We start from the raw sequence: 144,179 nt of genomic DNA on the forward strand, positions 1-144,179 counted from the left end.
ATGTTGCCATGATTCCTGTGTATGGTTATTCCAGCTTGGTTTGGTGTTGAATTGGTCATATTACTCTGCCTAAGGCTACATCCAAACTTTTGCATTTTATTTATGGGGTACTTATAAGACCCCTTTTCACACTGAGGAGTTTTTCAGGCGGTACAGCGCTGCTATACCACCTGAAAAACTCCTGCCCAGCAACCTCTATGTGAAAGCCAGAGGGCTTTCACACTGAGGCGATGCGCTGGCAGGAGAGAAAAAAAAATCTGTCAGCAGTAGGGGTGCAACGGATCGTGCCTGATACGCGATCCGAACGGGTCGACCTGTTCGGATCAGCACAGTATGCGATCCGCACTGCGGCCTTAGGAAAGGCCGTGGCTTCTGCCTAGCTCCGGAGCGGTCGGCCATCTTGGTACACTCGGCGGTGGTGCGCGCTGACGTCATCACCCCTCCCTCTGCTCGTGGATTTTTTCTATTTTGCAAGAGCGCGCTGCGCCGCTGACTCTGCATGCAACCTGAGTACAATGAGACGGACCGAGTACATCAGTACAGCGAGTTGGCTAATGGCTTAATAGCCATTAGCCAACTCACTGTACTGATGTACTCGGTCTAGTAAAACAATAACACTGTAAATACCATTTTTGCCACTGTAATAATAGTCATAGCCAACATTGCCCCCACACTAGTAAACAGTAACACTGTGTGTGTATAGCCATTTTTCCCACTAATCAGTGGGAAAAATGGCTATACACACAGTGTTACCGTTTACTAGTGTGGGGGCAATGTTGACTATGACTATTATTACAGTGGCAAAAATGGCAATTACAGTGTTACTGTTTTACTAGTGTGGGGGCAATGTTGGCTATGGCTATTAATAATAGCCAACATTGCCCCCACACTAGTAAAACAGTAACACTGTAATTGCCATTTTTGCCACTGTAATGGTCCCAAAATTGTCCGATGTGTCCGCCATAATGTCGCGGTGCTGATCGCCACCATTAGTAGTAAAAAAAATAAAATAATAAAAATGTAAAAAGACAAAACTTTTGTTTGTCTTGTGTTTTTTTTTTTTTACTGATCCGAAAATGATCCGATCCGTGAGTTTTTTGATCCGTTGCACCCCTAGTCAGCAGCATCTTTGGAGCGGTATGTATACCGCGGCAATATCGCCCGCAATGCGCCTCTGCAGAGGCGCATTGCGGGCGGTATTAACCCTTTATCGGGCGCTAACAGGGGGGTTAATACCGCACCGCTAGCGGCCGAATCCGACGGTGTGAAAGGGGCCTTACTGTTCTTCCCCATGGAAAGTGCAGTTGCTGGAAACTGCATCAAATGTTTTTATTTTTCAAGCACCACACCAAAAAGTAGAGATATGATTTGCAGCACAAATAGACACTATCTCAAAGATTTCAGGACCATATTTACATTACCTCTGCTGTGCAATATTTTCTACAATAACCTGAGTTGTGGTCACTGGTTCTATTCTTTATTTAATTTGAGATGTAAATTATTAGCAACAGTATGACCTATATTTAAATTAAAAAAAAAAAGTAAAGGTTTACTTTTCACAAATTACAAAACATCTTGGCTACAGTTTCTAAAGTAATTGTCATGAACCAGTAGTTGACATTTAGTAAACTATTGTAAAATGTTTAGCAATGCTTCTGGTTATTTGAAAAGTTATTAAAATAACTAGTTTGGTTTTTCAAGGGCCTAGTGAAGGTTATTTTTTGGAGCTCAGACTTTTTACTATTCACCCAACTCTTACATTTCTCCTATTGTCGATATTAAGTAAGAAAAAGCCATGAGACATTGGCACTGTAGATTCTCAGGAGTTGAAGGGGGATAGGAGCCTGTTTTCATAGGTATGGAGACCACATAGGCTCCCGCTGAGGTGCATGATCTTCTGCTGACCATCCAGGGGTATTTAATACCCTCCTGGGCAAGCTGGTGATCAACTAAGTCTACCGCACGTCAAGCTACCAAAACCTTAATCTTTCCCAAGAGATGTCTTTTGGAGAGGGAATTTTTACAAACAGGAGGATGTGATCCTACGCAAGGCAAGAGAGAAAGTGTTCTCAAATTTGAGAGGGTTCATCTCACCTCTGACCAAATGGCTATGCATTAAACCTTCTCGCACAAGCCCTAACTAAAGCAAACATACTCTACCAAGGGTCGCCATCAGGGGGAACAGCCCATACATTTGTAGGGGGCCCAGGGCCAGTAGCTGTTAGGATACCAGGATGGGCCAGCCACCCAAAAAGAACAGACCGTGGCCACAGTCAGAGAAGAACAGAAGCTGGGGACAGATTCCTTCCCTACCCTTTCCGAGGACACAGATTCCTTCCCTACCTTCTCCCCCTGCACCTGATCGCGCACTACTCCTCAGAACATCTGAGGCTAGACTAATTTTGATTGGATGGGACTTGGAGTGGTGTGGCCAGCCACAGTAGTGATCACACCCAGCCAGCCTTCTCTGGTGCACAACGCAAGAGAGCAACAAGGAGGGAGGCAAGTGTGCGGTGGACTGTAATAATCTCCCAGCCATAATAAACATTACATTGTACTACAGGCATACACCCCCGACATCAAGAGAGTCTCCTCTGTGATAAGGAATGAGGGGAGGTACAGGGATGATGATGGGTGATTATGGAAAGAAGGATGTTGGTTTCTGGAGAGATGGATTATGTAGTGATAATAGAGGGATGAGGAAAGAGCACATAGAGAATACAAGTAGGAGGATGATGGAGAGGAACGTTGGGGATGAGAATAGATGTGTAATAAGAATCCAAAGATGAGGATTATATAAAAAGTGAAGATGATTATGGAGAATAAGGATGATGGAATTACATTGTGGAGAGAGAAGATTGAAAGTAGGGTTGTCCCGATACCACTTTTTTAGGACCGAGTACAAGTACCGATACTTTTTTTCAAGTAGTCGCCGATACCGAATACCGATACTTTTTTTAAATGTCATGTGACCGTTTTCAAACCACAATACAGACCAAGCATATTTTCTTTAGAATTATGAAGAACTGGTACATCATGGTGTGGGGCTGTTTTTTAGCATACGGTACTGGAAAACTACATATCATTGAAGGAGTGATCACTGCCAGTGCCACCTATCAGTGCAGCTCATCGGTGCCAGTGCCCAAAAGTGCAGCTAGCCAGTGCCACCTATCAGTGCAGATCAGTGCCCATTCGTGCATCAGTGCAGGGAGGCAGCTTATTAGTGCATCTCATCAGTGCCACCCAATCAATGCCAGTGCCACCTATCAGTGCCATCCATTTGAGTGCCATCCAATCAATGCCAGTGCCACCTATCAGTGCCATCCAATGGCACTGATAGGTGGCACTGGCATTGATTGGATGGCACTCATAAATGGATGGCACTGATAGGTGGCACTGGCATTGATTGGATGGCACTCATAAATGTGGCACTGATGAGATGCACTAATAAGCTGCCTCCCTGCACTGATATAGCACCCCCCCCCCAAAAAAAAAAGTTAACCACTTCAGGTTTGTTGCAGCCAGTACTGTACCCACACTTCTTCTGCACAATTAAACATTATCTCATCTGTATGACAGTGACTTCCCCAGCGCTCATGGCTTACTTGCTTTTTACTGTACTTTTCCTGTCGATCGTGCGGTGCGGTCCTTTCGCAAGGCAATGGAGACTCCTAGGACGCCGGGGACGGCCTCTGGATGACGTCACGCACACCGCCGGGGGACGTCAAGCTCCGCCTACAGTCAGTGTCTGTGTTCAGTACAGTACTGAAGGGGAGGAGCACGCTCAGCCTCGGCGCACTGGCACCGCCCGTGCTACAAGAGGCTGTGTTGTTGTGGATAGCCGCGGCTCTGCTGTGAATCATAGCAGCGGCTCGCGGCCGCTACTCGCGGCCCACGGCCCGTGATTAAATGTTGTTCACTGCGTCAATTGGGCCTATATCATAATGCAGGCTGCAGCTGCCTGGACGTGTGGATTTATTATATAGCGGTCGTCGGCCGGCCGCCGGGCCCTGGTGAGAGAATTAGGTTTGGGCCTATATTATGATGGGGGCCTGGAGCTGCAGCTCCATCAGCCCCACGGTTAATCCGGCCCTGCCTCTATGCACAGCTCGATGTCACAAAAAAAAAAAGTATTCTATTTTGGTATCGGGAGTATTTGCGCGAGTACGAGTACTAGCGCAAATACTCGGTATCGGTCCCGATACCAATACTGGTATCGGTATCGGGACAACCCTAATTGAAAGTAATGAGGACTATGGAGATTGAGTGGATAATGAGGTTACAATCTCATATCCATGTTTTACTTGTATTTTTCATCCCAATGTGCAGACAGCGTCAGCCTTCTTAATCTCTGGGCCGCTTGGGGGATGAGAGCTCTCCTGACAGGTAATCTAGGTGTGGGTCTTGCAGATCCCTTCTGGAGTCAAGCCTATGGTATGACTCCTCTTCCAATTGTGCCACAGAGTGTGCTGACCACGTTTTACTGTGTTTATGTGCCCCTGTTGCTTATTGCTGCCCTTATACCTAGCTTGCATGAGTCTGGACCCAGTTGAGGCCCACCTGCTTGGAGTTGACCTCTACCCTCATGAAGTGCCTTGGACCTACGTGGATGGCTCTCTGCTGGGTGAGCCTTTTGTCTAGACACGCAGCACTTTGTATGTGCAGTTGTCCCAGAACATGCAGACACCCTTGACTAGTTGTAGGAAGGCAGAAAGGACCCAGTTTTCCCAGCATTACCTATTGCTTACAAGCCTTTGTACCCACTCATTGACCTCTCCAGATGTTTTCCAGATCTTTTGTGAGTTATCACTAGCCTCTGTCAAACATTGATCATAGATGGGCTGGTGCCGGGCCCTGCTTTTAAAAAAAAGGTCACTTTCTTAAGAGTTTCTCCTCTAACTTAAAGCGGAGTTCCACCCAAAAATGGAACTTCCGCTTTTCAGAACCCTCCCCCCCTCCAATGTCACATTTGACACCTTTCAGGGGGGGGGGGGGGGGGTGGACCTCCGCTTTAATCAAACATATTTTTTTTTTGTACTCTCATTCTCTTCCCCCATCTCCTATTCTGCAGGTACATGTATGGAATGGATCCAACATGTGCCAATGACAAGTGTTACATTTGGATCCCTTAATAGGAGGGGGGATTGAACATTCCACATAAAGGATCCAAGATGCTATGTGAGTGAGTACGGGTCTTGTTTCTTCCAGGGGCTCATTTAAATCCCACTGAATAACCCCAGCAGGCAGACTAATAATATCCCACCCACCTACAAATGAAAATGATCTAATAAACAGTTAACTGTGGCTCTTTATTTGCCCAGTTATGGGCAAGCAAGGGTACTTACTGCCTTTCTGCATAGGGTGGTTATCCAGCCTGGGGAGCAGATTTCAATCTGGCACTAGATCTTTCTCTCTTGCTACCTGGACTGGCACTAACCCTCCTATCCTTTTAAACCAAAAAAGTGGTCTTCTGAGCCTGCACTTGTCTGAAGATTCTTCTTTGTCTCTTCACAGGTATGTTTGCAGCTGAATCCGCCCAGAATTGAATATTGAACGTGTTTAATTCCCCATAGTCTAAATTGCTGGTATGTTTGCAGCTGAATCCGCCCAGAATTGAATATTGAACGTGTTTAATTCCCCATAGTCTAAATTGCTGGTATGTTTGCAGCTGAATCCGCCCAGAATTGAATATTGAACGTGTTTAATTCCCCATAGTCTAAATTGCTGGTATGTTTGCAGCTGAATCCGCCCAGAATTGAATATTGAACGTGTTTAATTCCCCATAGTCTAAATTGCTGGTATGTTTGCAGCTGAATCCGCCCAGAATTGAATATTGAACGTGTTTAATTCCCCATAGTCTAAATTGCTGGTATGTTTGCACTGATGAAACGCCATCTTTAATTGAAATAATGGGAACTTTTTTGCTTATGCCTTTTGCTTAACAATCTGTAGACTATCCACATACCTTGATTTTGTTTTCCTTTCCTCCCTTTGCTTTACCCCTAAATTATAGCCTTTCCTTATCTCTATTAGCTGTCCACTTGTAAATCTGTTTAAGTGAGAATTCTGCTCTGCATAGCCAGCCATTTTATTACCTTCCTAATTAGTAATTGGAAGAACACCCCCCCCATTCCTAACAGTATATATCTAACCATCTCTTGGGAAAGGCACGTTTGCCTAGGGGTGGCACGTTTGCAAATGGGGTTCTTTCTTAAAGTGGGGGGATTTATCCAAGTGGGAGCACTTCTGAGCCTGCACTTCAGCGAATGCACAAAGCGTAGGAAAAGAAAAATAGAGATTTGTTAGACAGGTAACCTTGTTCACACTCTCTGCTCTTCCTCCCCCTTCTAAAATGCTCTGTCTACCACTCCTTCTTACTGCTGCATCTTCAATCCTTAAACTGGCTTTCATTCATCCCTCTTCTCCACCCCACATCTTGTATACATCACCCTCACTTCTGTCCTCCCCTTATTACTGCGCTCACTAACTCTAAATTTACACGCCCAATACTCCAAACCACTGGGGAATGTCCCCTCATATAAATCACATTCACACATTACCTCCCTCACCCTTCTGCTTCTCCTATCCTCTGGTGATGTATCACCAAACCCTGGGCCTCCTAACTGTGCTCAACACACCCATTACCCTACACCCTCTGGCTGCAATGCACACAATCTAGTTCCCATTACTCTTCTTCCCAAGACCAGACTCCCTTTCTCTTGCGCCCTATGGAATGCTCGCTCCGTCTGTAACAAACTGACCTCCCTCCATGATCTCTTTATCGCTAAATCATTTAATCTTCTCGCCGTTACCGAAACCTGGCTTCACGAATCCGACACTGCGTCTTCTGCTGCTCTATCCCACGGTGGTCTTCTTTGGACTCACTCCCCCAGAGCCAGTGGACGCAAAGGAGGGGGTGTTGGAATCCTTTTAGCCCCACATAGCACCTTTCAGGTACTTCACCCACCTCCCTCTCTGTCACTCTCCTCATATGAGGCGCATTGTGTTCGTCTCTTCTCCCCAGTTTCTCTAAGGATAGCTGTGATCTACCGGCCCCCTGGCCCAGTATCTTCCTTTCTGGATGACTTCTCTGCCTGGCTACCCTACTTTCTCTCTTCTGAAATCCCCACAATCATTTTTGGCGACTTCAACATCACTACTAATGCTAGCACTCCTGCAACTTCAAAACTTCTCAGTCTAACCTCCTCCTTTGACCTGAAGCAATGGATACAGGCTCCTACTCACTCCGAAGGCAATACCCTTGACCTTGTCTTTTCCCACCTATGCATTCCACGTAACCTCTCCAACTATCCTTACCCCCTATCTGATCACTACCTTATTAACTTCACTCTCTCCTTCTCCACCACCTCCTCTCCACCCAAACGCCTAACGGTTTCTTGTAGAAACCTTGACCATATCAACCCTTCTCTTCTATACTCTGCGACTGACCACCTCTACGACAAAATCGCACCCCTGTCCTGCACTGACCTAGCCACTTCTGTCTACAACACTTCACTTCTAGCATCACTGGACAGAGTGGCCCCCCTCACTACACGCAGAATAAGGCCCCGCCCCCTTCAACCCTGGCAAACAGATGATACCAGAAGTCTGAAAAAACACAGCTGTGCTCTTGAGCGCCAGTGGCGCAAGAGCAAGTCCAAGGAAGACTTCGTCCAGTATAAATCTGCCCTCCAAAAATACAATTCCAGCCTCCTCACTGCCAAGCAGACCTATTTCATCACCCTCATTAAAAACTTATCATCCCGTCCCCGTCAACTCTTCTCTACCTTCAACTCTCTACTTCGTCCCCCACTGCCTCGACCCACCAACTCACTCACTGCCCAGGAGATCGCCAATCACTTCAAACAGAAGATTGATACAATTCGCAAGGAGATCTCTACTGTTCAGATACCCTCCACACTTCCCACCTCATGCCCACAGGTACAATCTTTACTTCCCTCTTTCAACCCCACCACTATAGACGAGGTCGCTAAATTACTTGCCAACGTCCATCTTACCACCTGCGCTCTGGACCCTGTTCCCTCGCAAATGCTACGTTCACCCTCTGACTATTCTACATTCTCTAACCCACATCTTCAATCTCTCCCTCTATTCTGGCATCTTCCCCAACTCTTTGAAACATGCACTAGTCAGCCCCATACTTAAAAAGCCCTCACTGGACCCGTCCAATCTTGACAACCTACGCCCCATCTCCTTGCTCCCCTTTTTATCCAAACTCCTTGAACGTCTAGTCTACAACCGACTGAGCGTACACCTTGCTGATAATAACCTTCTTGATCCCTTTCAGTCTGGATTTCGTCCTCAACATTCCACAGAAACTGCTCTCCTAAAACTTACAAACGATATACTAACGGCCAAAACTAAGGGACACTATTCTGTGCTCCTACTCCTGGACCTCTCTGCCGCCTTCGATACGGTTGACCACCCACTCCTCCTCAAAAAACTTCACACCTTTGGTCTCCGTGACTGTACTCTTCGCTGGTTCTCTACTTACTTATCCAACCGCACCTTTAGCGTTACTTACAATTCTACTTCCTCCTCTCCTCTTCCATTCTCAGTTGGGGTCCCCCAAGGTTCTGTTCTTGGACCTCTCCTATTCTCAATCTACACCTCCTCCCTGGGTCAGCTGATAGCCTCCCACGGCTTCCAATACCATCTCTACGCTGACGACACTCAAATTTATTTCTCTACCCCTCAACTCACTAGCTCATTTTCCTCACGTATCCCTAATTTACTATCAGATATTTCACTTTGGATGTCGCACCACTTCCTCAAACTCAATCTATCTAAAACGGAACTTATCATTTTCCCTCCCCCACGTGCCTCTTCACCTGATCTCTCCGTCAAAATTAATGGCACAACTATCAGCCCATCCCCACATGTCAAGGTCCTAGGTGTAGTCCTGGACTCTGAACTGTCCTTTAAGCCCCATGTTCAATCACTGTCCAAATCTTGCCGCCTCAACCTCCGCAACATCTCCAAAATACGCCCCTTTCTAACCAATGACACCACAAAGCTCTTAATTCACTCCCTGGTCATCTCTCGCCTCGATTACTGCAACTCCCTTCTCATTGGCTTACCTCTGCATACTCTAACCCCCCTTCAGTCCATCATGAATGCTGCTGCCAGACTCATCCACCTTACCAAACGCTCTGTCTCTGCTTCCCCTCTCTGTCAATCCCTCCATTGGCTTCCACTCACCCAAAGAATTAAATTCAAACTACTAACTACTACCTACAAAGCCATCCACAACTCTGCCCCCAGCTACATCACTGACCTAGTCTCTAAATACCAACCTAATCGTTCTCTTCGCTCTTCTCAAGACCTCCTACTCTCTAGCTCTCTCATCACCTGCTCCCATGCTCGTCTCCAGGACTTCTCCAGAGCCTCTCCAAGCCTATGGAACTCCTTACCCCAATCTATCCGCCTATCTCCTTCTCTACTAGCTTTTAGAGGATCCCTGAAAACCCTCCTTTTCAGAGAAGCCTATCCTACCCACACCTAACAACTGTATTTGCATTTGAGTCCATCTGATCATCCCCCACAGCTACTACCCTTTGTTCCACTTGACCCTCCCTTCTAGATTGTTAGCTCTAACGAGCAGGGCCCTCTGATCCCTCCTGTATTGAATTGTATTGTGACTGTACTGTCTTCCCTGATGTAAAGCGCTGCGCAAACTGTTGGCGCTATATAAATCCTGTATAATAATAATAATAATCTTAGCCCCAATTTGATCTGCAACTGCCATGGTGCTGCTGGTGTGATCACTTATGACGCCAGACATTTCATGGTTTGTCAGCATTCCCAGCATGCTTGAAATGTAAAGTTTTTTTTAAAACCGTTAAATCAAGGTTCTGCTTTAACAATATGAAATAATACCAGTTGGTCGATTCATGGGTTACATTGCAGCTAATAGCAGAATTGGTTACGGTTTAATCCCACCAAGCTGCCCCAAAGCGGTTGGTGGCATGGTATGTTTTTTTAAAAATAACAAACATGTTCTACTTACCACCACTGTGCAGCTCGTTTTGCACAGAGTGGCCCTGATCCACGCAATGGATGCATTAAGGTGAAAAAATATGACATTTTACAACCCCTTTAAGTGGAAAGGTCGTAGGATCGCTTCCCTTGCACTTATTATCTGCCATACAGGCAGTGGTTCACCTCATGCTGACCAGAACACAAGCCAATATGGAGTAGAAACTGCAGGGCAGGAGCCTAAAAAGGTGTTGTGGCCCACAGTCTCTGGGACTTTAGTTATTTAAAACGTGCCTTTAAATGCAGCATGTTCCATTTTTCCCCAGCAGATACACAGCATGTTGGAGTGAACTTACTTCCTACTGGACTTCAGCTTGTCATTGTGTTAAGCAACACAGCATGTACTGTGAATGGGCCCTAAACAAAATGAAAACATTAACATGCAAAACAAAAAAATAACAAGTTTGTGATTTGCCAATTATGAGATAAAATATTTTATTTTACATGAGAATCTTCAAAAATATAGTAATATTCTGATATTACAACATGAGTGTAAGACAATGATTACCTCTAGGATGTTGTAGATGGTTTAAATAAAAGCTGGTCTAAAAATTAAAAATCATAATCTGAGTAATTCTGGAAAGAAATGCATATAGTTATTGACCAGTTTTACCTACATTGGATACATCTTCTTTAGCTTCAAGAATGATCTGTACCTGCATTAAGTAGTATTTTGCAATGATGTACGAGAACAGCAAGGAAGCAAATCAGAAGCCTGCTTCGCAGTGTTAAGCCGGCCGAAGATGGATCAAAATTCATCAGGTTTAGCAGGGACCGGACAAATTTCAATCCAACTATGGGCAAGCTGGTTGTTCAGAAGTTGATCTCTCGATGACTTCTGTAAAACCAGCCTTTTTTTTCCCCACTTGATCAGTGCCGCCCTCAACACTGAACAATGTATTCTGATGGTGGGGAACTCTCCAAAATACAATAGTTCCAGGGAGGGGTTCTGTCACCAATACCGAGCGCGTTGATGGGGGAAACAAATCTTTTTTTCCCCATTTAACCCGCTGCATCGTCTATGGCAGGGATATGCAATTAGCGGACCTCCAGCTGTTGCAAAACTACAAGTCCCATCATGCACAGCAAGACTGACAGCCACAAGCATGACACCCAGAGGCGTGATGGGACTTGTAGTTTTGCAACAGCTGGAGGTCCGCTAATTGCATATCCCTGGTCTATGGCATATGTCAAATTAGAACAATGAAAGGCGACTGCTGCAGGCTAGTGAATATTGCTCTTTGTGCTAGCAAATAAGTAACCTTGGCAATGTGCAAAGGGCAATAAATCATCTGTTTGTTTTCATTATACTTTATGTTCTGATCAGAGGTGACCTAATAGATTCCTATGGCTTAATCTATTTTACATATTTAGGCATCAGGTACACAAGACATTTTTACAACCTTCCCTGATCGATTTAACTTGACACATAGTAACCCATGTTTAAAACATCAGTTTTGCCGAGTTTACAGGCTTGGTTTGCGTTTAGAAGCTTTTTTTCAAAATAGGGAAAAACGCCTGTAAACGAAACGCAGCTAAACGCGTGTTACCGCGTTTAGAATTGTTTGTCATTTGAAATGCCTCTAAACTCAGCTTTTGAACCCTTTTTTTGCGTTCCAAAAAAAAGCCTATAAATTCAACTGCCTAGAAACGACTGTAAACAACCCTGTGTACATGTACTGATAAGATAACAGAGGAGAGTTCAGGGGCAGTTGAAAAAAATGCCCAACTGCTCCTAAACGTCCGTTTACCAGCAGCAGTGTACATGAGGTCCTAAGTTATTGATGCCTCGGGTAAAGCAAACCTGTGCTTTGCCTGAGTGACGATGGGATTGATTTACACAAAACTGGAGAGCGCCAAATCTGGTGCAGCTCTGCTTGGTAGCAAATAAGCTTCTAACTTCAGCTTGTTAAATTAAGCTTTGACAAAAACACGGAAGCCGATTGGTTTTTATGCAGAACTGCACCATATTTTGAACTCTCCAGTTTTAGTAAATCAACCCCACAGTTATTTTAATCCTCCCTTAATAGCAGCACATGCGTACCCCCCCCCCATTCTTTTGTTGCAGTACGGGGAGATGAAGGAAATACTGGATATGGAGGATGTGACTCACTTCATATAATGGTGCTTGGCTAATGGACACTGTCAAATAGAGAATCAATATTTGACCTTTGACTCCTCTCCTTCATATGGATTTCCTTCGCTCTCCAGCTGAACAGAGAGGTCTAGGAGAGAAAGAAAGGCAAGTATATGTGCGTGTGGGGGAAGGGGGTGGCTATATTATTGTGAACCTATTGCTTTGTCCTTAATGGGCAAAATCGCAAATTCAATTCAAGCCTCCATTTCTTTTTCACAACTTAGTAATATGTCCTCAAGGAAAGCAACCTCAGCAAACACCTTTCTACCCAATGGGTCCTCTTGTATACTGCGTATATGATCTGTTGCTCTCTGAAATACATTTTCCCTGTCAGTGTTTGTTGCGTTCTCAGCTACTCCTAATTTTACATACTGTAATAGGTAATGCCTGATCACACTCCCTTTCTGCTGTACAGTCTTTCTAATGCATGGCAGATCTCCTAAGCTTGCCATGCACAGCATGTGTATCAAAGCGTGGCATATTTGTGCACGAAGGCTAGCACAGTATTTGAATTCCAGAAAATCTTCTGTCTCTTCACTTTTCTCCAGGGCTGTCACTAAAGAGTTCCAAATTTCACTATATTGTTCAATAGTTCCATATTGTTCTCTTCTGGAAGGTGTTGAGAGAGCTGTTGCAGATTTAATCCGCACTTTAAAATTCTTGCACGATTTCACAGCAGTAGTGAGTGCATGATAGGCATCTGCAGTCCACACAGCTTTACCTACAACAGAAATGAATGTCAATTTTCTTTAGGTCATTTACAGAACCTCATGATACATTACTACTTTGGTACAAAAATGAAACAGCTTAAAAAGGAAAACCTTGATTGATTACTCCTTTTAAGTTATTATTTACTTATTTAAGGTACTTATTTTAGGTACTTATCAATATATATATATATATATATATATATATATATATATATATATATATATATATATATATATATATATATATATATATATATATATATATATATATATATATATATATATATATATATATATATATATATATATATAAAATTGTACATTCACATCAGTCCCTACCCTCAAGGAGCTTACAATCTAAGGTCCTAACTCACATTCACACTAAGGTTAATTAGATCCTGTCTAAATTGGCCCAACAACATGTCTTTGGAGTGTGGGAGGTAACCCACGCAGGCACAGGGAGAACATGCAAACTCCAGGCAGGTAGTGACGTGGTTGGGATTCGAACCAGCGCCCATTATGAAGCTAAAGTTATAGCGCCTACAAAATATGGCATAGATTTAGGATTTATTTTTTTACTACTAGTGGCGGCGATCTGCGTTTTTTTTTGTCAGGCCTGCGATATTGCTGCAGACATATCGGACACTTTTGACACAATTTTGGGAACATTCACATTTATACAGCGATCAGTGCTATAAAAATGCACTAACTACTGTATAAATGTGACTGGCAGGGAAGGGGTTAACACTAGGGGGTGAGGAAGGGGTTAAATGTATTCCTTGGGTGTGTTTTAACTGTGTGTGGAGGGGGGACTGACTGGGGGAGGTGACCGATGCTGTGTCCCTATGTACAAGGGACACAGATCGGTCATCTCTCTCCCTGACAGGATGTGGAGCTCTGTGTTTACACACAGAGCTCCACGTCCCTGCTGTCACTGCCGATCTTGGGTACCTGGCGGACATCGCGGCCGCCAGGCACGTGCATCGGCATCTCAGCAATGCGCCGGGCACAGTGTTTCCCCGCTGCGCGCCCCCCAGCGGTGCGTGCGGGGAATGCACATAAAAGGACGTCCACCCGGCAGTTGAGTCTTTCATTCACTTCACACTGGAGTTGAATACAGTGTGCATCGGTACTGGTAAGATTATACTATTTATACTGGGCAGGCCAACAGTTTGTTTGCTAGTGTCCAACCCTACTGTAGGCAGCAGTATAACCTGAAGGCTTAAGATTTCAGGTGTCCCTCAAAGGATACCAAGAAAAGGATTTTATGGTGAGTAAATGAAATCATAGCGGTGCTGAATGCATGAAAACATATTTTTATGTCATGCTTTTTTTCATTCTTTCTTTGCAGCATGGAGGAAGAAAAGAAAAGCAGATCCTAGATATGGACAAAAATAAATGCGCTCTCCTGACACTTTATGCATTAAGCCTACGGTTGCTAATCACTTTTGTTCCTACATAAGAATATGTCCAATATGGGCCAGAGACATTTTTACAATTAGGATTTGAGCCTATTGATTTGGTAGTGACTTTGCCATTACTCAAGGAATTAATATATAAACAAGGCCTTCTATTAACAGTACTGGCTGCGAAAAATGTTGCATTTTCTATATATTCTAAAGAAAAAGCTTAAGGAAAACACTTTTCTGCACACGGTGGGCACAGAGCAATAGGGGTGAGCTGTGTTTCTAGGTCCAGACAGGATACAGGGCCATATACATTTAACAGTTCAGTGCCAGAAAACTTTACTGGTAGTAGGACCTGTAAAGCTGGCCAAAGCTGGCAGGAAACATAATTGCTCGATTCCGCCCCCCCCCCCCATCTCTTCCCTACCAGAAGAACGCAGCGATTACTAATAGCAATAACCGCATTAAAAATCCTACAGGCTTGTTGTACCCAAGTTGATTGATCTTGATCAATCCACCTGTCCATACATGGTTCGAATCTCAGCCAGTCCCTGCTGAACTGGCCACGATTCAAACTATCTATGGCCGGCTTTAATGTCATGGCTTGGTTCTGGGAGGAGTGGGGCCTAAAACAAAAAAATGCGCTAGTATTTCAAGTTACTCGTGTTGTAGAATTTCACAGGTTCACTTTAAGCTGACATTTGTATGCTACAAGTACAGTGCAGTAATTACACCCTTACCAAGTGGAAGAGCTGTGTTTTTGAAGACATTTCCCAAGGCATAGCAAGCATTCCACTTCACTTTCATTGTGCTCTCCCCAAGAACTGTAGAGATAAGGGCTCGGATTGCACTCTCAATACTTTCAGCAAACCTGGGCTTCAGAATGTGATATGGCTGCAAAAAATGCAGCAGATTTCCTAAAGCACGTACGGCATTACTTTTAACCTGGAAGAAAATGGTCAAATGTTGTTAAGTAACAATTTCTGTAAGAACACCAAACATACTAGTAAATTTTAATGGCAGTTCCTTTTTTCCATATATTTTGTTTACCATTCTGTTCAGTGAAATCAGAAAGTAATTGGATGGCGCTGTTCAGTTCCATGAAAACATATTGTTTTCTATCATGACCAAACCATAAGCTTTTTTTTCCTGACACCACAAGGCCAGCTAATGCTTGCAAAATGTCAGCTAGCTTAAGGTAGTAAAAGTCTTATTTAATAAAAAGGATGTGGTAGTGATTGCCAATTGGTTGCCATCACATTGGAGGGGAAAAGTCAGTCCTGTGTACACTACAACTAGGGTTAAAAATTGGAGCTTATACAGGTCACTCCTGGCAGTAAATGGAGGGGGTGAAGGAAGAAAGTATAAGCTCCTGTAGGAACTTCCTTTATAGTAAACCTATTTCTTTGCCATGCATAGCAAAGGCACGGGATCACTGAAGGAAAGAATGCTGAAGCCAGACAGCATCTATATATTTATGAGATCATATAAAGCCAAGAGAAGGAACTTGGCCCAATTTAATCCCCCAGCTATTCTACAACACATTAACTTTATATTTCTTTATAGGTTTATTCAATTCTATTCTCTTCATAGATGACATAATTATATTATATTTCTTCAAATCAACTTAATTTCTCAATTACTTTACTGTCATCAAATCGCTGCCATGAAGCTATGATTATGACACTTCATGTTACATAATCTTATCCTACAATCCGATAGGTTATCTATTTTCATTAAGAGTTACTGTCCTGAATGATTACGCCTTTTTCTACTATACTATTGTACATGTTTTGTTAATGGAATATCTATTTCTATTATATTATTGTATATGCTCTTTTAATGGAATGTTGTTGATAATTATACAATTCAATAGAATATTTGAAACCGAGGTCATACAAATATTATAAATAGTAACCCAATATATTAACCTGCAGATATAAAAATCTAAATGTTTAGTTAAAGCGGGGGTTCACCCTAAAAAAAAATTCTAACATTACATTGAGCCGAGTTGTGAGAATGACATTATGCTGACCTTTTTTATTTTCTTGCCGTACATACCGTTTTATCTATATTTTCACCGCGGCTTCCGGGTATGTAATCCTGCGGGACTGGGCGTTCCTATTCACATGCTAATTGATTGACATGCTTCTCACCGGCGCATACAGCGCGTCACGAGTTGCCGAAAGAAGCCAAACGTCGGTGCGCAGGCGCCGTATAGAGCCGACTCGCAGTCCGTCTTCTTTCGGCAACTCGTGACACGCTGTATGCGCCGGTGGGAAGCATGTCAATCAATTAGCATGTGAATAGGAACGCCCAGTCTCGCAGGATTACATACCCGGAAGCCGCGGTGAAAATATAGACAAAACGGTATGTACGGCAAGAAGATAAAAAAGGTCAGCATAATGTCATTCTCACAACTCGGCTCAATGTAATGTTAGAATTTTTTTTTATAGGGTGAACCCCCGCTTTAAGCACTGGGCATAATTTTTTATATATACTTGTCTGTTATTTGTTTTTGTTTTAATATAGTAATTATTATTATTATTATTAAACATGCCTGCCAGCATGCCAGAAGAAAGAAAGAGGTTTGTGACTACCTGCTAGCAAATTATTGCAATCTAATTTGTATGGATAACACATTATTTTTAGATCGTTCAGATGTAATAACCTTATCTTTGTCTTTTGAAGCTTCGGTTGCTGACTTCAACATTTCAAGAAGCAGCATATCAGAAAATTCTTCTTGAAAACTTTGTCCAATCATTTCCCTAAAATAGAGGAAAAAAATTAAGAACAAAATGTCATTATGGAGGATGACTTAATTTACATTCTAGCATGCCTTAAGATAAGAATACTTACATGTTAACAATTAATGTGTCTGTAAGGTTACCCAAAGACCAGGCTGCCTTTGCCCGAACATTTGGAGACTTGTCATTAAGGGACATCAGAATAGCATTGGCGGAGTCAGCTACAAACATAACATCCTAAAAGAGGTAAGCAGCCAAAAATCAAAATAATGGCAAAAAAGTCACACATACACATGTACATATATAGAGATTATATATAGGATTTGTCACCCTAAATAGTAGGGGTGCAACAGATCAAAAAACTCACGGTTCGGATCGTTCCTCAGATTAGAGTCACGGATCGGATCATTTTTCGGATCAGCAAAAAAAAAAAATTGCAGCCTCACTGTGCCCCCAATTGCAGACTCACTGTGCCCCCAATTGCAGACTCTTGTTTTTTTTTTTTTTTTTAATTATTACTTTCTTTATCACTTTTTTTTTGTAGCTTGTCGTTTTACTTTTTTTATTTTTGTATAATTTTCCTATTTTTAATATTATTTCTTATTCTTTACTTTTTAATTAATTAAAATTATTATTTCTTTTTTTTTTTTTACACTTAACTTTATTGCTATCACTCAGGAGAAAACCATTCCCTGTGTGATAGCAATTGGAGGTGACAGGTTTTCTTTATTGACCCCGTCACCTCCAAAAACAGGTGTGCATTGGCAGGGACAGGAGCCAGACTCGGCAGCCGGGGGGGGGGACAGAGTCCCAAAGATAGAGCCAGCCGAGGGAGGTAAGTGTGAGGGGGAGGGTGGGACGGATGGCTGCACAGTGCAAACATGTTCTGCTAGAAAGGAAAGCAACTCACCGCCCATATGCTATAACTGTCTCCACGCTGCTCGCACACAGCCCTGCCGCCTCCTAACCCCACGCTGTGATAGACAGAACACATCTCAGCATTAGACCCGCATTCTGTCTATCACAGCATGGTTAGGAGCAGGCGGGGCTGTGTGCGAGCAGAACAGAGAAAATTTCAGTGTGTGTTACCGCTCTGCAATCCCATGGCACGCCGCGGATCACATGTGTGCCGATCCGACGTCATTGATCCGTGCCGATCACGGATCAATGACGATCCGTTGCACCACTACTAAATAGTGTATGTCACTGTAGATGGATTGAATGGGGGACCAGAAGACAAGGGCCTTGCGGGAGCCTCAGGCAAGCAGGTTTCCTCAATGGACATTACATTACTGTTACACAGGGGTGCCCTGCATAGCCATATGTCAAGTCACACCATTTACGCAGGGGCCTCTGCTTAACAGTAATGTGCATGTATGTACAGAACCCACTGCAAAGTGTCACAGAACCAAAAGAAAGCTTTCCCAGGCATTTCCTTGACTACGATATGTCACGTGATGCAAAGCTGAAATAAAAGAAAAAAATAGTAGGACTTCCTCAGGAACTGCACTAGGCACTGCTTTTAAAGGGGTTGTAAAGGTGTAAAAACAACATTTTCCTAAATAACTCCCTTAACCTTAGTGCAGTCCTCCTTCACTTACCTCATCCTTTGATTTTGCTTTTAAATGTCCTTATTTCTTCTGAGAAATCCTCACTTCCTGTTCTTCTGTCTAACTCCACACTGTAATGTGAGGCTTTCTCCCTGGTGTGGAGTGTCGTGCTCGCCCCCTCCCTTGGACTACAGGAGAGTCAGAACGCTCTCTACATTGCAGATAGAGAAAGGAGCTGTGTGTTAGTGGGCGTCCTGACTCTCCTGTAGTACAAGGGAGGGGGTGAGCACGACACTTCACACCAGGGAGAAAGCCTCGCATTACTGTGTGGAGTTACAGACAGAAGAACAGGAAGTGAGGATTTCTCAGAAGAAATAAGGACATTTAAAACCAAAATCGAAGGATGAGGTAAGTGAAGAAGGACTGCACTAAGGTAAAGGAAGCTATTTAGGATTTTTTTTTTCTTAGTGGTTCTCCCTCACATGCCTGCTGTGGTGTGCAGATAGGCAGGTAAGAAGATGGGGGGCAGAGGGGTATAGGGAAATTTTCGCTTGGGGATAAAGTTCACTCTTAAATGTTACATTATGAACACTTTACAAATACATATGTGTTGAGGCTAAATTCTCCTAACAACTACACACCTTAAATGTGCAGCGGTCAGGAGCATGTAAATAACTGTATATCCAACATATGCCTGACCCCCTAACACTCTACAGGTTACTAAACCCTGCAGTCCGTACATGACATACTCCTGGCCTAACGCAGTCCTATTTACTCACTCCTGACCTCTGCACTTTGTACCTTACATACTCCTGACCCCTGCACTCGGTACATTGCATACTCCTGACCCCTGCACTCGGTACATTGCATACTCCTGACCCCACAAAATGCTGCTCACTCGTCTCACAGAAGTAGCCAGGGTCGCCGACTCGGATCTACCCTGGTTCGCATCCTTTCTAGAGAATCAATCCCAGACAGTGAAGCTAGGAGCCTTCATTTCAGAAGCACGTACAATTACCCCTGTTGCCCGTTCTCTTCAACATCCATCTCCGCCCACTCCTCAATATTATCAGCAAACAGGACCTACTCTATCACTCCTATGCTGATGGACACTCAACTCTACTTTCATATCACCGGGAAAAAAGACCAATACCATGCACTAGGAAATTGCCTCTTACTGATCGACAATTGGATGACAGAGAGTTCCCTCAAACTTAATGGATCAAAAACAGAACTTCTTTCTCCACGCAAATCTAAAGAAAAACTCCAGGACAACAGGCACACCACCCACCATCCTTGGACAAACCATCACCCCAAGCACCAAAGTCAAAACCCTCAGAGTCATCTTTGATTTAGACATGACCATGGACGCACAAATAGGATCAGTAGTCAGCCTACGCCTACTACGTAGACTCATCCCCTTCATCCTGGATAAGGACAAAGCAGTAGTAGTCGGAACAATCATCAATGCTCGACTGGATTACGCCAACCCCCTCTACCTAGGACTACCCAAATACCAGATCTCGCGTCTACAAGTTGTCCAGAACACAGCCGCCAGACTGATAATGGGAAAAAAGCCTTGGGATTCCATCATCCCGTCCAAAAAGTCCCTCCATTGGCTAACCGTAAAGGATCGGGTGACATTCAAGACACTCTGCCTCACTCACAAATGCACACAAGGTAAAGCCCCACAATACCTATGCAAGAAAATACGACACTACAACCCTGGGCGGGCCCCACGGTCGACGAATCAAAACCTGCTCTGCATCCCCAAGACCCGCTACAAATCAAAAGGAGAACGAAGATTTGCAGTCTAGGGGTCACGGCTGTGGAACGCGCTACCATACCATCATCCGCATGGAAGACAACCATTGTGCCTTCAGGAAAAAACCCACCTCTTCTGAAGGATAAGGACGACTCCGCATACAAGCGCCTTGAGGCCATTTAGTTTGCATTTGTTAGCGCTATATAAGTTACTCACTCTGCACTCGGTACATTGCATAATCCTGACCCTGTACTTTTATACACTATCTTGTACAGTGCATTTTCCCAACCCCTGCATTCTAGTCACAGGACTAAAAAAAAAATTGCATTTTTTTTAAAATCAAGTAAATATAAAAACATTGCATGTGACCAATATATAGACTTTTTTTCTAACCAGAAAACCAAAAAACTTGCGTCTGGTTAGAAAAAAAGTCTATATATTGGTCACAAGCATTGTTTTTATATTTACTGTATTTGATTAAAAAAATGCCTATTTTTTAGTCCTGTTTCACAGCACTTTTCAGCTACTACATACTGTATTGTAAAAAGCCTAAAATTTTTGCCAAGGTTTATACTGCAAACTAAAATGTACAGGCAGAACTTGATGAGTCAGAGCAAAGAGCTGTCTCCCTCAAATAGCTCAGTACAAAGTTTTAATAGGAGACAGCTGTTTGAAACGGATATTCTTCTGCTAAAAAAAAAAAAATTTCTTCAACAAACCCAAGAACTTTGCTATGTACAAATATAAAAAAAAAGGCAGTACTGACTGAAATGTATGATCATGCAACACAAAAACATCATAAGCAAAGTTACAAAATCTACAAACTTCATAAACAAAAGTGAACCAATTTCATCCATTACTGAATGCAGCCTCTGTATACGCGTGCCTTGTCAAAGTACAGTGTAGGTGTGCTATATGGCGCTTTGGCAATGTATTCAATTTAAAAAGTGAGCACTATTTTTTCTGTGGTTTTAGGCTTTTAGTTAGGTCTGACCTGTGCTGTGTTGTGACAAGTAGGGATGCAAGTACATCATCTCTAAAAGTCATTGTGGAAGACTAACGCTTGCTATTCATCAAGCGTTGTTAGACCTCCTATAAGGAGGTCAAGTTTTGTTGTTACAAGGTGGCGAAGAGAGCACTATTGCTAGCACTGGGAAAGTTTGTGTTAAGACCACTTGTGGACTTGTCACTTTATTTTATTCAGGACACTTTACACTTTTTAATTGCCATTAACAACTCTAAAAGAATACTGTTTTCTTTTGCACATAAGAGCCCATTCACACAGGTCCATCTTTGGATCAGACTTCAAGTCGCCCCAAGTCGCCTCAAGTCGCGCTGCATGAAGAAATCAATGCAAGGGAATGGAGCCGACTGCACACTACTTCAAAAAAGGTTCCTGTACTACTTCAATCCGACTTCTAGGCAACTTGTACCCATAGATTTCAATAGAAGTCACCTCCAAGTCGGATCCCTGTTCATAGTGAGGCAACTTTACAGGAAGTCGCCCAAGTGTGAAAACCGGCTCTAAGGCAAACCCCTCCCTCCCACAGAGCTGGTATTTGGTATGAATCATGAGGGGGAACACCACGCCAAATTTTAAATAAAAAACCGGCATGGGCTCCCCCTCCAAGAGAATACCAGGCCCTTTGGTCTGGTATGGATTTCAAGGGGAACCCCCTACGCCAAAAACAAAAAACAAAATCCATACCAGACCCTTATCCGAGCACGCAGCTCGGCTGGTCAGGAAAGGGGGTTTGGACGAGCGAGTGGATCAGTCGGGTCGGAAGAAGACCCCCGAAGTCGGAAAAAGGGAGAAGACCGGGCCACCACTAGTAAAAGAGCTGGAAGAAGATAGCGGAGGAGCCCGGCAGAAAAAAAAAAAACAGAGCAGAGAAGTCGGAAGAAGACCCCCAAAGTCGGAAGAAGACCCCTAAAGTCGGAAGACCCCTGGAGCTGACTAATAAATTTGTTTAAAAACATGTCTAGTGTGTTTTTTTTCCCTTGACACTTCCCCAACCCCCCCCCCCCAGGTGAATGGGTACGATGTAGGGTGGGGGGCTGGGATCTGGGTCCCCCTTATTAAAGGGGGCTCCCGGATTCCGATAAGCCCCCCGCTCGCACACCCCGACATCCAACGGCCAGGGTTGTCGGGAAGAGGCCCTTGTCCCCTTTAACATGGAGACAAGGTGCTTTGGGGTGGGGAGGCCGCAGGGCGTCCCCCTGCCCCAAAGCACCTACCCCTCCATGTTGAGGGCATGCGACCTGGTATGGTTCAGGAGGGGGGGGGCGTTCGCTCATCCCCACGGATTTTGGGGGACCCCCATGCCGTTTTTTGGCATAGGGGTTCCCCTTGAAATCCATACCAGACCTAAGGGCCTGGTATGCTCTTGGAGGGGGAACCCATGCCGTTTTTTTTATTAAAATTTGGGGTGGAGTTCCCCCTCCTGGAGGTGACTTCAAGTCATGTTGTAAGTCGCCCCAAGTCACGCTGAGATTCATGCTCAAGTCGTGTCTAAGTCGCCTCGCAAAGTCGTGCTAAAAGTTGTGTTGCCCCGGTCTGAACCGGCTCCAAGTGTATATGAGAGACTGGTTGATACATATTTATTTGGTTCACTTTTGTTTATGAAGTTTGTAGATACACATTTTGTGTTACATGTTATACATTTTGGTTATTGCTGTACTTTTTTGATTTGTTTATAAGCTAAAAGGGTGTGAAATGCTTATAAAAGTGCTCACTGTTTGTCCACACAGAAGTGTTTTGGTAGTGTGGTTGCGCAGACAGTTTTTGTGTTATTACTCCTTTTGTCATGTATACATTTTTTGTTTGGAATACAAAAGACAAGCTTACTAAAAAAATATTAAAGCATCAGCTTAAACAATGTATAAACTTACAAAAAATCAATAACTTTTCCCCCAAACCTCTACAGTCATCACATAAATGTTTGGTTTTGGGTTTAATACTACTTATTTTTATTGTGCCATTTTATCACCGCCTTGAACAGTGTCCTTTACTGCTCTTCTCAATAGGCACCTCGCTGTTATCACAAACCTAGCTAAATGGTATTTCTAGGGAGCGATAACCTGCTCAATATTTTAGTGAATGAACTTTTACAGTCTAAACACCTAAAATCTATTTTAAATAATAAAAAAGCAAACTCTCAGTAATGACCAAATAATTAGCATAATACCTTTACATTTACCCCCCCCCCCCCCCCAAAACCCTTAAAGTGATTGTAAAGTCATTTTTTTCCCCCCTATAAAAATAACATGTTATACTTTCCTGCTCTGTTGAAGTGGATTTGCACTGATCCTCCTATTCTATGCCCCTGGCCCCTCCCTCCTGCAGAGTGACACCACAGCAAGTAACTTGCTATGGGGGCAGCCGAGTCAAGTCACAGGTCTCTGTGTCCATTCAGACACGGAGCCCAAACTCCTCTCTCCCCTGATTGGCTAGCTGACTGATTGACAGCAGCAGGCGCCAATGACGCCGCTGCTGTGTCTCAGCCAATCAGGAAGAATATCGGACGGCTGAAACACTCATGGACATCCCTGGACAGAGAGGGACCTCAGGTAAGTATTAGGGGGGCTGATGCACACAGGGGGCTTTTTATCTTAATGCAAAGAATGCATTAAGATAAAAAACCTTCTGCCTTTACAACCCCTTTAACTTCTAATCACCTTTGTAATTGTTCTCCAAAGCCAGCCTGCCATTCTTCCACAAGTAATAATATTGCAAAACAACATGGTCCCTTTTATATCCAATAACCGTGCAAAACAGGTATTATGCAGAACACAGATGTTTAACATTTCTGGTCAGTTTGATTATGCAAGATGCTAAAAGAGATAATATAGTAAGTAATGCTTTAAAGAATATTAAAAAAGTTGTCCTACCTGCCGGAGAGAAGGGAACAGGATATACACACCGAGAGCTCGTGCAGCTGCTGCCTTCACTAGTGGATTCTCACTATGGTTCAGGCCAAGCAACAGTGTTATACAAAGTATCTGACAGTCATCCTGAAATTGGAAGATTGCAACATTTCAACCATTTCTCCCAAACAGACGTTTTCCTTGAAAAACTAAAACCTACTTTAAACTGGGACACTTATTTTTTTTATTTTTTTTAATATAGCTACATAGCTTGTTCTACTTAGTTTAATAAAAAAAGATCCAACCAGGTATCTTCAACTATCTTTTTGTATAGTACCATGCAAGTTATCATCACCTTATAATAACAATCAAAAGTCCATATTTTAATACATGTCATCTATGGTCACAGGCAGCATACTCTTTCATTTTAGATCAGCAGCATTGTAAGGCTACATTCATACCAGCGGTTTAAGCCTGTGCAAAATGCAGTGTCAGGAATGTTCTGATTCCTGCTGCGGTCGCTGGCTTCATTCACTATAATGACAGGTTGCAGGATGCTACAGCTATTCACGGCTCTCAGCACACTTAGCGATTATCTGCACTGATCGCTGTTGGACGCACTTTGTGCAGATAACCACTGGCTGTGTGGACAGCAGCGATCGCTGCAGGTAATCGCTGGCTGTGCGGACAGCCGCAAATAGCTGCGCCCACTGCCAACCTGTCATTAAAGTGAACAGGCCTGGCAGCAGGAATCAGAGTACCAGTCAACATTGCTTCTGTTCTACTATTCCTCGCTCATTAGATCGCTGAGCCATGGGGGGACCGTCTCAGCGGCTTGCCGAGACTGCCATCAATCAGGGCAGCTGGCGGATCCAGATTCGGAAGTCGGGATGACGCACTGCCTAGAATGATGGCAGTGTCGTCAGCGGAGATCGGACTTCAGACCGCTCTCCGCTGAAAACGGGTCACAGGAGTGCAAAATGAATTGCACTCTTGTGACCCAGAGGAGAAGCGCAGCCTAAAAAGCTCAGGCTGGCCTTCTCCTTTAAGCTTGCTGGTAGTAGAAGGCTGAGCTGCCCTGCAGTTGTTTGTTAGTCTTGAAACCTCCTGTAGGTGGCAGTGTAACCCAAAAATGAAAGACTTGCTTTTTTCCCCTCATTGAATGAGAATGAAAGATTTAGTTCTTGTTGGCTTTTACTCCTAGTGGAAATCTTCAATACCCCTTATTCATTTAATTGCCCTTCTTGGTGCACTCCCCATCTCCGCAACATACTTTTTTGATGCCCAAAACTGAACTGCACATTCAAGATGTGCCTTACTAAAGTTTTATACAGGGGCAAGATAATAGTTCTCTTGAGCCTATATAACTTTAGATTACTAGATGCAGATTGGCATCAAATGCGGGTAATAATTTTGTAAAAAAACAGTGCACCTGGATACTTAAAAAAAAATAAATAAAAAAACAAAAGAAAAAAAAATAAACAGTACACCCGAGGTTATATGATTTGTTTTTAACCCCCCCCCCCCCCACCCAGAGTAATTTTGTCATTACCAACGATGCATAAATAATATTTGTGAGGGATGGAACAGACCATCTTTTCTTTGGCAATATTATCTTCAAAAAGTTTGTTTTCTATGCAATGAAGAGACAAAACCAAGGAACAAAATGGCAAAAAAACATGCTTGACCAGTTATAGTGCACATTTTACTCTGTGCTTTGTCTTGTTAAAATTACACTAAAACTTAATCACGTGCCCTTATTCTTTTTGCTCCTATGCCCTGACCAAAACGTTCCCACCTTCCGCCCTCCCACACACCTGTACTTACGGAGATCCATCACTCGCATCATTGGGGGATTGTGTACCTTCTGAATTTGTTTCCCTCGCCTGGCAGCACCGGTCCAAGTCTATATCCCAACAAGGTTAACAGCCCACATAGGGGTCTTAATGGGTGTAATGCACAGGTGCAGCCAGCTGAGGGAGTCTTACAGCATGGGAATTTAACTAGTGTGGCTCTTTGAATTCATTTGGATAAGGCCATCGAGTGGACTGGTAAAAACAAGCTCACGCAGTAGCAGCCGTGAGCTCATTTCAGTTTTACCTGCGGGCTTAACTGTAAAAGTAATCCAGGTGGCTCTATAGCTGCCTGGATCACTTGTACATAACTAGAGGGTACTGCCCCCTACCAGCGCTCCGTTGTTACCCGACTCTCCTGTTCCTCCTGGGAGGTCAGGAGCACAGCAACCAATGTCAGGATGGCGAGCATTGGGAGATCAGGGAACGTCCATTTCCTGATCTCTTCAGGAGTGTAAACCAACAGTGCTCAGCACTGGGATTCTTCAAAGCTGCAAAAATTCCAGCTAGAAAGCTGGGTACAAAGCGGACTGAGCACATTCTGATGCTTGACCAGCTGCAGTGGAAGGCAGGGAAAACATTAGGGGGGTCTAATAGACCCCCAATTTCCATAAACAGAAAATGTCACTTGTCAGTGTGATCACGCTTTTAAATGTATTGCCATGACATAGGGGTCAAGCAAACATAATAAAAAAATAAATAAAAAAAATTAAAATCGAGTACATAATTTTTTTTTTTTAAATGCATCTCCATTGACCTCACCCACATGAACACAAATAATGTTGAGTGTGTATGTAAACTGCAAATGCGCTACACATCAGACATTATCACTAATGGTGGAGTGAGGGCAAGAATTGTAGGTCCCTCATTTACAGTTAACTATAAAACTCATGTGCTGTAAAGGCATTTAAATCATTACCTATTAATAAAGTTTGGGTAATAAGTTTGCTTGATTTTATCCGGCCCTTGGGGTGCTTTTTTTATTCATTGGCAACAATGATGGGGAAGAATTCCTCCCAATGACACCAGTGATGGGGAAGAATTCCTCCCAATGACACCAGTGATGGGGAAGAATTCCTCCCAGTGACGGGGCAGAATTCCTCCCAATGACACCAATGATGGGGGATTAAGTACTCATGATGGCCACAGTCCGGCCCCCTTAATGTCTGGAGGACAGTAATCCGGCCCTTTGTTTAGAAAGTTTGGAGACCCCTGCTCTAGAAGTAGTTATTAATCCTTGAACGCTGCAGATCTAGACAAGTATGGATCTGTGGCGAAATGCATGAGACTGTTTAGGTCAGGGCATGGGGACCAAAAGAATAAGTGCACTTTGTCTTAATCAATAAATCAGAATCTTTTGTGGATTGACCGATTGTTTAAACCAGTATCAAAGGTTGCACTGACCCTTCTTATGCTAGAAAATTATTTTATTTTACCTTTCACATTGACAAATAAATACTTACTGGTAACCTGGTAAATGCCTCTGGTAAGACAGATGACAAGGCATCACAAGCAGTTGTTTGAAGGGTAGGATGTAGCTCATTCTGCAAGGCTGCTGGTAAAGGACCATTCAGAATCATGTTCCAAAATGCTACAGCCTGAAGCATAAGAAAAAAAAAGGTATACTGTGAGTTGGCTGAGAGTTAAGAATTTATTTTTATTGTTTACACTTTGTTAGCAAATGTTTAACCTCTTTCCAACCAGCCTTGGAATCCCTTTGACTGGGCTAGTGTGCCCTGGGTGGGTTGTTTGCCTGATCACATGACCACTGTGATTGGCTGTTGCAGTGGTCACATGATTGGGAGCTAATCCTGCCTATCTGACAGCTCGGTCACTGTGCTGGGAGTTCATAGTGAGTGCGCTCTTAACACAGAAACCTGTCCTGCCTATGGACGCATATGTATATCTTTGTCACCGAACATATGTGTTATGTAGGTGGAAAGAGGTTAAAGTATATATCCACTTTTGCAGCCAAAATGGACCACCACCTAACTTCGTTAAAATTGAATTGTTTAACCACTTCAGCCCTGGAAGATTTTACCCCCTTCCTGACCAGAACCCCTTTTTCAATTTGGCACTGTGCCCCTTTAACTGAAAATTGCGCGGTCATGCAATGCTGTACCTAAAACGAGGAGAGATGACAGATCGTTGTTTCTTTGTAGAAACACAAAATCTGTCTCCTCTCCTCTGACAGCACAGGGATTTGTGTGTTTACACACACACACAAATCCCCATTCTGGCGATGTACATCGGACCACCAAAAGGCATGCGTGCTTTCTGGTGACTCTTCTGGGCAAAGCTGTATATGTATGGGATTTCGCCCAGGAGAGCCATCCTGTCGCAGTATATCTGTGTGAGCCAGTTAAAAGAAAAACAAACACTTTTCCATAGGGAAACATGTCAATCTCCTAAAAACACTAGCAAAAAATTGGAGCCTTACTGAGTAGGGTTATTGGTATGCTCTGTGGTGGTTCTAGCAAGTTTTTTGCCAGTATCAAATCTCCTGAAGGCAGCCAGCATATTTTCCATGGTCTAAGGAAGCCAAATCAGTGACTGTTCTGTTCTGTACAAATCAAGATAAGTATTTAAAGTAAAGCTACTTACGCATTTTGGATGTTCTTTTCTGACAACTCCAGCACTGAAAAATCCTACTTCGTTCTCTGTTTATGAGGGGAGGGAGCTGTGCTTGCCATAATTATCCCTGTCTATACTGTGCGAGCAGATCTTACCATCAGTTCTAAACTAGATCCAATCAGTGAAATCCAGGCGGATGGCGACCCTATTTTCCATCCGTCCGGGGGATTGGATGAAAACGGACAGGCGGTCCGTTTTCATCCAACCTTCCCATAGAGGAGAGCGGGGCTCTGACAGGTCTGTCTCAGCACAGTGAGCGGAGATGGACCTGTCATACGCCTGCTCAGCGGGGATCAGTGGCTCGGCTCGGCTGCGCGAGATCACCTAGCTATACGTCATCTCGCGTTTCAGCTAATAGGGCCCCCCCCACTCGCCCCTGGCACCCGCGATCGCTCATTACAGAGCGAGAACCGGGAGCTGTGTGTGTAAACACACAGCTCCCGGTCCTGTCAGGGGGAGAAATGATGGATCGTCTGTTCATACAATGTATGAACAGCGATCTGCCATTTCCTCTAGTCCGTCACACCCCCCTTTCAGTTAGAACACACCCAGGGAACATACTTAACCCCTTGCTCGCCCCCTAGTGTTAACCCCTTCCCCGCCAGTGGCATTTTTATAGTAAATCGATGCATTTTTATAGCACTGATCCCAAAAATGTGTCAAAAGTGTCTGAAGTGGCCGCCATAAGGTCACAGTACCGATAAAACTCGCTGATCGCCGCCATTACTAGTAAAAAAAAAAAAAATATTAATAAAAATGCCATAAAACTATCCCCTATTTTGTAAGCACTTTTGTGCAAACCAATCAATTATTGCGATTATTTTTTACGAAGAATACGTATCGGCCTAAACTGAGGATTTTTTTTTTTTTTTTGTATATTTTTGGGGATATTTATTACAGCAAATTTTTTCAAAATTGTCGCTCTATTGTTGTTTATATCGCAAAAAATAAAAACCACAGAGGTGATCAAATACCACCAAAAGAAAGCTCCATTTGTGGGAAAAAAAGGACGCCAATTTTCTTTGGGAGCCATGTTGCACGACTGCGCAATTGTCAGTTGAAGCAAAAAGTGGCCCGGTCATTGACCAGCAATATGGTCCGGGGCTGAAGTGGTTAAACTGCATGTAAACCCGATTCATGAAATTTGACCCAAGCACATATCTGTAGTGTTTTCTTATCTCTCTCCAAGTCTCGTGTCCTGCTGTTTTGCATGATAACTTTCCTCCAATCAGCTGTCTTGCCTGTATGCCAATAATCCACACCCAGTTCTGAACAGGAAGAGAAAAATGTCTAACACGATGCTGAAGACAGCAGATATACACGTACAACTTATGTAGGGAGATTTGTTTGATCCCTGTGTATCATCTGAGGCTGTTCACTTCACTGGGTATATGTGAGGGTTTACATCCACTGTAACTTTTAAACTGATTACATTGTAATTTATGAAATTACATTAATTGCAATGCCTCCTGCACATATACGTCGGCAGAATGGCACGGCTGGGCACATGCACGTACAGGTACAGGTACGTGCTGTGCTATTGTCCAGCCGTCGGTTACGGGCGCGTGCCCGCGACCCAGTCTGAAGCTCCGGGACTGCGGGACCCGAACGCCGCTGGAGTCCCGCGATCGGTCCCCGGAGCTGAAGAACGGGGAGAGCTGTATGTAAACACAGCTTCCCCGTTCTTCACTGTGGCGGCAGCATCGATCGTGTCATCCCTTTTATAGGGATTCACAATCAATGACGTCACACCTACAGCCACACCCCCCTACAGTTGTAAACACACGAGGTCACACATGACCCCTTCAGCGCCCCCTTGTGGTTAACTCCCAAACTGCAACTGTCATTTTCACAGTAAACAATGCTTTTTAAATGCATTATTTGCTGTGAAAATGACAATGGTCCAAAAAATGTGTCAAAATTTTCCCGAAGTGTCCGCCATAATGTCGCAGTCATGAAAACAAAAAGCTGATCGCCGCCATTAGTAGTACATTTTTTTTTTATAAAAATGCAATTTTGTAAACGCTATAAATTTTGCGCAAACCAACCGATAAACGCTTATTGCGTTTTTTATTTACCAAAAATAGGTAGAAGAATACGTATCGGCCTAAACTGAGGAAAAAAAATGTTTTTCTTTATATATTTTTGGGGGATATTTATTACAGCAAAAAGTAAAAAATATTGCATTTTTTTTTCAAAATTGTCGCTCTATTTTTGTTTATAGCGCAAATAATAAAAACCGCAGAGGTGATCAAATACCACCAAAAGAAAGCTCTATTTGTGGGAAAAAAAGGACGCCAATTTTGTTTGGGAGCCACGTCGCACGACCGCGCAATTGTCTGTTAAAGCGACGCAATGCCGAATCGCAAAACCTGGCCGGGGCCTTTAGCTTCATTTTGGTCCGGGTCTTAAGTGGTTAAAGCATTGGTTACCCCAACACTCCATATTTCTGATATGTGCCATGTACTTGTAAAGTAATCTGTCCTCTTTGTATGAAATCCCTGGTGTTTCTGCTAGTCCCCTTGCTTTCCTATTATAACCCGACCACATTAAGCAGGATAGCACACTGTGGTCAGTCCTCTAGCTATGTTGAGAACCCACTCTCCTCCAATTAACAATTAGTTATTCTGACATGCACCCACTGAAAAAACATTCACTGGGAAGCTTAGTGTGCTGCTGCTTCTCCTCCCCCCAGCTCTTATGCAGCCGAGAACAAAGTGAATGTGACCGCTTATAAAAAAAAAAAAAAAAAAAAAAAAAACATTATCAATACCTTTTTTTGAAAAAAAGCAATATTTTTTACTTTTTGCTATAATAAATATCCCCCAAAAACATATATAATTTTTTTTTTCCCCTAGTTTAGGCCGATACGTATTCTACCGATTTTTGGCAAAAAAAAAAAAAAAATCGCAATAAGCGTTTATCGATTGGTTTGCGCAAACTTTTTAGTGTTTACAAAATAGGGGATAGTTTTATTATTATTTATTTATTTTTTTACTACTAATGGCGGCGATCAGTGATTTTTTTCGTGACTGCGACATTATGGCGGACACTTCGGACAATTTTGACACATTTTTGGGACCATTGTCATTTTCACAGCAAAAAATGCATTTAAATTGCATTGTTTATTGTGAAAATGACAGTTGCAGTTTGGGAGTTAACCACAGGGGGCGCTGTAGGAGTTAGGGTTCACCTAGTGTGTGTTTACAACTGTAGGGGGGTGTGGCTGTAGGACTGACGTCATCGATCGAGTCTCCCTATAAAAAGGGATCACTCGATCGATGCGCCGCCACAGTGAAGCACGGGGAAGCCGTGTTTACACACGGTTCTCCCCGTTCTTCAGCTCCGGGGAGCGATCGCGACGGATAGCCGCGCCGTCGTCCCGGATCGCTCCCCGCGGGAATCCGACCGCCGCATGTAGCGGGGGGGGGGGGGGGGTGTCCCGATCGGACCCCCGACCCACGTCTAGGCAGGGACGTACAGGTACGCCAATGTGCCTGTACGTGCCATTCTGCCGACAAATATCTACATGCGGCGGTCGGGAAGTGGTTAATACAGGTATGTATGCATAAAAAATAAGTACCTATATTTTGGCTTCCATAAACTTCCTCCACAGAACTCGAAGCCTAGTACCACATCAGTATGGCGATCTTCCTTTTTTTTTTTTACGGGTAAATTAGGAGTGGATCAGTGACCAAGCTTTTATCACTTTAGAGAAAAAGCAAAGTAACCAACTGGCTTGCTGTCTGGTTGTTTGGGTCACTAGACTAGCTGAACATAAGTTTCAATCTTTCAGCAGATAAAACAGTCCATATGTAAGTAGTGGTTTGTCGAATGGTAGCCCAAATTATTATTATTTTTTTTATAAAAAAAATCCCCTGTTTTGACGCACTAGGAGCAGAAACCATACCAACCCCAGGACGGCCACACAAGGGACACCCAGAGGACAACCAGACATAGGTTTGCAAAAAGGGAAGAGGGTAAAAACAAATATGAGGTGCAAAAAAACAAGACAGCTCACATAAGTTTGGAAGCCTGTTGGGGGTGGCTACAGCCTCCCAAGCAGGAGAGAAACCTCTGGGCACCAAAAATGCACACAAGAAGAAGAAGTCAGCCAGCAGAGAGAAAACCTCCATAATTCTCCACTACTCTTCCTGGCCAACACAGACCCTGGGTCCACTGTCCCGGAGATGAGGGTAGCTGACTGAGGAGGCCTCTGCAACCAGCACGATGGAAAGCATCAAATAATGAACTAGTGATGCTCCTGTTAGGCTGGAGGAAACACATAACTGGGGTGCAAATGTAGTCTGTTAGGTTTTATAATGGTAGATGAGTTTCCTGTTTGTAGGTGGGCGGAGTCATTGCTCTCAATGATTTCCCGGAAGATGTGTTGAGAAAAAGAAAAAAGGAGAAAGAAAGATATTATTGCTGAAAACCAACACTATGATGGAGCACTTACCTGATTAACAGTCACTTTCTTTTCAGCAGGGATTAACAAATCCGTTTTCTGCTGCTGGACTATCCCAGTTCCCAGCTCCTCTAAAAGCTTAAATATACAAAATGTATTATAAAATTAACTATTTAAAAATGTTGCCATCAATAAATAGGTTTGTAAAGACACAAATATACAGAATATGTACTTTCTCATACAACGAAACATGTAAAAAAAAAAAAAAAATTAGAACCCACTTTACCTTTGAGCCATGCAGCTGAATTGATGTATCCATCTCCTGCATACATTTGCAAGCAACCTCTCCCAACTCCATGAGATAGCTATGTGCCATATTGAAATATCCTTTCACCAGACGAGCCAACACCTGAACAAATGTAATGTTTCAAAATGTTGATATGCTTCTGAATATTAACCCAAAATAAAATTCCAAAATAATCTTGAAAAGAAACCAGTAACATTAAATGAAATGATCTGTGCAGGGAAGCTGTAGCATGTAGTATAGCACTAGGTTATGTTTGGCTTGGTGTCCAAAGGTATTGCAAACCCTGCCGACCGTGGACAGTCTACTACAGTAGGGCAGGCTGGGCAGCCTACCAACACATGTAAAAGATGGGGGTGTATCGGCGCTTGCTAATAATTACTAATTCCTGCAAATCGAGTAATGCGCTCCTTTCCAAAGTGTAAAAGAGAGGGTGAAAGTGCTATATTCAACCGACAGTGCAAAAAGTAATAATTCGACAATCCCAATATGTCAAAGAAAAATAAAATGTTTCACTCCTGATAAATATTGATAAATCATTAACCAATGATGTGGGGGATAATAGCAGTGAATTTAGTGATGGACAAGGTGTGACTAAATACCATTAAAATAAAATGCGTGATTAATAAAATAAAAAAAAGTGTCTGTGTGGCACAATCGTGCAAATATAAGAACAAATAGGTAGATTCAGAAAGAGTTAGGCCGGCTTATCCGAATCTACGCCACCGTATGTTTAAGCGTATGCTCAAACAGAGATACGCTTAAACATATCTAAGATAGGCCGGCTTGCGCCGTCCCATCTTAGATTGCAATTTTTCAGATGGCCGCTAGGTGGCGCTTCCATTGCGGCCGGCGTAGATTATGTAAATGAGCTTGTACGCCGATTCACGAACGTACGCCCAGCCATCGCAGTCGAATTACGTTGTTTCCGTAAGGCCTTAGGCAGGCTAAAGTTATTCTACCTATGAGGTGGAATAACAATGTTAAAGTATGGCCGCCGTTCCCGCCGCGAGGTTCGAATTTTTTACGTCGTTCGCGAATCGGGAGTTACGTCGTTTACGTCCATGTTGAAATCAATAGGCCCGTACGGCGTACTTAGCCGCAATGCGCACTGGGAAATGTAGTCGCCCGGCGCATGCGCAGTTTTAAAAAAACGGCAAAAACGTGAGGTCAAGTATCATTACCATTAAACACGCCCCCCTCCAACCCATTTGAATTAGGCGCCCTTACGCCCGCCCGCTTTAGGCTACGCCGCCGTATATTAGCAGGTAAGTAGATTGAGAATCACTACTAGCCTAGCTAATTTACGGCGGCGTAGCCTAAACACACTAAGCTACGCCGCCGTAACTTTTTTCCACTGTACGTGAATCTACCTATGTGTGTTCAAAAACCAAGCGATGAAAAACAGTTTCAATTTTTTTTTTTATTAATCACGCATGACTTATTTACATATATTGTGATTTCACCTTACACAATTTTAAATTATTCTTTTTGGTTCGCATTTTAGTTTTTACATATTTTTATGTATCACAATTGTTTTGCTATGGTTAGTGTGATATTATTTTAATGGTATTTAGTCACACCTTTATTGTCCATCACTAAATTCACTGCTATTATCCCCCGCATCATTGGTTGATGATTGGTGGGTCAATATTTATAAGGAGTGAAACATTTATTTTTCTTTGACATATTGGGATTGTCGAATTATTACTTTTTGCGCTGTGTGTTGAATATAGCACTTTCACCCTCTCTTTTACACTTTGGAAAGGAACGCATTACTCGATTTGCAGGAATTGTCAGGAATTAGTAATTATTAGCAAGCGCCGATACACCCCCATCTTTTAAATTGTTATCAGTGTGTGAGCACTATCCAGTTTTGGCTGCTGCTTTAGATTTTAGATTAGGTTATTTATTTTAATACTTTTTAGCTATCTTTGCCCTGGTTAGTGTGGTTTTGCGCATTAGTTCCCCCTGTTTTTACATACTTCCAACACATGTACCACTGCATTAATGTGAAGAAGGTAGCATGGCAATTTTGCCAATGTTGTATAGCATGATATATGTATAGTTTATTGCCTCGTTTGTTGACACTCAAGTTCAGGCTTTCCACCGGCTGACTTTTAAAGCCGGAGTTCATCCGAATTTTTTTTTTTTTTTTAACATTAGATTGAGGCTAATTTTAGTAAGCAGAATCGGGTGTTCTTTTTAAAATGAATGCAGTACTTACCGTTTTAGAGATCGATGTTCTCCGTGGCTTCCGGGTATGATCTTCGGGACTGGGCGTTCCTATTTGGATTGACAGCCTTTCCGATGGTCGCATACAGCACGTCACCAGTTGCCGAAAGAAGCCGAACGTCGGTGCGGCTCTATACGGCGCCTGCGCACCGAGTTTTGGCTACTCGTGACGCACTGTATGCGACCGTCGGCGTTCCAATTTGATTGACAGCCTTCCGACGGTCGCATACAGCGCGTCACGAGTAGCCGAAAGTAGCCGAACGTCGGTGCGCAGGCGCCGTATAGAGCCCCACCGATGCTCGGCTTCTTTCGGCAACTGGTGACGCGCTGTATGCGACCATCGGAAGGCTGTCAATCAAATAGGAACGCCCAGTCCCGAAGATCATACCCGGAAGCCACGGAGAACATCGATCTCTAAAACGGTAAGTACTACATTTTAAAAAAAACACCCGATTCTGCTTACTAAAATTAGCCTCAATCTAATGTTAAAAATTTATATTTTGGGTGAACCTCCACTTTAAAGCGGGAGTTCACCCATTTGTGTTTTTTTTTCTCTTTTCCCCATAGCTGGATGCTCGTTTTGTCTAGGGGAATCGGCTATTTGTGTTAAAATATGAGCAGTACTTACCCGTTTTCGAGATGCATCTTCTCCGTCGCTTCCGGGTATGGGTCTTCGGGAGCGGGCGTTCCTTCTTGATTGACAGTCTTCCTAGAGGCTTCCGACGGTCGCATCCATCGCGTCACTCGTAGCCGAAAGAAGCCGAATGTCGGTGCGGCTCTATACTGCGCCTGCGCACCGACGTTCGGCTTCTTTCGGAAAATCGTGACGCGATGGATGCGACCGTCGGAAGCCTCTCGGAAGACTGTCAATCAAGAAGGAACGCCCAGTCCCGCAGCCCATACCCGGAAGCGACGGAGAAGATGCATCTCGTAAACGGTAAGTACGGATCATATTTTAAAACAACTAGCCGATTCCCCTAGACAAAACGAGCATTAATCTAAGGGAAAAATGTGTTCTCCATGGGTGAACCTCCGCTTTAAGTTCTCTGAAAAACAGCTGTCTTGCACTAGAGGGCCATAACCTGAAAATAACCCTGGGCCCAAGATACTCTTCATTCATCACCGGCTACAGCTTACCTCTACAAATCCTGCATTTTAGTATTAAAAAAAAAATCTGATGAACCATGGGTTGGCTAACCATATCCAAGCGACAAATGCAGCATTTACCTTTCCTGAAATTACTTTAGTTTAAAACGTAATTTTACCCAAAAGTGAAATCTATGTTATAAATGAAACATGATGGGGCTTGGGTCAGCCAACCTATTACATGTTTTGGGTGCTTCAGTAGCAAGATCTCACTGCCATAAATACTTGTCCCTGTCTGCCTTGAAATTTTAGGGGATCCCAACCAACTGAATATTCCAGCACCTCCTACCACAATATTCCTAATATAAAATCACCAAGACTCCAGGGGCTTGTTCACATCATGTCCTTTAAGCTGTGTTTTTATGCACATCTACGCATGTGCATATTGTTTTCTATGAGCCCTGTTCACACCTTACATGTGCGATGATGGGGAGAGAGTTTACTCTTGTAATGGCCAGAGCCGATATGTAGATGTATCACCAGAAGAGTTCTTCAGACATATTAGAAACTGTAAAGTGATCTACAACAAAACTAAAATATAAAACATTTCCTTGGTAATCAGATGAAAGTTCATACCTGCAGAGCTTCCAAGCGGACAGGAGAGGGTTCATACTGGACAGCAGTGGCAGAGCTGACATCACTGTCAGAATAGGAGTCTTCCCTTGGATTAATCACCAGTGATATGCACAGACGTACTAGCCAGCATGGCTCAGACAGCGGATGCTGAGGGTTGGTTTCACAGCTTACTTCTAATTCTGGAAAGGTCTCTTTTCTCCACCAGTCAGGATCACTGAGCCGTGTAATGCTGCTAGGGCCACAGTTTGATAGCAATGAAATAACTGGTTGCTGCAGTAGTAACTGCACCTCGGGTAGCGGTACTTGAGCAGACACAATAGCACCCAACAATGTAAGGCCCGATACTCGAACATTCACATCTGAAACAGTAAATATATTAAGTCAGTACAGAAAAAAAAAAAAGAAAAGAAAAGAAAAGAAAACGTGCAATAGATAAGTATCATAATGTCTAATTGCACCAAGCATATTTAATTAGAAGCTCAACTGCAGCCTTATTTTCCATAGTGTAACGGTGCAACAGCTACTATCCTGTACTAAAAACTGCTTAGGCCTTGTACACATTGCTAAAAAATTATTTTATTCAACCCAGCGGGTTTACTGGAAAAAAAAACAAAAAACAGACAGCTCAGGTTGGAGCCGCTGTACTAACACTCTAATGTTAGTACATCAATCTTCCCTGCTGTGCTATTGTGTTTTGACAGGGGCGTGGTGCCCCCCCCCATAGACACTGAGGGCACATGCGTGTCGCCAGAGGAGCAATAGCACACTGACTGGACACAGGGAATGACAATCAGCGGGTCTGTCGGACCCGATGTCCGCCAACGATCGTTTCCCTGAGAGTCAGAATGTCGAACTGTCTATGTAAAAAAGCCAGATTGCCATTCTCAGGCCGCGTACACACGATTAGTCCATCCGATTCACCGCTGAAGCAGACCGATCGGGTCAGAACGTGGTGACGTAAAACACAACGACGTGCTGAAAAAAAACGAAGTTCAATGCTCCCAAGCATGTGTCGACTTGATTCTGAGCATGCGCGGGTTTTGAACCGATGCTTTTGCGTACTAACCATCGGTTTGGGACTATCGGTCAGCCGTTCATCAATTCGATTTTAAAGCAAGTTCTCTTTTTTTGGACCGAAGGACAACAGACCGATGGGCCGTACACACGGGCGGTTTGGACCGATGAAACTGAACTTCAGTCCGTTTTCATCGGTTTGGACCGATCGTGTGTACGCGGCCTGACAGATGAAAAGATAGATTGCTTTTGTTCCTGCTAGGCAGGAACACCGATCTCTGTCTTCATCCAGTCAGAGAAACCCCCACACATTTCGCAAGCACCAGCTATGCACACAGTTAACCCTTTGATCGCCCCCGATATTAACCCCTTCCCAGCCAGTGTCATTCGTACAGTAAAAGTGCATATTTCTAGCACTGATCACTGTAATAATATCACTGGTTCCCAAAAAAGTGTCAAGTAGGTGTCCGATTTGTCCGTCGCAATGTTGCAGCGCTGCTAAAAAAAAAAAAAAAAAAAAAAAAAAAAACGCTGATCGCCACCATTACAATAATAAAAAAATAAAAAAACAAACGCCATAAAATATCTCAGTTTGTAGACGCAATAACTTTTGCGCAAAGTAATCAATATACGCCAACTGAGATTTTTTTTTACCAAAAATATGTAGCAGAATACAAATTGGCCTAAAAAAATAAATAAAAAAAAAATCGATGAAGAAATTACATTTTTTTTACATATAATTTTTATTGGATATGATTTATAGCAGAAATAAAAAAAAAATCCCAAATTGTTGCTCTTTTTTGTTTATAGCGCAAAAAATAGAGGTGATCAAATACCACCAAAAGAACGCTCTATTTGTGGGGAAAAAAAGGACATCATTTTTGTTTGGATACAACGTTGCACGGCTGCGCAATTGTCAGTTAAATTAATGCAGTGCTGTATCGCAAAAAATGGCCTGGTCATTCAGGGGAAAATCCTTACAGGGCTGAAGTGGTTAAGGAGGCATTATTTCATTTACTAGCCACCAAAGCTAAAGAGCAATCTTCCCCTTTCTGAGATTTTGTGAAGTGCATCAGTTACCCATCATTAAAACAAGCAAGCCATGGGGAACTTGTCCTCTGTTAATCAATCTGGGCCAATAATGTCAAAAGGAGTACCTTCGATGTGATGTACATTTTCAAAATGGTTATCAACTGAACGCTTTACAGAACGACAAATAGGATATCTAATTCATGTATACCTGCATGCTTTTTGCATATGAGAGTAAACTAAATAAAATGTGAAAATAGATCAAATTATTGCTTATGATAAAGATATACCGTATATACTCGAGTATAAGCCGACCTGAGTATAAGCCGAGGTACCTAATTTTACCACAAAAAAACTGGGAAAACGTATTGACTCGAGTATAAGTCTAGGGTGAGAATGCAGCAGCTACTGTAAGCGGAATGCCCATTTGCAGCATCACTGTGCTCATTTTCACACCTCACTGTGCCCAATGTAACCTCACTGTGCCCGAGTCAGTGTACACGAAATTCTTGACAGGCTGTGGGCGTCCATTCATTGTTTAAAAGTCGCGGTCTCCTCCTGGTCCCTTCCGTGATAGGCGTTTCCTAGCAGACACCGTTCCGCCTATCACGGACATTCTCTCATCCTCAGACAAGAGGACGTCCGTGATTGGCGGAATACTGAACACAGCGTCTGCTGGGAAACGGAGTGCGAGGATGAGAGAACGTCCGTGATAGGCGGAACTTTGTCTGCTGGGAAACGCCCATCACGGAAGGGACCAGGAGAAGACCACAACTTTTAAACAATAGACGCCCGCAGCCTGTCAAGAATTTCAGGTACACTGACTGGAGTATAAGCCGAGGGGGATAGGGCTGAAAAACTCGGCTTATACTCGAGTATATACGGTATTCTAAAAATGGACAGATTTGTTAGTATCTCTAGAAAGGATTATAAATAATTGGATCAGTGTGACATTTTAAATAGCTTATTGTAATTATTAACATGTCTTCAACCTAATCAGTCAGTCTTTTTAAAATGGAGAAAGCAATTACCCTGATAAAATCATGTGTACTACACTGAATATTGGCCAGGGAAAACAACAGTTGTTTGAGGTGATCAAAAAGAAAACTCCACCATCTTTCATGTACAGCCACAAATGTTATCATGTTATCAAGACGTTTAAGGTTCATGGTAGTGGCTGCAAGAGGAAAATCAACCCAGACTAAGAAAGATAATGCAAATAGTAGACAAAGGGCAAAAAGGAAAAATTCCAGACAGGCACAAGCTGAACTTCAATGTAAAGGTACAATTTCTGATCGCACCATAAATTTGCTTTTTGAACGACAGTGGGCTCAGAAGGAAGAAGACCCAGGAGAAGTTCACTGTTGAAATAAAAAGCACAAAAAGCAAGCCCCAAAAAATTAAAAAAAAAGTGTACTTTTTTTTACATATAAAAGTAAAACGTTTGCCAACCTTTATTGCGGATGTAGGGTTTAATATAGTTCCAAACTCTAGTGAGTAGACCTGGTTTTAGTCGATGGTAAGGGGCATTTGATACCAAATTTGCAAGGCACTGCAATAATCAGAGAGATAAAAAGCTTTATATATATTAGAACAATGGTAAATAATATACTAATATAAAATATGCGCAACAGATCACCATTCACCATAAACAAAAAATACGTTAGACTGAATATATTATAATATTCAGATACAGTACCGTGCAAAACGTTTTAGGCAGATATGAAGAAATTCTGCAAAAATGCTTTCAAAAATAGGATTTTTGTACTCACCGTAAAAACCATTGCTCTGAGTTCATAGACGGACACAGCCTTCATTGACAGGGTTATATCCGCTTTCACTAGGAGAGTTAGGAAGAAGTATAACCCTAAGGTCAATGAAGGTTGTGTCCGTCTATGAACGAAAGAGAAAAAAGGATTTTTGTACTCACCGTAAAATCCATTTCTCTGAGTTCATAGACGGACACAGCCTTCATTGACCTTAGGGTTATACTTCTTCCTAACTCTCCTAGTGAAAGCGGATATAACCCTAATGTCAATGAAGGCTGTGTCCGTCTATGAACGGAAGAGAAATATATAATTGTTTATTTTTATTAAATTTACAAAATGCAAAGTGAAATCAAATAATTTGGTGCAACTACCCTTATGGCTTCAAACCAGCATAAAGTATTATGCCTTGTACACACGACCGCTTTTCACGATAGTTACATAGTTACATAGTTACATAGTTAGTCAGGTTGAAAAAAGACACAAGTCCATCCAGTTCAACCTCAAAAAAATAAACAAACAAAATAAAAAATACAATACAATCCCATACACCCAACTCCATACCCACAGTTGATCCAGAGGAAGGCAAAAAACCCCAGCAGAGCATGATCCAATTTGCTACAGCAGGGGAAAAAATTCCTTCCTGATCCCCCGAGAGGCAATCGGATTTACCCTGGATCAACTTTACCTACAAATCTTAGTACTCAGTTATATTCTGTACATTTAGGAAAGAATCCAGGCCTTTCTTAAAGCAATCTACTGAGCTGGCCAGAACCACCTCTGGAGGGAGTCTGTTCCACATTTTCACAGCTCTTACTGTGAAAAAACCTTTCCGTATTTGGAGGTGAAATCTCTTTTCCTCTAGACGTAAAGAGTGCCCCCTTGTCCTCAGTGTTGACCGTAAAGTGAATAACTCAACACCAAGTACACTGTATGGACCTCTTATATATTTGTACATGTTGATCATATCCCCCCTAATTCTCCTCTTCTCAAGAGTGAATAGATTTAGTTCTTCTAATCTTTCCTCATAGCTGAGCTCCTCCATGCCTCTTATCAGTTTGGTTGCTCTTCTCTGCACTTTCTCCAGTTCTCCGATATCCTTTTTGAGAACTGGTGCCCAAAACTGAACTGCATATTCCAGATGAGGTCTTACTAATGATTTGTACAGGGGCAAAATTATATCTCTGTCTCGGGAGTCCATACCTCTCTTAATACAAGAAAGGACTTTGCTCGCTTTGGAAACCGCAGCTTGGCATTGCATGCCATTATTGAGCTTATGATCAACTAAAACCCCCAGATCCTTCTCCACTACAGATCCCCCCAGTTGTACTCCCCCTAGTATGTATGATGCATGCATATTCTTAGCCCCCAAGTGCATAACTTTACATTTATCAACATTAAACCTCATCTGCCACTCAGTCGCCCAATTAGACAGAGCATTGAGGTCGGCTTGTAAATTGGAGACATCCTGCAAGGACGTTATTCCACTGCATAGCTTGGTGTCATCTGCAAAGACAGAAATGTTACTTTTGATCCCAGATCCAATATCATTTATAAATATATTGAAAAGTAAGGGTCCCAGCACTGAACCTTGGGGTACACCACTGATAACATTGGACCATTCAGAGTAAGAATCATTAACCACGACTCTCTGAATTCTGGCTTTCAGCCAATTTTCTATCCATTTACAAACTGATATATCCAATCCTGTAGACCTTACCTTACACATGAGCCGTGTGTGTGGAACTGTATCGAACGCTTTTGCAAAATCCAAATATATCACGTCCACAGCCACGCCTCTGTCCAGGGTTTTACTTACCTCTTCATAAAAGGAAATCAGGTTTGTCTGACAACTTCTGTCTTTCATGAATCCATGTTGTCTGCTGCTTAACCAGTTCCCGACCACCGCATGTACATATACGTCCACAATATGGCACGTACAGGCACATGGGCGTATAGGTACGTCCCCGCCTTACCTCGGTTCGGGGGTCCGATCGGGACCCCCTCCGGTACATGCGGCGGCCGGGAACGGTGTACGGGAGGTCCGGGAGGAGGGGGCGGCTATTGGTTTCCAGCCGTCCCCTCTCGATCTCCCTCAGCGAATGAGAATGCAGCAGAGCCCTCCCTGCCTGTGTAACTGTAAACACAGGCAGGGAGGAAGTGACGTTTTCTCCCCTCTGGCGGTCTTTTCGTTTGATTCCAGAGGAGAGAAGACGTCAGTACTGTGAGTTGCACCAACAGCACACTGACACAGCACACATAGGCACATAACCCCCCCCGATCACCCCCCCAGCACCCCCAGATCACCCCCTGTCACAGTGTCACTGATTGCAGTGATCATTTATTTTCTGATCACTGCTTTTAGTGTCAGTGTGACAGAAAAAAGTGTCAGGGCAGTTAGGTTTAGGCCCCTTTAGGTCCAGGGTAGCCCCCTACCCCCCCCCCAATAAAGGTTTAACCCCTGATTGCCCCTAAAGTTAACCCTTTCACCCCTATTGCCAGTGTCACTAAGCGATCGGTTTCTGATCGCTGCATTAGTGTCACTGTTGCCGCTAGGCAGTTAGTTTTTTTTGAGGTTCGCCGCCAGGTTTATATAGCGTTAGGTACCCCCATAAATAAAGGTTTTAACCCCTGATTGCCCCTAGAGTTAACCCTTTCACCCCTATTGCCAGTGTCACTAAGCGATCGGTTTCTGATCGCTGTATTAGTGTCACTGTTGCCGCTAGGCAGTTAGTTTTTTTTGAGGTTCGCCGCCAGGTTTATATAGCGTTAGGTACCCCCATAAATAAAGGTTTTAACCCCTGATTGCCCCTAGAGTTAACCCTTTCACCCCTATTGCCAGTGTCACTAAGCGATCGGTTTCTGATCGCTGTATTAGTGTCACTGTTGCCGCTAGGCAGTTAGTTTTTTTTGAGGTTCGCCGCCAGGTTTATATAGCGTTAGGTACCCCCATAAATAAAGGTTTTAACCCCTGATTGCCCCTAGAGTTAACCCTTTCACCACTGATCACTGTATAAGTGTCACTGGTGACGTGGTTAGCCAGTTAGTTATTTAGTTATTTTAGGTTCGCCACCAGGTTTTTAGAAAGCGTTAGGTACCCCCATATATTACCGAATAAAGGTTTTAACCCCCTGATTGCCCCCTAGTTAACCCTTTCACCAGTGATCACCGTATAAGTGTTACGGTTGACGCTGGTTGGTTAGTTTGCTGTTTATAGCATCAGAGCACCCGCCGTATATAACCCAATAGGTTTAACCCCCTGATCACCCGGCGGGTGATATAAATTTAATTTTAGCGCCAGTCAGGGTCTGCGTCACCCCAGGCAGCGTTAGGTTAGAGCCAGTACCGCTTACACCCACTCGCTAAGCATACACCCCCCTTAGTGGTATAGGATCTGAACGGATCGATACCTGATCTGATCAGATCTATACTAGCGTACCCAGCAGTTTAGGGTACCCAAAAACGCATTGTTAGCGGAATCAGCCCAGATACCCGCTAGCACCTGCGTTTTCCCCCTCTGCCCAGCCCAACCCACCCAAGTGCAGTATCGATCGATCACTGTCACTTACAAAACACAAGACACATAACTGCAGCGTTCGCAGAGACAGGCCTGATCCCTGCGATCGCTTACAGTTTTTTTTGAAGCGTTTTCTACATTTGCTTTTCTATAGTCAGGTGCTTTTTTTACCTGTGAATCCTTACCATTGTACCACTAAATTTAGAGTCCAAAATGGCAAACCGAAGGTACAATGATAAGCAGGCCTTTGAGTTCATGTGCATGTCAGATAGTGAAGAGGAGGAGGTCACGCATCTGACAGATTCTGGCTCAGAATATGAACCCATTTACGACAGCGGCTCCATGTCAGATAGCTCGCACGACGAAGTTGAGGTCCCTGCTAAGGCCAGGCGTACCCGATCCCATTCTGATGTTGTTGAGCAGCAAGAACCGCAGGACCCTTGTATGGAGCAGAGATCCAGTACTAGCGCCGCTATTCCTTCTGGTGAATTGGCAAGCACCAGCGGCCTAGTACACCCTGGTCGTTTATCCAGCACTGCAGTAACACTTGGTGACGTGGCGAGTCCCATAAGTGCAGTTGAAGCTGGCGATGTGGCAAGCACAAGTAGTGTCCCGCTGCCACCAAGAAAAAGACAGAGACAGGCCCGTCGTGCCCATAGTGCCCTTCCTGTAGAATTTGCCTATCCTGATTGGGTCCCCACCACTTCTACAGCACCTGTACTTCCCCCATTCACTGGCCAACCCGGTATTCAGGTGGATACAGCGAACTTTATGTCACTTGATTTTTATTCGCTGTATTTCACGGAAGATCTCTATAGATCTATTGTGGACCAGACCAATTTATATGCTGGTACTTACATCGCCGCTAACCCCCAGTCTCGCCTTGCCAAAGAATGGAAACCTCTCGAGGTTTCCGAATTTAAGACCTTTCTGGGCCTTACCCTCAACATGGGCATACACAAATTTCCGTCATTGCGGATGTATTGGTCCACACATCCCATTGACCATATGTACATTTTCTCTGCTCACATGGCCAGGAGACGATACGAGGCGATCCTGCGGTTCCTGCATTTCAGTGACAATGCACTTTGTCGTCCACGTGGAGACCCTGAATTTGACCGGCTCTACAAAATTCGGCCCCTCGTAAACCATTTCAACGAACGTTTTGCAGCCTTGTTTAATCCCCAGCAGGTTGTATGCGTTGATGAGTCCCTGATTAAATTTGCTGGCCGCTTGTCTTTCAAACAGTACCTTCCCAGCAAGCGTGCCAGATACGGGGTCAAGCTCTATAAGCTCTGTGACAGGGCCACAGGCTACACATGGAGCTTTAGGGTTTACGAGGGAAAAGATAGTCAGGTAGAGCCGGAAGGATGCCCAGATTACATGGGGAGCGCTGGCAAGATTGTTTGGGACTTGGTGTCACCCTTATTCGGAAAGGGGTACCATTTGTATGTGGACAATTTTTACAGCAGCGTGCCACTTTTTAGCCACTTATTTGATCAACAGATTGGAGCATGTGGCACCGTGCGACCTAATCGCCGGGGCTTCCCCCAGCGGCTTGTAGATGCCCGTGTTAGGCCGGGGGCGAGAGCCTGCTGCAGATGTAAAAATTTGCTCGCTGTGAAGTGGCGGGACAATAGGAATGTTTTCGTTCTTACCACCCTTCACGCAGACACGACAGTCCAAATTCGTACGGCGACTGGTGTTGTGGAGAAACCCCTCTGTGTCCACGAATATAACCTTAATATGGGAGGGGTGGACCTCAACGACCAGTTGATGGCGCCGTATCATATTGCCCGTAAGACGAGACGCTGGTACAAAAAAGTGTCTCTACATTTATTTCAATTGGCTCTACTGAATGCTCATGTCTTATACAGAGCTTCAGGACGGAATGAATCCTTCCTTCAATTCCAGAGGGATATCATCACAGAACTCCTGTATCCAGGCGGTATTGTACCTCACCATCTCCTACCAAATGCAGTAAGCCGACTGCATGAGAGGCATTTTTCTTATGTCCTCCCGAGTACCCCTACCCAACGAGCCCCCCAAAGAAAATGTCGTGTCTGTACCAAGCGCGGATTTAGGCGTGACACCCGTTATTTTTGTCCCAAATGTCCTGGCAATCCTGGTCTTTGTATTGGTGAATGTTTTGAACGCTTCCACACACACGTTAATTATTAGTGTAGGGTGAAACATTTCACAGGCTAGGCACACTCACACAGGGTCTCCCAAGATGCCATCGCATTTTGAGAGACCCAAACCTGGAACCGAAAAGTTGAAGTTACAGTTCACAGTTACAAAAAAAAGTGTTAAAAAAAAAAAAAAAAAAGTAAAAAATAAAAACACACAAAAAAATATAAAATAAAAAAACCAAAAATAGTTGTCGTTTTATTGTTCTCTCCCTCTCTATTCTCTCTCTATTGTTCTGCTCTTTTTTACTGTATTCTATTCTGCAAAGTTTTATTGTTGTTATGTTTTTTCATGCTTGCTTTTCAGGTATGTAATTTATTTTACTGTTTTCAGGTACGCCATTCAGCTGTTGCGCGGACTTATTTATCTTGACAGCAACAGCGTTTGCTCCCACGATATATAAAGCCGCGACTCCAGTGCTGTAGGAGGTGATTTCACCACCACAGTTAAAAAAAAGAGCATATATGCCGAAGCATGCGGGCAGCAGGGGCGGAGGAGCGATTTTGCTCCTAATGCCGCGTACATACGGTTGACATTCCTACGGAGGCTTTCCCGTGGAAAAGTCTGACCATGTGTACACGGCATAGAAAAGTCCGACCGTGTGTACGCGGCATAGAAAAGTCCGACCGTACGCGGCATAACTTTTTTGCGGGAGGATGCCCCCATGCTTTGGCATATATATATATTTTAGGCACAGGTTGCGTTAAAAAATGTTTTATTTTTTACTATGTTTTTTTATAGGTATTTGCTTTGCAGGTATGGTATGATCTTACTGTTATACTGGAATGTTACTTTGTTTTAATGTTAACCATCATTTGCTTAGCAGGTACGCCATTCAGTTGCAGTGCGGATTTATTTAGCGTGACAGCAACAGCGTTTGCTCCCACGATATATAAAGCCGCGACTCCAATGCTGTAGGAGGTGATTTCACCACTACAGTTCAAAAAAGAGCATATATGCCGGAGCATGGGGGCATTAGGGGCGGAGGAGCGATTTTGCTCCTAATGCCGCGTACATACGGTTGACATTCCTACGGAGGCTTTCCTGTGGAAAAGTCTGACCATGTGTACACGGCATAGAAAAGTCCGACCGTGTGTACGCGGCATAGAAAAGTCCGACCGTACGCGGCATAACTTTTTTGCGGGAGGATGCCCCCATGCTTCGGCATATATAAATGGTGCATGTATGCCCATCATTAGAAGTGGGTGGATGAAGGGAGGTATTCTAATGGTGGGCATACCCACCGATCAATCTTTTTTTTGTTCAGCCAACAGACTGCATGAAAAAAAAAAAGATTACAATACATGTCCAACAAGAACCATCAACGTACTGGTATGTTGCAGGACTTTGAATGGTTATACCAGAATGATGCCTGCGGGTTTAGGCATCATCTTGGTATCATTCTTTTCAGCCAGCGGTCGGCTTTCATGTAAAAGCAGTCCTAGCGGCTAATTAGCCTCTAGACTGCTTTTACATTCAGTGGGAGGGAATGTCCCCCCCCCCAGATATAAACGGCGCCATTGAGAATATGGGAAAGCATTTTATCACACCGATCTTGGTGTGGTCAGATGCTTTGAGGGCAGAGGAAAGATCTAGGGTCTAATAGACCCCATTTAAAAAAAAAAAAGAGTACCTGTCACTAACTATTGCTATCATAAGGGATATTTACATTCCCTGAGATAACAATAAAAATGGTAAAAAAATAAATAAATGGAAGGAACAGTTAACAAATAAAATAAAAAAAGCGAAATAAATATATAAAAAAATAAAAAAATAAAAAAAAGCATCCCTGTCCCCCCCTGCTCTTGCGCAAAGACGAACGCAAGCGTCGGTCTGGAGTCATATGTAAACAGCAATTGCACCATGCATGTGAGGTATCACCGCGAAGGGCAGATCGAGGGCAGTCATTTTAGCAGTAGACCTACTCTGTAAATCTAATGTGGTAACCTGTAAAGGCTTTTAAAGGCTTTTAAAAATGTATGTAGTTTGTCGCCACTGCGCGTTTGTGCGCAATTTTAAAGTATGTCGTGTTTGGTATCCATGTACTCGGCCTAAGATCATAATTTTTATTTCATCAATAATTTGGGCAATATAGTGTGTTTTAGTGCTTTAAAATAAAAAAAAGTGTATTTTTTCCCCAAAAAATGCGTTTGAAAAAACGCTGCGCAAATACTGTGTGGAAATTTTTTTTGCAACACCTACCATTTTAATCTGTAGGGCCTTTGCTTTAAAAAAATATATAATGTTTGGGGGTTCAACTTTACTTTCTTGCAAAAAAATAATATGTTTTTATGTAAACAAACAGTGTCAGAAAGGGCTTTTTCTTCAAGTGGTTAGAAGAGTGGGTGATGTGTGACATAAGCTTCTAATTGTTGTGCATAAAATGCCAGGACAATTGAAAACCCCCCCAAATGACCCCATTTTGGAAAGTAGACACCCCAAGCTATTTGCTGAGAGGCATCTTAAGTCCATGGAATATTTTAGATTTTGACCCAAGTTGCGGGAAATATAAATATATATATATATATATATTTTTTTTTGCGCAAAGTTGTCACTAAATGATATATTGCTCAAACATGCCATGGGCATATGTGGAATTACACCCCAAAATGCATTCTGCTGCTTCTCCTGAGTACGGGGATACCACATGTGTGAGACTTTTTGGGAGCCTAGCCGCGTACGGGACCCCAAAAACCAATCACCGCCTTCAGGCTTTCTAAGGGTGTAAATTTTTGATTTCACTCCTCACTACCTATCACAGTTTCGAAGGCCATAAAATGCCAAAATAGCACAAAAAAACCCCAAATGACCCCATTTTGGAAAGAAGACACCCCAAGGAAACTGCTGAGAGGCATGTTGAGTCCATTGATTTTTTTTTTTTTTTGTCCAAAGTGATTGAATAATGAGAAAAAAAAAAAAAAAAGAAAAATGTGTCACTAAATGATATATTGCTCACACATGCCATGGTTATATGTGGAGTTGCACCCTAAAATACATTCTGCTGCTTCTCCTGAGTACGGGGATACCACATGTTTGGGACTTTTTGGGAGCCTAGCCGCGTACGGGACCCCGAAAACCAAGCACCGCCTTCAGCATTTCTAAGGGCGCAAATTTTTGATTTCACTCCTCACTACCTATCACAGTTTCGAAGGCCATAAAATGCCAAAATAGCACAAAAAAACCCCAAATGACCCCATTTTGGAAAGTAGACACCCCAAGCTATTTGCTGAGAGGCATGTTGAGTCCATGGAATATTTAATTTTTTTGCCCCAAGTGATTGAATCATGACCAAAAAAAATTAAAATAAAAAAATGTACAAAACATTGTCACTAAATGATATATTTCTCACACATGCCATGGTTATATGTGGAATTGCACCCCAAAATACATTCTGCTACTTCTCCTGAGTACGGGGATACCACATGTGTGGGACTTTTTGGGAGCCTAGCCGCGTATGAGACCCCGAAAACCAAGCACCGCCTTCAAGATTTCTAAGGACATAAATTTTTGATTTCACTCACACAAATCTTGAAGGCAGTGCTTGGTTTTCGGGGCCCCGTACGCGGCTAGGCTCCCAAAAAGTCCCACACATGTGGTATCCCCGTACTCAGGAGAAGCAGCAGAATGTATTTTGGGGTGCAATTCCACATATAACCGTGGCATGTGTGAGAAATATATCATTTAGTGACAACGTTTTGTATTTTTTTTTTTTTGGTCATTATTCAGTGACTTGGGGCAAAAAAATTAAATATTCCATGGACTCAACATGCCTCTCAGCAAATAGCTTGGGGTGTCTACTTTCCAAAATGGGGTCATTTGGGGGGGTTTTGTGCTGTTTTGGCATTTTATTGCCTTCGAAACTGTGATAGGTAGTGAGGAGTGAAATCAAAAATTTATGCCCTTAGAAATCCTGAAGGCGGTGATTGGTTTTCGGGGTCCCGTACGCGGCTAGGCTCCCAAAAAGTCCCACACATGTGGTATCCCCGTACTCAGGAGAAGCAGCAGAATGTATTTTGGGGTGCAATTCCACATATAACCGTGGCATGTGTGAGAAATATATCATTTAGTGACAACGTTTTGTATTTTTTTTTTTTTGGTCATTATTCAGTGACTTGGGGCAAAAAAATTAAATATTCCATGGACTCAACATGCCTCTCAGCAAATAGCTTGGGGTGTCTACTTTCCAAAATGGGGTCATTTGGGGGGGTTTTGTGCTGTTTTGGCATTTTATTGCCTTCGAAACTGTGATAGGTAGTGAGGAGTGAAATCAAAAATTTATGCCCTTAGAAATCCTGAAGGCGGTGATTGGTTTTCGGGGTCCCGTACGCGGCTAGGCTCCCAAAAAGTCCCACACATGTGGTATCCCCGTACTCAGGAGAAGCAGCAGAATGTATTTTGGGGTGCAATTCCACATATGCCCATGGCATATGTGAGAAATATATCATTTAGTGACAACGTTTTGTAAAAAATTTTTTTTTTTTTTTTTTTGGTCATTATTCAATCACTTGGGGCCATAAAATTAAATATTCCATGGACTCAACATGCCTCTCAGCAAATAGCTTGGGGTGTCTTCTTTCCAAAATGGGGTCATTTGGGGGGGTTGTGTGACATCTTGGCATTTTATGGCCTTCAAAACTGTGATAGGTAGTGATAGGTAGTGAGGAGTGAAATCAAAAATGTATGCCCTTAGAAATCTTGAAGGCGGTGCTTTGTTTTCGGGGCCCCGTACGTGGCTAGGCTCACAAAAAGTCCCACATATGTGGTATCCCCGTACTCGGGAGAAGCAGCAGAATGTCTTTTGGGGTGCAATTCCACATATAACTATGGCATGTGTGAGCAATATATCATTTAGTGACAACTTTGTGCAAAAAAAAATCAGTTTGTCATATTCCCGCAACTTGTGTCAAAATATAAAATATTCCATGGACTCGACATGCCTCTCAGCAAATAGCTTAGGGTGTCTACTTTCCAAAATGGGGTCATTTGGTTTTTTTTTTTGCTATTTTGGCATTTTATGGCCTTCGAAACCTTGATAGGTAGTGAGGAGTGAAATCAAAAATGTGTGCCCTTAGAAATGCTGAAGGCGGTGCTTGGGTTTTGGGGCCCCGTATGCGGCTAGGCTCCCAAAAAGTCCCACACATGTGGTATCCCCGTACTCAGGAGAAGCAGCAGAATGTATTTTGGGGTGCAATTCCACATATAACCATGGCATGTGTGAGAAATATATCATTTAGTGACAACTTTTTGTAAACATTTTTTTTTTTTTTTTTTTTCGTCATTATTCAATCACTTGGGACAAAAAAATTAAATATTCAATGGACTCAACATGCCTCTCAGCAGTTTCCTTGGGGTGTCTACTTTCCAAAATGGGGTCATTTGGGGGGGTTTTGTACTGCCTTGCCATTTTAGCACCTCAAGAAATGAGATAGGCAGTCATAAAATAAAAGCTGTGTAAATTCCAGAAAATGTACCCTAGTTTGTAGACGCTATAACTTTTGCGAAAACCAATAAATATACGCTTATTGCGATTTTTTTTACTAAAGACATGTGGCTGAATACATTTTGGCCTAAATGTTTGACTAAAATTTAGTTTATTCGATTTTTTTTACTTTTTGTTATAAGAAAAATCATTTTTTTTCAAAATTTACGGTCTTTTTGCGTTTATATCGCAAAAAATAAAAATCGCAGAGGCGATCAAATACCATCAAAATAAAGCTCTATTTGTGGGAAGAAAAGGACGCAAGTTTCGTTTCGGTACAACATTGCATGACCGCGCAATTACCAGTTAAAGCAGCGCATTGCCAAATTGTAAAAACACCTCTGGTCTTTAGACAGCGTATTGGTCCGGAGCTTAAGTGGTTAAATAGTTTTTTTCCTGCAAGAACTCATCCATGTGGTCTTTTATTAAACGTTCCAGTATCTTCCCAACTATAGAAGTTAGACTAACAGGTCTATAGTTACTTGGTAAAGACTTTGTTCCCTTTTTAAATATAGGCACCACATTGGCTCTACGCCAATCCAGTGGTACTATTCCTGTCATTAATGAGTCCCTAAATATTAGATACAGTGGCTTTGAAATGAGAGCTCAACTCACCTAGGATCCGTGGGTGGATGCCATCTGGTCCAGGTGCTTTATCCACCTTTATTCTGTCTAAATATTTCTGGACCATATCACTTTTGAGCCATTGTGGATTTGGGGCTGTGTCACTCCCACCCCCATTTTGGACATGAGCTCCCCCATGCTCCATTGTATACACAGAGCTGAAGAAAGCATTTAATAAATTTGCCTTCTCTTTGTCCCCAGTCACCCACTCTAGATTATTTTGTAAAGGGCCTACATGCTCAGACTTCACCTTTTTACTATTAATATATTTAAAGAATTTTTTGGGGTTTGTCCTACTATCTTTTGCAATCTGTCGTTCATTTTGAATTTTTGCATCCTTGATTTCCTTTTTACATATCCTGTTATATTCTTTGTAACATTTAAACAACACTAGTGTTCCTTCATTTTTATATTTTTTAAAAGCTACTTTCTTATTGTTTATAGCTTTTTTAACTTTGTCCGTGAGCCACATAGGTTTTATTTTTAGCCTTTTAAACTTATTGCCCATGGGAACATACTTTGCAGTGAGGTTCCACACAGTCTTTTTGAAAAATTCCCATTTCTGTTCTGTGTTCATCTGTGTCAATAGTCCCTCCCAGTCCAAGTCCTGGAGAGCAGCCCTCATCCTTGGAAAATTTGCTCTCTTAAAATTTAGTGTTTTAATATTTCCTGTATGTATTTCCTGCTTATAGTTAACATTAAATGAAATCATGTTATGATCACTGCTACCCAGGTGTTCCTTTATCTGAACATTAGTAATAAGCTCTGCATGGTTTGAGATTATCAGGTCCAACAGAGCATCATTCCTAGTTGGGGCCTCAATAAACTGCACCATAAAATTGTCCTGCAATAGGTTTTTAAATTTTTGTCCTTTAACTGTCCCAGAAGTGCCATTAATCCAGTCAATTTCTGGGTAGTTAAAATCCCCCATTATTATCACCGTCCCAGACGATGAGAAAACTGCCATTTTTTATATTGGTCGTGAGAACCTGTTGTGTGTATGCTCCCTAGCAGTTTTCAGTACGAAAAAACTGCCTGCAAAAAAATTGAAACCAGCTCTCTTTTTTCTCGTCATGTTTCCCATCAGTTTTTTTCTCGTCACGAAAAACGGTTGTGTGTATGCTTTTCCGAGGGGAAAAAAAAAAGAGATTTTTAATACAGCTTACCTGTAAAATCTTTTTCTTGGAGTACATCACGGGACACAGAGCGGCATTCATTACTATATGGGTTATATGGAGTACCTTCAGGTGTAGACACTGGCAATCTCAAACAGGAAATGCCCCTCCCTATATAACCCCCTCCCATAGGAGGAGTACCTCAGTTTTGTAGCAAGCAGTATGCCTCCCAAAATGGTCCTCAAAAAAGAGGGGTGGGAGCTCTGTGTCCCGTGATGTACTCCAAGAAAAAGATTTTACAGGTAAGCTGTATTAAAAATCTCTTTTTCTTTATCGTACATCACGGGACACAGAGCGGCATTCATTACTATATGGGATGTCCCAAAGCAATGCTTACAATGAGGGGAGGGAGAACATCTCCAAGACAAAAGGATTTAATTTAGAGATATACTCAAATCATAATAAATCCAACTTAGTTGAGAAAAATAAAATTTTTAAATTTAACTCGAACAAGAGGAGCCCCCGGAATCCGAGGGTCTCAAACTGCAGCCTGCAGCACTGCCTGCCCGAAGGCAGTATCAGTATTCCTTCTTACGTCCAACTTGTAGAATTTTGTAAACGTGTGGACAGAAGACCAGGTTGCCGCCTTGCAAACTTGAGCCATAGAGATCTGGTGGTGTGCTGCCCATGGCTCTAGTAGAATGAGCCTTTAATGATACTGGAGGAGGCAACCCTTTCAAGCCGTAGGCCTGAGTGATTAATTGCTTAATCCACCTAGAAATGGTGGACTTTGCAGCTGCCTGCCCCTTCTTGGGCCCATCCGGTAGAATGAACAGCACATCTGTCTTCCGGATCTTCTTTGTAGCTTTAAGATAGGCCTTCATGGCCCTGACAATATCCAAGGTATGCAGCAACCCTTCCTTTCTGGAAGTAGGTTTAGGGAAGAAGGATGGTAATACCAAATCCTGGTTCAAATGAAAACTGGATATGACCTTCGGAAGGAAGGAAGGATGAGGGCGGAGAACGACCCTGTCCTTATGAAAAACAAGATATGGTTCCTTACAGGATAAGGCTGCCAGCTCCGAAACTCTTCTTGCGGAAACTATGGCAACCAAAAATACTAACTTCCTTGTCAGTAGAACCAAAGGAATATCAGCCAACGGCTCAAACGGTTGTTTCTGTAAACTTGACAGAACAAGATTTAAATCCCACGGACAAAGCGGGGATTTAACTGGAGGTCTAATACGTAAGACCCCTTGAAGGAAGGTCTTAACCAGCGAGTGGGTGGCCAGCGGCCGCTGAAACCACACTGACAGAGCAGAAATCTGTCCTTTGATTGTGCTTAATGCCAATCCTTTATCCACTCCTAGCTGGAGAAAACTTAATACTCTATCGATGGTAAATTTGCGAGAAAGCCATCGCTTGGACTCACACCAGCCTACATAGGCCTTCCAGACCCTGTAATAAATCACCCTAGAGACCGGTTTCCTGGCTCTGATTAGGGTAGAGATTACTTTCTGAGACAGACCTCTACCCCTGAGAATCAGGGATTCAGCTTCCAGGCCGTCAAATTTAGATGCCGTAAGGCAGGGTGGAGGATCGGACCTTGCGATAGCAGGTCTGGCCGTAGAGGAAGAGTCCAAGGGTCTCCCACTACCATCCTTAAGATTAGTGAGTACCATGCCCTTCTGGGCCATGCTGGAGCTACCAGGATGACTGGTATGTGCTCCACCCGGATCCTGCGCAGCAGGCGGGGTAGTAACTGGAGCGGGGGAAACGCATAAAGAAGTTTGAACTGATGCCAAGGGCAAACCAACGCATCGGTTCCGCAGGCCATCGGATCCCTTGAGCGGGACATGAACCTGTCTAGTTTCTTGTTGAGTCTCGATGCCATGATATCCACGTCCGGCACTCCCCATCTTTGGCAGAGTGCTTGAAAGACTAGTGGATGCAGAGACCATTCCCCCGGCCATAGAGTCTGGCGGCTTAAGAAGTCCGCCTGAAAGTTGTCCACTCCTGGAATGAATATTGCCGATATGCAGGGCACATGAGCCTCTGCCCATAGAAGAATCAAGCTCACCTCTCTCTGAGCGGCTTGACTCCTGGTTCCCCCTTGGTGATTTATGTATGCCACGGCCGTGGCATTGTCTGATTGAATTCTCACCGGGAACCCCTGCAATTTTGACGTCCAAGCCCTGAGGGCTAGTCGAGCAGCTCTGAGCTCCAAGATGTTGATGGGCAACTGCTTCTCTGGCTTTGCCCAAGTACCTTGGCGAGTGCAACCATCCAAAATTGCTCCCCAGCCCGTCAGGCTGGCGTCTGTGGTCACTATCTTCCAAGCCACTGGGCTGAAAGACCTCCCCTTCAGTAGATTCTGAGGGTCTAACCACCAACACAGACTTTGTCGGACTCTTGATGAGAGCGGCAACGGGATATCCAAGGCCTGTGGCCTTCTGCTCCATGCTGACAGGATGGCTGCCTGTAGGATGCGAGTGTGGCTCTGGGCGTATGGTACCGCCTCGAATGTGGCCACCATCTTGCCTAGTAACCTCATACATAGGCGAATAGTCGGTTCTTTCTTGCTTAGAACCAGTAGGATTAATTCCTTGATGGCTTTTACCTTCCTCAGAGGTAGGAACACTCCTTGTTGTTCTGTGTCTAATCTCATGCCGAGATATTCCAACTGCTTTGTGGGCTGGAAAGCTGACTTTTCTCGATTTAGGACCCAGCCGAACCTCTCGAGGTATTGGACCGTGAGGGCCACTGCTCGCTCCAAGCCGGGAGACGAGTGATCTATGACTAGGAGGTCGTCCAGGTATGCTAGGATCGTGACCCCTTGGATCCTTAGTTTGGCTAGGATTGGAGCTAGGACCTTCGTGAACACCCGGGGGGCCGTAGCCAACCCGAAGGGAAGCGCCACGAATTGGAAGTGACGCGAAGCCACCATGAAGCGTAGATATCTTTGATGTGGCTGATAAATTGGAACATGAAGGTAGGCATCCTTTATGTCTATGGACGCCATGAAGTCGTCCTTCTGGAGTGTGGCAGCTGCTGACCGCACGGATTCCATCCGAAATGAGCGGATCTTTAGATATGCATTTACCATCTTTAGGTCCAAAATTGGCCTGACATCTCCATTGGATTTTGGGATGATGAATAGGTTGGAGTAGAAACCCAGCCCCTGTTCCAGGACTGGTACCTCTACTATTACTTCCTGGGAAAGTAGATGATCTAATGCCGATCTTAATGCGGCTCCCTTTTCCGGATCGTTTGGAATCCTCGACTTCTGGAAATGAGGAGGAGGAAACCTTAGGAAATCTAATTTGTAGCCTGTGGCCACGGAAGACCGTACCCACTCGTCGGGAATGCTGGCTTCCCAAATCTCTGAAAAGAGTCGCAGCCTTCCCCCCACCTTCGTGGGTGGGGGCGCCCCTTCATAAGGTTGGCTTGGGGGCTGGTTTTGCTGGTTTGCGAAACCACTGCCTTTTGCCTCTAACAGCCTGTCCTTGTGATCTGCTGTTGAAGCCGAAGTTTGCTTTTGCAGGAGGCCGTCGATACTGCTTGGCATTAGAGGGCCCCTGCCCAGGGGAATACTGTCGTTTAAACGCAGGTCCCTGAACCTTCTTCTTAGTTGGCAAGAGAGTACTCTTGCCGTTTGGCCTGAATGTATTTATCTAGGTCTTCTCCGAAGAGTCGTCCTCCATGGAAGGGGAACCCTACCAGGAGCTTCTTGCATGGGGGCTCAGCCTCCCAGCTTTTTAACCATAAGAGTCTTCTCATATGGATAAGGGATAACGATAAACGTGACGCTTGCTGGATAGAATCCTTGATTGCGTCTACCGTAAAACATATGGCCTTAGGGACATCCGAAAATTTTTCTGCCTGCTGGGCCGGAATAAGTTTAAGCATCTGCTTAAATTGATCCGATAATGCTTGAGCGACCCCAATCGCAGCCACAGCTGGCTGTACTACTGCCCCTGCAGTAGTGAAGGAGTTCTTAAGTAGTGCTTCCAAGCGCTTATCAACTGGATCCTTGAACACCTGTATGTTTTCTACAGGGCATGTTAACGATCTGTTAACACATGAGATGGCTGCGTCCACTGCAGGAGTAGCCCATCTTTTGGAAAATTTTTCTTCCATAGGATATAGGACAGAGAACCTTTTAGGTGGTAAGAAGATCTTATCTGGCTTGTTCCAATCTTGGAACAAAATTCCCTCTAATAGAGGATGGATCGGAAACACAGCATTGCTTTGAGGCGCCCTCAGTGAGCCCAAAGCTGAAACCGTCGATACCTGGAGATCTGGTACTGGCAAGTTGAATGTCCTATGGACCAAGTCCGACAATCCTTGAATCCACCAGCTCTCCCTCAGGGAGACTGCCCCAGACTCCTCTGTATCCGGGTCTTCGATCCCTGAACCTACTTGGTCCGTGTCCAAGAGGTCGTCCAATTCCCCTGAGGAAAGGACCTCCTCTTCTGAGGGTCCGCGCTCGGGCGACGGAGATCTATTCCGCTTACTGCCCCGCATAGCTGCGGATATCATTTTTCCCATGCTTTTCTGCATCTCTTTTAAAGAGGTGAGTAATACCTCCTCCGTGACCATCTTAGGGTTGGACTGACCCGTGTCAGCTCCAGCCCCAGATCCCGATGGCCCCAAGGCTCCCTGTAGGGAAAACAGCGGCATACCATGGTACAATACCGAGGTACACCTGCTACCTATTGGTATTTGGAACTATAAAAGTTAATTGTCCAAACACCTGTTTGGGGGATAAAAAAATGCTTCCTCTCCCCTAGATGACTTTTTTTTTTTTTTTTTTTTTTTTTTGTTTTTGTTTCAAATCCAGGAAAGAAAAAACATTCTGTCCCCCTGAGTAGTATTGCAAAGAAAAACTATGAGATGGAAAAGAAACAGCCTATTTCTAGGCTTGACAAAACAGTCCTCTGAAGACTGCAATATCCTTTCTGGCCACTGTGTGTCCTCGGCGCCCCGTGCTGCCGCTCTGGTCTTTCTCCTCAGTTCCAAAGTATTGATGGAACAAACAAGGAAGGGCCGCCCCTTCCTTTAAGCCACTGACCCGCCCTTCCCCCCCAGCAACCTCAAACAGGAAATGCCCCTCCCGACAGGGGGAGGGGGGGGGGATTTTGGGAGGAAGGGACCTCTCTGTTCCAGCAAACTGCAGCCTGCAGCCTGGAACCATGAGGAGGTCAGCGTTTTGCCTGCTTGCAGGCTCTGAGGAGGAAGACTGAATGGAGCATCGCCTGGAGGCCTGCAGGTAAGCAAAGCTCTCTGACACACACATATATTTTTATATAACACAGGCCCCACTCAATGCTTTTCCAACACTACAAGGGAGGTCACATCTTATGGGGAATAATACATAGAGAGCCATCCTATCTTTATGATATGTGACTAGTTTGCCAGATGCAGTGCATAACTTTAGGCATGTCCCCTGTGACCCCCCAGAAAAAAACCTGCTAAGAACCAAGTTCCGCAAGTTTTCCCCTCACTTACCTGCTCCATGCCGCAGGACTTTGCCAAGCAAGAGGCCCAATCTTCCCCCATCTCCGTGGGGATGTCTAGACCTTCAGGCCCTGGGTTCCTATGAAGGATCCACTGTCCTGGGCCCATATAGCACCCTGGCAACAGAAAACTTTAGGTACCCAAAGGTTTCTAAGTTCTGGGCCCAGGGTCCAGCTCTCTAAAAAGAAAAGCATTATGGGCTATACCCCAAGGGTTTGGGGTCCGGTTACTGACCACTTTAGCGCTGAGGCTTTTTTGGACAGAACCGGTAGCTCACCTAATCCCAAGGATGCGGAGGCAAGCTAAACCATGACTAACACCTAAGACACTGGCGTAAAAACTGAGGTACTCCTCCTATGGGAGGGGGTTATATAGGGAGGGGCATTTCCTGTTTGAGATTGCCAGTGTCTACACCTGAAGGTACTCCATATAACCCATATAGTAATGAATGCCGCTCTGTGTCCCGTGATGTACGATAAAGAAAAATGTGCATGCTCAGAATCAAGTATGCAGCCAAAAAGGTGGTGCCATTTGAAAGAAACGTCCCCTTTATAGTCCCGTCGTACGTCACCACGCTTTGGTCAGACATTTTTTGCATGAACGTGTGTATGCAAGTCAGGCTGGAGAGAAATCACGTTGGGAAAAAACGTTTTTTTCCTGCCGAGAAAAATAGTCCTGTGTACGAGGCATTACACTTGCACAAAGTCAGGGATTTTGTAGCATTAGCGTCAGGTGTATGTATAACCAATTATACCAAGCAGGTGCTAATGATTATCAATTTTATAATTTGTTTTTTAACCTGTCATTAACTGGAACAGAAAAAGCAGTGTAGGAGGCTTAAAACTGGGCGAGGAACAGCCAAACTCAGCTACCAAGGTGAGGTTGTGGAAGACCATTGCATGTCACAGGTCATACACCATAGCAAGACTGAGCACAGTATCAAGACACAAGGTAGTTATATTGCATCATCCATGTCTGTCCCAGGCAAACATTTTAAAGCAGACTAGGCTGGGGTGCGCTGTTTAAGCTCTTTTGAAGAAACACAAAGAAAACGGACAACACTGAGGACCACAGACCGTGGTCCGCCAAAGAAACTGCAGCAGAGGAAGACACATCATGCTTACTTCCCTTAAACAAACATCGAAAGATGTCCATCAGCACAGAACTGGAGAAAACTAGTGGGACCCAGGTACACCCCATCTACTGTCCAGAGAAGAGGTCTTCATGCAAGAATTGCAAGCAAAAAGCTATACCTCCGACGTGGAAACAAGTCTTAGCGACTCAACTATGTATGGAAATAGAACGACTGGGGTGCAGAAAAATGGCAGCAGATGCTCTTGACTGAGGAGTCAAAATGTGAAATATTTGGCTGTAGCAGGAGGCAGTTTGTTTGCCGAAGGGCTGGAGAGCGGTACAATTAGTGTCTCCAGGCAACAGTGAAGCATAGTGGAGGTTCCTTGCAAGTTTGGGAAATAGTCAGGATAAATGGTGTCCTCAATGCCAAGAAAGACAGGCAGATGATTATCCATCATGCCATACCATTAGGGAGGCATGAGATTGTCCCCAAGTGTATTCTGCACCAGGACAATGACCCCAAAACTTACAGCCAATGTCACCAAGAACTATCTTCTTTTTTTTTTTTTTTACACAGAAGAACGAGTCGTCCTACATCCACAAAAGATCTGTGGTCAGTTTTGCCAAGATGTTTGCAACAACCTACCTGCCGAGTTCCTTCAAAAACTGTGTGCAAGTGTACAAAGGGTGGTTACACCAAATATTGACTTGATTTGGATTTCTATTCTGTAAATTTAGTTTTCCATTTTGTTTGATAAAAAATAAAATACTAACACGATTTCTGAAAGCATTCTTAATTTACAGCATTTTCCCACACCTGCCTAAAAAACTTTTGCACAGTAGTGTATATCACAATAAAGTCACACCACTGTGATATTTTAATCAGCAGACTTTGTTGGTTACATTTTTCAGTAAGTAGAAGGAGTATGCAAATTGCATAAATGTTGCATTGGGAAAAAATTACAGCTCATGCATTTTCTTTCACATTTTTTACCATTTCCACAAAAATACAGGGAAATAGAAATATATGTATCCAAATTCGCTACCAAATCAAAGCCTTATCTGTCCTAAAAAAATCTAAGATTGTATGGCACTAAATAAGTTTAAAGGCCAAGCTCACCTTTGTTCACTTTTTTTTTCTAAATTCCAGCTCCTCTATGTACCAATATAGCAAGAATGTACTGTCTTTGCAAAAATAGCAAAGCTTTCTTTTAAATTTACAGACACTTACTTCACTTGTCCTCATCCATGTTTCCACACATATCCATTGCTTCTGCCTTACTTCCTGGTCAGGCTTTAGGTCAGGGATATGCAATTAGCGGACCTCCAGCTGTTGCAGAACTACAAGTCCCATGAGGCATAGCAAGACTCTGACAGCCACAAGCATGACACCCAAAGGCAGAGGCATGATGGTACTTGCAGTTTTGCAACAGCTGGAGGGCCACCAATTGCATATCCCTGCTTTAGGTCATGATACAAGAAAGAAGTTGACCAGCTGACTTCATTACCACACATCCTGTATCATACACCCTCCTACCTAGCCACCCATTCCTTGCTGCCTGTTTTTTTTAAATAAAATGCAATCAGTGATCACCCTTCTCACTAAATACACAAAATATAAATAAGATTGTATAGTGTATGGCGACCTTTATACACCTAAAGTTACTAGTGGTGCTTTCAGTGCCATTAATTGTTAACGGCACACCTAACACAGAAGCAAACACACATTTAGCCATGTGAAAAAACAGATGGCAAGTGCTGCAAACATGCAACCCACAAAATGCCAAAATGTCCCATAAACCATATGTAGTTCAGCCCATTGAAATCAATAGGCTGCCCTATGCGTGTCAAAGGAAACACAAACCGGAAAATGTGCACTCCTACTATGCTAGGTATGAATGGGGTCTGAAAGTGAAACTGGTGCGGTAACATTTACATCTGTGCGTTTCCTTGCATTTCAGAAATGCGCTGCACCAAAAATCACAGTAAAAAAAAACAATAAAAAAAAATAAGAAAAAAACCACACACACACACACACACACACACACCAAGCCGAGCTCTTAAAAAGGAAAGAAAAAGAAGAAGGTTTGAAGCTTCTTTGGGGCGATTGTTGTGTGTAGGGTGGCCCATTCAGGTGGATGGGCTGTTCTATGTGCAATGAGTGAAAATGCTCCAAAACGAGATGCAATCATACACCTGGGAGTGGGTGGTAGGTAGGAGGGTGGATGATGCAGGATGTGTGCTAATGAGGGCAGCTGGTAAACTCCTTCCTGTGTCATGAACTAAAGCCAGACCAGGAAGTAAGGCAGAAGCAATGGATATGTTTGTAAACATGGAGGACAAGCAAAGCAAGTGACTGTAGATTTAATGGACAGCTTTGATATTTTTGGTACATAGGGGAGCTGGAATTTTTTTTTTTTTGAAGTGTTGCAAAGGGTAAGGGTTACACCCTCTATTATGTTTTTACTGTTGTCTGTGTCGCCTTTTGGGAGATTAGCCATATATCCATTTGTTCCAGTGACCAGAATTTTAGCGGTGTCCCTAGAAGAGCTGTGGGGAAATCTTCAAAAAATATACCAAGAACAAATGTCCAAGAGAGTAAACTCTCTAATATTGAGAGTTTTGCTCTACCTTTTGTGTCTCTGGCACAGGAAGTGACTGGAGATTTCCCCAATGGTACATAGATAGAAAAAAAATACAAATTAGCAGGAGTTTTAACCCTTCCCTACTTTATCCAAAACAGAAAAAAATAAAAGTTTTAGTTATAGATACATGTTAAGACATTTGGAACAACTGCTTTGTTAATGTACTAACTACACTGAGCTCCATAAAATATACCAAAAGTGCTTCTATCAGAGAGAGATAAATGTAATGCCTGTAGGTGCTCTGTGAATTGAAACACAATCTCATAACCAAAATGAAGGCAAAGGGCAATGCATTCTCCATGTCGATTCCGGTCCATTAAAAGCAGCTTGACAAAAGAAATCCTTCCATTAAAGAAAATAATCAACTTGTAGTAGACCCTGCTAATTCTTGTGCTCATGGCAGTTAAGAAATGCAACCCCCTATGGCAGATAATCAAAGAGGTAGAAAGGATGCTGAATTTCTATGTTTAATATCAAAACTGTCTTGTCTCCTGTGAAAGCCATTTAACCCCCCATCAGTTAAACCATTTGCCTTGGAGGCCAACAGAAAAAAAAAAGGGTTCGTTATTCTTTGAGCATCTCTTATTGCAAGCCAGAACAAATAAAGTAGCACTTGCAGGGTTTATTTAGGTCCCTGATTTTATTTAATGCTGCAAGCAATTTTTTGAAAGTGGTCACAAAAAGACATTTATTTATGTTACACCATCTATAGACATGTTAAAAAAAAAAAAAGTTGAGATGCTTTCTTAAAAACCTGTTTCAGGTAGTAAAGCCAGCAGTAATAATACCAGAGTATGCAATATGCATAGAACAGCGTCAAAAAGCAAACTCATTTAAAAAAGAAATACTGTACTTATAGTGTATGTAAACCATAACAATTAAGTCATCTTAAACCTTCAGGTGGGAAAACTGATGCTCCTCTGCTTGTCTGTGCACTGGGGTGCCAGATGGATGGAGATTGCCCCCATCTCCCTATGTGTCAAACACATAGAGATTGACACATTTCACCCAAATGGAGTGTGACCAGAGTGAGGAGGGTCTAGGACAATGTTTCTCAACGTCAGTCTTCAAGGCATCCCTTATTTAAATATACAATAGAAAGCATTTTGTTTTATCCATTTGATAAGTGTCCTCTGCACAATTCTAGTGTTTATCTTGGATTACACAATGATTAGCCTTTGTGCTTTAGAGAAGATCCAAAAGTGGGGGTCGTTGAGTAATTTAGCAAAATACAATGGGAGAGCTGACCACACGATCACAAAAATGCTGTGCACAATGAGCAGCATATCTAGCAGTTCAAAAATTATGAAAATGTGCTTGTAATACACATACTGCTTATATATACATTCGATATAATAAGTCTACACCCTGTTAAAATGTCAGGTTTCTGTGATGAAAAATAAATAAATAATTTCAGAACTTTTTGCACCTTTAATGCGACCTAAAAAACTGTACAACTCAATTGAAAAACCAAACAAATCTTTTGGGGGAAGGGGGGAATAAAAAATAAAAATAATGTGGTTGCATAAGTGTGCACACCCTCTTATAACTAGGGATGTAGCCGTGTTCAGAATTAGGCAATTACATGCAAACTCATGTTAAATAGGAGTCAGTACACGTGTTCCATAAATTTAAAGTGCCTCTTATTAACCCCAAAAAAATTACGCTGTTCTAGTAGGTCTTTCCTAACATTTTCTTAGTCGCATCCTACAGCAAAAGCCATTGTCCGCAGAGAGCTTCCAAAGCATCAGAGGAATCTCATTGTTAAAAGGCATCAGTCAGAAGAAGGGTACAAAGAATTTCCAAGGCATTAGATATACCATGGAACACAGTGAAGACAGTCATCAAGTGGAGAAAATATGTCACAACAGTGACATTACCAAGAACTGTACGTTTCTTTAAAATTGATGAAAAGACAAGAAGAAAACTGGTCAGGGAAGCTGCCAAGAGACCTACAGCAACATTAAAGGAGCTGCAGAAAGATCTGGCAAGTACTGGCTGTGTGGTACACATATGAAAACAATCTCCCCTATTCTTCATATGTCTGGGTTATGGGTTAGAGTGGCAAAACAAAAGCCTTTTCTTAAGAACATCCAAGGTTGGCTAAAAATACATCTGAAGTCTCCCAAAAGCACGTGGAAAAACGTGTTATTGTCGGATGAAACCAAGGTTGAACTATCTGGTCATAATTCCAAAAGATATTTGGTGCAAAAACACTGTACATCACCAAAAGGACAGTTCCAAATACCAGTCAATATTGGAACAAAATTTGCAGGCTTCTGCTAGAAAGATGAACTTCATCTTTCAGCATGACAACGACCCAAAGCATACATCCAAATCAACAAAAGAATGGCTTCACCAGAAGAAGATTAAAGTTTTGGAATGGCCCAGCCAGAGCCCAGACCTGACTCCGATTAAAAATCTGTGAGGTGATCTGAAGAGGGCTGTGCACAATCGGACAGATTTGGAGTGTTTTTTTGCAAAGAATAGTGGCCAAATATTTCTAAGTCAAGATGTGCCATGCTGATACTCATACCCCAAAAGACTGAGTGCTGTAATAAAATCAAAAGGTGCTTTAACAAAGTATTAGTTTAAGGGTGTTCACACTTACGCAAGTATATTAACCATATTTAATCGGCATATAACGCGCACTTTTTTCCCCTTAAAATCAGGGGGAAATCGTGGGTGCGCGTTATACGCCGATTCACGCTTTCTGAGCGCCGCCGCCAACATATACCGAGTGCAGTACACTCGGCCACGGTCACGCCCTATGCCGCCTCCTAGCCTTTATGCAAGAGGAGCCAAGCCTGGCCGAGCCTAGCCGAGTGTACTGCGCTCGGTATATGTCGGCGGCAGCACTCAGAGACAGTGCGGGAGAACACCACCAAGGCCGCAGATGGACGCCGGACCGGACAAGGCCGCCGAGCATGACACTGACGAGGGGCATACAAACTGTAAGGAATTCATTTTTTTTCCTGAAATTTCCCTTCTAGACTTGGGGTGCGCGCTATACCCAGATAAATAAGGTATTTTATTTTTACTTCCCCCCCGCCACACTCTGTATTGCCATTATTTATACTGATAGTAGGTTAGAGCATTTAGCTTATATAAGTTTCAGGTGAAAATAACTTTGTCTGAATAAACATTAGCACAAGAGCGACTAGCAATAATCATTTTGTCAACATACATTTTGTCATGACACATTTTACTATGCTACCAAATGAGCATACATACAGACCTTAATTATTTGAGTGAGTGTTTGTGCGGAAGACTCAGCAACCATGGCTAGCAGCAAACATCTGTGCAGTTCCCTTATACTTGAGGCAATGGTGACTGAAAATGGAGTAAAGGATTGTTTATATTCACTTGCATCATCAGCAACAGAAAGAAACTGCTTTGATCCATCCAATATGGCAGAAAGGACTTGGAGTGCACAAGCACGAGTCTGAAAGCATAAAATAGGTTACTGAAATTTTTTTTTTATGTAAGGTAAATTATTATATAACATTTAGCCAAAAGACATACGTAATCAGTATAAAACTGGGTCGACCGTGGATGCTTTAGATAAATAAAAGTGATAAACCTTTAAATTGATCAAAAAAAAGATGGTATGCAACACTTTTGATGAAAACATATATAGCAAATTGAATTAAAAAAAATATAGCATATATGATTGTGACACTAGTCGTATTGTTGTTGAAGGTTATTAAAACGTACCTTTCCTTTTTAATCTGCAGCGCTTAAAATATATGGATGGGAACCTGGAGAAGTCCTTTACACAGCTGGTGTACAGACTCACTCCCACACCCCCAACAGAAATATAATTTCCTGCTTGTGCGATTGGCTCACTAGTTTTCCCAAAAGACTGCACTAAGTCACATTTTAGGCATCCTCTGCAACAAAATGTCAATTTGTTGAGATTCTCCTAATGGGTTCATCACTTCTAAAAGCATGCTGCCCATCAGAGCACTGCAAGTAAACATTTGATTATTAAAATAAAAAAAAGTCACTCCTATTCAGAATCAGTATCCGAAAGATATAGAAAAACAGCTTTTTCTTCAAAGAAACAGGAATCTGCAACAAAGTTTAACATATTTGCAATGTAAATTGATCACCCAGAGGGGATTGTTCTCCTGCCCCCCCCCCCCACCTCAACAAAAGTGGAGTTACTCTTTAAATTACAACTTAAACCTGAACTCCATCCAAAAGGAGAAGCTTGTTCGCCACCCCACCTTCCACATTTGGTACTTTTGGGGTGGGGGGTGCGGGTACCTGGTATGGATAGGTACCCACTCCCACTTTTGGGTAAGATCGCCGCCCACAGATCAATGACATTTACTTCCCCCTGCTACCTTCAGGGACACACAGAGGTCCAAGAAGATGGCGGAACCATTCAGAAAAAGCAGCGTGACTCGTGCACACGCAGTAGAAAACAGGCTGTGAAGCTGCAAGGCTTCACTTTCGGTTTCCCTTACTATAAATGCCCCTATAGCCGATTGACAAGTCGGCTAGGGGTGCGGAGGATCCCTAGACAGGCAAGTGTCCTTATATTAACCACTAGCTGCCCGCCCGCTGTAGTTTGATGGTGGTAGAATGGCTCCCCTGCGCAAATCACCGTAGCTGTACAGCAGCTGCTTTAATCCACATCCTGTCACACAAACCCACATCCTGTCAGGGGAGAGGAGACAGATCATGTGTTCCTAAAATATAGGAACACAGATCGGTCTCCACCCCCAGTCAGTCCCACCCCCCCCCCCCCCCTCACAGTTAGAACACACAGTAAGGGAACACATTTAACTCCTTGATCGCCCCATAGTGTTAACCTCTTCCCTGCCAGTGACATTTATACAGAAATCAGTGGCCATTTTTAGCTCCGATCGCTGTATAAAAATGTAAATGGTTTCAAAAAAGAAAATATGCCCATCTGCAGGTTTCATATTGAGAAAATATTCAGGATTTAGCCACTGGATAAGTTTGTTGATTTTTTTGATTCATAAGCCATGCATACCTTTGGAGAATAGTCTTTAAGTATAACTGTCATGAGAGACACAGATTGTGGACTTCCTAAACCAGGAATATCTGGAACAAAGGCTGACCAATAGCCATAAAGAACTTTCTTTTCAATGGACTTTATTGTAGATAGAAAGCAGGATATTGCCCCTTGACGAACTTTAGCTTGGAAAGACCTTTAGGAAAATAAAATAGCTTTTGTTATGTAGATCAAGCATGTACATTTCTGGCGTTGAGTTTTGATTGTAAATATAAAATCAAGCAAATTTTATCAGTTCTACACATACTGCAATTACATAAAGTGAATACAAATTCATAAAACTAGAGATATGACTTTAGTTCCTATACCAATTTCTTCATGCTCAGATCTTCATTTACCAAGCCCAAACAAATATGGTCATCGGTTGATTTTTTTTTCTTTGTAAGCTAAATCAATTCTCCAGTTTAATATATACAGCGACTGCTCTCCTCAACAGGTAACCGTTTACAAAATTCATATTACATCATAATGTTCATGTACTATATTCTAACATTATAAAAGTGTTTACAACATTAGGACTGTACCATAACAGCTCTCACACCTGATAAAGCCCCTAAGTAGGGGAAGGGGCCATTGGCGGCTGGCGTTTGTTTTTTGGTGGGGCGGAGAACAAAAAGCCCCCCCCCGCTCCATTGCTGGCACTAATGACGATCCCTGTACTTGCCTTTTCTTTTTTCAATCCGTGCTGGTCACGCGATCCTGCAGCCCTGTGCAATGGAGTGCTCAATAATGGCTGTAACTTCAGTGATGTCACCCAAAGGCTCCCATGGCCCAACCATTAGCAGTGCTTCCGCCTCTGTCCCGCAGAAGCTGCTCAGTGACACGGGAAAGCTGGAACTGCAGGATCACCCGACCAGATCGGAGTACACTTAAAATAGGCAAGTACACATCTCTTTTTATAAAAATGTTTGCATAAAATTTTAAAGCCTGCCATCCAACATTTGTCAACAAGTGTCCGATGGAGCATACAAAACGGTCCGATTTTCCGACAACAGCCTGTCATTACACAATTCCCGTTGGAAAATCCAAATCATGTGTACGAGGCTTTAGCCTTCTCAACTGTTTGAGAGACAGGACTAATCAACATCGCAATGCCTTACTTTGGGATGAGACATCAGAATAATTGTTACTAAAAGGTTTTTAAGTATTATTATGAAATTAGGACCCAAGTAAAAGCACTCCCACGTAAAAAGAAAGAAATAACAATAAGTACGTGTTTAAATTTACTAATACCTGTACTTCCAAAAAAGCTTAATTTTACTATACATCACGCTTAAATATATAACATTTTAAATAAAATACTAAAGAATGCCTTAAAGGCAGATTACAGCATTTAGTTAAAACAAGCATTTGCAAAGGTTTAGACCACTCCAAGACCAGGGCAGCACACAGATGAGGATGTTGCACAATTAAAAAACAAAGGATTAGGAGCACTAATGGAATGATTCTCTTCACTGCTGAACATGATTCCCATCGGCCACTGCTCGTCAGGTCAAATAGATGATTACAATGGCTAAAACAGCTTTGCAGCTAAACCAAAAGACCCAACATAAAAGTTAGGAAATAGAAAACATACAGAAATATATTGTACAAACAAACGGAAAACATACAGTACATATAAAAGGGTACAAACTTGCAAGACCACTAGAGTCCAACCAATTATTGATTACTTTAATAACATGTATGAACAACAAGTCTGAATAGTAACAGCAGTAATAATTATAAAACAAATTCTAATGCCGCGTACACACGGTCGTTTTTTGTGATGAAATAAAACGACGTTTTAAAAAACTTCATTTAAAATGACCGTGTGTGGGCTTTATGTCGTTTTTGGTCTTCTAAAAAACGACCTAAAAATGTTTTCGAACATGCTTCAATTTTTTTATGTCGTTTTTCAAAATGTCGTTTTTTGTGTCATAAAAAATGTTCATGTGTGGGCTAAAACGAAGTTTAAAACTACGTTTTTGAAACCCACGCATGCTCAGAAGCAAGTTATGACGCGAGCTTGAATGGAACAGAGTGCCGTCGTACGTGTTGTACGTAACCGCGTTTTGCTAGAGCATTTTGAAAAAACGATGGTGTGTAGGCAACGTAGTTTTTTAAAATGAAGTTTGAAAAACGTTGTTTTTTTGCATGAGAAAAAACGACATTTTTTGACAAGTCAAAAACGACCGTGTGTACGCGATACATAAACATCTGTCATATAAAAAAAAAAAAATGAACTTCTGGACAAATGCATATTGGAAATAGGGATGGGCGAATGGTTCTGCCCGCGCATAAGTTTGTATGCCTGTAAAGAGGCTAATTTTTTCAAGCGTTTAGAACAATACCACAGCAAAATTACATTTCTAAAGGAAAAAAGTAATTTAAACTGATTGCGGCTGTAATGAATTGTTGGGTCTCAGCAATACAGATAAATCTCATTGAAAATGGGCATGGGTCCCCCCCCCCCCCCCCCCCCCCCCAGTCCATTACTAGGCCCTTTGGGTCTGGTATGATTAGAGGGGAACCCCAAACAAAAAAAACAAAAAAAAAGCGATTAGATTTTTTTTGTTTTTCTTTATTCAAATAGTTACCGTGCCATCATCCATATACCATTTAAATGTAACCGTGTGTGTGTGTTTAGTATAACGAACTGAACGAGCTGAAGTTAGAAGCAGATTGGCTACCATGCACTGACAGTGCATTTGTCAAGCTACTAAAACAGTTGCAAACTAGAGGCCTACACTTCATTTGGATTACAGCATCCTAAACCACACCTGTCTTTGGAAACTGCTTGAAACGGTTCCCTGTTCTACAGATTTAGCATACCTTTAACTGGGGCACATGTTTATACATATAGCAACCAGTTGTTATGGTCATATACTGGTACATGCCCTATCAGCTAGTTTGCTGGGTTCTGGAATTCCCAGGGTGCTCTGGATATAAATTCAGACAGACTGAGGTGCCTGCGCTTGGGAAAGAATTACCATTTCTGTCGGTGACCTTATTGAGGAGCTTTTCCCCTATTTTCCTGGCCCTGCGACACTTGTACAAGTAATTTTGGGGAGTGGCTAGGATAGGAAGCCACAGACAGCAATATAAATGTGGTCAGAGATTCTAATCTTAAAGTGGAGTTCCACCCATAAATATAACATTACATCAGTAGTTTTAAAAAAAATTAATTAGTCCTTTATGAATTTTTTTTTTTTTAGATGCCTTGAAAGTGTTGTTGCTAGGCAGAATAGTTAATCTTCCCACTTCCTGCACCTAGGTGCTTAATGCTTCCTAACCTACACCGCACAGACTCCTGGGAATGTAGTGGGTGTAACTTTCCAGGAGTCTGTGCACTCCCCAGTCTCAAAGAATCATGTGACTTGGACAGCACAGGTGCTGAAACCTGATCTGACACTGCTTGTGCAGCACTGAGCATGTGCGAGATCTGCAAGGCTGAAATCCAGGAAGTCCTACAGTCTGGCTTCATGATGCCCACACTTAAGATGGCCCCAGTCAATTTCTATTTTATAAAGTGTCTAAATGCTGTAACAACCTAACAAAACGGACCTTAGTTTACAGACTAACTTTACTAGAATACATTAAGCTTGTGTATTACAGGGGTATTTATATTTAAAAGGTGAAATTGTGGCCGGAACTCCGCTTTAACTTACTTTATCAAACTGTTTCTGTCTGTATTTAAGTTGCAGAAATTTCCAATTATGACTTTTGCTTTTAGGAAGTCCTCCCTATAGGAAGACAGATGGCAGAAAAACCTGACAGAGGCTCTTTCCATCCCCACTCTATCCAAAGCCAAAATAATGTTTTAGCTAGACTGGGGGCTTAAAACAAAAAAAGAAAAAAGAAAAAAAAGGAGGACTGGGTGGATATAAAAAGATGTTATTCCAAGTTGATCCACTATCTAAGATTTTTCAGGGTTTGGGAAAAAAAAAAAAAAATCCTGTGGCATTCTGTTAAATGACATCTTTAGTGAGTGAAGACCGTTAGATTCAGCATGCTAGAGGTCACTAGTCAGTCAGCCACAAGTTAAGTGACTGTGGTAAAGTGGAATTGAAGGCAAAAAATAAAAATTGCAAACAGATAGGCTCTTTTATTGTGCATGAGACATGCAATGCCTCTTCAGCCGTAAAATACACTTACCTGTCCGTTCTGTATCCCCACACCAGCAAATCAAAATGGCTAAAAACTGGCACCAGAAGAACTCGGGGAGAAGATGCTGGCCCTGGCGAGGGATCTCATGGGCTTTGGACCATTGGAACCTAGGTTGTCCCTTTAGATCCACTTTAAGCCAAGTGTTTTAGCTGCTGAATCAGTTAAAGCAGAACTAAACCTACCGATAATGGTTTCCCAAAACTAGGGTTGTCCCGATACAACTTTTTTAGGACTGAGTACAAGTACCGATACTTTTTTTTATGTACTCGCCGATACCGAATACCGATACTTTTTTTAAATGTGTCCCCAAATGCAGCCATGTCCCCCACATATTACAGCCATGCCCCCCACATATTACAGCCATGTCCCCCACATAATGCAGCCATGTCCCCCACATAATGCAGCCATGTCCCCCACATATTGCAGCCATGTCCCCCACATATTGCAGCCATGTCCCCCACTCCCGCAAATACTCGGTATCGGTCCCGATACTGGTATCGGTATCGGGACAACCCTACCCAAAACGGTTACATGCATGGCATGCGGTTACAGTTACTAGTGTGCTTATGTTAGCTCTCAACTGAACTGTCAAGCCATCAAATGACTGGTGTCATTGCTGAACACACGTGCGGCACCATGACAATTGTAGATCAAACAGAGGCCAAGATGGCAGCTTCCTTGGCTGTAAAGGACTAAAATCCTTTGAACAACGTGGGGGAGGAGGGCACTCTTGTTGTAAATGTGAAAAATATGCTGTGAATAGCCAGACAATACACACAATGGAAATGTAAAAAACAAACAAATATGAAAAATCTGACCTTATTTTGCTTTGTAAGCCACCTTCTGCATCTGAAAAATCAGAATCGCTGCTGTTCAGTTTTTTAAATCTTAAAGACGGTGAGTATGGTGGATCCTTTCCAGTAATTTTGATTGGCGATTTCTGAGGAGGTAAGTAGTGATTGTAGGTTGCATCTGCTGCATTTAGTTTCAATCTGTCAACAGCAGCAGTGAGTCCATCTCCGGAATCGCTTTCTGTTCCATCCTTCTTCTCACTCTCCTGTTGGCCTTTTCTTTGTTTAGCCCTGGATTTCTTCTTCTTGTTCTGCATGCAATAAAAATAAATAAATAAAACCAAATCCAGGTTTATGGGCTTTTGTGATGATGTGGTGCCATTTTGCAGTTGTATTCTCCTGTAAGCCCAGAGTGGTTTGGCACCTTCAGGTGGCTTGGACACTCTGGGTTAATAAATGATGCTGGACGTCAATTAAACTAGAAAAAGAAATGGTGCTGAATCACAAAGCATCGAGTTTATAGGGTACAGTGCCTGAGATAGGGTGTCTACTGCACTGGGAGCTGCTTTAAGTTCTACCGGGCAAAGAATTTAAATAAATGAAGCTGGACTTTCAACTTATTTTATGATTAACAACTAGGGTTGTCCCGATACCACTTTTTTAGGACCGAGTACAAGTACCGATACTTTTTTTTTTTTATGTACTCGCCGATACCGAATACCGATACTTTTTTTAAATGTGTCCCCAAATGCAGCCATGTCCCCCCACATATCCAGCCATGTCCCCCACAAATGCAGCCATGTCCCCCACAAATGCAGCCATGTCCCCCCACATAAATGCAGCCATGTCCCCCCACATAAATGCAGCCATGTCCCCCCACATAAATGCAGCCATGTCCCCCATACAGTATATGCAGCCATGTCCCCCATACAGTATATGCAGCCATGTCCCCCATACAGTATATGCAGCCATGTCCCCCATACAGTATATGCAGCCATGTCCCCCATACAGTATATGCAGCCATGTCCCCCATACAGTATATGCAGCCATGTCCCCCATACAGTATATGCAGCCATGTCCCCCATACAGTATATGCAGCCATGTCCCCCATACAGTATATGCAGCCATGTCCCCCACATATATCCAGCCATGTCCCCCACATATATCCAGCCATGTCCCCCACATATATCCAGCCATGTCGCCCATACTGTCAGCACATGATAGGGGAATCATGAAGATTTTGCACTGCCTATGGTTTGTGTTAGTGGGGCCTTACATTTGGACACAATGTTGTTCTGAAAGTAAGAGAATACAACTTAGAAACATAACAAACAGCCATCCATGAAAAGTAAGACTCTTGTAAAAAGGTGAGCTTAGGATTGCCACAAATGTATATTTGCAACTGCTCTGGTCTAAAGAAAACTGACATTTAAGTGGAGTTCCACCCATAAATATAACATTACATCAGTAGTTTTAAAAAAATGTCATTAGTCCTTTACGAAAACATTTTTTTTTTTTTAGATGCCTTCAAAGTGTTGTTGCTAGGCAGAATAGTTAATCTTCCCACTTCCTGCACCTAGGTGCTTAAGCTTCCTAACCTACACCGCACAGACTCCTGGGAATGTAGTGGGTGTAACTTTCCAGGAGTCTGTGCACTCCCCAGTCTCAAAGAATCATGTGACTTGGACAGCACAGGTGCTGAAACCTGATCTGACACTGCTTGTGCAGCACTGAGCATGTGCAAAGCTGAAATCCAGGAAGTCATACAGTCTGGCTTCATGATGCCCACACTTAAGATGGCCCCAGCCAATTTCTATTTTATAAAGTGTCTAAATGCTGTAACAACCTTACAAAACGGACCTTAGTTTACAGACTAACTTTACTAGAATACATTAAGCTTGTGTATTACAGGGGTATTTATATTTAAAAAGTGAAACTGTGTCCGGAACTCCGCTTTAAACTGACGTTAATCATTGTGCGGCGAACATTACAGGCAGCTGTCGTTTCAATAGCTGTTTTTCCTGCCACGCCGTGTAAAGGACACTCCCCCTTGCTCGGGATTGGACAGATCCGTCCAAGGGGGAGTGTCTATACACGGCGCGGCGGGCAAAACAGCTATTCAAACTAAAGGTGCCTGTAATGTTCGCCGCACGGTGCTTAACGATATACGGCGGCGGCGGGGGGGGGGGGGGGGGGGGAGTATTCTATTTAGGTATCGGTGGTATTTGCGGGAGTACGAGTACTCCCGCAAATACTCGGTATCGGTCCCGATACCGATACTGGTATCGGTATCGGGACAACCCTATTAACAACCATTACTAATCAAACAGTTCCACTGGACATGCCACAAGTCATCTCAGTGGTCTGTGGTGCCAGACAGTCAGAAGATGGACAAGGCAACATGGGGCACTTAAACAGATGTAAATTGAAACATGGTGCACGGACCTTGTGCTTTTATCATATAATAAATAGAGCAACATGAAGTTACAACAGAAAGTCCTAAAAGCCACAGGCTGCAGGAGCATGGAAGTCTGCTGTAAACCAGCAGAATGATGCTTGACTAGCTTTGGGACACCCACCGGATCATTCACAACCATCATTAAGACGGTCTGTTATGCCCTAGATCAGACCTGGGCAAACTACGGCCCGCGGGCCGTATACGGCCCGGCGGACCTTTTAATCCGGCCCCCCCGCCGAAATCGCCGCCGCAGCTGCCACGTTAATCACCGCGGCGGGGAACATTACAGACAGCGTTCGTTTGAACAGCTGTTTTCCCCGCCGCGCATAAACACTCCCCCTTGGACGGATCTGTCCAATCGCGAGCAAGGGGGAGTCACATAGACACTCCCCCTTGCTCGCGATTGGACAGATCCGTCCAAGGGGGAGTGTCTATGCGCAGCGGGGAAAACAGCTGTTCAAACGAACAGCACCTAGCAAGCAGAGTGATCAGGACATCAGGAGGAAGAGCCGAGGACGCCGTGGCCGCCCCAGCATTCACAGCGCGCCTCCGCGCCTAATTGCAAATTGCGTCCGCCCATCTCGAGTCCACAGCGTGAGGGAACTCAGGGAAGTGTGGGGTTGAGGGCTGAGGAGTAGACAAGGAGGTGAGAGCTGCAGTGCTGACTGTGCTGAGTGTGGCCGACCACCGACCTGACTGACAGTGTGAGCCAGCCTCTCAGACACTGAAAGAAAAGTAAGTATAGCTGTGGCATGTGTGCTGGGGGCCTAGGGCCTGGGCAGCTTTTACTTCCTCATGGTACTGTGCACTGTCTGTCTGCATTAGTTTGTCCAGTGGCCTGCGGCTGGTGCTCAAACGAAAAAACAAACAAAAAAATTGAAGCCTCACTGTGCCCATCATATGCAGGCAGCCACTGGGCCCATCAATTGTCACCACTATGACATGCCATCAAAAGCAGCCACTGTGCAATCAAACACAGCCACTGTGCCATGCCATCAAACGCAGCCACTGTGCCATCAATTGTCGCCACTGTGCCATGCCATCAAACACAGCCACTGTGCCATCAATTGTCACCACTGTGACATGCCATCAAACGCAGCCACTGTGCAATCAAACACAGCCACTGTGCCATGCCATCAAACGCAGCCACTGTGCCATCAATTGTCGCCACTGTGCCCATCACACGCAGCCACTGTGCCATCACACGCAGCCACTGTGCCATCACACGCAGCCACTGTTTAATCAATTGTTATTGATTAAACAGTGGCTGCCTGTCCCCAGCGTCTGTCCCCCTCCTTTGTCATGTCCCCAGCGTCTGTCCCCCTCCTGTGCCATGTCCCCAGCCTCTGTCCCCCTCCTGTGCCATGTCCCCAGCCTCTGTCCCCCTCCTGTGCCATGTCCCCAGCCTCTGTCCCCCTCCTGTGCCATGTCCCCAGCCTCTGTCCCCCTCCTGTGCCATGTCCCCAGCCTCTGTCCCCCTCCTGTGCCATGTCTATAACAAGTACTCGTACCAGTTGTCCAACAATGATATTTACTGCTTTTTTTAAAGAAATACAATTGATTTTATGCAGTATTGAGTTTAGCCTTTTGGCCCGGCCCTCCAATATTTTTTTAGTTTCTCATGTGGCCCCATCGAAAAAATAATTGCCCACCCCTGCCCTAGATCATGGGTGCTCAACCTGTGGCCCTCCAGCTGTTGCGCAACTACAAGTCCCATGAGGCAGTGCAAGCCACGGACAGTTACAAGCACGATTCCCAAAGATGGAGGCATATCGGGAATCTGCAACAACTGGAGGACCACAGGTTGAGCACCCATGCCCTAGATGCTTCCCCATTTAAAATCTCTGCTCCACAATTGACAAAAGGGCTAAGAGCTATAGGCTTATATTGCTATTGTTTAACCACTGAAGCCAGGGACCATTATGCAGCTAAAAGGACCTTGCCCCTTTTTGCGATTCGGCACTGCACCGCTTTAACTGAAAATTGCGCGGTCGTGCGACGTGGCTCCCAAACAAAATTGGCATCCTTTTTTTCCCACAATAGAGCTTTCTTTTGGTGGCATTTGAGCACCTATGCGGTTTTTATTATTTGCGCTATAAACATATATAAAGCGACAATTTTGAAAAAAATTCAATATTTTTTACTTTAATAAATATCCCCAAAAAATATATATAAAAAAGTGTTTCCCTCAGTTTAGGCCGATACGTATTCTTCTACATATTTTTGGTAAAAAAAAAAAAAAAAAAAACGCAATAAGCGGTTAATGATTGGTTTGCGCAAAATTTTTATTTTTATTTTTATTTTTTCTAGTAATGGCGGCGATCAGCGATTTTTATCATGACTGCAACATTATGGCGGACACATCGGACACTTTTGACACTATTTTGGGACCAGTCATTTTTACAGCGAACAGTGCTATAAAAATGCACTGGTTACTGTAAAAATGACACTGGCAGTGAAGGGGTTAACCAGGAGGGGGCGCTGTAGGGGTCAAGTGTATCCTAAGGGAGTGTTCTTACTGTGGGGGGGCGTGGCTGGGCGTGTAATGTCACTAATCTTCGTTCCCTATGACAGGGAACAGACGATCAGTGTCAGTCTCACTAGGAAGCACGGGGAGAGGTTTGTTTACACTTACCTCTCCCCGTTTTTCCTCTCCCTGACCGATCACGGGAGACTGGCGGCAATCAGGTCCGTGGTTCCTGCGGGGATGGTCACGGAGCCGAGGACCGGGTCGCTAGCCGGCGGCCGCACGCTTTGTGACCAACGGCTAGGCTCTTAAAGAGGAGGTACATGTATGCCCTTGTGCCCAGCCGTGCCATTCTGCTGACGTATATCTGGTGTGACGACCCTTAAGCAGTTAACATGTGTTTTTGCTCATCTTTGTATTAAAGACATACCCGTATTTATCGGCGTATAACACGCAACCTAACTTTAAGAGGGAAGTTTCAGCCCCCATTTGTATAACACGCAGGTACAGTTTACCCCCTATTTTTAGGGTAAAAAAGTGAGTGCCAATAAATACAGTATGTACAAGAAATCATTGGTGTCCTAGGAGAAGGTGGGCACTACCTGTGTTACGTTTGTATAGTTACATTTATGAAAATTGAATTCAAACCAGAAATGATCAACATCTGTATCAATTAGTAGGTACAACGACCAACAGATTTAATATAATAAAGACACATAGAAACAAACTAGCAGTGCTTCTGAGAAGTCCCATCGCCACCCAAAAGAGAAAGTTTCGCTTTAAGGACTCGTCCCCTGCTCCTTTTAAAAATGTTTAACTTTTGAGGAGCAGAGGGTAGCGGGTCCCTGATTTAAAACAAATGTACCTGCTCCCAACTTCTAGGCAGTCGGAGCAGAAGTTCTGGTCCCTCCCCCCTGCAGTCTTCCATAAATATATACCATAGTTTGAAGACGCTATAATGTTTGCATAAACTATCTAGATAGATAGTTAAAAAAAAAAAAAAAAAGGGACACATTATATTTAATACAAGAGTGGCATGGTCATGAAAGGGGGGGGGGGTGTGGGTGTGTAAATCTTCCGGAGGTCAAGTGGTAAACAGCAGGGGGGATTCCTCCATCCACCTTGCTTGCATGTATGGCAGAATGCATTAGAAAAAAAAAATTTCTATCAGCTCGCTGGCCCTGTATGGCCAGCCTTCGTTATTACCAGGGCTGTGGAGTCGGTAGATAAATGTTCCGACTCAGACTCCTCAGTTTTATGTACTTCCGACTCCGACTCCCCGACTCCGACTCCTCTGTATTAATATGCGAATGTATTTTATACATTCCTTGAGGGAAAGAAACGCAACCTACCACAGGACTACTGGCTGGGAAGCCAACAGTCTACTGTATTGCACAGTTTAAGCAAAAGACAAACACAATGAAAACAATCAAGTGGCTGGATAGTAGCAGCAGGCATAAACATCAGGAACAGGATCTTTACCAGTTCAAAAATACAAACCACATTATTTGGTTGTTTTAGAACAAAAACAAAGCTTATCTATAATGAACCAAAAACAAAATCTGTAAAACCTAGAAATGGTTTATATTAATCTTGAAATGTAGTTCTAGGCTTAGCAAATGCAAATATATTCAATGTAGAGTTCTAAGGAAGAGAATTGCCTCTGCCAGATCCTCTTTCATAGAGGCTCTTAAGTCAGACTTTATTATTTTTAGGGCTGAAAATAATCTTTCGACACTGACTTGGGTGGGTGGCATTGCAGTAACTATTCTGGCCACATCACTAACGATCTCTGGATAAACAAGGATGGCTTCTTCAACAGTAAGTTTTGATGAGCGATCATACTTTTCAACTTCTTTTAGTGCTTTATAAAACTCCTGTTGGAATTTTTTTTATTTGGACACTTACTGGTTCTCCAACATGCGTTCCCTGTAAAAGCAAAACACAACACTATGGAAAGTATAAGTATTGCAGCTCCTAATTGTGCGTTGCGTGCCATATAGTGAAGCACATGAAAAGCGCGCTTCTTCACGGTCACTTAGCGTGTTCGTTTTGCGGTTACGTGAGGCACTGCATGCATTGGTCTTTATTCTTACAGTAGAGAAGTCATTAATTCTAACTTTTTGTGAATTGGGACATTTAAACTTGCTTTTTTTTTTTTTTTAATTCCAATCTAAATTTAGTAGGAGTCGGAGTCGGTGCATTGTTTGCCGACTCCAGGTACCCAAAATTTCCCCCGACTCCGACTCCTCGACTCCGACTCCACAGCCCTGGTTATTACGCTCATCACAGGCGTCTCGACACAGCAGTGTGACTTCAAAATGACCTTGCAAATATATGCAACTAAAACCCAGTGGCGGTGCGTCCATAGAGGGCGCAGGAGCGCCACCCCCTCTCGCTCCTGCACCGCCACTGAATACAATACATTGCATGAATCGATGTATTGTCGCTGCCGCCCACTATTCAGATGGCCGACCCCCTGGTGAGTGTCGGCCATCTGAATAACGGCAGCTGGTTGGCTTTGGAAGTGCCTATCAGAGCCTGAGGGCTGTAATCGGCCTCCAAATAGTTAACCGGGGGACGCACAGGGTGTGCGTTACCAGGTTAACACTGACAGGCGTCTCAGCCAATCAGGTTCACCAGCAATCTGGCAGCATTTTACAGGGCACAGTGGCGTCAATTGATGGGCACAGTGGGTGCGTTTGGCATGGCACAGTGGCTGCGTTTGGCATGGCACAGTGGCGACAATTGATGGCATGGCAGTGTGGCGACAATTGATGGGCACAGTGTGGCTGCAATTGTTTGTTTTTTTTCGTTTGTTTGCGCCCCCCCCCCCCCCAAAAAAAAAAATTTGGTGCACCAGCCACCACTGCTAAAACCTCTGCCTTTTAACCTGAATAGTTGAAACAGATTGGTTAACTTTTTTTATTTATTTTTTGCTGTGTGGCTGCTACACAAATATATATTTATAAAACGTATCTACAGACAAACAAAGCTTTCAATCTTTTATCATGAAGTGGATCTGTACAGAGTATTTCTGTCAAACGCAAAAATGCTTAACAACCAAGTGTCAATCAGTTTGATTCAAATACCAGTTATTTTCCAAACTGCAATGCGTGGTAAATATAGTTTGATCACATTAATACCCCCTATTTTGTAATATACCGTTAAATGTAGCAAAGGGAGGGGTGTAAGAAAGTAAAATTAGTACAGCAAAGAAGCACAGATGTAAGAAGAGAAAGTGTTGGAAAAGTAAAGCTGTTCTGACACCGTTTCCTGATGGTTGCCTTTCTAGTACATTAACCCATTCTCACCCATACTCACTGCACTGTTAGAAATGAATGCAAGTAATGCTGCTTTTGGCACTGCGGACATAAAAATAAGACCAATATTGCAGGTAATGCTTGTTCCACTTCAGGGGGTAGCTATATTCATGGTCAATTTGTTGGCACATTTGCAGATTAAATCCCAAATTATCAAGAGGGTCATCTGTTCCCTGCATACATTCAGGACTTTGGATTTAAAAGACCTTTATTTTTATTTTTTTAACCACTTAAGGACCGGACCAATATGCTGCCAAATGACCCAAGGGGTTTTTACAATTCGGCACTGCGTCGCTTTAACAGACAATTGCGCGGTCGTGCGACGTGGCTCCCAAACAAAATTTGCGTCCCTTTCTACCCACAAATAGAGCTTTCTTTTGGTGGTATTTGATCGCCTGTGCGTTTATTTTTTGCACTATATACACAAAAATAGAGCGACATTTTTGAAAAAAAAAAAAATATTTTCTACTTTTTGTTATAAGAAAAATCAAATAAACTAAATTTTAGTCAAACATTTAGGCCAAAATTTATTCAGCCACATGTCTTTAGTAAAAAAAAAAAAAAAAAAAAAAACGCAATAAAAAAAAAAAAAAAAAAAAATAGCTACCTAGTGGGAACAGCGACACCAATACAGCGATCAGAAAAATGATCGCTTAGTGACACTGGCATTAGGGAGTGAAAGGGTTAACTAGGGTGGTGATCAAGGGGTTAAAACTTTATTAGGGGGGGTACGGGGGCTACCCTGAACCTAACACTAACTGCCTGTCACACTGACACCAAATGCAGTGATCAGTACATATAGGATCACTGCATTCAGTGACACTGTGACAGGGGGGTGGGGGTGATCGCAAGGGGTTAATGTGCCTGCGTGTACTGGTGTGTAGTGTTGTGCAGACTCACTGTGTAATGTGATCTCTCCTCAGCGGCGGTTGAAAATACTGCCGAGAGGAGAGATCACATCACTTCCCTCAGAGGAAGTGACACGCAGGGGGAGCACGCGGATTGGCTGAGAGCGATCCGGAGGGGGCGGACAAAAACAAACAGCTGCCCCCTCATCCCTCGGACAGCCACGGGAACCGCCGCATGTACCGGGGGGGGTCCCGATCGGACCCACGTCTAGGCAGGGACGTACAGTTACGTGGATGTGCCTGTCCGTGCCATTCGGCCGACGTAAATGTACATGCGGCGGTCCTTAAGTGGTTAATAGGCGTCTCCATTTTCCTTTCTATATGAAAACCCTGAGGCTTGGTTTACTTGCTTGCATTTATAAACTCTTGATGTCATGATACTGTAGTTATTACAGGCACTAATATAGCTTTCATCATTTTTAAACAGTGATTTACATATATATTGTACACTGGGCAAGCACAGGGAGAACATACAAACCCCAAGCAGGTAGTGCCGTAGTTGGTATTCAAACCAACGGCCTTAGTGCTGCCAGGCGGAAGTTTCTAACCACTTAGCCACAGTGCTGCCCCCCCATATAAATTGGAAACACATGTTTTTTGTTAGAATGGAGATTGCTGGGGTAAGTGTTAACATATGCAGACTCTTTGTTGCAGGTCCAGGATTTTCACAGGACAGAAATCTACCATTGAGCCTCATACACACGATTGGACGAGTTGCGTGATGACAGGCTGTCGTCGGAAAGTCTGACCCTTTGTACGATCCATCGGACAATTGTTGACGGATTTTCCACAGACAAACGTGGGATAGCATGCTTTAAAATTGTCTGCCAACAATTGTGTCTTGTCGGATTTTCCGATCGTGTGTACACAAGCCCTTCGGACAAAACTCCAGAGTACAAACACGCATGCTTAGAAGCAATGCTCACCATAACACAACATTAACAGAAGTTGCCCAAAGGGTTGCCGCAAAAAAAAACAAAAAAAAAAAAAAAAAAAACATAGGTTTCGTGTTTGTTGGCCGACAATAAATTGGCCGACCCCAAAATAAGCAGAGCTCCTCATCGGAGGAGGTGCAACTTTAAACAGCCGCCGGCAAAAACTAGCGGGCGAAAAAAGCATCATAAAATGCACTCACAGCAACCATGTAAATTCTGGAAAAAGCACGAACGGACGAGCAAGTCACCGCCTCGCACACCTGTGAGACCGACGCATGATGTCGAAAAAAAAACCCAGGAAGCACCAATTGCCCTGGTCGAAAGTGGCGTGACCGGAAAGGGGGGCCCGCCCCTTAAGAGCATAGGCCTGTATGACGGCCTGCCTGATCCACCGAGAAATGGTGGTCGACAAGACCGCCAGGCCCTTTTGTGGACCAGAGACAGACACAAAAGACAGTCAGAACTCCAAAACTGAGTAAAATAAAATAAAATTTCTCCTCAGGGCTCTGGGCCCAAAGGGAGCCATACGTCCTTCTCCTTGCTAGGCAGAACGAAACTGAGGCTGCAGTGAGGAGGGTTATGTCTGGAGGGACCGCCCCATGGGCGGGGCTGTTCAACTCAGTTAATGTAACATGTATTTAATTATTTAACATGTTTCTGCCTAGTCCTCTCCTGTAAACAGGGAACATAACCCACTTGTCAAGATTTAAGGAGCTGTGTCCGTCCATGCACGATAAGAGAAACAAAGGTTTTTGCAGATTTGTAATGCATCATCTAAAACTAGTAAATAGTGGAGTTGATTTACTAAACTGAAGAGTGCAAAATCTGGTGCAGCTGTGCATGGCAGCCAGTTTCTAACTTCAGCTTGTTCAATTAAATTGTCACCTCCCCCCTGTCTTTGACGGGTATCCTGTCCCCACTTGCGAGAGCCACAGCTATTAACGTCACCTCTCGGCTCCCTCCTCCTCCATCCCCTGCCGCCGGGCCAGCAGGAGAGAGGAGCAGATCCTTGCGCATAAGCAGTAGAGACCCGCCTTGAAGTCGCAAGGCTAAACTGCTGGGGTTTTTCTTACCCCAAATGGCGGCGGCGCAACCTGACACCTGATGAAAAAATCAGCTGCGGTGCCAATATCGCTGGACTCCAGGACAGGTAAGTGTCCTATTATTAAAAGCCAGCAGCTGTAGTATGTGTAGCTGCTGGCTTTTAATTTTTGCAGCGGTGGGCGGACCTCTGCTTTAATGCATTCTATGCATTAAGGTGAAAAACCTTCTTTGCTGCAGCTTCCCCCAGAGCCCCCTCTTTTTCTTACCTGAGCCCATTCAAAGCAGCGATGTGCACGAGCCCAGCGGTCCCAGCCGCTGTTTCTTTCCTCATTGGGCAAATTGATAGCAGCAGGAGCCATTGGTTCCCGCTGCTGACAATCAAATCCAGCGACAGGTGAGTGGTGGGGGGGACCCCCGAGTCACGCTGTCTGTGTCAATGGAAAGAGGTTTTCCATGGGGGCACCAAATGAATTGGAGGAGCCAAGAGTGCCAGCGAGGCACCCCAGAAGAGGAGGATCAGGGCTGCTCTGTGCAAAACCCTTGCACAGATCAGGGAAGTATAACAGGTTTGTTTTTGTTGTGTTAAGCAATATTTAGTATATATATGTAAAAAGTAAGGGAACCTTTACAATTACTTTAAGCTTTCACAAAACAACCTGGAAGCTGATTGGTTTCTATGCACTAGACTTTGCTCTTTCCAGTTTTAGTAAAACACCACAAGTGGCAACTTCTATATTTCTGTCCTAAAAAAGGTCTCTTTAAAAAACAGAACACCATGGTGAACCTTTATTGTTTCACAAGGTAAGTCGACAGGACCCATTTATAAAATAGGGAGCAGAGATCATTATCCCCACTTCATTATACTCTGAAGCCCGTGGTTATCAGTTATCGTTTTTAAATGCAGCATAGAGTACTTCATGATTGAAGGATAGTCACAGCAAACACATGCAGGCTCCCCCCCTGGCCTTTTCTTTCACCCCCTTTATTCATTTAAAAAGCACTCTGCTGTATTTTTATAAAAGGACTCCAATATGATGGGCAACTTTTTTTTTTTAAAACAATGCACTCCGTATGTGGCTCATAGCCTATTTAAATGGCTTCTATACAGGTAGGAAGAATACACTCTATATGCTAAAAGATTTAGTTACTTACCCAAGCTGGTCGACATGGGGTTCTCTCACTTTGCTCAGGTTTCAAAGGTGAAATGCCATCATACTGAGGCAAGGGAGTGGGATAAATAATTGAAGGCATTGCTATATTGAATCCAGGAAGTCCATGCAGCATATATTTCTAAAATAAAACAGCAATTATAAAAGAAAATTGTTAAAAGTGATAAATCCGTGCTAATCCCATGACAAAAAAAAAATATATATATATAAAAACAAATATTCAAAAATTATCAAAAAATTAACAAAAATTGAAACAAAACAATGAATGATAAATATCTGATGGTGCTGCAACTAAAACAGAGCCTGAATATTCAGCTCATAAAAATGTGCAAAAAAATAAGCCTCCTTTCCCTGCCGATGCCTCTTACAGCGAAAAGTTGTGTCAGGTGGAGCATTAGGACCTGACGTCACCACGAACCAGCCGACAGACTTGAGCCGCAGCTGAGAAGTATCGTTTTAATTGTTTGCTACTTTTTGCTTCCAAGTCAGTAGCCCAGTGAATGGGATAAAAACTTTTGTTTTAAATCTACTGCACTATGAAGCCTTCCTTTTTACTCTTTTAAATATCCTGCATGAGCTAATCCAGTCCCAGAAAAGGGATTTCACGGAGATCACCATAGCACCACCTGGAACTGAAAAGTGAAGGAGAGGATCAGGTTGGACAAATGACCAGATTGATCCCTCCTGTATGTGCCCATTTGATCTCCGTAATAGAGATCAAATGGGCACATTTGGTAAGCGGCCTGTGTGGCTACTTTTATTATTGCCTATTACCTGGCTGTCGTGTAAAAAACGGTATTATCACCTGCGTTTTTTACCTAAGGATCCATCCATCATCCATCCACAGTGAATGTCATTTGCTATGGATGTTTAATTCAGTCAGTTTGTTTTACATTCATTCTTGGGAAGGATTTATAGGATACATTCCCAGAGTTTTCAATTTTATTATGTGAAGGACGCACATTTGATATATTTGGTTGCACAGTTTTTTGGGTTGCGCAAGTGTTACTATTTTTTGCACAAATAAATGAAATTGCCTTATTTTAATAATGTAAGCATCAAAACCCATCGCCAGAAAAAGCTGAACCCACTTTCCACCCTTCTAAAACCTAGTCTCACATAAGTTTACTGCACATGTCCCTTGCTGACAGCTTCTGTGAGCGATCTAGCGCCGCAGTCTGTACCAGATTGGTTGCTTCTTTATGACATCTCGTTCAGTTTTCTGAAGGCTTAAGCCCAGTACATATGGACCGAATTAACAGAAGTAGGATGTTTGGCCAGGTTCTGTGGAAGGCTCATGGCCGAAAAAGTCTTACCGGCTCCAGATCAGCGCTCTTAGCCAATGGTGGGGGGCCATCCCCCTGTCAGACCAGAATAGTACAAGTAGCAGCGATTTCTGTACGAACATCGAATTGTTAGTATAGTGGCTCCAACCTAAGCTGTCAGGTTTTTTTCAGGTTGAACGTAAAAAAAAAAAAAAAAGAGGAGTGGTGTGTGCGAGGCTTAAATGTTTCTCACAACTGGACAACCAATAGGAAATTACCATGTCACTCAGGGAGTGATGTGGACACCTTAAGGAGAACCCCCTTCCTCTGCAGTAAAGATGGTAGACTGGGGAAGGAGGGAGTTCAGCTTCAATACAAGGGTGAGTTTCTAGTTAGCTGTATTATAGTATGTGTCATTACACAGGCACTGCAATGTGGCTGCAAAATCACACTTCTATCATGGTGTTAACAAGCAGCAGTATCAATATCTATACATAAAAAATAACTGAAACTGTCAAAATATTCTGCCTCAAACAAAAAAAAAAAAAAAAAAAAAGAAAGTACAATACAATACAAAAAACTATATTACCTTAAGCACAGCAAGCAATGATCCAAGTTGTTCAGTTTCCTTCAGTGACATTTTGCTACCATTTAATATAGACTGTATGCCTTTCAAAGAATTCTGTAATAACTGAAAAAATAACAGTTGTCCATAAAAGGATAAAAAAAAAAAAAAAAGAAGAAGGATATAGACTAAATATTGCTTAACATGAGCTACCGATACAAAACAAAAAACCTTCAGGGCTAGTTTACACTTGCTTCAAAAACAAGGCTTCTAACAGGCTTTGTTAACCACTTCCACACTGGGCAAATTCTGGCACTCCTCTCCTACATGTAATAATCATCATTTTTTGCTGAAAAATTACTCAGAACACCCAAACATATTTTTTTTTTAGCAGACACCCTAGGGAATAAATTGGCGGTCATTGCAACTTTATCTCGCATGGTATTTGCGCAATAATTTTTCAAATGGCCTTTTTCGGTTTCATGCATTATAAAAAGTAACACAACAGTAAAGTTAGCCCATTTTTTTTTTATAATGTGAAAGATGATGTTACGCCGAGTAAATAGACACCTAACTTGTAATGCTTTAAAATTGCGCACTAATGGAATGGCGCCAAACTTCGGTACTTAAAAATCAGGTTACAGTTTTTTTTACAGGTTACCAGTTTAGAGTTACAGAGGAGGTCTAGTGCTAGAATTGTTGCACATGCTGTAACGCATGCAGCGATACCTCACATGTGTGGTGGTGTTTTTTTTTTTATCACTTTTATTGCCATTACAAGGAATATAAACATACCTTGTAATAAGACCCCACATCTCTCCTCCAGGCTGGAACGCATGAGATCGAAAAAAAAATGTAAAAAAAAATTCACAGATCTCATTCTGACAGCCTCTATGTTTACTTCAGAGTGACGCTGTAATGTCTCGTCCTGGCCTCCGACAGTCAGAGATGACCAGAAATAACTATCCTCTGCATTGGGCCCTGGTCGATTCGTTCTCCGGGCCCCCGATGGCACGGGAGAGCCCGAAGAAGCACCGGATGGTGGCGGGAGGACACTTAAAGGTCTTGTTCACACCATTCAAGCATAAAAACCAATGGAAAAAACAAGCAAACTTGATTTGCATAAGCTTTTTCCACACCATATGCAGAGTTGTGCATGTTTATTATGAATGTCTCTGCAAGAACACAAAGATAACAATTGTTTTCTATGTATCCTGTTCACACCATAACACTGGTATCACATGTGGATATATTTCTGAGCAGAGATACATAACAAAGTCTCTGCAAGTTTACAAAGAAAAACAAAAATGGTTCTCTATGTGCCCTGTTTACACCACAATGTTGTGAACAATGAGGGAGATTTCTAGCTGTGCAAAGAAATCGCCTCTTCTAGAGTGGTCAGATCCTATAGTAAGCGCAAAGGGCACATTGCAAGAAAAAAAAAAATAGTTTGAATTTTCCTTTCAGTATGGACAAAATACAAGTACGCTTTTTTTTTTAAATTATATATTTATTACACACATTATATATATATACACACATACATACATACATACACACACACACACATAAAACATTTTATTGATTTTCAAAAATGGTGTACAATTACATTACTCAGTGCTTATTCACATGTAGTATAACATTAACAACAATCAGTCATAACCCTGTAGCATATGGTCAGAATATGTGCCTCATGTCATACATCTACTGTATATCAATAAAGTAAAACTACTGCAATATTAACCAACTTTGTGTTCCTTTCGTGTCACACCATACTTTCAATAATACAGGTTCACTTTATTCAAGACAGTTCAGTTACTTACTGTGCAATTTGCTATCTCATCAACAATGTTAAGTTTTGGGCTCTGGAGGACGGCAAGAAATATTTTAAAACACGTCATTCTGTATGGTTCCTCCAGGTAAGGCTGTGCAGGAACGCTGAAACAAAGAGTCAGTTTTGAGTATGGATATAGAGGACTACGTCTGAGCATACAATTCCTGCCAAAAATCTGGTTCTAATATTACTATGCAAACAGCAGTTCATGTTAACACTTAAAAAAATATTTGTCTAGGCATATTTCCCAATATGAATTACTGAAAAATTAATTTTACCCATCCACTTTAGTAGGTTCTTGTACAGTGCATCCGGAAAGTAATCACAGCGCTTCACTTTTCCACATTGTTATGTTACAGCCTTATTCCAAAATGTATTAAATTCATCATTTTCCTCAAAACTCTACAAACATTACCCATAATGACAATGTGACAGAAGTTTGTTTGAAATCTTTATATATATATATATATATATATATATATATATATATATATATATATATATATATATATATATATATATATATATATATATATATATATATATATATATATATATATATATATATTAGGGCTGTGACTGATTAAAATTTTTGTGTTCGATTAATCGTTTTGTTTTTTAATCGATTAATCGACTAATTTCGATTAATTAACGCACATACAGATACAACTACTTTTAGCTGATCTCCTTGCATTGTAACTCTGCATTAGCCAGTGGTAAATGTGGTGGGGGCAGCATGGGGGCAGATGTGTATATTACAGTATCTGCCCCCATGCTGTAATATACACATCTGCCCCCATGCTGTAATATACACATCTGCCCCCATACTGCAAGAATATACACATTTGCCCCCATGCTGCAAGAATATACACATATGCCCCCATGCTGCAAGAATATTACACATTTGCCCCCATGTGTACATTACAGCATGGGGGCAGATGTGTATATTCTTGCAGTATGAAGGCAAATGTGTATATTACAGCACGGGGGCAGATGTGTATATTACAGCACGGGGGCAGATTTGTATATTACAGCATCTGCCCCCATGCTTTTATATACACATCTGCCCCCATGCTGTAATATACACATCTGCCCCCATGATTTTATAGACACATCTGCCCCCATGCTTTAATAGACACATCTGCCCCCATGCTTTAATAGACACATCTGCCCCCATGCTTTAATAGACACATCTGCCCCCATGCTTTAATAGACACATCTGCCCCCATGCTTTAATAGACACATCTGCCCCCATGCTTTTATAGACAAATCTGCCCCCATGCTTTTATAGACACATCTGCCCCCATGCTTTAATATGGATGGTTGTCCTTACCTACATCAGGCGGCAGACCCGTCCGCAGAGTAGCTGACACGTGCAAAAGGGAAGAGGATACGAGCAGGCGGGCGGGTGAGGATGACGTCAGCGCGCCGCTACTCGGCTGACACCGAGTGGACCAAGATGGCCGCGGCTCCGGAGCTAGGCCGAAGCCGTGGTCTTTCCTATGGGCGAGACCGCGGAGCTCACTCCGCGGATCGTGCTCGATCAAAATTATTTTAGTCAATGGAGCTGCGGTGGCTCAACGCGATTGGCACTGCGCTGACAAGCCATTCACCTCTGCAGCTGGGGGTTCGGATCCCGGTCTCAGCTACATGTGAATTGAGTTTGGTGGTGTTAGCCCGGCTCCCGGTGGGTGTGCTATGCGAGGTAAGCCTGCGCTTAGTACGCCCACCCCCCTCCCACAAAAACCACCACACTTACATGCACTCGAAATTGGGTAAACATGCACGTACTTTGACCACGCGGTCTCTAAAAAGAGAGGCGAAGGACTAACGGGGCTGGTTGAGCGGACTAGATCCTCTCACTCCCTTATAGGGAGTCCCTCTGCCCCGTTGGGCTTCAAAGCGGAGCAGGTAGGGCGGGCTGTGTGGGAAGACCCCCTCACACACCCACCATTGCCACCCGGGGCATGGAGAAAGGTGGCAGATTGCCTCTGGGGGAGGCCTGCCTACTCCCAACTCCTGCAGTCCGGCTCCTCTCTCAAGTACACGCACAAAATACACTTAAAAAAAAAAAAGAATACTCAAAAAAAAAAAAATATATATATTTTAGTCGATCAAAGAAATTAACGATTAATCGAACAATTAATCGTTAATTTCCGCAGCCCTAATTATATATATATATATTAATTATTATTAAAAAATAAATAAAATCACATGTACACAAGTATTTACAGGCTTTGTGCAATACTTTGTTCAATCACCTTTGGCACCAATTACAGCCTCAAGTTCATTTGAGTATGATGCTACAAGCTTGGCACACATATTTTTCGGCAGTTTCTCCCATTCTTCTCGAGCTCCATCAGGTTGTATAGAGAGCGTCGGTGCACAGCCATTTTCAGATCTCTCCAGAGATGTTCAATGGGGCTCAAGTCTGGGCCACTTACAAAGTTGTCCTGTAGCCACTCCTTTGTTATCTTGGCTGTGTTTAGGGTAATTGTCCTGTTAGAATATGAACCTTCGCCCCAGTCTAAGGTCCAGAGCGTGCTGGAGAGGGTTTTCATCACGGATGTCTCTGTACATTGCTACATTCATCTTTCCTTTGATCCCGACTGGTCATACAGTACCTGCCGCTAAAAAACATTCCCACAGCATGATGCTGCCATCACCATGCTTCATTGTAGGGATGGTACTGGCCAGGTGATGAGCGGTGCCTGGTTTCCTCCAGACATGAAGCTTGCCATTCAGGCCAGAGAGTTCAATCTTTGTTTCAATTAGACCAGAAAAGTTTGTTTCTCATTACCTGAGAGTCCTTCAGGTCCATTTGGGAAACTCCAGGTGGACTGCCATGTGCCTTTTATTGAGGAGTGGCTTCCGTCTGGCCACTCTGCCATACAGGCCTGATTGGTGGAGTGGCTATTCTTCTGTAAGGTTCTTCTCTACCCACAGAGAAAAATCTGAAGCTCTGTCAAGAGTGACCATTGGGTTCATGGTCACCTCCCTGCCTAAGGCCTCCCCCCCCCGATATCTCAGTTTTGTCAAGCGGCCCACTTTAGGACGAGTCCTGATGGTTCAAAACCTCTTCCATTTACAGATGGAGACTACTGTGCTCATTGGGACCTGCAATGCTGCAGAAATTGTTCTGTACCCTTCGCCAGATCTGTGCCTCGATACATTCAGGTCATGGAGGCCTAAAGACAATTCCTTGGACTTCATGGCTTGGTTTGTGCTCTGACATGCACTGTTAACTGTGAGACCTTTTATATAGACAAGTGTGTGTCTTTCCAAATCATGTCCAATCAACTGAATTTACCGCAGGTGGGCTCCAATCAAGTTGTAGAAACATCTCAAGGATGACCAGTGGAAACGGGATGCATCGGAGCTCAACTTTGAGTGTCATGGCAAAGGGTATGAATACTTATGTAAATGTGATTTTTATATTTTTAATAAATTCAAACAACCTTCTTTAACGCTGTCATTATGGGGTAATGTTTGTAGAATTTTGAGGAAAAATAATGAATTGAATCCATTTTGGAATAAGGCTGTAACATAACAAAATGTAAAAAAAGTGAAGCGCTGTGAATACTTTCCGGATGCACTGTAGATTCATAGCATTGTACTGTTTTACAGAGACACAAGTTTAGAGCAGCAAGTTTCCCTGTGTACTGATCATTTCTGTCTACATGATGTTCAGCGCCCGACAGCCAATCAAAAAACAAACTTTACTTATAGAGAATGGGGGAAGTCTGCATTAGATAACTTAACTTTTCTACTTCCACCCACTGGCTGCAGAACTTAATTAAAACCCTCCACCACCATTCTTGTGTCACGGTACTGCGAGGTCCTTTTCATAAAGCGTTATGCAACCTTTCGAAAGTAGAAAAGTTTAGATCCAGGATGATATATCTCTGTCTATATTTCTATCTATATATCTCTATCTATACACACTTTGTACCTTAAGACTCATGAATCCGAGTTGTAAGAGTGTGTTAAAGTGGATGTAAATCCCAATTTTTTTTTTTTAATTAAGGCTTGCACCTTGTACAGTATAGGATTTCATGTAATTGTGCCCAGTGTTGCCACAAAGAATCCAGCTCTGAGCAGTCCTCGTATCTTTTTTCAGTGAGATAAAAAAAAAAAAACACATACTGAGAAGTTGTTCCCCCTTGCTGTGAGTGACAGGTGATTTACATATCTCATGCACAAGCCTGAGAGAGGCATTCTGTGTACTTCAGATCCCCTCATTTCTTCTCCAGCTCTCCCATGATTGGCTGCTCCACACCTCAGTATGATTGGACATGCTGGAGTCAAGTGGTGACTTTTCTGGGTTTTAACTGGATGTTGGTGATCATAGCAGAAGTTCAGTGTAAGAAATACACAGAAGAAAATGCACGTTGACAAGGGGAGTGTAGAGGTGGGTGGGGAGTCTACTGACATCACGACTCTGGCCACCGAGCCCTAGACAACAGACCCACCCACAGACTCTGGCAGTTTCAGGTCTCATAACAGACAGAGGAGACATTTGACAGGTAAGGATATGTGCAGAAGGCATGCATACGCTTAAGGGCCCTTTCACACGGGGCGGATCAGTAATGATCCGTGTCCGTGTCCGTAAAGCTCAGCGGAGATCCTCCGTAAAATCCCAGGTGAGCCGTCGGCCGACAGGGCGGTCCCTGCACACTGTGTAGGGAGCGCCCTGTCTTTCCTCCGCTCTCCCCTATGGGGGGGGGGGGGGATCGGATGAACACAGACCGCATGACTATCCGCTGACACCCGCAATCACATAGGGACCAATGTATGTCCCGTTTTCATGGATGAAAATGCGGACATACGGTCCGCACATGTGAAAGGGGCCTAAAGCTTCTTACAAAACAATAATAAAAAATAAAAAAAGACTAAAAAAAACAAAAAAACGCAAAGTTAATATACCAACAATATAATTCAATTCCAATGTAAACATGCAACTATAACACACGGGTAACCTAGTTTTGACAGGTACCCACTAACCACTTCTGCTTGGATCGCCTAGTCAATCCAAGCTGAAGTTTTTTCCCCCCTCCCTCCCCGCAGCCTTCTTGGATGCGTCACAGGTCCCAGAAGACTGCAAAACCATTTAAAAAGCGCAGCTCGGGTCACATAGGCGCAATGGGCAGCCAATATATATTATATTACAGACTGAACCTCCTCTTTAAGACACAGTACTTACCAGAGGCATAGATTGGCCATGCAGTGAACTGCAGCCCTCAGTAACTCTGGGTCCGTTTTGCTGGTATCACTAAATTGTACAAGTATTCCATTTGGGCCCAACAAATATGGAAGATACTGTTTTAAATAAAAGAAAAAAAAAAGTAATCTAGTGGTTACTGTATTAATCACATAAATGGCTACAATTGTTTGACATTAAAGGATGTTCACATATTCACTACAGTTTGGTGCCACCATTTAATGTTGACATACTATTGATCAGTTGGATCATATAAAACGCCATGATTGAAAGTGTATGCATCTGCAAGCTTTACAATCCATTTACAACCCAAGCAGCTAATAAAACAGAAAATACATAACCCTGCCTTCTCTCTGCTCATATGGTACCATATAGATTTTCAGCTGGGCTAAGTAATTTAACAGGTAAAAAGGATAGTGCTGTTTTATAAAAGCACAGCGCGCCCTACAAAATCAAATGGTATAGAAGCACTATAATTAAGCCCATGAAGGTTTTCATTTACCCAGATCATGGTAAAGCCAACAGTGGTTAGTCACATTCAACTGTACCTGTAAAGCTGAAGACATTTTACCACACATCCAAGATGGAACAGAGGAAGCCACTTGGATTAATACTTAAGCATTAAAGCTCCTTTACACAGTGACAGACTATCACAATACATACACTGTATGGTAGAGTGGGCATTTATGATTATATATATATATATATATATATATATATATATATATATATATATATATATATATATATATATATATATATATATATATATATATATATATATATATATATATATATATATATATATATATACACACACACACACATATACACACACACACACACATACTAAACAATCATTAGTATAACGGTCTCTTCAAGATATTCCTGGCATTGTCCAGTGCTTTATTTTTTTTTTAAAACATGGATTTAATTTAAAAAATTTCAAAAAAATGTTTGGTAGAAAATTTACATAGAACTCTCAAACTTAATATATTTTGTAAAAGGAGGCCCTGGAGAATAAAATATTGGCTGATGCAGTTTTTTATGACATGCAATATTTGCACATCCGTTTATAAAATGCTAATTTTCAGGTACAAATTGATTTTAAATGCACACAAAACACAATACACATTTTTTGGGGTAAAAAAAAAAAAATAGGATTTTTGTACTCACCGTAAAATCCATTTCTCATAGACGGACACAGCCTTCATTTGACATTAGGGTTATATCCGCTTTCACTAGGAGAAATCTCCTGGTAGGAAGAAGCATAACCCTAAGGTCAATGAAGGCTGTGTCCGTCTATGAACGAAAGAGAAAATAGGATTTTTGTACTCACCGTAAAACCCGTTTCTCTGAGTTCATAGACGGACACAGCCTTCATTGACCTTAGGGTTACGCTTCTTCCTACCAGGAGATTTCTCCTAGTGAAAGCGGATATAACCCTAATGTCAAATGAAGGCTGTGCCCGTCTATGAACGGAAGAGAAAAGACATTGCCTCATGTAAACAGATAGCCAACATGCCAAGATTTAAAATTGCGCATGCCTGTCAAACAGCAAACTACAGTACCCAAAATTGTCCATAGGCGACAATTTACCGTAAATGTTTTTACGGGTTATCCGTTTAGCGTGAAAGGTGAGGAAAGGCGCTAGAATTATTGCTCTAACTCTGATGTTTGCAGCAATGCTATACCCGTGTGGCGGTATTACCACTTTCCATATGCATGCCAGACCTACGTGTGCTTTAGCATTTTCGCATGAGCATGGGGGGGAACAGAGGAGATTTTCCTTTTTTATCATTACTATTATTATTATACCCCTGATGTCTCTCCTGCACTCCAAGGCAGTTGATCAAACACATATCTGGTTAATCAGCCGCTTCCAGGCTGTATCAGCCAGGGCCTGTAAGCTCTAAAACTGGAAGTGCTGAAATCGCCATTGCTTTCAGCTTCATTTGTTACAGAGGAGATGGGGGAGCAGACGCTCCTCTGTGGGCAGCTGACCAGGCCGCTTGGTCTAGCCTTGGTGGTCCCGGGCTCCCCGATGGAATGGGGAGGGGGATCCACAGTGCTGCAAAAGTTATCAGGCGGCTGTAAAGGAAAGCCGGAAAAAAAAAAAAACCCCACTCACCAGTACCAAGACCTGCAGTCATTATTTAACCCGGTATAACAACTTGATGCCCAGTACGTTCATATACTTACATTGGGCAGCCAACGGTTAATATGGTAAGCCAGCTGATTTTACCTTTGTTCTATTTTATTACTCATTATCCCCATTGTCTCGTAAACAGAATTTGTCAATGAAAACAATCCGAGCAGGAAGTACTGCGCTTACCTTCTGGCATTTATGTCCATTGCTGTAAACTAAAGCTGCCAAGGCGTGCAATATTTCCACATGGGTCCAGGAGCTACATTGTTTCAAAGCAGAAACTGAGAATCCAAGGAGAAAATCCAAATTCTGCTCATCAACAATTACCTGTCACCAAAGGCAAAAATCATCAAAGGTTACTTAGGATCAAAGCAAAGAAAGATCTGTAATTATGCTTGTGATACAGAGGCAGAGTATTAAATTATGCATGTTAGCTGGAGTAGCAGATTGCCATCAACTTGCCATCTTTTATTTATTAGGCACATTCTGCATAAAGAAAAAAAAAAAAAGCTTTACATAATAATTAATATGCTGCTCCCTATTTACACAGCAGTTCCATGAGGTAGTGGGGTGAAACTTTATGAATTATGGTAGATTTGGATTACTGTAATATTTGCCTTAAAGCATATCCAAATATAACAAAAATGTAATAATTTAATAACTGCAGTATACCAGTCTATAGATGAAAATATGGTGGCTGCATTATTTTATTTTGTTCAAAACACTTTCGGTCCTTGGGCGACGATGCTTACCCACAGCTGTGCATCTTTGCAGGGGCAGCATTGTCACCCTATGACAAGCCTTAGACCCCTTTCACACTGGGGCGTTTTTCGAGCGTTAATCGAACAAAGCCTCATTTGCAATCCCAATGTGTTGGTAAAGCACCGCTAAGACCCTAACGTTTTAGGGTGTTTTTGCAGTGCCTCAGTGCGAAAGGGTAAGGCGTTTTTACAGCGCTTTCAATTCATTTCAATGGAGAGGGGCGTTTTTGGATCGTTTTTTTCAGAGCCCAAAAGCTGCTCCAAAGATGCTGCTTGCAGGACTCAGTGTGAAAGGGTCCATTGAGATGCATGGAGAGCACATTCCGCCCCACGATTTTATGCAGCCATAATACCCCATGCAAGTATTTTTTTTTTTTTTTAAATGCCTCCAAATACCTTTTTTGAGAGATCTTTAGGCTGGTCACGTGACTCCCGGCCGCTCTCCTACTCCGATCCTGGGCTACAGTGGGAGGGGCTGAGATCTTCCTCTGATGTCAGCTGGGAGGTCATGTGACCACCAATCTGGCCACTCAGCCCCTCCCACTGTAGCTCTGGATCGGAGGTGTAGAGCGGCAGGTGACCAGCCTGAAGCTCTCTGAAAAAAGGGGGTGGGTGAAGAGGGGGAGAAAACAGAGCTGTGGATGATGGGGCACATAAACTGACCACTCTAATCAGGGCTCAGCAGCTATGATTATTGTGGTCAGGACACAGGAACTAGCAGGATCAGCAATTTTTTTATTTTTTACATTTTAAAAAGGGGCAGATTAGACAGCACAAGCACCGTGCTGTTTAATCTGCTATAAAAAGGGATTTATTTTTATTTTTTAGGGTTACAAACACTAAAGTTTTGTCCACTTTATTTTTACTTTATTATCTGGCCAATAACACAATTCCAGTCTTAGGGAGTCTCCACTCTGGATGGAGGAGTAACAAACAACTTTGGACAGCAGCCTTGTCAGTCTAGGGAGAAGGTAGTGTTGGATGTACTGTTTTTGTTTTTTTCCCTTTTGGGATAGTTTTTACACAAACTAATAAAAGCTCACCATTGTAAGTACCACAGTCAGGGGTAAATGGTTTGTCTCAACCCTCTAAATGCTACTTTTGCTTAAAAACTTGGAATGGAAATTCAAATATAATTTTTTTGTTATAATGTATCAACCCAATATCGCTGCTAGAAAGGAACCATTTCTAGCAAGTGCCCATCTCCTGCTCCCAGTACTTGCCTGAGAAGAACTAGTATGAGGAATACAGAGGGAGGCGAGGATACTTTAATGCTCAAGTCTCATGCACAAAGGGCGTTTTTACAGCCGATTTTAGCAGCGTCAGACTTTTTTGCAGATTAAAAACTCCTCTCCGTGTTATTCTATGAGTCCGCGCGCACACAGGCTTTTAGGAGCTGTAATTGGCATAGGCGTTTTCAAGCTGCAATAAAAAATAAATAAAAGCCCCAGGGCCAGCACGTTCTGAGGACCGGCGTTACAGCTGTAAAAACTGCTGGATACAGCCACGTTAAGCTTTTTTTGACAAAAATCAAAAAATCAATGGTTCCCTACGAGAGCCTATTGACTTGAATAGAAGTTTTACCACAATTCGGATCATGATGCCCCGACTTGTGGTGCAGCTTGTGCGCTGAGGATCTTGACGGGGAACCCTCGCCAAAAAAAATAAAATAAATAAATAAATAAATAAATAAAGGAGGACGATTTTAAGGGGAACCCCCCCCCCCCCCCCCCAAGATCCATATCAGACCCTTATCAGAGCATGAAGCCACAGCGGTCAAGCATTACACCAGGAGAGAGCGCTAAGAGAACATCGGAGGAAGAGGGAGAAGACAGCAGAGAGAGGAGACCCAGCGTGGGGGGGAGAGACAGCGGAGAGAGGAGACCCGGCAGAAGGGGGAAGACATCACCTGGAGCTGCTTTAATAAAATTACTTTGTCAAAAATCTGTGTACTGTATTTTTTTTTTTTTTTACTCATTCACATTAGGTGGGGGGGGGGGTGGGCCTACCTCCCGGGCTGCATGCTTGGATAAGGTACTGGACTTGGGAAGACTCCACACCATTTGTTTTTTTTGGCATGGGGGTTGCCCTTAAAATTCATACCAGAACTTTGGTATGTCTTGTGGGGGAACCCCACACCAGTTTTTTTTTTTTTTTTTTTATTTTGGCGAGGGTTCCCCTTCAAGATCCTTAGAGCACAGGCCGCAATGCAAGTCACATCATCATGCTCCGACTTCTGGTGCAAATTCTATTCAAATCAATGGGCACTCATAGGAAAACCATTGATTTTCAATAGAGGCAGAGAAATGCTACTAAAAGCTAGCGCGGCTAAACGTGCATTTACGCCAATGCAAAAAGCTACTAAAAGCATATTTTCACAGCCACTTTTTCCTGCCGTTTGTAGTGGCTTTGCAGCTTGTTTTTTTTTTTGTTTGTTTTTTTAACACCCTGTGTGCATGAGGTCCACCATTTCATCCATCTTACAGTATTGCGTGGCTGTGAGGCCACCCACCAGATTAGTGGTGATGAACAGGCCCTTTTTCCCCCTCTAAAGCATGCTTAAACACCATTCCTAAAACAACACGTTTGAACACATTTTATTGTAAAAATGTATTACAAGTTATTCAAATCTGCAGCTTTTTTAATATATCTGGTGATCCTGCCCTTAATGTCCTTCCGTAGGCTCTATTGAAGGACAACAAAATGCTCTCCTCCATCTCTCAGTTGTGCACCCACATTGTTATGCTGTCACAGGCATTTAATCAAGGCTACAATTGACTGCTTTAACACATGGTTTAATGTGGTCACTATCAGAAAACCCACTTTAAGAAATGTCATGCAGTCAATGCTGAGCTGCTTGCATGTAGGCAGGAAGTGCATGCAAAGAGGCTGCAAAAGATCAACAGCACGAAGATTTACCACAAAATAAAATGTAATTAGTACTTTATGCAAATTAGGAATGAGCTCAGGCTTGTTTGGATCTCAGTCTGAACCCAGCTGAACGATCCTGTCAAGAACCCGTCACCTGTACTGGGCCAATCACAAGCAGCCAAGGCTTGCTCACGCCCGCAGATGCGTATATACCAAGGGCATGTATATACATGTAGCTGGGGGGGGCCTTGGCTGCTTAGGATTGGCGCAGTACAGGTGATGACTTCAAGGCAGGATCGTTCAGCTGGGTTCAGACTGGGATCCAAACATGCCTGAGCTCATCCTCAAAGCGGGATTCCACCCGCGATTTTTTTTTTTTTTTAAAAGTCAGCAGCTACTAAACAGTGTAGCTGCTGACTTTTAATAAGGACACTTACCTGTCCTAGGCGCCAGGGATGATGGGCCCCTGACAGCAATCCCTCGGTCCTGGTCGCCTCCATCCTGACTAAGGGAAACCAGCAGTGAAGCCTTACGGCTTCACTGTCCGTTTCCTACTGCACATGCGCCACTCGCACGGCGCTTTGTGAATGGGCGGCTGCCTCCTGGGACACACAGTTCCCAGAAGGCAGCACGCCCTATTCACCAAAAGCCACCGCGACGGAGGAAGAAGACGACCGCGGTGGAGGAAGAGGCAGAAGGGCTAGTTCCGCATAGCAACAGCCCTTTCTGGTGAGTATATGGCAAAAAAAATAAAAAATTAAGGTGGAACTCTACTTTAACGTACAATAAAATAAGGGTTTATAATACAGGCATACCCCACTTTAAGTACACTCACTTTACATACACTCGCAAGTAAGGACATACCTGTGAGTGTATGTAAAGTGGCTCTCAAGCTAAAGCTGCAGCTGAGTAATCCGTGCACGGATAGTTCAGATTCCCTGCTACTTGGAAAAACCCTCCCTGACACCCCCACTACAGTCCCCGACACCCCTACTATAGTCCCCGACACCCCTCTACAGCCCTTGACACCCCCACTACAGCCCCTGACACCCCAGAAGAAAGGTATTGCTTCACTTTAAGTACATTTTCATGTTACATACATGCTCTGGTCCCATTGTGTACTTAAAAGTGGAGTATACCTGTAGACAGCGCTTTAACGAACTAAATGCCATTCAACAAGTAGCTGTAAACCTTAAATCCCCCCCCAGATATATGTCTGTTACCATGTACTTGTATGAGCATCCTGTTCCGTTTGTATTGCCTGTTTTGTATGAACCTGCCAGTTCCCCTGCTTTCGTATTTCGAACAGAACACACTGCAGCTTGGAAGTACATTCACCCCAGCGTGGTCAGTTTTTTTTCTTTACATTCCCCCCTGCACTGCATTCACAGGGAAGATCAGTATACTGCTGTTCCTCTACCTCAGTGTTTCTCAACTCCAGTCCTCGGGGCGCACCAACAGGTCTTGTTTTCAGGCTTTCCATTATTGTGCACAGGTGATTTTATCAGTTTCACTGCCTTAGTAATTACCACAGCAGTTTGATCTGAGGGAAATCCTGAAAACATGACCTGTTGGTGCGCCCCGAGGACTGGAGTTGAGAAACACTGCTCTACCTCATACTGATACACTCCCAGCTCCTTAGAGTATTTTACACTGCGTAATGTCTGTGCTCTGTTCAGGCTACTGCTGCCAACCAACATTTGTGTCGGGGAGGAACTTAGAGATAGATCAGCAGAGAGCTTGTCTATTCACAGCACAGCTCTGCAAGTTTCTTTGTTCCTCTGCCTATGTGGAGGGGGTGTGTGCCTTTCCTCCATCATCAATGCAATACTCTCAACGCACACGTTCCCGCACAAACGGCTGTATTTTTTAATTGGTTGCTGAAGTGACCATAGGCCGGAACCACTTGCAGTCATGAAGGAAAAAAAAATGTAATTAGCACACCAGAATCTCCAAAAATGGGTCCAAGAACTTAAATCACAGTTACAAAAGGCAACGTTTCAGAGCCACGCAGGACACCTTCATCAGGCATATAACAAATTGTGATACAAACTGCACACTATTTAAAGAGCCATTCACCAATCAGTGCACAGAAGAAATTATTTAAGATCATTGTACTGCTATACTGTTCATCTAAAACTAATCCTAATCATACAAAGAAGATTAACCTGCAATTGCAGCTTCATCTGTCACTTGTATCCTCAGTGCTGAGCCGCTTCCGCCTGGCAGTTTACTAGCGTTGCCAAGTGACTGCAGGAGGCTTTTCTCTCTGCTCCAATCTGGCAAAATGCTGTGCACATGCGCCCTAGAAGATTGGCACGTCAATGCAGCCGTCCACTGTTGCCATGCCATTACATGATGCCGGCGGCAGCCTACAAGGCAGACCGGGAGCTGGCTGGAAAGAAAAACAGATGGCAGCCAAATGTGAAAGTGAATCATGGCAGTTGCACTTCGAAGGTTTGATTTGCAGTTGCAAATCAAACCTTCGAAGTGCAACTGCAAATCAAACCTTCGAAGTGCAACTGCCATGATTCACTTTCACATTTGGCTACTATCTATTTTTCTTTTCTTGCCAGCCAGCTCTCGGTCAGGATGGGCACCGATAGGTGGCACGGATGGAGACTGATGGGCATCACTGATTGTCAGACATTGTGGGCACAGATTGGCATCCCCGGTGTCAAAAAGTGGTGGGCATCCCTGGTGTTCCAGTGTGGGCAACCTCTGGGGGGCTGCGCTGATGACAGACGCGAGTGAGGAAAAGCTGGTACATGGCTTTTCCCGTTTACACTGTGATCAGCCGTGATTGGACACGGCTGATCACGAGGTAAAGAGTCTCCATCAGAGACTCTTTACCTAAATCGGAGCTGCGGTGTGTCAGACAGACATGCCGCAACAGCGGCTCATATGACGTCCAGTCAGGATAACACAACCTTTTTGCCAACGTCATTTTGCTATATGGCGGGCAGCAAGTGGTTAAATGACATGCAAACAGGAATGTTTGTACAGGTCTATGGCGCGAACATGAGGTCATTGGATGTCAGGGGGCGGGTCTGGGGTCATTTCCTCTGTGCACTGATTGGTGAATGGTTCTTTAAATAGTGTTCAGTTTGTATCACAATTTGTCACATGCCTGATGAAGGGGTCCTGCGTGGCTCCAAAACTTCGCCTTTTGTAACTATGCGATTAAAGTTTTTAGAGATCCTGGTATGCTGGTGACATTTTTTTCTTCTTTCCTCCAATCACCTCTCACAGAGTGTAATCCCAGACTCTGTGCCCACTGCTGAAAAAGGAAGAAACATTTCTAACAAGATGTTCACTTTCTAAAGAATATATGTTGAAGACAGCAGATATACATGTAAAACTTATGTAGGGAGATTTGTTTCATCCCTGTGTATCATTTGAGGCTGTTCACTTCACTGGGTATATGTGAGGGTTTACGGCCACTTTAAAATGTATGAGCTCATCTGTTTTGGTTTTTATATGTATGGATTGCACAGGTTGTTCCGGACACGTGGTGAAAATTTTATGCCTTTAGAAATATATTTACCTAGAAAAATGGTGACGTGTTCAATATATACATACAAATGTCTGACATTTCTATGTTAATTAAGCTGTTTTAAAAGGTAAAGCTTCACATATAAAACTTAAAGCGGAGCTCCGCTGAAAAAAAAAAATATTAAAAGCCAGCAGCTACAAATACTGCTGACTTTTAATATTAGGACACTTACCTGTCCTGGAGTCCAGCGCCGTCGGCAGCAGAGGACGGGCGATCGTTTGTCACTCTTCTGCCCCCCCCCCGCCATCCTCGGTGAGGGAACCAGGAAGTGAAGCGCTCAGGCTTCACTACCCGGTTCCCTACGGCGCATGCGCGAGCCTGCTGACTGGCTCCCGTTGTGCTCTGGGAGCCGAGTGCTCCCAGAACACAATGGGTGGGGCGGGGGGCGATGTCCTGCCCGCAGACTGTGGCCAGAAGTGGGTGCAAATACCTGTCTTTAGACAGGTATCTGCACCCCCCTCCCCCCTGAAAGGTGTCAAATGTGACACCGGAAGGGGGGAGGGTTCCGATCAGAGGGAGTTCCACTTTAGGGTGGAGCTCCGCTTTAAGGGGTCGGTTTATAAATGTTTTCCATTTTCCAATAAAAGCCTACCGAATATGTGAACCTTGGGTGAAACGTGATCTCATGTGACAACAGACCCCTTAGTACTAACACACTGTACATCAAACAATTGCAGTTGGTTTTATTTCCCCCCCAAAAAAAATAAAAAAAAATAATCACCTTTTTTCATTGTTTTTATTTTTTGCAACTCAATGCTTCCGATTGCCTGCAGCCTCCTTCAGCCACTTCCTGTCTACATGCACCAACCCCAGCATTAGCTGCACATCATTGCAACATGATTTTAATCTATACTTTGATTTATTGATTGGGTTAGTAGTAGTACAATGTGTACTATTGTAGTATTTGGTGCAAAGCATTTCTTACCTGCAGTCTGTTAAGCAGATAGTGTATAAGTTGGCAAACTTTGCTGACAAGATGTTCTTGGTTGAGCTGGACAAGATGACAAGCTTGAACTAGTAAGGCACAAACCTCCTAAAAATAAAATAAATAAATAAATAAATAAATAAATAAATAAATAAATAAAAACAGTAGTAAACCGCATCAAAAAAATAAAAAGTAATGAATAAAAATAGCATACTAGCACATTATGACAGACTTACCTGAGAGCTAAGCCCTCTGGGTGCCCTGTTACCACTGAGGGCGCTTCCATTTCCAGCCGGTCTTTGGCAGTGTTAATTTTGTCGACCAAAATACAACTAAAACTAAAAACAATTGAGAGGACTAGAATACAACTAAAACTGCATTTTAGTCAAAAGACTGAAACCAAATTGAAATTTGACTTCAAAATGAACACTGGTCTGTAGTGCATGTTCATACCTCAATACCATAAACAACATATTGGATTTTTCTCACTCCAGAAGTATATAATGAGTTTGGAAATTGTAGAGAAATGTTAACTAATGCATTACAATTTAATTACACCCATTAGATTTTAGACAGCTAAAATGAGTTTTAGTCAAATAAAATGTCCTGGAGATTCAGTCGACTAAATACGACTAAAACAATTGCAGAAAACTAAAATGGGACTAAAACTAAATCGAAATTTGCTGGCAAAATTAACACTGGTCTTTGGTGATATGAATTGCTGAGCCGGCGATGTGCGCGGAGTCGCTGTTTAAGGCACGACTCTGAAGGAACGGCACGGGTATGCCATTCCTTCACAGCGCATGCACCGGTGACGTTACCGGCTGCGGCCAAAGTAAATATCTCTTAAACCAGGGCTTGACAAATTCGCTTAGAATCTAGGAGCCAGCTAAAAAAAAAAAAAAAAAGTTAGGAGCCAGGAACGCGCCCTATCCCGCCGAGGTCGCATGCAGAAGCGAACGCATAAGTGAGTAGCGCCCGCATATGAAAGCGGTGTTCAAACCACACATGTGAGGTATTGCCGCGATTGGTAGAGCGAGAGCAATAATTCTAGTGGATGCAATTTTGAAGCGTGACATGTTGGGTATCAATTTACTTGGCGTAACATCTTTCACTATATAAAAATAAAAATAATTGGGCTAACTTTACTGTTGTCATATTTAAAAAAAAAAAATAAAAATAAAAAAAGAAGTGTATTTTTTCCCAAAAATGTGCTTTTGTAAGACCGCTGTGCAAATACGGTGTGACAAAGTATTGCAACGACCGCCATTTTATTCTCTAGGGCGAATATATATATATATATATATATATATATATATATATATATATATATATATATATATATATATATATATATATATATATATATATATATATTTTTTACACACACATATACATACACACGCCATATTTATCGGGGTAAAGTGCGCACCGGCGTATAGCGCGCACCCCAAACCTAGAAGGGAATTTTAAGGAAAAAAAATAAATACTTACAGTTTAAATGCCCCCTCGTCGGTGTCTTGTCCGGCGTCCATCGGCGGCCTTGTCCGGTCCGGCGTCAGTCTGCGGCCTTGGTGGTGTCCTCCCCGCTTCTCCCGCACTGTCTCTGAGGGCCGCCGACATATACCGAGCGCAGTACACTCGGCTAGGCTCGGCTCCTCTCGCATAAAGGCTAGGAGGCGAGTGTACTGCGCTCGGTATATGTCGGCGGCGGCGCTCAGACAGCGCGGATCGGCGTATAACGCGCACCCACAATTTCCCCCTGATTTTAAGGGGAAAAAAGTGTGCGTTATACGCCGATAAATATGGTATTTATTATACACACACACACACACACACACACACACACACAATGTTTGGGGGTTCTAAGTAAAGGGGAGAAGATGGACGGGCAGTGAAAACAGGCAGGGGAAGCTCCATTAGCATTGCTAGTTGTCTTGTCATACCAACGGCCACTACAAGAGGGCGCCAGATTCCAGAAGGAAGCATAGGACTGCAGGAAGCCGTGGCCTCAATTCCTGGCCAGCGTGGCCCAACGTGATCGCCCCGGGGAGGGGGTTGCTTGTGCGCACAGAGACGGGATACCCAGGCCGTGCCACCAGGTCGCTAATTTTCTAGTCGCAACTGCGACCTGGCGCCCGGGGTTTGTCGAACCCTGTCTTAAACGATGCACATTTAGTCGATATTTACAGTACCTATTAGGTAAGTCTTATTATAGGCTTGCCTATAGATATAAAGCACACAAGGGAGTTTACTCCCACTTGAAAGCTGGACTTCAATCTGCTTACATTTTGTCTTCCCTGGTTCCCCCCATTTCCCCTCTCATCAGCATGCTAATGAAATTGTTTAAAATATATAACCTTTGTTTTCATTGCATACCTTTTAGATCTTAGACCCAGTGACAATATCACTTTTATTTACAAGTCAGCCAGATCGTGGCTGGTACAAATACTGTAGCTGCTGACTTTTAATATTAGGACATTTACCTGTCCAGGGATCCTGCGGTGTCCTCACCCAAGCACGATTCTGGAATCAGCTCCCGGGTGCTGGCGTCGCCATCTTGGGCAAGGGAAACTGGCAGCGAAGCCTTGCGGCTCCACAGCCGGGTTTCTACTGTGCATGTACGAATCACGCTGCACTTTCTCAATGGGCCAGCTGCGGCAAGGGCAAACTCAGCAGGAAGTGGTAGCGGGTACCTGTCAAACCAGGTACCTGCCCCCCCCCCCCCCCAACAAGGTTCCAAATGTGGCACCGTAGGGGGGGGTTTGGTGGGGTGAGGCAGACAAGCGGAGCTTTGCCTTTTAGATGGAGCTCCGCTTTAACTTTATTGAAATGTCACAAAAAAAATAAAAAAATTATTCAACTGTAGGCACCATGGAGTGTTGCAAGGCAGTGAAGTGCATCACAAGGCTCTGCATAAAAATGTATTCTGTCCAACTTTTATTTCATTACACACCAACTCCGTTTTTTATTTATGATAGATTTCTTACATAACTGCCAACAAAAGCTCATATGTGTTTGGATCCTAGTCCGAATCTACCAGGGGGAGCTCACCAGTAAGTGGTCACTGTCCACGGCCAATTATAAGTGGCTGAAGCATTCTCGCCCTACACTGCACATATAGATGACCATTGTACACATGGGGTTGCGGGGCAAGAAATTTCCAGCAACAGATTATTGGCATAGTAAAGCGACAGCTTCCTGGAGGGCTCACACAGACCAAAATACAAAGACACCTGAGCTCATCCCTATCAACATTCCATTTGATCAATACGCCACAGGGAAGTGGATTTTAAATTGATAGTTAAAGATACAATTGTATCTTAGGCTGTCCATAGATTATGCCATTTTATTTCAACAACCACAGGTTGAAGGGAACAAAGTTGCTTGATTTCCCCATCAACAGTGTCGGTGTTGATTGGGAAATCCCTCCTGCTGAACTTTTGTATTCCGATAGTGGGAGGTTTCCCTGCCATCAGAATACAATGATCACTGCCTGTGGTTAAAGCCGCCGAGAGTGATCATATGAAAAAAACACTTGACAGGCTGATTGCTTGTAGAGACCTCTCACACTGGGGCGTTGTGAGTGTTGGCGATAAAGCTTTACCGTCATTTTAACTGCGCTTTTCGGCCGCTAGGGGACGAAAAAGGGTTAAAAGTGCCCGCAAAGTGCCACTGCGTCAGGGCTTTGTCGGCGCTGCCCATTGATTTCAATGGGCTGGGGCGTTTTAGGAGCGTTGTGTACATCACTCCTACAGCGCCTCAAAGACGCTGCTTGCAAGACTTTTTAAAGTCCTGCCAGCACACCGCTCCAGTGTAAACGCACTTAGGCTTTCTCATTGGAGAGACAGGAGAGGCTCTTTACAGGCGCTATAGCGCCTCAGCGTGAAAGGGGTCTTAAAGTGGAACTTTAGTCAGAAGATTACCGTATATACTCGAGTATAAGCCAAGTTTTTCATCCCTTTTTTTAGGGCTAAAAATACACCCCTCGGCTTATACGCGAGTCAGTGTACCTGAAAGGCTGCGAACGTCCATTGTTTAAAAGTCGCAGCTTCCCCCTGGTCCCTTCCGTGATAGGCGTCTCCCAGCAGACACTGTGTTCAGTGTTCCGCCTATCACGGACATCCTCTTGTCTGAGGATGAAAAGACGTCCGTGATTGGCGGAACACTGAACACAGTGTCTGCTGGGAAACTGAGTCCGAGGATGAGAAGATGTCCATGATAGGTTGCTGGGAAATTCCCATCACGGAGCAGGACCAGGAGGAGACCGCGACTTTTAAACAAACAATGAACGGATGCCCGCAGCCTGCTAAGAACTTCAAACTTTCTCACTCTGCTCATGCTCAGTTGCTCTCTATTTTTAGGCACTGTTGAATTTGTAGAAGCCGATCTGCTGGCAGCCTTAAAGTGATACTAAAGGTTTTAATTATTATTATTTTTTTTTTTTTTTTATAAAAAACATGTTATACTTACCTCCACTGTGCAGCTAGTTTTGCACAGAGTGGCCCCGAACCACGTCTTCTGGGGTGCTTTGGCGGCTGTCTCAGCTCCTCCCAGCATCAGATAACCCACTCTGGGAAGCGCTTTCCCAAATGGGTTACCTTGCGGGCGCGCTCCCAAAACCAGCATTTGCGTCCACAGACACGAATGCCGGACTCGGCTCCGCCCCCGGTGCCCATGTCATTGGATTTGATTGACATTGGCTGTGCTGCTATCAATCTATCCAATAATGAGCCGAGAAGACCAGGCCGAGATCCAGCGCGTTCTCGACGCGGGACTTTGAGGGCTCAGGTAAGTAAACCGTGGGGCTGGGGGGGGCGGCAATTATTTGATTTTTTTTTTTTTTAACCTTAATGCATAGGATAGGTTAAACCCTCCTATCCTACAGCCAAGGAAGCTGATCTGCCATGGTGCTGCATATGTGATCAGTTATGACACCAGCCATTTGATGGCTTGACAGTTTGGTTGAGGACACACAAATGTGACAGTTAACTACTTTTTGAAACCGTTAATAAATCGATAATCTCAGAATCAGATTGACAGAATTTGTGATTATATTCATGAAGTATCTTGGTGCTCCTGATCAATACAAATGGTCAATAGCCCCCCCCCCCCCCCCCTGACCGATCAGCTCATTTAATCGAATCCAATCTAAAATCACGTAGAAGGGACGTCATGGATGTTTGCAGATTCCATTGTTTTGATGGACTCTCACATCAATCAGATAATAAAATCAGAGCGTGTACAGCCACCATAAGGCTGCATTCACACTACAGCGTTTTGAATCACGGCCAGATCTGCCCACGATTTGACAGCGCTGACGTGTGAATGACAAAATGCAGAACTTGCATTTGAGATGCCATTCATTTGAACGACACCTCAAATCGCGGTGCGGGTCTGCCGCGTGATAAAACGTGCTGCAATTGTGAGATGCATGTTGCCCAAAAACAGTTCAGGACATACATACGTCCCGTGATTGCCGCACGTTTTATCGCTCGGCAGACCCACACCTCAATTTGTGGTGTCATTCAAAATGACCGGCATCTCAAATGTGAGTTCCGCATTTTTTCATTCACACATCAGCACAGTCAAATCGCAGCCTAAGGGCTCATTAACAGACACGGGCCGGGGGGTGGGGGGTTAAAAGCGGGTAGTTGAGTCACAGTTTTGCCACCCACCTAAACGAAGAAACGCAACTGCGCAGGGATATTTCATGAGGCTGCGGCAAAAATTAAATGGCATTCTGCCAAAGGCGACCCCTTCCAGTGAATAGGGCTGTTCTGCAACGCATGCCGTTGTGGCACAGTGGGGCAGCATTTTAAGGGTTAAACCAGGCAATGAGGAAGCGACCTATAGTGACTGCTCAGCGCCTGTCAAATGCCCTCTGAAAAGTGATCCACTGCTGGAAGCTTTTCAGAGGGGTGGCACAAGTGAAGGAGCCATAAGGGTTGGGTAGAAGATGTGAATGGGCCCAAAGCTTTAGTAGGTGATAGACGTTTGCTCCCAGCATGCACGCCTGGGTACACACCTCCTCTCCGATGCCCGGGGATCCCTTGCTGTAGTCCTGGGAGATGAGTAGATCCAGCAGAAGGTTGAGTTCGGTTCGGAAGCTCTCGGTATCTGCGGGCTCCAAGCTGTACATCTTCCCCTTGTGTCGGTGGAAGTCCCTGACCTCACTCTGCTGACTGTAAGCCTCCAGGTCTCCGGCGGGCGGTAAGGACGAATGGAATAAAACGGCCGGTGTTACCTGCACCCGTCTGCCATGAGACATCCCTGCCAATGCTCCTTCCTGAGCAGCCATCTTTCTGAAGGGCAGGCCGTTGTCAGGGCAACCAACTGTCACTTCCGAGAACGCTGCGTACGTCATCATCCTGCGCAGATAGCTTCACTCCTATTACCGAACGAATACATAGAATGGATGCTGCATGTGTCTTCGTGTAGTGCTAGGTAGTTTATTAGGTCAGTAGCTTAGCTCCCAAGGAGAACTTTGTTATTATTGATACAGTGGAGAGGTATTAGGATTCCAGTCAGGATTTTATTGCTGTCTGTCTTCCCTGTTCAGAAAGTTCACGATCTGAACATCTTTTTTTTTTTCTCAATAAAATTTTTATTGGTATATTTAATAATACACAAACAGAAGACAAAGTAACAATCGTAGTTATTCAGAAACATGCAATAAATAAGCATACTTAGGATTGTATAATTCAGTAGGCATAAAAGTATAAATATCAGTCGATTGAGTAAGAAATAAAGTAAGTAGAAGGAACATATCAATTTATCCTGGAAGGAACTTCTGCTTGTTATATAATAAAACTTGAGAGAAAAGAAAGAACAAAAGAAACAGCGATACTAGTTCATGGAGAAGAAACTCTTAAAAAGCAGAAATGTGCAACAGAGTAGCCTAATCATATAATAAATGTAATAAATGACACGTTAGGTTACAGAGAACTCAAAGGTGAACAATAATAGCTATGTGTTACTTGCCTACCCAGTTTTTCCAGGGGGCCCATGAGATAGTATGCTTAGGTAAAGTAAATAAAGACACAGCCATCATCTTCTCGTACGTGTAGTGGATATTAGTTAAGTCAATGGCATCCAAGATATTGGGAGGATATGGATCTTTCCATTTTCTGGTTATCGAAAGTCTGGCGGCCATAAGTAGATGAACTATTGAGCACCTTATATTTGCTGAAAATTTTTCGATACCCAGAGAAAGCAAAGCCAAGGCTGGGTCTGGATCTATCCGTTTTCCAGATAAATCAGAAATAATTTCGAACACCTCCCCCCAATATTTCTTAAGTATAGGACAACCCCATAAAGTATGTAGGAGATCTCCTCTGAATCCACATAATCTCCAACACCTGTCTGACTGTTGTCCACCAAATCTTGATAAAACATCTGGGGTATAGTACCATCTCAGCGTGAATTTAACAGATAATTCCCATAGTGTAGTGCAACTAGAGGTAGATTGATTTAGTTTGCATGCGACAAGCCATTGATCATCTGTGTACGAACGTCCCAGATCTCTCTCCCATTGAACATGTGATGAGGTTTTAGAGAAGCTCTGTTTTTTCTGGAGCAAATTGTAGAAAACGGAGATACCCTTTTTTCTGAGTTCTAGTGAAGTTAAATAGGACCACATTACGGGATGTACTAAAGTAGTATTAAAGTGTAATTTGCTTATACATTTTACCATGAGTGAGTAATGGGGTTGGCACCAACTAGGTAAATCGAAGTCGGATTGAATGGCTTGGAATGTTTTAATCTCTCCTTTGTGGAAAAGGTCATGTATGTGGTTAATACCATGAGCACACCAAATATCCAGTGGAATGTGTTTCAAAACCAGGCTTAATACTTTCAGTGGGGCATACACTTTAATGGTAGATTCGGAGGGGTCCATGGATTTTAGCACTTTAAGCCAAGTAGTAATTGATAGCTGCATAGTGGGGGGTAGAAAAGTAGGGATTTTAATCCCCAACTCGGCACCAAACAACCACAAGGAAGCAGAGCCATGGATGCAGAAGGAGGTTTCAATTCGACCCCAGGCTGTTTTGGGATAGGGTTGAAACCATTCCTTTAGTTGGGACAGTATAGACGCATGAAAGTAATCACGGAAATCGACATAACCCACTCCACCCCATTTTCTATGTCTGATTAGTTTGTGGTGTGCGCATCTCGATTTCTTCCCGTTCCAAACGTATTTGGAGAGAATTGATTGTAAAGATTTAAAGAAGTGAACCGGGATGTGTATAGGTAAACAGCGAAACAAATACAATACCTGTGGGAGGTGTATCATTTTGAATGCCGATAATCTGCCCCACCAAGATAATTCATGTTTGCCTAGATTTGTTAGGTCAGATATCAATTTTTTTTTTAGAGGAATATAGTTCTGTGTGAAGAGAGATCTAGTAGACCGGGTTAATTGTATCCCTAGGTAAGGGATGCTAGTTTCAGCCCATGAATAGGGGAACTGAAGCTGGAGTAGGCCGTTAGACACAGCGTCAATTCCTATATCCATGGCAAAAGATTTGTTTTCATTAACTTTATAAAAAGAAGTATTACCAAACCAGGCCAATATCTTTTGAACCTCTGACAAAGAAGAAAACGGGGAGGACAGCATCAAAATAATATCGTCTGCAAATAAACTAATTTTATGCGTGCAATCACCGATAGATACACCTGAAACTTTCGGATTAGATCTAATGTGTTCAGCTAGAGGTTCTATCATTAGATTGAATATCAAAGGGGACAATGGGCATCCTTGTCTTGTGCCGTTAGTGATATTAAACGGCTTAGACAGCATGCCAGAGCAAAAAACTCGTGCAACGGGATTAGAGTATAAGGCGAGAATAGCATTGAGAATAAAGCCCTTAAAACCAAACTCCTGTAAAGTAAGCGTCAGATAGGACCAATTGACCCTATCGAACGCCTTCTCTGCATCTAAAGATAAGAGCAGAGAAGGCGTTCCAGTAGAATTGATACTATGGATAATGTCAATTAATCGTCTGGTCGCGTCGGAAGATTGTCTACCTCTAGTGAAACCAGTTTGATCTAGATTAATTAAATTAGGGAGTAGGTCAACAATTCTATTGGCAATCATTTTTGCATAGATTTTCAAGTCTACATTTAGTAGGGAAATTGGGCGAAAATTTTGTGGGGAAGTCGGGTCTTTACCTGGTTTGGGCAGGGTGACAATAAGCGCAGACAGCATTTCTTTCGGGAATGTAGACTCAGATGCGGAGTGATTAAATACTTCTCGTAAGTGGGGAAGAAGTAATTGTTGAAACGTTTTAAAGTATTCAATGGAATATCCATCCGGACCAGGAGCTTTTGCCTTAGGTAAAGAATTAATGGTAGAGAGAATCTCAGCTTTATTAAATGGACTATTTAAAAGTGTAAGTTGGTCTACCTCCAATTTGGGTAATTTGATGTGTGATAGGAATGACCGAATCTCATCAGTGGAGGGATGATGGATGTTGGTATCATTGGAGAGATTATATAAATTACTGTAGTAGGAACTGAATGAGTCAGCAATGAGTTGGGGGTCAATAATTTTATCTTTCGAGATTGGATCATAGAGATGAGAAATTTTTGTCTTTAGCCTATGGCCCTTTACTCTATTGGCTAGGAGTTTACCTGCTTTGTTATTCGCAAAATACGAGCGTGCCTTCAGTTTCCTGAGATTAGAATCGTAAGATTCCATCAACACAGATCTCAATTCATTCCTAATTTCATATATCTTGGATTTGAGAAAATTAGAGGCCCTGGATTTATTTTCAGTTTCGACATCTGCTAATTTATTGGTGAGTTCATCAATCTTAGATCTCCTCCTCTTTTTTGCCCGTGATCCAATCTGAATGAATAGACCACGAACAAAGGCTTTATGTGCGTTCCATACTGCTACCGGATCGGGCACAGAGCCAACGTTGTCCGAAAAGAATTCAGTCAATTTTTGAGACAAGTATTTTATATTATCGGGTTGTTGTAATAAAAAATTATTAATGCGCCATAAATATGATTTGTTCTTGGAATTGACGTTTTTAAGCTTAATGCTGATTGGAGCGTGATCCGACCACGTAGCAGTATGGATGCGGGATTCCAGAACATTTTGAAGCAGCCACTTGTCGGAGATGAACAGATCAATACGGGAGTATGTGTTGTGGCGCTGGGAGTGGAATGTGTAGTCCCTCTCAGACGCGTGACAACATCTCCAAATGTCATATAACTCGTTCTTTGCCAAAAAGGCTGCAAGAGGGGAAGCAAATCTTTTAGCAGTTGAGGAGGTATCTATATGAACATCTGGTACCAAATTAAAGTCGCCACAAATCAAAAGATTGCCTTTTTGCATGTCTATAATTTTTTTCATAGTGACCTTGTGAAATTTAATTTGCCTTAAATTAGGTGCATATAGGTTAACTATTGTATATAATACATTATCCAATGTACATACCAAGATCAAAAACCTTCCTTCAGGATCAGCGTATTAATTTAAAAGCGTGAAAGACAATGAATCTCTAATAGCAATTAATACACCCCTCTGTTTGCGGGTGTAATCTGCTTTAAAAATATGCGGGTAAGAGTTATGGCGGCACTGAGGAGCGCTATCTCTAGCAAAATGCGTTTCCTGTAAGCAGAGAACATCGCAATTCAAAGACAGCGCAGTTTTCCACACTGCGGCCCTCTTAGCCGGGTGATTCAGACCATTTGTATTTATAGAGAGAAAGTTGATAGACATCATGTATCAAAGAATGTGTGCTGTGTGAGTGATACTTACTAGATGGGATTACCTCTAGGCGAGATGGATCAATGAAAAAACGAAAGATGTCCAGAAGTATGCACTGTCAGGGAACACGGAATCAACCAGTCGTTCTGTGACAGCTGCAAATAAAAACTAAAACAAAAACAAAATCAAAACAAGAAATTAAATAAAACAAAACAAAACAAAACAAAATAAAATAAACCCAAAACAAACAAACAGATCAGAATGGCCACAATAATTGAAGTGGCAACAAATTTATATCATAAAGTCGCTCAGCATAAGTCATAAAATACAAATCGATATTACGTGTACTTTGTGGAGCGACCTAGTGCCTACAGCGTAATATCGAGGAGGTCGGGTGAAATCAATAACCGACCTAGAGGAGGGGTAATGTTCAACAGGTTAGAGTAATATAAAAGAAAAATAGCATGTCGGGTATTAGGGGGATATACTGACAGCGAAATAGGATGTAAAGGACTATAGCTAAGGGTAGCATAGGGAGGGGATAAAAAAGAAAGAAATGCATCAAAGTGGGAGATCAGTAGCTTATCATCTTCCCCTGTTCACACGATGATTAACCAGATGTTGATTGTCGAGGCTTTTTCCAGGTGGGTTTCTGTCTTCTCTGGAGGGAAGAGATGGAGTAATACCCCAGGATCGTAGCAATAACAAGCCATCTTTGGGATTGGACAAAACGGTGGTTGAACCATTGTGGGTGATAATCAGCGTAGCAGGATGCTTCCATTTATACAGAATCTTGTGGTCACTCAAAGCTTTGGTAGTTGGTTTAAGTTGTCTTCTCAAATATAGAGTGTGTTGTGACAGGTCTGCGTACATATGAACGTCTTTGTAAGGACCAGGAAGTACAGAGAGGATCCTAGCTTTCGCCAGTAGCTTTTCTTTCGTGGGGTAGAAATGAATCCTCATGAGTACATCTCTAGGAATATTTGCGTCCATATTTTTTGGTTTGGGAATACGGTGAATTCTATCAATCAATCTTTCCATCTGGGAGATTTCCGGCAGCAAATTGGCAATTAATTCATCCGCATATGTATTTAAACTGTTGGGGGGGATTGTTTCAGGGACCCCCCTAAGTTTAATATTGTTTCTCCTTGAACGGTCCTCGAGGTCAGCGAGCTTGGCCTTAATTTTATCGTTGTCGCATGACAGGTCTCTATAAGCTTCCATAAGACCAGTGACATCATCTGACTGATCGTCTATTTTGTGTTCAACATTGGCCACTCTGTCATTTAAACCCCGCAATTCATTAGAGAATGAGTTCATCATAATTGAGAAGCTGGACATGAGAGATGTTTGCAGTGAAACTAGCATTTCTTTCATGGTAGTGTCCAGTACTGGCTGTCCCACAGTGGGATAATTTGTTATTAACGATGCGTCACAAGGTTTAGCCAAGGTATGCTGCATATGTGACATACCTGGTATCAGAATAGCAGCTGCGTCATCGATCCTCCTCCTTGATTTAGCTGGGCTGTGTGATGAAGGGCTATGCAAGGGGGAGCTTCTAATGATGGAAGGTTGTTGTACGTCTTGCCATTGAGCTTCCTCATCATCAGGCAGATCAGTGTATGACGCAGGCTTCTGTCTCACAGCTGCGGTAACTGCGTCATCAATCAGTACTGTACTGTACTGTACTGTACTCACAGCGCCCGGCATTGTTGATGGTTCTGCTGGTTTTTTGTTCAGACCTTTTTCTTTTTTTTTCCTTGGAAGCATTGAACTTGTCCCGCGGGTATTCGCCGACAATTACCGGCTGTTTTAAAAGTCCAAAACGATCTATTTGCCGCTGAATCCCCGGTTCTCCGACGGAGCTCACAGCTCAGGCGTCCATCACTCTCGCCTGCAGGCCACGCCCCCACGATCTGAACATCTTAAAGCGGAGTTCCACTCAAAAGTGTAACTTACACTTTTCCGTCTCTCTTTGCCCCCCCACCCCCGTTCCGGTGCCACATCGGTTGGGGTGCCGACATCGTGGCACAAGTGTCCCAATATTTAAAGTTTGCAGCTGCAGTATTTGTAGCTGCTGACTTCATTTTTCATGAGGGGGGTGGGGGTGGAATACCTCTTTAAAGCGGAAGGTTCACCCAAAAAAAATGTTTTTAACATTACATTCAGCCGAGTTGTCAGAATGATAATCGGCTGTTTTTTGTTTTTTTTTTATCCCCGTACATACCGTATTTTCACCGCCGCTTCCGGGTATGTCTTCTGCGGGACTTGGCGTTCCTAATTGATTGACAGGCTTCCGACCATCGCATACTGCGCGTCACGAGTTGCCGAAAGAAGCCGAACGTCGGTGCGCAGACGCCGTATAGAGCCGACTCGCAGTCCGGCTTCTTTCGGCAACTCGTGACGCGCTGTATGCGACGGTTGGAAGCCTGTCAATCAATTAGTAATGCCCAGTCCCACAGAAGACATACCCGGAAGCGGCGGTGAAAATACGGTATGTACGGGGATAAAAAAAAAAAAAACAGCCGATTGTCATTCTGACAACTCGGCTGAATGTAATGTTAACAATTTTTTTTTTTGGGTGAACCCCCGCTTTAAGGTCCATTTACACTAGGGTTGCCACCTGTCCGGGATTCACCCAGTGGCGTCACTAAGGGGAGGGGGGGCAGAGGGGACCATGGCATCCCCAATTAAACAGTTGTCTCGCTAGTGGGGGGGGGGCAGGGGGTCACATGCTGCCGTGTGCAATGGCGCTCACATAGTGGGAGCTTTTTCTCTCCTGTTTCCTCTCCAGGGCCATCTTTAATGCTTGGCAACAAGGACAGCTGCCAATGGCCTAGTCGTTGTGGGACCCAAAGCAGCAGCTCCTTGAGCCCACGTTGCTTGCAATTTGGAGGTCCTGTGATGGCACTGAGAGTGGGGGTTACACACAGGAAGCAGGTTGGCAGCAGCGCGCCATGTTGTGCCGTACAGCAGTGGTCATCAACCCTACCCTACAGGGCCCACTAACAGGCCAGGTTTGCAAGATAACTGAAATACATCACAGGTTATATCATTTGCTGCTCAGTGATTGCAGTATTCTAGACGGCATCTCCCCATGGTAATACATAAAACCTGGCCTGTTAGTGGGCCCTGTAGGGCAGGGTTGATGACCACTGCCGTACAGGACTTGCTATTTTCAAGCAAGCAGTGAGGGGACGTGAGCTCCAGTGATGCTCTGACCCCTCCCCATGCAGCTTCTATGCTCAGGACTCGGGGGGCCATGGGGTAGGAGCTGCAGCTGAGCTGGCAGCACTGAGAGCCTACCTGTGGAAATGGCAATGCAGATGGTGGGCACAGCTGGCCAGCACTGTTTGCACTACTGGGCTTGGGAATACAGGGGTGAGGCCTTGTCACAGTGCTGGTGAGGGGCACACAGCCAAAAGTTCACATGTACAGTATCTGCATTAGAAAAGGGGGTACTATATGGATGAGATAATGGTGCTGGGGGATATCAAGGGTGTATGGGGAAAAACAATGCTGATGGGGAATCTGGGGTGTACAAGAAGTAGCAATGCTGGGGGTAACTTGGGTGGCTATAGTGCTAGATATATCAGGGGCTTAGAGCGGTCACAGTGCAGGGGGTATCAGGGATGTATAGTGGTCACAATGTAGAGGGTAAGAGGGATGCAGAGAGGTCACAGTGTAGGGGGTATCAGGGAAGTAGAGAAGTCACAGTGTAGGGGGTATCAGGGATGTATAGGGGTCACAATGTAGAGGGTATCAGGGAAGTAGAGAGGTCACAGTGTAGGGGGCATCAGGGATGCAGAGAGGTCAAAGTGTAGGGGGTACCAGGGATGTAGATAGGTCACAGTGAAGGGGGTATCAGGGGTGTATAGGGGTCACAATGTAGAGGGTATCAAGGATGTAGATAGGTCACAGTGTAGGGGGTATCAGGGATGCAGATAGGTCAGTGTAGGGGGTATCAGGGATGCAGAGAGGTCACTGTGTAGGGGGTATCAGGGATGCAGAGAGGTCACTGTGTAGGGGGTATCAGGGATGCAGAGAGGTCAAATTGTAGGGGTATCAGGGATGTAGCGGGGTCACAGTACAAGGAGTGCATATGGTAACAGTGCTGGGGGGATAACTAGGGTACAGAAAGAGAGATCAGAGTGCTGGGGGGAATACTAACTGGGGTGTAGAGGGGTTACAGTGATAGTGGTATCTGGGGTGTATGGGGGTCACAAGTGCAGTGATGTAGAGAAGTCACAATGCTGGGGGATATCTGGGGTGTAGGGGGGTCACAGTGTTGAGGTGTAGAAAGGTCAGAGTGCTGGGGAGATGTCTGGGATGTAGAGGGACCACAGTGCTGGAAAGATATCTGTGGTATGGGGGGGTCACAGTTCTCTGAAGATATCTAGGGTGCATAGGGGCCCTAGTACTGGGGAGGTATTTGGGGTTTAGAATTCAGGGGGTGTGGAGGTGGTAACAAGATAACAGTGCTAGACTGGATGGGGCCCCCATGATTTTTAATGATAATAGCAGGTATATTATATGCACTGGACAGTTTTGTTTTTTATGTATGTGGTGTTTTCCCACAATTTCTTTGCTGTATAGAAAGATTGTTTGTGTCATTAACCCCTTGGCTCTGGCGCCACCCAGTTCTTTAAGAGGTTTAAGATGCCGGGAGGCAGAATTTATGATCATGTGACTGTCGTCATTGACTGTCACATGATCAGAAAGATCCCGATCACAAGCAGGATTGGGAGCTTTTCGTTAGCTGTCAGTAACTGTGCTTTGCAATATTGCACGCAAATATGTGGCCGCTAGGTGCAAAGGCCCACCTGCTGAGAGGCTGCATATTTGCGTGCTGTCGATGCTAAGAGGTTTATGTATGCAGTCTTCTTTGAAAATCTTTGAAGGCACATACTGAGTATGCGGTTAATCACCCAGAAGGACCCTCTGTATTCCGAGTCATTGGATTTTTCTTCCCCATTTTAAGAAGCAGAGCCCTATGCTTTAGCAAAGCCTGTGAGATATCAAAAGAGTATATATATATATATATAGATCAGGCATGTCCAAAGTCCGGCCCGCGAGCTAATCGCGGCCCGCGTTCCGGTTTTGAACGGCCCGCATGGACATATATATTTTTTGTGACCCCCAACTATCTCCCAGGCCACAAAAGATGTATATGAATTGGAGGGGACTGGGAGGAGGCGGGACGAGCACCGTACACACACACAGGAGAATTTCCTGTTTACGGGTGGCCTCTGTAATAGGAGGTCCTGTCTCCGGCGCTGCCATTGGACGACTGTTCTGTCCATCAAAGGAGGCAGGACTTTCTATTAAAGAGGCCGCCGTGTATTCTCTTGTGGGTAATCTTTGGTGCTGGTGAGTGAATTCCTGGCAATGGTGGGTGCTGCATTCCTAGCAATGGTGGGTCTACAGGTGGGCACTTGTGAGGCTGCAGATGGGCACTGACCCTTATTTTCCTTACAGTTCTTTATTTACATTTTATTTTCCCCTGAAACTTCACTCTTAAAGTGAAGGTGCGTGTTATACACAAATAAATACGGTATATCTAAATAATTACGCCCAAGCTCATCTCTTTACTCACACAAAAGGCAAGAGATTTATTGTTGGGCAGCGTATTAGTGCTTGAACAAACACACACATTTTAATGGTTCAAAGAATGTCAGGCAAAATGTTCGGCCTTCACGAATGTTCACTTGTTTTGGACACCCCTGAATTATAAATAGTAGAGTGTGGTTTCATTTTAAGGACCAGAAGTTTGTTTTTACTTTGGCAGGTAAACCAATCAAGCATGCTAAGTTATTTGATTGGCTGTTCTCAGCCTTCCAGCTTCTTGCTGAGGTAGCCATACTAACATTAAAACCCACATATGGAAGCAGACCAGGTGTCTAAGGATGCTGTATTAAAGCCCCGGACACTTGCTGGGTCTGTGCAACTCACATATTCCACTCTAGTTCTGGCCCAGTATAGCTGGGATTATTAATTCAAATTTAAGGACCCAGAACGAGAAGTGGATCACAGGGGGCAACTTCTTATGAAACGGGGCTTTGGAAAAGGGTGCTTTTATGTCTTCCAGACACTCTTTTCCCTCCAGCTTGACCGTGTCCTCAGTCACAAGCAGTTATGGCCTCCTTAGTAGATGACCATGGGATAGAGCCAGGGTTCAGGGATGTTTGCTTTTAGTGCTGCAACTAACGATTATTTTCATAATCAATTAGTTGGCCGATTATTGTTTCGATTCACTGATGGCACTGGCAGGCATTGGGGATGGGCACTGATTGGCAGCTGCCTGGGCACTGATTGGCATTTCCCTGGTGGTCTAGGGTGGTATACCTGGTGGTCCAGTGTTGTGGCCTTCTTTGGTGGTCAGAATATAGAACAGTACCCCTTCAAGAAGAGTGGGCAAAATCGGACTTTGAGGCTCGTAGAAGTATAAAAAATATATATTTTATTACATAAATTTACAAAATGTACACTAACAATGGTATAATGGAATGCAACTGATAACAATCACAATACAACCATTCAGAACAAGAGAATAGTGAAAGAATCCTATTGAAGTCGCCTACGCGTTTCACCGTGGGGCTTCTTCAGGACGAAATGAACAGGATTATTGCTACTATGTAGCCATGATTTTCACAATCTGATACACAGCGGTGGATATAATCATCCAGGAAGATTCCAATGATAGATGAAATATATACCGATGGTAGTAGATAGTACAAAAAATATGTTTAGAGATCGATGATCGCAGGTCCAGGCCAAATATGTCAATAATGACATGAGCAAATACACATTACAGTCCCCAGGCAAAAGAAGACGTGTCGGGGATAGAGATGCAGGTAACCGAATCCCTTAAAAATCCACTAGGGGACCTAAAGCTGGGTCAAAAGACAGCTCACAGAGGCAAACATAAGGCCATCCATCAATAAAGGAACAGCATCTCCCATATAACAGAGATCGTCTTGCAAACACCTTGGGCCAGATTCATGAACAATGGTGCATATTTGCACCGGCGTGGTGCATCATTTTTAGACTACACCGGTCCAGCGCGGAGAGGCAGTTAGGTGATTCAAGAAACTTTTTTTGTCTACGATGCCCCAGCGGGGCGGATTTTAGACGGTGTAAGGCGGGGTAAGGCCAACTGGGAGTCACCCTATGCTAATAAAGTGCCGACCGTGGCGCAGGGGTCACGCCGGGGCGCATCTTAGACCGCACATGCTCAGTGACATCCAGGGGTAAATGCCCCAATCTGCACATGCTCAGAACTGCGCCCCGGCGTGATCCCTGAGCTTCGCCGACCCACTACCAAAGCCCAGTCCATGAATCAGCCCATACTTCCGCCCTGCAGGTGCAAATGTACTGAAGCTTTTTTTTTTCTAAGCTAGGTCGTTTGCATTGTGGTGGGGCAGTTATAGCTGATGAGGAATCCTCAGGTGGGCGGATGACCAATTTCAGCCCAGAGGAGAGGGCTGTAATTATTGAGGGCCTCTCCCAACATGGGGACCGCCTCTATGTGTTGTCCAGCAAGTGTTGTTGCTCAGTTCGTTTGTTAGGCTGGGTTCACACTACGGTTTTCCCGTCCGTCAGCCGCATACGATTTCAGTATTGAAAACGTACGGGCCCGGACGGGAAAACGTATAGATAGACAATGCATTGCAAATCGTATGCACTCAGATGCATCCGGGTGCGTACGATTTGCTGGCAAAACGTTTTTTAAACGTACGCAAAACCGTGTTCAACCACGGTTTTGCGGTCGTTTTTAAAACAGTATGGCAACCGCATACGTTTTCCTTTAACATTAATGTCAATGGAAAACGCACATATGTGCGGTTCCATACGTTCCCGTCCGTTTCAGCCGCATACGGTTTTTCATATAAATCGTATGCGGCTGACGGACGGGAAAACCGTAGTGTGAACCCAGCCTAACGCTGCTGCTTTAGCTGCTCTCCAGCTGACCTGCAAGTTTCTTGCAAAGTTACCCCTGCTTTTATGAGGTGTAACTTTGCACCGGAAATTTCAGCTCCGCTCACCGGGAGTAGCCTGCGCCGGTCAAGCTTAAGTTGATGAATCGGCCCAAAAACCTCATTTGCATATTTAAAACACAAAAACCATGGCCGCGCCAGATCCGACCAGCGTAAATCTGCGCCAACGCCGCGCCGGCGTGGAAAGGTTACACCGAGGCGATGAAGTCTATTTGGAGGCGTAATCTGGTTCTCTGGGTAAGGCGCAGCGATCCGCCGGCGCAAATCTGCACTTACGCCGTGCATCTACCAAAAAAAACGGTGTAAGTGCTTCATGAATCTGGCCCCTTGTGTGCATGTAGCATCCGTGTATGCCCCAGGGTCACAGCCTGTGCTGAGTACTCGAATATCCTGCGTCGTTCTCCCCATGGCTGATCGGCTCTTCATTGGATAGATTGATAGCAGCACAGCCATTGGCTCCCACTGCTGTCATTCAAATGCAATGATGCGGCCTCCAGGGGGGGGCCGAGTCATACAATCAGCGGCTATGGATGTCGATTGTTTTTCACACGGGAGCTCGCCCGCAAGGTAACCCCCTTGGGAGAGAGCTTCTCAGAGGGTGTTAGCTCTTGTGGGGAGGAGCCGCGAGAGCTGCCTTGGGACCCCAGAAGAGGACGATTGGGACCACTATGTGCAAAACGAACTGCACAGTGGAGGTAAGTATGACATGTTTGTTATTAAAAAAAAAGTGAACCTTTAGTGTCACTTTGAAAGATTTTTTTTGGAAATCTTTGCAAATTTATTAAAAATAAAAACGAAAAAAAATCCCATGTACGTAAGTATTCGCAACCTTTGCTCAATACTTTGTTGAAGCACCTTTGGCACCAATTACAGCCTCAACTCTTTTTGAGTATGATACTACAAACTTGGCACACCTATTTGTGGGCAGTTTCTCCCATTCTTCTTTGCAGGACCTCTCAAGTTCCATCTGGTTGGATGGAGAGCATCGCTGCACAGCCATTTTTAGATCTCTCCAGATGTTCAATCGGGTTCAAGTCTGGTCTCTGGCTTGCATTGGATGAAGGAAATCCAGGGTTTTGAGACCCCTGGGGATCCTTGGGTCATTCTGTTACACTGTACAGACGAACCAGTCAGATCGTATAAAAATCGCTCACACCGCATTTATTAAATGTGGCGAAGTCTCTTATTCTGAGATTTTGGAAACAAACGGCTGTACCCACCTTGCGTCAGTGGTTGGTGGAAGTAGATAATATCTATTACATGGAAGACCTTACCCACTCCCTTAGGAATAAATCTGAATTGTCACAGAAAATATGCTCCGGCTAGTTCGCCTTTAAATACTCTTCTGCATATGCATATATTATGTCTCAACCCGTGTAAACACTGTGGCACTATACTCTCGAATTGTTTTCTGAGATGGGTGGCCGCATCTCTCTCCTCATCTCTCTTTGTCTGTCCGCATTTCTTAAACTGGACAGTCTCATGAGGATAGGCAGACCACGGTTTCTGGTATGTTTACTGTAATCCCGTAGTATGGTCTCAGGCGACTATATGCTTTGTCTACTGTCATGATTGATTACATGCTTGTGTTCCTCTATTGGCCTACTGGCCGTGTTTACCTGATTGTTTGTGGTTCATGCTCATCTGTAATGTATGTTCTTTCTTTTGTCCTGTAACTAATAAATACTTATTGAACAAAAAAGTCTGGTCTCTGGCTGGCCCACTCAACTCATTTGCCCGAGTACAAGTACTCGGGCAAATGCTTCGTATTGGTCCCGATACCGATACTAGTATCGGTATCGGGACAACCCTACTTACTGTATGTACATGGGATTTTTTTATTTTTAACCACTTCAGCCCCGGAAGAATTTACCCCCTTCCTGACAGAGCACTTTTTGCATTTCGGCACTGCATCGCTTTAACTGACAATTGCGTGGTCACGCGACATTACACCTGAACCAATTTTATGGTGCTATAAACAAACAAAGAGTGACAATTTAGAAAAAAACACAATATCTTACTTTTTTGCTATAATAAATATCCCACGTCCCCCCCCCCAAAATGTTTTCCTCAGTTTAGGCCGATATGTATTCTTATACATATTTATGGTAAAAAAATTGCAATAAGCGTATATTGATTGGTTTGCACAAGAGTTATAGCATCTACAAAATAAGGGATAGTTTTATGGCATTTTTATTATTATTATTTTACTAGTAATGGTGGCGATCTGGGTTTTTTATTGGGACTGCGACACTATTTTGCGACCATTGTTATTTATACAGAGATCAGTGCTATAAAAACGCACTGATTACTATGTAAATGACACTGGCAGGGAAGGGGTTAACCGCTAGGGGGCGAGGAAGGGGTTAAGTGTGTCCTAGGGAGTGATTCTAACTGTGGGGAGCTGGGCTACCAGTGACACAACAGTGATCACTGCTCCCGGTGACGGGGAGCAGTAGATCACTGTCCTGTCACTAGGCAGAACAGGGAAATGCCTTGTTTACATAGGCATCTCCCCCTTCTGCCTCTCCATGAGTCGATCGCGGCACCCGGCGGACATAGAGTGCGCAGGAACTGCTTTGCCAACGTATATCTACAGGCGGTGGTCGGCAAGTGGCCCCCCTCCGGCGGCGACATTTCTCCCGGGTGTTACTTCTGGGTATCGCGGCTCCGGCACTGTGATTGGCCGAAGCTGCAATGACGTCACTCCCGTGCATGCACGCGGGAGCCGCCAGTAGCATAGGTGCCATTGCTTCAGTTTTCCCCAGTGCGCATGTGTCGATGACATCGGCACATGCAGGGGACAGGAGATATATCCTAAACCATGCAGATTTATGAGATATCCTGGGTAGCTACAGGTAAGCCTATATTAAGGCAGACAGTGGTTGTAAAGGGTTTATAACCACTTTAAATGAACTAGCATAGAAGAAAGTGATATAGTATTCTATAACAGTGAACTGTATCTGCTGAACTGAAATGTGAATTTATGAGGCCTGGTTCACTCTAGTACGACTTCTAAAAAAGGGCTTGAGTCACACAAAATCGCATTACAAGGGACATTTTATTGTTTTCATCGAATCCCATTCACAGCAATGCGACTCATTTTGGAAAAGGTTCCTGCGCTACTTTGGTGCAATTTAAAATGCAGCTTGGCCACAGAGAATATGTAAAGTTGCATCACAAAATCGCACTGTAAATCGCATCGAAATCACTTTGCAGTAGTGTGAACCGAGCCTTAATGGTGGTTATATTGAGATGCATTATGTATGTCAGGTAGGGGGATGGGGCTACGTGGCCACAATAAATTCATGAAATGTATCCTGCTTTAGGCCTTTTGCAGATGGATAGCAACCATTATTCAGTACAGCAGGGACATATAGAGCATTTGACATGAATGTGACACTTCATTCTTATCTGTGTGTTGGAGTGCACCTTCTGTAGACGAAGATGCAGTGTAGCAAGGCTCAGCAGTTTTATTTATGAAAGCCGTCACCCCAAACAAGTTCTAATTTGGGAAAATGCTTTTTATTTTTTAACCACTTGAGTCCCAGCTGCCACTTTAAAATGGTGCAATGACAGCAGTTCTTTGTCCAAGCACCATTGTAAACTGAGGGTGGGGGATCAGTGACAGCCAGGATACAGGGAGCTGCATTAAATCTATCCTAAGCTTAGAGGCCTGGTGCAGTATGCTACTACATTTTTCAAGACCAAGACCCCAAAATCAGCTGGAAATTTTACAGGATCCAATGTAGGTTGCAATCACATATTCGAAAGGCAAAATTCATCCAGATTATGTGCTTCTTAAATGGACCTGCCCATTTCTTCCCTACCTTTGTTTCACTTAAATGGATAGCCCATCTGTCATCATTTATGTTACAAATACTCAGCAGGTGAATGCATGTTTTCAATTTGAATAATGCGTGAATGTGTCCACTGTTGAGCCTAGGTTCACACTGCTGCGAATTCAAAATCGCGGTAAAATGCGCGATTTGGCCGCGATTTTGCCGCGATTTGCCGCGATTTCGGCCGCAATTTAATGTAAATCGCGGCCCGAAATCGCAAAAAGTAGTACAGGAACTACTTTTTGAAATCGTAGATGCGGCGTCGCACTGATTAGGACAGTGCCATTGCCGACAATTGCCGCCGATTTGAGATGCGATTTGACATGTCAAATCGCATCTCAAATCGTTCCAAATCGTACCCAGTGTGAACCAGGGCTCAAACTGAGTTGTATTGTGAACAATGATTACTGTATGCTCACAACTGCTACAGCTGTGATAAATTTACTGCTATGGGGCAAAAAAGTATGGAACATTATTTTTTACTTGTAAAGGTTCAAAAAACAAACAAGCCAAAGTACACTGCTCAAAAAAAGTTAAAGCAACACTTTTGAATCAGAACTCCTGGGATATTGATCTGGTCAGGTAAGTAGTAGAGGGGGAGGGGTGTATACAGAGGGGGTTGTTAATCAGTTTCAGCTGCTTTGCTGTTAATTGAAATTAACAACAGGTGCACTAGATGGGCAACAATGAGACGACCTCCAAAACAGGAATGGCCCAGATTCAAAGAGCAATTGCGCCTGCGTAACCATAGTTACGCAGCGCAATTGCTTACTTGCCCCGGCGTAACGACTTTTCCTGATTCAGAGAGCTCGTTACGCCGAGTGCAGCCTAAGATATGCGTGGCATAAGGCTCTTATGCCCTCATATCTTAGGCTGCATTCTTACGCAGGCCGCTAGGTGGCGTTCCCGTTGTGGTCAGCGTATAGTATGCAAATTGCATACTAACGCCGATTCACAACGTTACGCGAGCCCTGCGTACGCAGTTTACGTCGTTTGCGTACGTCGGGTTTCGCGTAAGGCTGCACATGCTAAAAGCAGGGGCAGCCAATGCTAAGGATACCCATCGTTCCCGCGTCGCGAGGTTTAAATTTTACATAGTTTGCGTAAGTGAATCGTGAATGGCGCTGGACGCCATTCACGTTCACTTTGAAGCAAATGACGTCCTTGCGATGTCATTTGCCGCAATGCACGTCGGGAAAGTTTCCCGACGGAGCATGCGCCCTACGCTCGGCACGGGAACGCGCCTAATTTAAATGATTCCCGCCCCCTACGGGATCATTTAAATTGCGCGTGCTTACGCCGGGCATTTTGCCGGAGCGCCCACGCAATTTACGGAGCTACTGCTCCGTGAATCGAGGGTAGCGCCTACGTAAAAACTGCGCAAATGTTACTGAATCTACCCCAATGTTTTTTCAGGTGGAGGTGTCTGACTTTTTTTTACTACTCAACTTTTCTGACTGTTTTTCACTAGTTTTGCATTTGGCTAGGGTCAGTGTCACTACTGGTAGCCTGAGGCGATACTTGGACCCTATATAGGTTGCACAGGCAGTCCAACTCCTCCAGGATGGCACATCAATACGTGTCATTGCCAGAAGGTTTGCCGTGTCTCCCAGCACAGTCTCAAGAGCATGGATTTTTTTTGGGTTTTGAGTTTTTTTTCATATTATCAGGTGATATTTATTTTTTACAATCCCTCAAGGAGGTTGGTGTCCTTTGTTAATTACACATTGTATTTCTGAAATGTTTTATGGCTATTCACCAGAAAAACACATAGACAAGTATTTAACTTAAATTAAATCTCTATTTATTCTGGTCAAAAAAATTAAAGATGAAGGGCAACAATTGAACAATCAGCCAAATATATGCCGACTTTGGACCCCAAAGGCAGACAACATGGATAAACGGCAAAATAAATAACCTGAGGAGTCCCTCTAATTGGGATCACAATCTGGTCCCCAAATCACTGAAATCAGGAGCAGCAGCAGATGTCATACATGTCCCCAAGCTGTGGTACTCCAACAACAACCTCAGTTTTCTTGCAGATCAGCTTGAAGCCAGGGAATCACTTTCTGGTCTTCCTTGAAGCCTTCCTTCCATTGCTCCCTGCAGCGTTCCTTCCACAGCCCCTTGCAGGCTGTGGCGCTGGTGGTGAGAATGTGGCAGCAGGAGGAGAAGGATGGGCCAGGTCACTGGCCTCAGTCAGCTGGCCCCTTCTTCCCCTGTGAATCACAGAGGCGAATAGTTCTTCAGCCAGGGCCCGTTGCCCCTCCTCCATTCTCTGCAGTTGGTCTGCCAGGTAGCAGCTGTAGCCCTCTACAGGGTTGAGGGGGGCCCTCATGATGGCAGCTGCGTCCCTGATAACCTGCAGAGACTCCTCCTACAACTTGGACATGTGCTTTGGTCTCTTCACTCGCATCTGGAGGGGAGGCACCTGTGATTCTGTGCTCCCACTGGGCCTGGGTACCTGCTGACTGCCACTTGGCCCAGCCTCCTCCTGTCTGCCACTCACCCCTTCCTCCTCCTGACTGCCACATCCTGAAGCCTCCTCCTCTTGGCTGAGCTCTTCCTATGTATAAAAAAAGGGACATGGTTTTATTTTTGCTTCATCAATCACACACATTTTAAAGCTCATGACTGTTGCAATTAGAATGTTATTATCGAAATTGAACAGACTCTCAATCTGACCCCTGCAGTTGGCATCCCCGTCACACTAATTTCTGGCCAAACCTTTTTTTTGGGGGTTTAAATTTTTCATTTTGGTTAAAAAAACATCTCGTTAAACCAACAATAATTTGAGGGCAAGAAATATGTTGTAAACTACAGTACTGAAGATGTTCAGATCTGGCTCTTCGATCTCAGCCTGATCCTCGGCACCCTCTGCAGGGGTGGGTGGAACGGTGGAGGGAAGACAGGAAAGTGATTCTCTGGCTTCTATCTGATCATCCAGAAAACGGAGGTGTTTGAAGTACCACAGCTTGGGTACATGAACTTTGTCTGCTGCTGCTCCTGATCTCATCGAAGCACGGACCTCTTTATACTGCTTCTTATACAAATTCCTCAGGTTATTTATTTTGCTGTTTATCATGGTGTAATCAGCCTCTGGCATCCATGTCTGCATATAAATGGCTAATTGCTCAATTGTTGCCCTTCTTACAACGCTGTTGTGATACTGGTTGTTCTTTATCTCCCTGAGGTTGCGCAGTTCCCTATACTTGTCGATGAACCTCATCAGGATCTCTGGCTCTCTCAATTTATCCATAATAATTGCTAAAAGATCAAACAAAAGACATATAAACACTATGTCAGCTTAAATTGTCCTAATCGCATCACAATCTAGACCTTTAAACGCAGTGTGTACTGCTGCCACTAATGCCCAGCTCTGCACCATTGTTGTGTAATGATGATTTACCTGCAGACCCTGTGTTTACATCTAATAAATAAGCAGCATTCATATGCAAAAGTAATGAGAGCATTCATGAAGGCACCATTCATGTGTATTTCATGCCCCTCTGCATTGATGAGATGATACACTGTTTAATCACCTCTGTCCAACAATCACAATCATTGCTTAATCTGATACACAGTCAAATAATCTGTATTTGAGTCTCGCAGATATATATTGTATATGTCTCAGAGCAGATGGAGAGCAAAATTGCATGGGGGGCCCCAAGATTAATTTGGTCAAGGGTCCAATCAACATAAACCCGACATCCCTGCCTTGATATCATGACTCAAGTATATATAGGCCACTGCTGGCCCCAGTTTCATTTTTATCTTCGTTTCAGTCGTTCGTCACTCCCGCTCGTCCTTAATCCGTGTACCCAACGTAGTCACGTCGTTCTCATTATATATCCAGCGCATGCATGAAACACCACCCTCTTCGCCCGCCCATGACGGACTTTTTCCTCTATTCCACGCCCCTTCTCAGTGTGAAACGACAATATGGCGGTGTCACATGTGCGTGGTATACCCCGTACTGACAAGGTAAGCCCGGAGGCGGGAACGTCCCGATCCAGGCCCAGACGATACAAGGCCATGAATATGTCACTTGAAGAGATGGTGGACATACTGCGGAGGAAAGATTACAATGGCGATCATGGGCCATACCACACCCCTAATCTGAGGAAGGCCCAAACAATGAACAAAGTGGCGAGGAGTCTTTACCATAAATTTGGTAAAGGTGCAAATAAGACAGGCACTGTAGGGTTGTTGTTAAGTAGAATCTGTTTGTAATTTTAAACTGGTACTTTTTTAAAGTGTAGCTTCAGCCATAAAATCTATTTTTAAGCTTTTATGAAAACATAGAGAAGGGTTATCACCCCTGTAAACATTTGTTTTGCTGTCTGTGTGCATCTGTTCAGAAGATTGCAATTCACTTTCTGTCCCAATGACAAATGATGATTTGAAAATTTGGGGTTTTTAGTGAAACAAGGATTGGTGATAAAGCATCAGTGGACAGGAGACACCTCTTACAGAAGAGAATTTCCCTTCCTAGGGGTAGATTTCCTCTGTCTCCTTCGGTTTGCAAGTAGGAGTCGTTTGTAAGTTGGATGTTTGAAAGTAGGGGCCTGCCGTATATACTCTGCAGAAATTTGGGCCCTAGGTGTTGGTGTTGCCACAACACTGTAAGCCACAGATACTCTAGTTGGAGCGCAGGAATGAGCCTGCTGCAAAGTATTGCATCAAAAATTGTAATTACACTCCCCTGTTAAACAGGGGCAGAAAAATTGGGCCTTAGGCACTGGTGCCACAACACTGCAACCCCTCACAGATACTCTAGTTGGAGCGCAGGAATGAGCCTGCTGCAGAGTATTGCATCAAAAATGTAATTGCACGCCCCTGTTAAACAGGGGCAGAAAAATTGGGCCTTAGGCACTGGTGCTGGTGCCACAACACTGCAACCCCTCACAGATACTCTAGTTGGAGCACAGGAATGAGCCTGCTGCAAATTATTGCATCACAAATTGTGATTACATGCCCCTGTTAAACAGGGGCAGAAAAATTGGGCCTTAGCCACTGGTGGCGGTGCCCAGAACCAAAAATGTTCATGATCATTGAGGAGGAAAAGGATAGTCACTCAGCATAACAGTATAGTCACTCAGCATAGGCAGTCTTGAAGGGATCTGACATTTCAAAAACAATCGGCATCAGGTGCAGTTACATCAGCATCAGGTGCTTGGTAGCTGGTGGTGATCCAAGCCTGATTCATTTTTATTAAGGTCAGTTGATCGACCGAGTCGGTGGAGAGGCGCACCCTGTGATCGTTTACAAAGCCTCCAGCAGCACTGAATGTGCGTTCCGAAAGAACGCTTGATGCAGGACAAGCCAGTAGCTCAATTGTGTACTGTGCAAGCTCTGGCCAGTGATCCATCCTCAAGACCCAGTAAGCCAGAGTATTTTCGGTGGGAAAGGTGTCTATGTCTTATCTGCACCATGTAAAACAGATGCTGGCGATGGTTGCTGGAACCGGTCATACCTTGGGCCTGCGGACTAAAAAATTGTCTGAACGCATCAGTCAGACGGCCACCTTTTTCACCGCTCCTTCTGTGACTGACCGAAGCCTCAGCAACACGTTGTCCAGGACCTGTATTTTGTAACCCCCCAGTCTCTGGGAACGCGCTGCACAGACCTTTCTGCAAGGCCTCCCAAAGATTTTAATCTTCTGCTCCCTCTGCACCGGCAAGATAAGGTCCGCAACCTTATTCTTGTAACGTGGATCAAGGAGAGTTGCCAGCCAGTAATGATCCCTCTCCTTGATGGCACAAATACGAAGATCCTTCCGCAGGCTTTGCAGGATTAGGGAGGCCATACAATGTAGGTTTACTGAGGTGCGGAGTCCTCTGGGTCACTGAGGATGACATGATCCGCAGCCACCTCATCCCAGCCACGTACAAGTCCATGGGTTCCTTGGGACTGTAATTGATCCCTTGAAGACTGCTGCTGATGCTGAGTGCTAGGCTCCACCTCCATGCTGACACAATCCTCCTCCTCCTCTTCCTGTGTGATAGGCGGGCAAGCAGGAACACTGTCTGGATAAAGGGGGCCTTGAGAGGTAAGGAAGTCCTACTCTTCCTCCCTCTGTTCTGCCTCAAGGGCCCTGTCCATTATTCCACGCAGCGTGTGCTCCAACATGTGAATAAGAGGGACAGTCTCACTGATGCATGCACTGTCACTGCTCACCATCCTCGTGGCCTCCTCAAATGGTGACAGGACAGTGCATGCATCCCTGATCATGGCCCACTGGCGTGGGGAAAAAAACCAAGCTCCCCTGACCCAGTTCTGCTGCCATATTGGCACAGATACTCATTGATGGCCCTCTGCTGCATGTGCAGCCGCTGCAGCATGGCCAACGTAGAGTTTCACCTGGTGGGCATGTCACAGATTAGGCGGTTCTTGGGCAGGTTGTATTCCCTTTGGAGGTCTGCCAGCCGAGCACTGGCATTATATGACCATCGGAAATGCACACAGACCTTCCTGGCCTGCTTCAGGACATCCTGTAAGCCCGGGTACCTGCCCAAGAACCGCTGCACCACCAAATTAAGGACATGAGCAAAACAGGGCACATGGGTCAGTTGTCCCTGTCGCAGGGCGGAGAGGAGGTTGATGCTATTGTCGCAAACCACCATTCCTGGCTTAAGCTGGCGTGGCGTCAACCACCTCTGAGCCTGCCCCTGCAGAGCTGACAGAACCTCTGGCCCAGTGTGGCTCCTGTCCCCTAAGCACACCAGCTCAAGCACTGCATTGCATCTCTTTGCCTGCGTACCCTTGAACGCCTACGGAGCACCTCTGGTTCAGAGGACACATCAGCACAGGAAGAGGCCACAGAGGAAGAAGAGGAGGGGGTGGAGGAGAGAGGTGTGTCACAACCAGTAGAAGCATTTTGGAGGCGTGGTGGCGGGACAACCTCCAACACTACTCTACCTTGTCCTGCATCCTTCCCAGCTGCCAGCAGGGTCACCCAATGCGCCGTGAAAGATAGGTAACGTCCCTGTCCATGCCTGCTGGACCATGAGTCAGCGGTAATATGCACCTTACCACTGACCGCCCTGTCCAGCAAGGCATGGACATTGCCTTCCACATGGCGGTAGAGAGACAGAATCGTGAGAAAAAGTGGCATTTGGGAACTTGCCACTGAGGTACCGCACATCCACAAACTCACGGAAGGGGACAGAATCTACCAACTGAAAAGGCAGCAGTTGAAGTGCTAGAAATTCAGCTAAGCTAGCATTCAACCGCTGGGCATGTGGATGGCTGGGAGAGAACTTCTTTCAGCGCTGCAGCAGCTAGGGCAGGGAAATTTGCCTGGTACAATCTGCCATTGGTGTACCGATAGTAGATTGCCTGCATGTACTAGGCTGTGACACACCTAATTCTACACCTTCAGTCCTATCAGTGCTTGCCAACAAACTGCATGGCAGGTCAACATATGTCTGGTCAAGCATGTGGTGACCAAGCGGGTGATGTTTTGGCCACTCGAGATACGCTTGAGACATATGTTGCAAATAGCAGCGGTGCGATCTTAGGCACTCGTCTCAAAAAAGGCCCACACCAAAGAACTTTTGGAATAACGCTGAGACGTAGCAGGGCCCTGCACATGCGTAGCTCTGTGTTGTGATGCAGTCGGTGTGCTGCCCTTAAGCTGGCCCCTGGAGGGCATCCTGCCTCGTTGGAGATGTGCCTGTGCCTCCTCCTCCTCCTCTCTCCTATCAGGCACCCACGTAGAGTCAGTGACCTCATCATCCCCTCCCTCCTCATCACTGTAGAAAACCTGGCAGTATGCTGCAGCTGGGGGAACATGACTGTCAGATTGCTGTCCTTCTTGGGCACCCCCTCTCTCTGGGCTCACCTTACTGCCTTCCTCTAGCTGTGTATCATCATCGGAGCTTTCAAAACGCTGCGCATCCTCATGCAGCATGTACCCAACACTGTGTTCAAACAGTTCGGGGGACTCCTCATGAGGACATGGTGGGGCTAGGGAAGGATTGACTAATGCCATTGAGCAGAGGGAATGGTCCCATTGTGTCGCAGAGAGATACACCTGATTGTCTGCCTCCATCTGCGCATGCGCAGAACTGCGCCCGGCATAACCCCTAAGATACGCTGGCCCACTGCCTACGCCCAGTTCATAAATACGCCCAGACATGCGCCCGCCAAGTGCAAAAGTACACAAGCATTTTTGGGTGCTAGTACTTTTGTTTTTTTTAAATATGTCTGCACCAAGGACTTCGACGGACCGCAGGATGACCAACTTTAGCCCTGAGGAGAAGGCTATAATTATTGATGGCCTCTCCCAATACGACGCGTGCCTCTATGGGGCACAGAGTGGCACCACTGGCAAGGACGAGAAAACCAGAATATTTTTGGAGATCACCACACAGTTGAATGCCCTCGGCGTGGCGGCTAGGGAGCCCAAACATATAAGGAAAAAAATTTATGATCTGCGAAGACTGGTCAAGGAGAAGCTTGTGGCGATCAGGAGGCATGCCACTGGCACAGGAGGAGGACCAGCCGGTAATATCCCCCTGACGGCAGATGAGATGATCATTGCCAGGTGCCTGGATAGGCAGCTGGTGGAGGGCCTGGAGGGCTTTGATTCTGGGGAACAGCCCTTGAGGACAGGTTAGTGTGTTTTATCTTCTTTCTGGTGTGTAGCATGTGTGGGGTGGGGGCAAGGGAACATGTGACAAGTGTGTGGGTCCACCAACATGTGAATGTTTTGTGTCATCCACAGATGTGCAGGAGGGAGCTGGGCCGTCATCGGCTGATGTGCGACCCACGCCATCCATGGTGGAGAGTGCCCCTACCTCACCTCTTGAGGAAGTGGAGGAGGAGCACGTCGGGATAGAGGATGCAGTCTATCTTGTGGAGGAGACCCCCATACCTGGTCCCTCCCAAACATCCTCCCCTATCAGGGATAGCCCCTCAAGGGACACCATCCCCATCAGGGATACCCCCTCAAGGGACACCATCCCCATCAGGGATACCCCCTCAAGGGACATCACCTACAGCCGGCCCCAAGCCTCTCCTGCCCCTAGGAAGGCTACCAGAAAAACCAGGGGTGATCCTGAGGAATTTGAGGATCATCTGGCGAGGGACCAGACCAGGCAGACCCACCATATGGGTTCCCTAGCGGGTGATCTGTAGTGTTGAGCAGAATATGCCATATTCGATTTCGCGATATATCTCGAATATATATTCGAATATTCGAGATATATTCGCTAAATTCGAATATTCGTGATATTTTATCGAAATTAATTGAATGCGATTTTTCGCTATTGCGAATGCGAAAATAATTGCGATTTTTTTAATAACTGCGGTAGGAGCGCTCTGATTGGCTTAGAATATTCGTGATATTTTATCGAAATATCGCAACATGCGAATGCGATATTTATTGCGCAATTTCGAGATATGCTGGAGGAGCGCTCTGATTGGCTCAGAATATTCGTGATATTTTATCGAAATATCGCAACATGCGAATGCGATATTTATTGCGCAATTTCGAGATATGCTGGAGGAGCGCTCTGATTGGCTCAGAATATTCGTGATATTTTATCGAAATATCGCAACATGCGAATGCGATATTTATTGCGCAATTTCGAGATATGCTGGAGGAGCGCTCTGATTGGCTCAGAATATTCCTGATATTTTATCGAAATATCGCAACATGCGAATGCGATATTTCTTGCGCAATTTCGAGATATGCTGGAGGAGCGCTCTGATTGGCTCAGAATATTCCTGATATTTTATCGAAATATCGCAACATGCGAATGCGAAATTTATTGCAGATATTTCGAAAACTGCTGTAGCAGCACTCTGAAATCGAATATGTATGATATTTTAACCAAAATACATATTGCGATTGCGATTTTTCGATCGCGCATGCGCAATTGCGCGAACAACACGCGACCATTTCCTGGAGCCTTGCCAGTTTCCAACTTATGATCGCAGCGCAATCACACAGCAACATGGTTGGAAGCAATTTCACTAAGTCTGAGGAAAAGTTGCTGATTTGTGTAAGTATTTTGACCACTGTTATTTCATCATCTTCAACTGCATTTTAGTCTAGTTTAAAAGTTAGTATATATGATCAGATATTAGTATTTCACAAAAAATGTGTCTCCTGCTTTTACAAAACTACAAGTCCCAGCATGCCTGGACAGCTGCAGACACCCTGGTTGGCAAATGTGTATTTAGGCACTTTTCCTTGTTATTTAGCATAATGAATTTAACATTTTATTGGACATAGGACGTATGCGAACGTCCTGACTTCAGTGTCCTCAAGGCCCAAGGACGTTCGAATACATATTGCCCTTTAGATGTTGCAGAACTACAACTTCCAGCATGCCTGGGAATGCTGGCACTTCTAGTATTGTAAGTTCTGCAGGCCCACATTTTTCAGGCCTTTATGCACGGGTCTCTAAACTGTGGCACCCTAGATGCAGCAAAAGTAAAATTCTTAGCATGCACTGACAGACCGTGGCTGATGGGAGTAGTAGTTTTGCAACAGCTGGAGGTGGACTGGTCTTGAAACCCAGAGTTAGGTAACAAACCCGTAGTGTTTTGCAACCATTCTGCCTCCAGCTGGTTATTTTCTGTTGAAAAGCCTGTGGCGTGCAAAACACAACCCAAAAACTCCACCCGGTGCAAGGAAAAATTTGCACACACCTAAAGAGTGACATCACAAAAAACTGCGACGGTTGCATACGTCAGTGGTCCTCCGAAAAGGTCCCGTCTCTGACCCCCCGGGGCGTTAGGCTCCTAGGCTCCTGACAGGGAAAAGAGTTACTGTGGTCCATACAGCCGAAGCCATATGGACCCATCTCGGTCCAAGCAGCGCAATCAACACGCGAACAACACGCGACCATTTCCTGGAGCCTTGCCAGTTTCCAACTTATGATCGCAGCGCAATCACACAGCAACATGGTTGGAAGCAATTTCACTAAGTCTGAGGAAAAGTTGCTGATTTGTGTAAGTATTTTGACCACTGTTATTTCATCATCTTCAACTGCATTTAAGTCTAGTTTAAAAGTTAGTATATATGATCAGATATTAGTATTTAACCAAAAATGTGTCTCCTGCTTTTACAAAACTACAAGTCCCAGCCCAGCCCAGCATTTTAGTCTAGTTTAAAAGTTAGTATATATGATCATATATTAGTATTTCACAAAAAATGTGTCTCCTGCTTTTACAAAACTACAAGTCCCAGCATGCCTGGACAGCTGCAGACACCCTGGTTGGCAAATGTGTATTTAGGCACTTTTCCTTGTTATTTAGCATAATGAATTTAAAAAATTTTTGGACATAGGACGTATGCGAACGTCCTGACTTCAGTGTCCTCAAGGCCCAAGGACGTTCGAATACATATTGCCCTTTAGATGTTGCAGAACTACAACTTCCAGCATGCCTGGGAATGCTGGCACTTCTAGTATTGTAAGTTCTGCAGGCCCCCATTTTTCAGGCCTTTATGCACGGGTCTCTAAACTGTGGCACCCTAGATGCAGCAAAAGTAAAATTCTTAGCATGCACTGACAGACCGTGGCTGATGGGAGTAGTAGTTTTGCAACAGCTGGAGGTGGACTGGTCTTGAAACCCAGAGTTAAGTAACAAACACGTAGTGTTTTGCAACCATTCTGCCTCCAGCTGTTTTTTTCCTGTTGAAAAGCCTGTGGCGTGCAAAACACAACCCAAAAACTCCACCCGGATGCAGTGAAAAATGTGCACACACCTAAAGAGTGACATCACAAAAAACTGCGACGGGTACATACGTCAGTGGTCCTCCGAAAAAGGTCCCGTCTCTGACCCCCCGGGGCGTTAGGCTCCTGACAGGGAAAAGAGTTAGCAACGCATATCTCCCCTATACGTGTATCCTGTGTTGTTAATAATATATTCATAATTATGCAAATGATAATGGCTGCTATATTTATGCAAAAAAGGTGGCGACCGAAATGGCAGGATATAAAATCTTTCATGTTACCCCTGTCATTGATTAATAAGGCGAGAATGCTTCCAATTGTTGAATAGCATACATTTACGTCATATATCCATAAGGCTGTCAACAGAAGTATTACAATATACTTTGTTCTTCATCTTGCAGAAGTTCCTGGAAACAGGATACGATGAGCTGCGGAGGCAGCCAGAGAAAAGGGCTGTGGTCAGCGCCCTAATCGCTGACTTTGGCGGCCAACATGACCACAAGGCCATTGTTAAGAAGTGGTCTGACCTGAAGAGGCGCCAAATGGTTCATGTCAGACGTCTTCGGGCTAAATATCATCCAGGTAAGTTATTGTTGACAGTTATGTTTTTTTTTAAAAAAGTGTATTTTGTGCGTGAACTCGAAAGAGAGAGGAGCCGGCCTGCAGGAGTTGGGAGGCCTCCCCCAGAGGCAATCTGCCACCTTTCTCCATGCCCCGGTTGGCAATGGCGGGTGTGAGGGGGTCCTCCCAACCCAACCTCGCATAGCACACCCACCAGGGGCGGGGCTGAGACCACCAAACTCAATTCACAGGTAGCCGAGAGCGGGATCCGAACCCCTAGCTGCAGAGGTGAATCAGTTGTCAGTGCAGTGGCAATCGCGTGGAGCCACCGCAGCTCCTTTGGTGACAGTTATGTAAGGTCATATGTAATTCATGTAAGGTCAGATGTTGTTAACCAAGATGCCATGTTGTGCTAACATATATCACCACCGGCCAAGGTATTCATAGTACTGTTGAAAAAAGACATGGGGCAGCAGACAGGAACACAGAAGTTATGTGGGAACATAATTTTCCCATTGCTTTGCATGGGACTTTAAAGAAAAACCCCGACCATGGCAAGTGGGGGTGGGTAAGGTTTAAACCACCTATCCTATGTTTGTGGCTGACATATAAGTAACCTGTGTGCCAAGTTTCATATAAATATCTTTAGCCGTTTGTACGTGATGCTGGAACATACATACATACATACATACATACATACATTTATGCACACACACACGTTGAGTTTTATATATATAGATTACCACTAAATTCCTGTGTTAGGAGTGGGGTTGTTATAGTAATCCCGTGTGCTCCATCAGGCCCTTTTTTTAACATGAGATGGTCTGAACAAAACAAAGTAGACAAAAACAGCTCATTTTAACATGGTTGCATCCCAGCTCACGCTCAGTCCCCTGTAGTGCCCACAAGACCCTTTAATATAACATTGTCCCATTGGTTAACTGTCTATATAAATCAATTTGTATTCATATACAATACAGCAGAGTACACAGAATTTGCATACGTCATTAGAAAACATTTTTATAATATATGAACATTGTGTTATTATAGGAGCTCCAATGCCAGTTATCCGCGCCAAGCGCAGAAGGCGCCAGGCCGATGAGGAGGAGGAGGAGGATGCGGCAGAGGAGGATGCGGCAGAGGAGGAGATGGATGAAGAGGAGCAGCCAGGGCCCTCCCACTCCCCAACCCCAGCTCCTGCTGAGGAGCAAGCTGAGGAGCTTCCCCCCCCCACCACCCCAACTTCTCAAGCAGAAGAGCAGGAGGAAGAGAGCGGTCCTGTGAGCCTCGTTCAGGAAGGTAAATATGTGCACAATGATTAATAACATTTCAACAATAAAATGTAGATATAAAAATGGACAACATATAAAGCGCACCTGTCAGATTGTAGAACCATAATATGGTATTGATGCTAGAAGTATACAGGTAGTGCATAATTATTAAGCAAGTAGTATTTTTGAGGATTCATTTTATTATTGAACAACAACCATGTTCTCAATGAACCCCAAAAACTCATTAATATCAAAGCTGAATTTTTTTGGAAGTAGTTTTTAGTTTGTTTTTAGTGTTAGTTATTTTCGGGGGATATCTGTGTGTGCAGGTGACTACTATTACTGTGCAGAATTTTTAGGCAACTTAACCAAAAAATAAATATATACCCATTTCAATGATTTATTTTTAAAAGTGAAACCAATATAACATCTCAACATTCACAAATACACATTTCTGACATTTAAAAACAAAACAAAAACAAATCAGTGACCAATATAGCCACCTTTCTTTGCAAGGACACTCGAAAGCCTGACATCCATGGATTCTGTCAGTGTTTTGATCTGTTCACCATCAACATTGCGTGCAGCAGCAACCACAGCCTCCCAGACACTGTTCAGAGAGGTGTACTGTTTTCCCTCCTTGTAAATCCCACATTTGATGATGGACCACAGGTTCTCAATGGGGTTCAGATCAGGTGAACAAGGAGGCCATGTCATTACTTTTTTTTATTTAATACCCTTTCTTGCCAGCCACGCTGTGGAGTACTTTGACACGTGTGATGGAGCATTGTCCTGCATGAAAATCATGTTTTTCTTGAAGGATGGTGACTTTTTCCTGTACCACTGCTTGAAGAAGGTCTCTTCCATAATCTGGCAGTAGGACTGGGAGTTCAGCTTGACTCCATCCTCAATCCGAAAAGGCCCCACAAGCTCATCTTTGATGATACCAGCCCAAACCAGTACTCCACCACCACCTTGCTGGCGTCTGAGTCGGACTGGAGCTCCCTGCACTTTACCAATCCAGCCACGGGCTCTTCCATCTGGCCCATCAAGACTCACTCTCATTTCAGCAGTCCATAAAACCTTAGAAAAATCTTTCTTGAGATATTTATTGGCACAGTCTTGACGTTGCAGCTTGTGTGTCTTGTTCAGTGGTCATCGTCTTTCAGCCTTTCTTACCTTGGCCATGTCTCTGGGTATTGCACACCTTGTGCTTTTGGGCACCCCAGTGATGTTGCAGCTCTGAAATATGGCCAATCTTGTGGCAAGTGGCATCTTGGCAGCTGCACGCTTAACTTTTCTCAGTTCATGGGCAGTTATTTTGCACCTTTGTTTTTCCACACGCTTCTTTTGTTTGATGATCACGCTTCAGAAGCTTTGCAACTTTAAGAGTGCTGCATCCCTCTGCTAGATATCTCTCTATTTTGGACTTTTCAGAGTCTGTCAAATCCTTCTTTTGGCCCATTTTGACAAAGAAAAGGAAATTGACTAATAATTATGCACACCTGATATAGAGTGTTGATGTCATTAGACCACACACCTTCTCATTACAGAGTTGTACATTACCTAATATGCCTAATCTGTAGTAGGCTTTCGAGCCTATACAACTTGGAGTAAGACAACATGCATAAAGAGGATGATGTGGTCCAAATACTCATTTGCCTAATAATTCTGCACTCCCGGGATGTGTTAGACACATAACAAGTGTATACACATGATAATGATTGATTAATAAGCAAAAAAAAAATTTTATTTATTTGGTAACGTTATTTTAAATCCAATTTTTTTTTTATTATATCCTAACAGTATCAGGAAAGATGAGGAGGCAGACCGCGCTCATAAAGACAACCCACCAGAGGATCCAGGCAAATCAGCGCCAGATCCGCTACCTTATTCAGCAAAATGTGCTGCTGGAGCAGCAGCAATTAAAAAATATAGAGAAGCTGGAGCGCCTTCAGAAGCTCAATCAGAGTTATATCTGAAATTATGTTTTTATTAATAAATATTATTTTTTGGAAATGTTTCATTTCTTTTTGAGATAGATTTGTAGGTTTTTCAACACATCTAACTTAACATCAAACAAATCAACATCAACACATTTAACTTCATAATAAGCAAAAACATTTTATACTATTATTTTATTTAACAGTAACCTAGGACAAACTAAAGCACACGACACAGACACGACGAACACAAAATAAACAGTTGAAAAATGAACATAACAAAAGCAACAATATATATATATATACAAAGAGAGAGAGAGGGAGAGCAAGAAAGAGAGAGAATGCAGATGAGCTCTTGCAGACAGCCCAATGGTTGCAGTATAAATGCCGCAAAACAGTGTTTAACATAAGGTTCATTGTTATAGTTACACTTGCTGTTTAGATCCGGTCTGGTAGCTTGTAGCGGAGGCTGTTGGTGGATCCGCTGTGCCAGAGAGGTCATGAAGCTTTACTCAGCATGGAGGCAGCAGCAGGAGTATTAAAATATAATATAACTAGACAATGCATTTCCTGAGGAAAATGCGAGTGGGAATGCTGAATAGCTTAATTGGTGAGCCCCTTGCCAAAGACATTCACCATAACCACTACACTATCTTTAGGACACACAGCTTCTTTCTCTATCTGCAAAGTATAGCGTATGCTGACTTCCTGGTCGCCCCTCCCCCCTCAATAGGTTTCCCCTCCCCCCCAGGTCAGTGAGGAGGAATATTGCACTGAGGTCAGGAAAGTGATTTATAGAAAGAAATAACATTACAAACGCTTTTAATTCACAGATCTAATACATGATTTAAGCCTCCAAACAAAGCTTAATAAATCCTCAAACGTACATGCAATTGATACAACGACTACACCGTTTGAAATACACGGCCCTTGTAAACGCATCGATATGAAATTTATGTAGATAAACTTAAAAATGTGGCCATGTCTGCGATTTAGAAAAGAGCGTCTTTGTGAGTTCTGCAGCAACATTTTTTAGATAATTTAACATGAGAGTCTATGAGACATAATTTCTGGCTGTTGCTCCAATAACTAAAACTAAAATACGTATCGCAGACTTGATCACATTGCCATAAACCAGACAAGCATAGCTACGTTTTGATATAAAAATTGTGTATGAAAAGTAGATCTTGTGGGCGTGAGACCAATTTGTTTCCCCTTTTTGTAAAGATATTTTTAATTACAAAGATCTAGAATGTTAAGGTCACATGACAGACTCTAAATCCCCTCCATAGGATTACATTATAACCTATCGCATTTTTGTGAAAAATTCGCAAAACGTAA

At 43.7% G+C, this 144,179-nt stretch overlaps 1 protein-coding gene across 1 annotated transcript; it reads right to left on the bottom strand.

Moving 5' to 3' along the window:
• Positions 1-12,105: 12,105 nt before the first annotated feature.
• HEATR6 (HEAT repeat containing 6) lies at positions 12,106-111,190 on the bottom strand. Its single transcript, XM_040337844.1, has 20 exons — positions 110,837-111,190; positions 104,809-104,916; positions 96,882-97,022; positions 94,529-94,644; positions 89,315-89,429; positions 87,516-87,617; positions 85,645-85,782; positions 73,385-73,668; positions 68,379-68,556; positions 66,609-66,815; positions 40,893-40,992; positions 37,398-37,756; positions 33,423-33,545; positions 33,188-33,274; positions 27,558-27,692; positions 24,266-24,388; positions 17,172-17,296; positions 16,984-17,080; positions 15,053-15,257; positions 12,106-12,917 (listed from the first exon to the last, which is right to left on the bottom strand). The coding sequence occupies exons 1-20, from the start codon at positions 111,176-111,178 to the stop codon at positions 12,391-12,393; spliced, it is 3,612 nt and encodes a 1,203-aa protein (XP_040193778.1). The 5' UTR covers positions 111,179-111,190; the 3' UTR covers positions 12,106-12,390.
• Positions 111,191-144,179: the final 32,989 nt, after the last annotated feature.

This window comes from Rana temporaria, chromosome 2, assembly GCF_905171775.1.
Source record: "Rana temporaria chromosome 2, aRanTem1.1, whole genome shotgun sequence".
In the NCBI taxonomy this organism is placed as follows: Eukaryota; Metazoa; Chordata; class Amphibia; order Anura; family Ranidae; genus Rana; species Rana temporaria.

Coding starts and splice junctions, on each gene's coding strand:
- HEATR6 (XM_040337844.1), bottom strand. CDS start 111,178: ATGATGACGTACGCAGCGTTCTCGGAAGTGACAGTTGGTTGCCCTGAC. Junction 94,645..96,881: donor ATGGACATAAATGCCAGAAG/GTAAGCGCAGTA, acceptor TATTTAAAACAG/TATCTTCCATATTTGTTGGG. Junction 17,297..24,265: donor TGTTCCCTTCTCTCCGGCAG/GTAGGACAACTT, acceptor TACCTCTTTTAG/GATGTTATGTTTGTAGCTGA.